Source organism: Nicotiana tabacum, chromosome 19, assembly GCF_000715075.1.
Source record: "Nicotiana tabacum cultivar K326 chromosome 19, ASM71507v2, whole genome shotgun sequence".
Classification (NCBI taxonomy): Eukaryota; Viridiplantae; Streptophyta; class Magnoliopsida; order Solanales; family Solanaceae; genus Nicotiana; species Nicotiana tabacum.
Window position 1 is genome coordinate 28,489,033 of NC_134098.1, and position 144,179 is coordinate 28,633,211.

The 144,179-nt window shown below is 40.0% G+C and overlaps 3 protein-coding genes across 9 annotated transcripts; 2 read left to right on the plus strand and 1 right to left on the minus strand.

Moving 5' to 3' along the window:
- Nucleotides 1-25,890: 25,890 nt before the first annotated feature.
- LOC107802169 (ABC transporter C family member 12) lies at nt 25,891-97,792 on the plus strand. Its single transcript, XM_075239797.1, is given in 30 exon segments — nt 25,891-26,274; nt 26,723-27,275; nt 30,976-31,154; nt 38,856-38,895; nt 39,670-39,823; nt 40,120-40,234; nt 40,324-40,404; nt 40,540-40,564; nt 42,016-42,072; nt 42,765-42,830; nt 46,931-47,005; nt 47,796-47,903; nt 57,767-57,871; nt 57,873-57,902; nt 59,758-59,864; nt 59,948-60,041; nt 60,542-60,709; nt 69,515-69,655; nt 72,074-72,274; nt 72,430-72,528; nt 72,643-72,795; nt 76,300-76,679; nt 82,596-82,776; nt 83,155-83,478; nt 83,916-84,669; nt 85,486-85,607; nt 88,177-88,422; nt 88,523-88,949; nt 89,769-89,880; nt 97,625-97,792. Coding segments are annotated over 28 exon segments (4,860 nt in total). The 5' UTR covers nt 25,891-26,274; nt 26,723-26,945; the 3' UTR covers nt 89,867-89,880; nt 97,625-97,792.
- A 2,722-nt stretch (nt 97,793-100,514) lies between these two features.
- Nucleotides 100,515-109,561, minus strand: LOC107802179 (uncharacterized). Of its 5 annotated transcripts, none has more exons than XM_016625632.2 (10): nt 109,328-109,561; nt 107,886-108,418; nt 106,631-106,805; nt 106,295-106,523; nt 105,825-105,964; nt 105,102-105,604; nt 104,529-105,020; nt 102,853-103,515; nt 101,611-102,129; nt 100,515-101,078 (listed from the first exon to the last, which is right to left on the minus strand). In XM_016625632.2, the coding sequence occupies exons 2-10, from the start codon at nt 108,153-108,155 to the stop codon at nt 100,854-100,856; spliced, it is 3,216 nt and encodes a 1,071-aa protein (XP_016481118.1). In that variant the 5' UTR covers nt 108,156-108,418; nt 109,328-109,561; the 3' UTR covers nt 100,515-100,853. The 5 variants fall into 5 exon arrangements, with proteins under 5 accessions (XP_016481118.1, XP_016481127.1, XP_016481144.1 ...); XM_016625641.2 differs by having other exon boundaries at nt 107,886-108,319; nt 109,328-109,540; XM_016625658.2 differs by lacking the exon at nt 107,886-108,418 and adding an exon at nt 106,947-107,415 and having other exon boundaries at nt 109,328-109,533.
- A 450-nt stretch (nt 109,562-110,011) lies between these two features.
- LOC107802131 (protein FAR1-RELATED SEQUENCE 5-like) lies at nt 110,012-113,451 on the plus strand. 3 transcript variants are annotated; one of them, XR_012702656.1, is made up of 4 exons: nt 110,012-110,240; nt 110,732-112,942; nt 113,014-113,090; nt 113,170-113,450. XR_012702656.1 is itself a non-coding variant. In XM_075237677.1 (2 exons), the coding sequence occupies exons 1-2, from the start codon at nt 111,545-111,547 to the stop codon at nt 113,017-113,019; spliced, it is 1,404 nt and encodes a 467-aa protein (XP_075093778.1). In that variant the 5' UTR covers nt 110,012-111,544; the 3' UTR covers nt 113,020-113,451. The 3 variants fall into 3 exon arrangements, 1 of the variants encoding a protein (XP_075093778.1); XR_012702655.1 differs by having other exon boundaries at nt 110,012-112,942; XM_075237677.1 differs by having other exon boundaries at nt 110,012-112,942; nt 113,014-113,451.
- Nucleotides 113,452-144,179: the final 30,728 nt, after the last annotated feature.

A 144,179-nucleotide genomic window follows, 5' to 3' on the forward strand; every position in this document is an offset into this window, starting at 1 on the left:
GCCTTAATTGTTGAACTTGAAAGCATGCCTACCTTCTTATGTTGTAAATTACTGTAACTGGAATTAGTTGTGAAGCTCGTCACTACATTCAGTTCTTTATTTAGTATTGTTACTTACTGAGTTGGTTGTACTCATACCACACCCTGCACTTCGTGTGCAGATCCAGGTGTTCCCGAACACAGTGGGTGTTGATTTTTTTCGCGCAGTTAATTTTTTGGAGATTCAGAAGTAGCTGCCGGTGTTTCGCAGACCTTGTTTCTCATTCTTTATCTTTTTGTTTATTGTATTTAATCTCAGACTATTATAGACCGTGTTTTTTTTTCAGACTTGTGATGTATAGATGCTCATGCACTCTGTAACACCCCGATAGTTGGGAATTCCGCGTTGAGTTTTGGGTTTCTATCCTTGTTTATGATAATCTTTGTTATTCAGAATGATTTAATTCAACTTTTGGTAAAAGGGTTGGGATTATTCTGTAATGTCGGCTTGCCTAGCACCACGATAGGCGCCATCCCGACATGTTAGGATTTTGGGTCGTGATAAGTTGGTATCACAACCTAGGTTACATAGGTCTCATGAGTCATGAGTAGGTTTAGTAGAGTCATTTGGATTGATACGGAGACGTCTATACTTATCTTCGAGAGACTATCGAACCCTTAGGAAAATTTCACTTTTTTGTATTTTGTCGTGAGAATTTGTTGATTGCGGAAACTAAATTTCTGTTATTCTATCCTCTCACAGATGGTGAGGACACGTACTACCAGATTGGATGGTCAGCCACCAGTTCCACCAGTTAGGGCCGCGAGAGGCCGGGGCCGTGGTAGAGGCCGGAGCCGAAGTAGAGGTCGAGGTATAGCTCGTACAGCAGTTGGAGCAGCACCTATAGCACCACCAGTTGCTCTATCTCAAGAGAAGATTCCAGATATAGTTGAGCCGGTGGGACCAACTCAGGCACCAGCTCTGCCCATTCTAATTCCAGGCCTTCAGGAGGCTTTGGCCCAGATATTGACAGTTTGCACTGGCCTTGCTCAGGTGGTTTCGGCTCAGGCCGCACTAGCCACTTCTCAGGTCGGGGGAGGTACTCAGACCCCTGTTGCCCGTACTCTAGAGCAGATAGAGCAGGGACTTCAGATACTGGGGGCACTACCAACACAGCGGGTTGCAGCTGCTCAGGCCCAGGTGGTCCCCGTTATGACCGATAATGAGCAGAGGAGACTTGAGAGATTCGGGAGGCTTCGGCCTCCATCATTTAGCGGTGCTGAGTCAGAGGATGCTCACGGTTTCCTAGATAAGTGCCAGCGGAGGCTTCGGACAGCGGGTATTCTGGAGACCAGTGGGGTCTCGTTTACTACTTTTCTATTTTCTGTGGCAGCCATCACTTGGTGGGAGGCTTATGAGAGGCGCAGGTCGGTCGGTGCAGTACCACTTACATTGCAGGAGTCCTCCGTTCTCTTCTAGGAGAAGTTCGTGCTGCAGTCTCGTAGGGAGGAGCGGCGCAGACAGTTTGAGCAGCTTCGGCAGGATGGCATGTCTGTGACCCAATATGAGATGAGGTTTTCTGAGTTAGCTCGTCACGCCCAATCATCATTTGGATATTTGTACAAAACGTTATGGTCAATGCACTGAAGCCTGGTAGTGTAGTCACTGCTGAACTGCGACCGCACAATTTGAATTGCAGCCGCAGAACCCGAAATGTGCGGACCGCACAAAAATTTTGCGATCAGCAAAATGGAGGATCAAATTTTTGTACTATATGAACGAGGGTTAGAGTATTATTTCATATTTGGACTTAGGGAGCTCGGTTTGCGGCGATTGTTTGTGGGATTTTCAAAAAATTCATCGGGGTAAGTGATTCTAACTCGGATTTGATTAATATACATGAATATATCATTGCTTTCATCATTTATTTAATATTTTGAGATGGAAATTTGGAGAAAATTGTAGAAATTTCACAAAACAAATTTTTGGGATTTGAATGTCGATACGGAGTCGGATTTGAGTGAAACTAGTATGGTTGGACTCGTAATTGAATGAGTTGTCAGATTTTATGAGTTATATTGGATTCCGAGACGTGGGCACCACTGGTAAATTTTGAGTGAAATTTTGGATTTTGTTGGAAAATTAGTATTTTTATATGGAATTAATTCCTATAGTTTGTATTGACTGAATCGAATTAATTGTGACTAGATTCGAGGTGTTTGGAGGCCGATTCGCGAGGCAAAGGCATAGTAGAATAAAGAATTACACGGCTTGAGGTAAGTAACAGTTCTAAATTTGGTTTTGAGGGTATGAAACCCAGGATTATGTGTGATGTGATTGGTTTTGAGGTGACGCACATGCTAGGTGATGGGCGTGTGGGTGTGTATCGTAGTAATTATGACTTGGTAAATTCCATGGAACTGTGTAGTTGAATAATATGTTATTATCCGTACATTTTCCACGTATTAGAGAAATCGAACTAAAACTCATATTAGAAATCATGTTTAAACCATGTGTTGACACTGTAGGGACCCACAGAGGTCGTATACATGCTGAATTATCTGTTAAATCGTTGTTTTGTACTTAGTCACAGTTTTACTTGCATATTACATCTCAGTCTCTATTGTTCATTATTGATGCATTATATCATTTCTGTTGGGGCTGATTTTCATGATTTCTGAGAGCCCGAGAGACTGGAGAGATTTATGACTGAGTGAGGCCAAAGGCCTGATTGTGAGATATTTATACTATAGCACGCGAGTTGTCCATGCAGCACGTGAGTTGTCCGAGCGGATCCAGATATTATACTAGCACGTGAGTTGTCTGTGCGGATCTAGATATTATACTAGCACGTGAGTTGTCCGTGCGGATTATAGAGCTTGGGATGAAGGAGCCCCTCCAGAGTCTGTACACACCCCCAGTGAGCGCAGGTACCTACTGAGTGCGAGTGTCGAGTGCTGAGTGAATGGGAGGACTGAGTGATTGTTGCTCTGAGAGGATGCATTTATTTCATTGTTGTTGCTCTTCAGCTATCATATATCACTATTTTTGGAAAATTCTTAAAGATATTATCTTCTGTTTCAGTTGAACTTGATATGAAATTATTGTTTGGGCCTTAATTGTTGAACTTGAAAGCATGCCTACTTTCTTATATTGTAAATTAATGTAACTGGACTTAGTTGTGAAGCTCGTCACTACTTTCTGTTCTTTATTTAGTATTGTTACTTACTGAGTTGGTTGTACTCATACCACACCCTACACTTCGTGTGCAGATCCTGGTGTTCCCGGACACAGTGGGTGTTGATTTTCTTCGCGCAGTTGATTTTTCGGAGATTCCTAAGTAGCTGCCGGTGTTTTGCAGACCTAGTCTCTCCTTCTCTATCTTCTTGTTTATTGTATTTCATCTCAAACTATTATAGACTGTGCTTTGTTTCCAGAATTGTGATGTATAAAAGCTCATGCACTCTGTGACACCCCGATAGTTGGGAATTCCGCGTTGAGTTTTGGGTTTCTATCCCTGTTTATGAGAATCTTTGTTATTTAGAATGCTTTAATTTAACTTTTGTTAAAAGGTTTGGGATTATTCCATAATGTCGGCTTGCCTAATACCACGATAGGCGCCATCACGACATGTTAGGATTTTGGGTCATGACAGAAGATACTGCAGAGTAATAAAAATTACACTAGTTCATTCACGTAATTGAGAATTTTCTTCCAGAAGAATCCATAGAACTTTATGAAATTGGAGTAATAAATTATATGAATAGGTTGGAGTTGATAGTTTAGTAATAACTCATCGCGTGGGTAAATATAATTCGGCGAATTAAGAGCTAAATATGAAACCTCGAGGGTTGGGCATTCTAAATTAGCTATGAATTAGCCTAAACAAGAAAATTAACATGAGATCGATATTATGCAATTATAGATTGATTAGAGGAAGTTGTACGAATTGCTCGAGGTGAAGCATTTGGTATTTCGGCACGAGTACTGTGAGTAGTAACCCTTCCGCAATTTGTATTTTCTTAACCTTCATGGTTTATATATGATTTTGAAAATAAATGTATTACTGTTGCTTTGAAATTTGTATGTGGGACAAGCCCTTTACTAGATATGATACCGAAATGGTTATTTGAGATGATTATTATTCTTTTAAATATTCTCGTTGTTACTAGATATTTTTACCATTACTGAAATAAAATTATATGATTTGATAAGAAATGATATGCCCTTATTTTTTTGAAAATGCTTTCATACGAGTATTGACCATTTACAAGAAAGAGTATTAATTGGAGGAGATTTTGAAGGATCCCGTAGCTAACGGCGGGTTCGTTAGACCTGGTGCACCTTGTATTTACCAATTATCGAGTACAGTTATAGCCCTCGCTAGTGGTAAGGTAGAACTAGCATACAGTTACAGTTTTCTCTCGATTAGGGACCTACAATGTAACACCCCGGAAAATTTCAAAGTACTAAAGTGTAAGGCCTGGTAAAATTTGCAAAGAAAATAATGTTTCATGGTGCCGGACTATGCTTACGTGTTTGAGGATTATAGAAATTCTTCGCAGCTCGGACCTTTTGGGTTGAACAATGCACATGAAAGTAAAGGAAAATTTTTGCCGGAAAAGTGCGTTTATGCGGTCCATTATGCGACCGCATAATCACTCTGCGGGCTGCATAATGGCCGCAGAAGTGAGCAGGAGAGGGCTATTCTAGAAGCGGCTATGCGGTCGACTATGCGACTGCATAACTGTTATGCGGTGCATTATGCGACCGCATAACAGTTATGCGGACTGCATAGTGACCACATACACAGGCAGTTCTTTTGGTTATTTTGTAACCAATTATGCGACCGATACGCGGTCCGCATAACCATTATGCGGTCGCATATGCGACCACAGAACCTGTTCTGGAGCTTCATTTTTGGGTTTTTAAAACCCGACCCTACTTCGTTAATACACGTTTTGGTCTATTTTTTAGAGAGAATCTGACATTTTAGAGTGAGAGAGGGTGCCCTAGAGTGAGAAGGTGTTCTCCAATAATTGTTCTTCAATTCTTGCCCAAGTTTTGGAAGATTGAGAAGGGAAACTCACTAGGTCTTCATCCTAGAGATTGAAGTTGCTAAGAATTCCGGAACGCTTTAGAGTTTAAGGAAGCTCAATTGAGATATGTTGGCTAAACTCTTCTTTGAGAATTGGAATTCCCATTATCCTTGTAAGTTCCGAGATGTTGATTATAAATCGAGTATTCCGATAAGTTCTGTGATGAAGATATATGTTCAATCCGTGTTTCAAATGCTCTTATCATATTGCATTATAAATTGAGGATGTGTCCCAAACTATGGATTATGTATCCACATGTTATAATTTCTAGTCGTGATTTATGTGAAAGTTATTATGCCAAGTTGTGTAGAGATTATGATTGTGATACACCTCCACCCACATACATTGGGGTGAGGCGGAATGACCGCTTAGTGTGGGGATTATGTTATGTAGAGATTGTGATTGTGATACACCTACACCTGCTTATATATTGGGGTGAGGCGGCATGACCGCTTTGTGTATGAATTATGGTATTGTGGGACTGCACCTCCACCCGCTTAATTGGGGTGAGGCGGTACGACCGCTTTGTGTATAGTTTTGGTATTGTTGTGGCACAACCACCCGCATACATTGGGGTGAGGTGGCATAGCCGCTTTGTGTAGGTTCTTGGTACTGTAGTTATACATCCACCCGCATACATTGAGGTGAGGCGGCAGGGCCGCTTGATTTGAGTTGTGGTATTGTACGTACACCTCCACCTGCATACATTGAGGTGAGGCGGCGGGGCCGCTTTGTGTGAAGATGGTTATAGAGGATCTCATCTTAAATCCTATAAATGTTGTTGATAGCTTTTAATAAGCTTGCTATGGTTGAGACGGTTATCTATATTATACTATTGCCGCACTGGTTCATCATATTCATCTTGTATTTCTGAATTCTTAAATTGGTGTTTAGTTTTCATACTAGTACTATTCGACGGTACTAACGTCCCTTTTGCCGGGGGCGCTGCATCTTTAAATGGATGCAGGTGGTTCCACAGCAGGAGATATTGATCAGTGATAGCAGTACACCTACTTCCCAGCTGACTTGATTATCCCCACTTCATGCCAGGGTCATGTATCTTTTGTTCTTTGTGTATTCTGTTTGAGATATAGTCGGGGCCTTATTGCCGGCATTATCATTGTACTCATCTTTATCTATAGAGGCTCCGTAGACATAGTGTGAGTTATGTATTTGTGTTGGGGAAAGATAAACTATGTTATGTTGTGGTTGTATTACTTGTCCATTTGAGACTTTAAAAATGATGAAACTATTGGTAATTGCAGACATGACCACTTTATGGTTTAATTAAGGAAAACATATATTCTCTTTATTCATGAATGAGTTTGGGTAGAAGGAATCTAATAGGCTTGCTCGGTCGAGTTCACTCGGTTGAGCGCCGGTCGCGCTCCTCGGTTTTGGGGCGTGACATACAAGTTATATTTGACTCTTTTTATGAAAGGGTCAACACAGTTATACAGATTACATGAACCTTTCTTGGAAACCTCCCAAATATAAAGATTTGCTATGATACAGTATTTACCGAGTTTATTATCGATTTGTTAAATTGATTTCTGTTATAGGAAGCACATGAATAGACTGATTATATTTACCGTTTTTGAGGGGGCATTTTATTTTTATGATAGTTTAGATTATTATTATACAAGCATGTTTTCTAACTTGTCCCCAAATAAAACGGTTGTGGTTAAGTATTATTACTCGTTGAGCTAGCGACTCACTCCCCACTATTTTTTTACAGAGACGGCAGTTGACGCAGGCGAGGATTTCGTTAATTAGAGCGCATAAGTTGATAGTTCTTGGTGAGCCTCGCACTTGTTCGCGTGGGCGAAGATTTTATTTATTGTTATGGTCTTTTCTTTAAACTCTTCGAGTCGCTCCATAGTCATTCTTTTAGTGATGAGTAGTTTTTCATTATTATAGACTTATTGTCACGGCCCGGAATTCCCAACGTCGGGACCGTGATGGCGCCTAACATTCCACTTGCTAGGCAAGCCGACATTAGAGAATTATTAAGCCAGTCCTTATTCAATTCAGTAAATAACAACAAATAAGCTAAAATGGAATACAGCGAGTGCGGAATAATATAAAAACTTCAATAATTACTACCACCCAGATCTGGAGTCACAACTCACGAGCTACTATGATTTACTACAAACAGAGTCTGAAAAGGAAAAATACACTATTTTGAAGTAAGGAAACAGTAAATGATAAAACTAGGAAGAGACTCCAGAGTCTGCGGACGCCAGCAGATCTACCTTGGGTCTCCTGACAGCAAATCCAAGCTACTAAGCCTCACGATCAGCTAGGACCGGTACCAAAATCTGCACAAGAAGTGCAGAGTGCAGTATCAGTACAACCGACCCCATATACTGGTAAGTGTCGAGCCTAACCTCGATGAAGTAGTGACGAGGCTATGACAAGACACTAACATAATAAACCTATGCAGATAACAGTATATGTTCAAGAAAATTACAATAACAGCTAAACATGTACTATTGGGAGGGGAAACATGCTAGGGAAAATACGAGATAAAGAACTGCATCAGAATGGTAACTTGAACAGTCAATGTACTATGAATCAATAAGAACCATTAAACACAGTAAAGGAAAAATGCACGGCATCACCCTTCGTGCTTTTACTCTCAACCTCACCATAAAATCAATAGAAACGGCACGACATCATCCTTCGTGCATTAACTCTCATAACATGGCACAACATCACCCTTCGTGCATTAACACTCATAATATGGCACGGCATCACTCTTCGTGCATTAACACTCTCCCTTACCATAATACAATGAACAAATAACAACGGGGAGATAGAATAACAAGTACAAGCCTTACTTCAACATTTGGTTCCGCAATATCAACCTCAACTTTGGAATCAATACTCAATTATCACCAAAAGGTCCATAAACATGATAAGAACGATAATTTAACAATACTAGTCTAAACATGGATAACATGAACAAAGGAAGCTATAATTGCAAGAAACCAAGCCCTGCCCGCATGCTTTAACCCGAATACAACGCATAAGTACTCGTCACTTCACATATACGTTGTTCCCCAACATTTAAACATGTAGCAAATAGACAAACAAGTCATATTCCCTCAAGTCAAGGTTAGACACAACACTTACCTCGCTCCAAAGGCCACTCAATGCTCAATTACCGCTTTTCTTCTAGAATCCACCTCCAAACCACTCGTATCTATCCACAAACGACTCAATAATATCAAATATTACTAACGAAATCAATTACAATTCATAAATTTAGATTCCCCAAACTTTCCCCCAAAAAGTCAAAAATCGACCCCGGGCCCGCTTGGTCAAAACCCGAGGTTCGGACCAAAATCCATTCACCCCCGAGCCCGATTATATAATTTATTTCAAAATCCGACCTCAATTCGAGGTCTAAATTTCAATTATGCAAAAATCCCTAATTCTACCCAAACTCCCAATTTCCACCATGAAAACCCTAGATTTTAGGTTGAAAACTCATGAAATGTAATGGGTAATTGAAAGAAGGTAGGTTAGAATCGCTTACCAACAAATTGGGGAAGAAAATCTTTTAGGAAAATCCCCTCTAGGTCTTCTAGTTTTGAAATTTTTGAAAGAATGGCAAAATCTCGTTTTAGGTTCTATTTTGAATAACTGGGCGACAGTGTTCATCGTGTTCGCGAAGAGCTGCTCCTTAATGACTTACGCTGTCGCGAGAGGCTATATGCGTTCGCAAAAGTTTAGCCCCTCTGACCTTCACATTCGCGGGACAAGACCCGCGTTCGCGTAATGTAACATCAAGTTCCCCCAGTCCTGTCCAGTCCAGTCCAGCCCATCTACTGTTATGCGTTCGCATAGGTTTGACGCGTTCGCGAAGGGTATTCCCCCCACTGCTCCGCATTTGCGTCCTTTACCTCGAGTTCGCGTAGGGTATTTTTCCCCTAGTCCTAATTTCCCTTTCGCAATCGCAGTTGGACATACGCGATCGTATAGAAGCCTACACCAGACACAAGCTGAAGCAAAACACCAGATTTTCTAAGTTCATATCTTCCCGTAGCCTATCCGAAACTCACCCGAGCCCTCGGAGCTCCAAACCAAACATGCACACTAGTCCTAGAACATCATACGAACTTGCTCGCATGATCAAATCGCCAAAATAACACCTAGAACTACGAATCGGACACCAAATCAAATGGAATTTTCAAGAAAACTTTAAAACTTCTATTTTCACAACCGAATGTCTAAACCACGTCAAATCAACTATGTTTCTCACCAAATTCGATAAACAAGCCATAAATATTATAGTGGACCTGTACCGGGTTCCGAAACTGAAATACGGACCTGGTATCAACAAAACCAAACATCAGTCAATTCTTAAAATCATTAAACTTTCAAACTTTTAATTTTTCATCAAAATTCCATATCTCGAGCTAGGGACCTTGGAATTCAATTCCGGGCATACGCCCAGGTCCCAAATTATGATACGGACCTGCCTGGACCGTCAAAATACGGATCCGTGTCCGTTTACTCAAAGTGTTGACCAAAGTCAACTCAAATAGTTTTCAAAGCAAAATTTTATATTTTTCACAGTTGTTTAACATAAAAGCTTTCTGAAACACGCCCGGACCGCGCACGCGACTCGAGAAAGGTAAGACTGAGATTTTTAAGGCTTTGGATCACAGAATTAGGTTTTAAAACATAAGATGACCTATCGGATCATCACATTCTCCACCTCTAAAATAACCGTTCGTCCTCGAACGGACATAAAAAAGTACCTGGGCTGGTGAAAAGATGTGGATATCTACTCTGCATATCTGACTCGGACTCCCAAGTAGTTACCTCAGCGGACTGACCTCTCTACTGCACTCAAACTGAAGGATAACTCTTAGACCTCAGTTATCGAACCTGCTGGGCTAGAATAGCCACTGGCTCCTCCTCGTAAGTCAAATCCTTGTCCAACTGGACAGAGCTGAAATCTAACACATGGGACGGATCGTCGTGATACTTCCAGAGCATGGACACATGGAATACCGGATGAACAGCTGCTAAACTAGGTGGAAATGGGAGCTTGTAAGCCACCTCGCCCACTCTCTCCAGAATCTCAAAGGGCCCGATATACCTAGGGCTCAACTTGCCCTTTTTTCCGAATCTTATTACACCCTTCATGGATGATACCCGAAGCAACACTCTCTCTCCGACCATGAATGCAACATCACGAACTCTACGGTCGGCATAACTCTTATGCCTGGAATGAGCTGTGCAAAGTCGATCCTGAATAATTTTGACCTTATCCAAAGCATCTTGTACTAGATCTGTACCCAACAACCAAGCCTCCCCCGCTCGAACCACCCAACTGGCGACTGGCACCGCCTACCGTATAATGCCTCATAGGGAGCTATCTGAATGCTCGACTGGTAGCTATTGTTGTAGGCGAACTCTGCAAGGGGCAAGAACTGATCCCACGATCCTTTGAAGTCTATAACACATGCGCGGAGCATATCCTCCAAGATCTGAATAGTGCGCTCGGATTTCCCGTTCGTCTGAGGATGAAACGTTGTGCTCAACTCAACCCGCGTGCCTAACTCATGTTGTACTGCTCTCCAAAAGTGCGAGGTGAACTGCGTACCTCGATCAGAAATTATGGACACGGGCACACCGTGGAGACGGACAATCTCGCGGATGTAAATCTCTGCCAATCGCTCTAAAGAATAAGTAACTGCCACAGGAATGAAATGCGCTGACTTAATTAGCCTATCCACAATGACCCAAACTGTGTCGAACTTCATCTGAGTCTGTGGGAGTCCAACAACGAAATCCATAGTGATATGCTTCCACTTCCACTCATGAATCTCTATCTTCTGAAGCAAACCAACATGTCTCTGATGCTCATACTTTACTTGTAGACAATTTGGACACCGAGCTATATAAGCAACTATGTCCTTCTTCATCCTCCTCCACCAATAATGTTGCCGCAAGTCCTGATACATCTTGGTGGCGCCCGGATGAATAGAATTCTGGGAACTGTGAGCCTCCTTAAGAATCAACTCACGAAGTCCATCCACATTAGGCACACAAGCATGACCCTGCATCCTTAAAACTCTGTCATCTCCGAAAGTAACCTGCTTGGCACCACCATGCCGCACTATGTCCCTAAGGACTAACAAATGAGGGTCATCATACTACCGATCTCTGATACGCTCAAACAAAGAAGACCGAGCGATTGTACAAGCTAGAACACAGCTGGGCTCTGAAATATCCAACCGCACAAACTGGTTGGCTAAAGTCTGAACATCTGATGCAAGCGGCCTCTCACCGACTGGAATGAATGCAAGACTGCCCATACTCGCTGCCTTTCTACTCAAGGCTTCGGCCACCACATTGGCCTTCCCGGGATGATACAAGATGGTGATATCATAGTCTTTCAATAACTCCAACCACCTCCTCTGCCTCAAATTGAGATCTTTTTGCTTGAACAAATACTGAAGGCTCCGATGATCCGTGAAAACCTCACACGACACACCATAAAGATACTGCCTCCAAATCTTCAACGCATGAATAATGATTGCCAACTTTAAGTCATGGACATGGTAATTCTTCTCATTAACCTTCAACTGCCGCGATGCATACGCAATCACCCTGCCCTCCTGCATCAATACTGCACCGATCCCAATACCGGACGCATCAACATATACCGTATAAGATCTTGAACCTGTAGGCAACACCAACACCGGCATTGTAGTCAAAGCAGTCTTGAGCTTCTGAAAGCTTGCCTCGCACTCGTCTGACCATCTGAACGGGGCACCCTTCTGGGTCAACCTGGTCAATGGGGCTGCTATAGATGAAAACCCCTCCACAAATCGACGATAATAGCCCGTCAAACCCAAAAAACTCCAGATCTCTGTAGCTGAAGTGGGTCTAGGCCAGTTATAAAATGCCTCAATCTTCTTAGGATCTACTTGAATGTCCTCTGCTTATACAACGTGCCCCAAGAAAGCGACTGAATCCAACCAAAACCCACACTTTGAAAATTTAGCATACAATTGGCTGGCTCCCAGAGTCTGAAGTACAATCCTGAGATGCTGCTCATGCTCCTCTCGAATACGGGAGTAGATCAAGATATCATCAATAAACATGATCACAAAGGAGTCCAAATAAGTCTTGAACACCCGGTTCATCAAATCCATGAATGCTGCTGGGGCATTTGTCAATCCAAAGGACATCACCAGAAACTCATAATGCCCGTAACAAGTTTGAAAAGTTGTCTTAGGGACATCAGATGCCCTAATCCTCAATTGATGGTAGCCAGATCTCAAATCAATCTACGAAAACACCTTGGCACCCTGAAGCTGATCAAATAAATCATCAATCCTCGGCAATGGATACTTATTCTAGATGGTGACTTTGTTCAACTGCCGATAATTAATGCACATCCTCATCGATCCATCCTTCTTCTTCACAAACAACACAGGTACATCCCAGGGCGAGACACTAGGTCTAATGAAGCCCTTATCAAGCAAATCTTGCAACTGTTCCTTCAATTCTTTCAACTCTAGCGGGGCCATACGGTATGGCGGAATAGAGATAGGCTGAGTGCCCGGAGCCAAATCAATACAGAAAACAATATACCTGTCGGGTGGCATCCCCGGAAGGTTTGCAAGAATCACCTCTGGAAACTCACGAACAACGGGTACTAAATCCATGGAAGGAACCTCCGCACTAGAATTGCGGACATAAGCCAAATAAGCTAGATACCCCTTCTCGACCATACGTCGAGCCTCCATATAAGAGATAACCTTGCTGGTAGAATGGCCAAAAGTCCCTCTCCACTCTAATCAAGGCAACCCCGGCAAGGCTAAGGTCACTGTCTTGGCGTGACAATCCAATATAGCGTGATAACGTGATAGCTAATCCATACCCAAAATGACATCGAAATAAACCATATCGAGAAGTAGAAGATCTACACTAGTCTCAAGACTCCCAATGGTGACTACACATGAATGATAAATGTGGTCTACAATAATAGCATCCCCCACATGTGTGGACACATACATAGGAGCACTCAAAGAATCACGAGGCACAACCAAATATGAAACAAAATAGGATGACATATAGAAATAAGTAGAACCCGGATCAAATAGAACTGAAGCATCTCTACTGCAAACTGAAACAGTACCCGTGATAACAGCGTCAGATGATTCAGACTCAGGACGGGCCTGGCTGGGCCCCATCACCCTGAACTACGTCCCTGGGACGGCCTCTAACTGGCTGGCCTCCACCTCTAACAGCATGACCTCCACCTCTAACAGTCTGGCCTCTACCTCTGGCTACCTCACCCTTGCCTCTGGCTGGCTGAGTAGGTGGTGTAGCAACTGGTGCCGGAACCATGGCACGAGAACCCTGATGTTGTGAGATGCCCGATGCCTGAGGGCAAAATCTAGCAATGTGCCTCGGATCACCACAAGTATAACAGGACCTCGGTTGTTGTGACTGCTGACCCTGAAACTGACAAAGTCAACCTGAGTAACCACCCTAAAAACGCTGGAGTGGAGGTGCGCTAATAGGAGTTGGTGATGCACTGTAGGCTAGCTGGTCGGAATAAGGCATATGAGGGCCACGACCACCTAAGGCACCGTGGGATGCCTGAGTGCTGAATGAAATGGCCTAGGAGGATGGCCTCTACCAAAAGTACCCCTGCCTCCAAATGAGGCACCGCTGAACCCCCCGGAATGACGTGGTCTCTTGTCAGACCCCTGACCTCCTTGAGCAAGAACCATCTCGACTCGCCTGGCGACATTGGCAGCCGCCTGAAAAGAAATCTCACTCCCAGTCTCCTTAGCCATCTACAATCTGATAGGCTAAGTAAGTCCGTCAATAAACCTCCTCACCCTCTCTCTCTCTCTCTCTCAGTAGAAAGTAGAAGAAGAGCATGATGGGCCAAATCCACAAAACGGATCTCATACTGAGTAACAGTCATACTGCCCTGCTAGAGACGCTCGAACTGACGACGGTGCTCCTCTCTTAGTGTGATAAGGAGAAACTTCTCTAGAAAGAGCTGAGAGAACTGGTCCCAAGTAAGAGCAGGCGACCCCGCTGGTCTGGTCAACAAATAATCTCCCCACCATTTGTTGGTGGAACCAGTCATCTGAAATGCAGCAAAATCGACCCCATTGGTCTCCACTATACCATGTTCCGTAGCACCTCATGATAGCTGTCAAGATACTCCTGGGGATCCTCTGAAGATGCACCACTGAAGTGAACTGGAAAGAGCTTGGTAAACCTATCCGATCTTCACAAAGCCTCAGAAGACATAACTGACCCATCACCGGTCTGTGCCGCAACAACTAGCTGAACTACTCCGACTGGATGAGCGGCTGGAGTCTGAAACTGGGGAGCCATCTGCTCCGGAGTGTGAGTAGCAGGAGTCTGGGCTCCTCCTCCAGCCTGAAAGATGGCTGGTACCACGGGAAATACGCTAGTCTGGGCCACACTCTCCATAAGGCCCACCAAACGGACCAAAGCGTCCTGAAGCACTAGGGTGGCAATGAACCTCTCTAGAACTTGAGCTGGTCCGACAGGCACAACCTGGGCTGGAACCTCCTCATTAAACTCTACCTGAGGCTCTACCACTAGTGCCGCTGCTCGGGCTCTGGGCTGAGCCCTACCCCTGCCTCTGCCTCTGGAATAGCCTCGGCCTAGACCTCTGCCCCTCGTAGGAGCTGCCACTGGAGGCTCTAGCTGCTTCTCTGCTGAAGATGCGGTGCGTGTTCTCGCCATCTGCGAGAGAATAAGAGTAGAAGAGTCCAATTAGCATTGTGAGAACAAAATCACACGATAGAGAAGAATAGAAGTGAAATTTGTTCCTAAACTTCATAGCCTCTGGGAGATAAGTACAGATGTCTCTGTACCGATCCCCTAGACTCTACTAAGCTCGCTCATGAATTGTGAGACCTAGGCAACCTAGTGCTCTGATACCAACATGTCACGACCCAGAATTCCCACGTCGGGACCGTGATGACGCCTAACATTCCACTTGCTAGGCAAGCTAACATTAGAGAATTATTAAGCCAATCCTTATTCAATTCAGTAAATAACAACAAATAAGCTAAAATGGAATGCAGCGAGAGCGGAATAATATAAAAACTTCATTCATTACTATCACCCGGATCTGGAGTCACAACTCACGAGCTACTATGATTTACTACAAACAGAGTCTGAAAAGGAAAAATACATTGTTTTGAAGTAAGGAAACAGTAAATGATAAAAGTAGGAAGAGACTCCAGAGTCTGCGGATGCCAGCAGATCTACCTTGGGTCTCCTGACAGCAAATCCAAGCTGCTAAGTCTCACGATCAGCTAGGACCGGTACCAAAATCTGCACAAGAAGTGCAGAGAGCAGTATCAGTACAACCGAATCCATATACTGGTAAGTGTCGAGCCTAACCTCGACGAAGTAGTGACGAGGCTATGACAAGACACTCACATAATAAACCTGTGCAGATAACAATATATGTTCAAGAAAACAACAATAACAGCTAAACATATACTATTGGAAGGGAAACATGCTGAGGGAAATACGAGATAGAGAATGGTAGTAGAATGGTAACTTAAACAGTCAATGTATTATGAATCAATAAGTAACATTAAACATATTAAAAGGAAAAATGCACAGTATCACCCTTCATGCTTTTACTCTCAACCTCACCATAAAATCAATAGAAACGGCACGGCATCACCCTTCGTGCATTAACTCTCATAACATGGCACGGCATCACCCTTCATACATTAAAACTCATAATATGGCACGGCATCACCCTTCGTGCATTAACACTCATAATATGGCACGGCATCACCCTTCGTGCATTAACACTCTCCCTTACCATAATGCAATGAACAAATAACAACAGGGAGATAGAATAATAAGTACAAGCCTTACTTCAATATTTGGTTCCGCAATATCAACCTCAACTTCGGAATCAATACTCAATTATCACCAGAAGGTCCATAAACATGATAAGAACGATCAATTTAACAATACTAGTCTAAACATGGATAACATGAACAAAGGAAGCTATAATTGCAAGAAACCAAGCCCCGCCCACATGCTTTAATCCGACTACAACGCATAAGTACTTGTCACCTCACATATACGTTGTTCCCCAACATTTAAACATGTAGAAAATAGACAAACAAGACTTATTTCCTCAAGTCAAGGTTAGACACAATACTTACCTCGCTCCAAAGGCCACTCAATGCTCAATTACCGCTTTTCCTCTAGAATCCACCTCCAAACCACTCCTATCTATCCACAAACGACTTAATAATATCAAATATTGTTAAAGAAATCAATTACAATGCATAAATTTAGATTCTCCAAACTTTCCCCCCAAAAGTCAAAAATCGACCCCGGGCCCGTTTGGTCAAAACCTGAGGTTCGGACCAAAATCCATTAACCCCCGAGCCTGATTATATAATTTATTTTGAAATTCAACCTCAATTCGAGGTCTAAATTCTAATTATGCAAAAATTCCTAATTCTACCCAAACCCCCAATTTCCACCATGAAAACCCTAGATTTTAAGTTGAAAACTCATGAAATGTGATGGGTAATTAAAAGAAGGTAGGTTAGAATCGCTTACCAACAAATTGGGGAAGAAAATCTTTTAGAAAAATCGCCTCTAGGTCTTCTAGTTTTGAAATTTTTGAAAGAATAGCAAAATCTCCTTTTAGGTTCTGTTTTGAATAACTAGGCGACAGTGTTCATCGCGTTCGTTCGCGAAGAGCTGCGCCTTAATGACTTATGCGGTCATGAGAGGATACACGCGTCCACGAAGGTTTAGCCCCCCTGACCTTCGTGTTCGCGGGACAAGACCCGCATTCGCATAGTGTAACCTCAAGTTCCCCCAGTCCATCCCATCTACTGCTACGCATTCGTATAGGTTTGACACGTTCGCGAAGGGTATTCCCCCCCCCCCACTGCTCCGCGTTCGCATCCTTTACCTCGCGTTCGCGTAAGGTAGTTTTTCCCCAGTCCCAATTTTCCTTTCGCGATCGCAGTTGGACATACACGATCGCATAGAAGCCTACACCAGCTGAAGCAAAACACCAGATTTTCTAAGTTCAAATCATATCATAGCCTATCCGAAACTCACCTGAGCCTTCGGAGCTCCAAACCAAATATGCACACCAGTCCTAGAACATCATACGAACTTGATCGCGTGATCAAATCGCCAAAATAACACTTAGAACTACGAATCGGACACCAAAGCAAATGGAATTTTTAAGAAAACTTTAAAACTTCTATTTGCACAACCGAACGTCTGAATCACGTCAAATCAACTTTGTTTCTCACCAAATTAGACAGACAAGCCATAAATATTATAATGGACTTGTACCGGGCTTCGGAACCAAAATACGGACCTGGTATCAACAAAACCAAACATCAGTCAATTCTTAAAATCATTAAACTTTCAAACTTTTAATTTTTCATCAAAATTCCATATCTCGGGCTAAGGATCTCGAAATTCAATTTCGGATATACGCCCAGGTCCCAAATTACGATACGGACCTATCGGGACTGTCAAAATACAGATCCAGGTCTGTTTACTCAAAACATTGACCAAAGTCAACTCAAATAGTTTTCAAAGCAAAATTTCATATTTTTCATAGTTTTTTAACATAAAAGCTTTTCGGAAACACGCCCGGACCTCGCACGCTACTCGAGGAGGGAAAAATGAGATTTTTAAGGCTTCGGATCACAGAATTAGGTTTTAAAATATAAGATAACCTATCGGGTCATCACACTTATGATAAGTATTGCACTTTCTTATCTGATTTGGAGATAAATTAGTATTTCTGATTGTTAGTGGGTTGATTATTAATGGTGGAAACTTGTTTGGTTAATTGATGAGTTATTGATTGGTTGGTTTGATATTAGGATGGTTGGTTGTTGATTTTGAGACAAGAATTTTTTTAGATAGTTCAAACAACAGGGGAAACTCTGTTCGTTTTTCTGTAAAATACCAATAAGGCTTTCTTGGGAGCACTTGCTCCTAAGTGCCGGCTATGATCCTAAATTGGGTCATGACAATCAAGTACCATGTATACAATCCGTTACGGCGTGCAACCCGATCCCACCATATCATCATTTATCAATATCAAGTATTCGTATACAATCCGTTGCAGCGTGCAACCCGATCCCACCATATCATCATTTATCAACATCAAGTATCCTCCCTTATTCCACCATATCAATTCATCATCTTTCAATTTCCGTTGCGGCGTGCAACCCGATCCCCAAATAATTTTAATTAACATACAATCCAATAACTCAATTTACAAGAATTTCTACATCAAAGAGTAAAAGTGCAAGGGAATAAAGGACCATGTAACAATCAAGAATCCTTAAAACTCGAAGTTTCTGCTTTGCAAGTTTATCGGTGTCTAACACACTCAACGACTCACGCAATTAAAACTACATCTAAGAATGCAACAAATATTACAAAAATAATAGGACAAGTAAATCATGTGACAATTAAGGTGTACAAGTAAAAATTTAAGGCTAGTAGCAAATAAACACGAAGTCATGAAAGGGACGAACAATTTAATACAAGAATAATTAAATTACAAATAATAATTATGGCATATAAGTAAAATAAAGCATGTAACAATTAAGGCATAAAATAAGATAATTCATGAAATAACAAGAAAACATGGAAACAAATATCTTGACGGTGTGTATACACTCGTCACCTCGCATATACGTCGTTTTCTCACATAATCCACATGACAAATAGTTCAAAAATTCTTAATTCCCTCAAGTCAAGGTTAGATCCAATACTTACCTCACTCCGCAATCAAAGTAAAGCTCAACCGGGGCCTTTCCTCTAAAATTTGCCTCAATCCAATCAAACTAACCAAATATAGTTCAAACAATTCAAAATAAGCTTTAGAAACTACTCACGAGTGAAAAAGATTCAATATTTAATGATTTTGAAAAAAGCCAACAAAAGTAAACCCAGGGCCTACTTGGTCAAAACTCGGGATTCGGACCAAAACCCAATTACCCATTCACCCCCGAGCCCGATTATGTGATTTGTTTTTGAAATCCGACCTCAATTTGAGGTATAAATCTCAAATTCTCAAAATCCTCAATTTCTACCTAAATCCCTAATTTCTACTATGAAAAAGCATATATTAAAGGTTAGAAATCAATGGGTAAGAGAGTTATCTTTTTACCACTTTGAGGATCAATAGTACAAAAATATGCATCCTATATATTAAGTTGGAAAATTTACAATTTGATAAAATATAGCTTTTGAAGTATTAGTATATGTCTTAATTTTATAAAATACCCATGACTTATTAATAGTAGTTTGTCCAATTTTTGTACAACACTTGGTTACAATAGTAGTATAATATAAATTAGAGGTGTGGACTACGAGTCATGTGTTTAGGAATTGGGAACAAATGTTGTAGCATGATAGATAGTAATTATCACTATTCATGCCTTACTTCCACATGTTTTGGTCATATTCATGTATGTAAATAAAGAGCACGGTGTATAAAAAAATGAAGCCCCGAAATGATTTTAGACTTAAAAGTGGGACGATTGATGGTTGAAAATAATATTCTTGGGTGTGCAGAGCTTACGGACTAATGTTATACCAGATGATGGTGATAATTTGTGTAGGAGGTGTGTTAAAAATTATTAATATTCAAATAATGTAAGGACAAGGAATTAATTATCAATACTTGTACGGGAGGGAGTGTGTCTAATTACAAATAGAGATTAGTCTTATGTTCATGTGGGACCTACTTAAAGGAATAGATGATGATTCATAATGTGTTAGTTCCTAACGTGGACATGGTAACATAAGCACTAAGTGACTAATATGTATTAGAGGGTGACATCTATACAACAAGTCATGATTTTCAAAGTGGTGGCAAATGAGGTGGACCCCACTATCCACTAACTACAACTATTACCTTCACTTTTTGGTGGATACACTTATGTCTTGAAATATATATGTATAGATATCACAAGCAACGATTTAGCAAGTAGGGAGAAAATACATATTTTGCTTCTTCTCAACATAGATTAAAACGGGTCTTCTTGAGAAATTTGAGCTACAACGTGCGGAGGTAGATATATCTCCTTGCACTGAAGCAAAACGTGATGAACAACATAGATGTTATACCGACATCGGTTTCCTCCGGATGATAAAAAATTGGAGATTTCTTCGTAATGAAGTAAGGTGGAAGAAGACTAGTGTTGGCATATAAGATTGAGGAGATTGTTCACATATACAAGTAAGAAGTTGACATTAAAGGTATGTTAAGGCAAACCCCTTTCTTCTTTTGGCATGATCCAAGCAACGAAATGTAAACGTAATAGTATTCCATAATGGTTCTAGTCACGCCCCAAAACCAAGGAGCGCGACCGGTGCTCAACCGAGTGAACCCGACCGAGTAACCCTACTAGATTCCTTCTACCCAAACTCATTCATGAATGAAGAGAATATATGTTTTCCTTAATTAAACAATAAAGTGGTCATGTCTCCAATTATCAATTTCTTACCATAAGTTTTACGATTTTTAAAGTCTCAAATGGACAAGTAATACAACCACAACATAGCATAGTTTGTCTTTTCCAGCACTAATACACAACTCACACTATGTCTACGGAGCCTCTATAGATAAAGAAAAGCACAATGATAATGCCGGCAATAATGCCCCGGCTATACCTCAAACAGAATACACAAGTACAAAAGATTCATGACCCCGGAATGAAGTGGGGCTCACCAAGTCAGCTGGGAAGAAGGTGCACCGCTATCACTGATCAATATCTCCTGCTGTGGAACCACCTGCATCCATTAAAAGATGCAGTGCCCCGGCAAAAGGGACGTTAGTACCGTCGAATAGTACTAGTATGTATAACTAAACACCCTTTTAATAGAATTACAATTAATACAAACAAGATTATCATAATATCAATAAAAGCCTTAATCAACATCAAACCTCAATTTAGGATCAAGACAGTGTTCAAATTAATTTCCATATCTCACATTGGGAGATTTCTAGTATCGATATACCATTGTCCGCAATACTAGTGTTCATAATACCAATGCCACCGTACTTTTAGCACGGAGTCCGATCACGACCCGATCGGCTAGGCTATCTCATTAGAGAATCAACCACAATTACTATCAATACCAATACCACCATTATTTAGTACGGAGTCTGATCACGACCCGATCGGCTAGACTATTTCATTAGAGAATCAACCACAATTTCTGTCAATATCAATACCACCGTAAATTTAGTACGGAGTCCGATCACGACCCGATCGGCTAGGCCATTTCATTAGAGACATCAACCACAATTACTATCATTACCAATTTCCAGCATAATCACCACCATGTGTGCGGCATGGTGTCCGATCACGACCCGATCGGCTAGGTCATCTCATTTGAGACATTAACCTTTTTATATCAATCATCGCATTTCATAATACTTTCATATCTTTTCATTTCATTGGCACTAGTGGCCATAATTATAAGATCATTCTTGGCACGTTGGCCATATTCAGTATTTCATGCTCACCTTATCAATTTCAAACATCATTATCATCATCAACAACAAGTACAATTCAAATCAAGGTGTGTAGTACACATGTGAAAAATTTAGAGTTTAAGGCACATAGAGATATTTCACAAAATTTGATATAATAGCCTTCATTTAAACTTGACTTAAAGTCGAAATATTATTAATGCACAACCCATATTTTAACACATTCTGAATTGGTAACATAACATGAATAAAGCATTTGGGATGCTTGTTGAACATATATCTTTCAACCCAATCTTACTCGGAATTGCCAATTTCATAATGAATCACTCGGGACTTACATAATTTACATGAATATCGTGGGATTCAATTCTAAGAGAAGCGTTTAGCCAACAAACCTCAATTGAGCTTCCTTAAACTCTAAAACGTTTCGGAATTCTTAGCAACTTCAATCTATTTTAGAAATATAATAAATTGAATCAAAATTAGAAAGATGATCATGGTTCTAGCTCATTTTAGCATTTTATCAAACACTAGGTGTGCACAAGGTTTCAAGGTCTTTTTATGGAGGATTCAATCCCACAACCCAATCTTTACCATGCTTAGTTCAACAATCCTCCTACACCCCTTGATATCACATACATGTAAAATAATCAACTCTCATGCCCAAAAATTATCTTGCTAATTACCCATTTTCAGATGATTTCGAAATTAGGGTTTAGGGTGTAGAATCTTACCTCTAGGATGAAGACCTAGTGAGCTTCCCTTCTTAATCTTCCAAAACTTGAGCAAGAATTGAAGAAAAATTATTGAAGAACACCTTCTCACTCTATGGCACTCTCTCTCACTCTAAAATATCAGATTATGTCTCAAAAATAGCCCAAAGAGTGTATTTAACGAAATAGGGTCGGGTTTTAAAAATCCAAAAATGGAGCTCCGGAACAAGGTATGTGACCGCATAACCGATATGCGGACCGCATATCGATCACATAATTGGTTACAAAATAGCCAAAAGAACTGCCTGTGTATGTGGTCACTATGCAGCCTGCATAGCTATTATGCGGTCGCATAATGCACCACATAACAGTTATGAGGTTGCATAGTCGACCGCATATTTTGCTTCCAACTAACCCAATTAACTGCCTCACTCTGCGGCCATTATGCGGTCCACAGAGTGGTTCTGCGGTCGCATAATGGACCGCAGAAATGCACTTTTCCGCCAAAAATTTTCCTTTACTTTCCGGTGCATTGTTCAACCCAAAAAGTTCGAGTAGCGGCTCGCAAGCTTGCCGGGAAGAATTTCTACAATCCCCAAAACACGTAAGCCTAGTCCGGCACCATGAAACATTATTTTCTTTGCAAACTTTATCGGGCTTTACACTTAAGTACTTCAAAATTTTTCGGGGTGTTACAGTTCTACTATTAGTAGTTAAGGATATGCGTTATTCATTCCTATGAAATGTAATACAAAGCATGTCTAAGTATGTTTCTAAGTATCTATTGAGGCATACGATAAAGATATTAATGTTCATAATGTAGTGTTACATGTATCTTCATTTTACCACTAAGCTACGGCCGGTTGGAAAGTCATGCATCTTCATTTACCACCTTGCTACGGCCGGTTGGGCAGTCATGCATCTTCATTTACCACCTTGCTACGGCCGATTGGGCAGTCATGCATCTTCATTTACTACCGTGCTACGGCCGGTTGGGCAGTCATGCATTTACCACCATGCTACGGCCGATCAGGCAGTCATGAATTTACCACTCTGCTACGGCCGGTCGGGCAGTTACCACCAGTTGGGCAGTTATACATTTACCACCGAGCTACGGCCGGTCGGCAATTACCACTGATCAGTTGGGCAGTCATGTTACGATATGGATAATAGTCTCAAAGAGAAGCATTATATATATAAGTATAATTAGTATGTATATATGGTGGCACCTCAGAGATTCAGGTTGATTCTTATATGTCTTTAATTAATGTTGACTTATTGTTATATTTCAGTTCCGCCTTACATACTCGGTACATTATTCGTACTGACATCCTTTTGTTGTGGACGCTACATTCATGCCTGCAGGTATAGGTAATCAGTTTGACGAGCCCTCATAGTAGACGAGGTTAGCATTCAGCGAAGGATCGGTAAGACTCTACTTCATTCGGAGTGCAACCGAGTCTATAAGTTATCGTGTCAGAGTTTTGCTACAGACTTATAGTTAGGCAGGGACCCTGTCCCATTTGATGTCGAATAATCTTAGAGGCTTTATAGACAGAGGTTCATTTTGTACAGTATGTCAGAGGCCTTGACAGCCCGTATGTATGTTTTAAGAACGATGGTTTATTGATACAATGTTTGCCCACTTATAGTTATACATTACGAGTTGTGGCCATGTTGGCACATGATAGTTGCACAAGAAAAAAGTGAGTTACAGAGTGGTTCGCTCGGGCCAGTATGGCACCGGGTGCCAGCCACGCCTTCGCAGATTTGGGGCGTGATAGGGCGTCAGACCTTCTTCACATTCGCGAAGGTCCTGACGCGATCGCGAAGAGCAGCGGCCAAAATGGTCTTTGTGTTCGCGAGCCTGGGCTCGCGTTTGCGTAGAACAAACCCTAGCCTCCCCCAGAATCCCTTACCCATCGAGTTCGCGAGTGAAGGGCCGCGTTCGCGAAGGGTAATCCCTCTGATGCTTCACGTTCGTGACCTCTTCTTCACGTTCGCGACCTCTTCTCCACGTTCGTGTAGAAGAAAACCTCCCCAGTACCAAGTTACCCTTCGCGATCACGAAGAACAATGCACCAGACATTAGCAACAGTGAAAACCAGTAACCTTCTAAGTCCAAAATCAATCCGTAGCCTATCCAAAACTCACCTGAGCCGTTCGGGCTCCAAATGAACACATGCACACAAGTGTAATAACATCATTCGAACTCGCTCGCACGATCGAAATACCAAAATAACACCTAGAACTACGAATCGGATATCAAAATACATGAAATTTTCAAAGAAACTTAAGAACTTTCAAGTTTACAACCGAGCGTCCGAATCATGTCAAATCAGCTCCGTTTTGAACCAAATTTTGCAGACAAGTCAATAATAGTAAAATGAACCTATACCAAGTCCCAGAACCGAAATCCGAATCCGGTAGCTATAAAGTCAACCTACGGTCAAACTTCGGAATTCTTTAAACCTTCAAATTACTAGTTTTCATCAAATCACGTTAAATCAAGTTAGGGACTTCCGAATTCAATTCCGGGCATACGCCCAAGTCTCAAATCATAATACGGACCCATTGGGGCGGTCAAAATACTGATCTGGCTCCGTTTACACAAAATATTGACCGTAGTCAACTCAAATTATTTTAAGACAAAAATTCACACTTTCTTCAATTTTCATATAAAGACTTTCTGGAACAAGACACAGACTATGCACGCAAATCGAAAAATGCTAAACAGAGCTAATCGAATTTTGGAACTCAAAAATAAAGGCTAAAACTCAAAATAACCTATCACGTTATCATAGTTACAATAAAAGTGATTTTTTTACATTTACCACCAACGAGTTACAACTGATTACTTGACACAATCTTCAATAGCTTTCTTTTTCTCTCTATCTTTTGATACACTAGTAAGCTTTGGAATACCGTGTTTAGTAAGAAGTAGAAAGACTGAAAACTTGGATGAAAGCTGTGTAATCTTCCACGTCCTTTCTCCTCTTCTTTAATAGTGCTCGATGAAGTCCCTGATTCCTTTTTCTGAGATTTTGGAAAATCATTGATAGTGCGACTTTTCTTTTGAGGCAGTATTCTCTAAGAGAAGGACCCAAGGGTAGCCTCATGAATCCAACGTGTTAAGTACAACCAAATTCATTCTTGATGTGCTGAGTAGATCCTTTATCTTCCCAATCATTTGCTCTTGAGTCTTTCGCTGATTTCTCGTACTTGATTGATTCCCTTGCCTTCCTTGTATCCTTGAAAGTCTTTTGCCCGTTTGACGATTTCCTTTCCTTTCTTGTATTTCTTTGGTGGACATATTTGAATGTCATAGCCGTTAGCTCTTTGATTGCTTCTCCCCCTCGGGTGCACTTTTCTTCCATAGCTTTGATTAGTTAATCTGCACACATAGTAGATTCACATTAATCCAGTTTTTTTGATTTTAGTCAATCATTAAAATTTTAAACCTAACATACAGCATATACAAATTGAAATACATAAAAAGTGTGATAAGATTTTGTAGCAGGATACACTAGAATACAGGAAACCATAAACTAGAAAATACCAACTTCTCTTGTACTTTGTTTCTTTCAATTTCCCGGTTCAACGTCAGCCACTATCAGATGCTTCCAAAATTGTAGACACTCATATTTTTGCTCCTGACCTTATTAGTTCTAAAAAATGTATAAAGTAGCATGTTCTTCTCCGTAAGCCATGACGCTAGCAGTTCCAACATTGTTCTTTTGACCCTTTTCAGATTCTCCTTTCGTCTCTACTTTTCTCTTTTTATCCATTTCTTAATTTCCACTATTTTTTTTTGGGTAAATATTTCCACTATTTTTGTCATCATATATTGCCACTCAATAGTTCCCGCTGCAGATTGTCATTTTTCTATGCAGCTGAGTTCAGTCCTTCAGTTGAAAAGGTACTCTTGCAAAACTCCGTCATCTCATTGTTCAGGATTTTGACACTACTTTTATGTATGCCATTGCTTAATTATCTCAATTTGAAGTTAACTACTCAAATTTATTGTATAATTTGTACAATTTTGGGGCTAAGGGATCTATCTAAGCTGGTAAATGGTTAGTGTCAATACGCATGTTTCAATGTCATGGTATTTTACTCCACTCTCGCCTTTTCCCGCTTAGCCTACGGATTTTCACTTTAAATATTCAGTTTAAATAAGTCGAATTTTGTTAGATCAATAAATATATTCTTCCTCTCATTACTAAATCACTTGAATATGGAGCCTATGTTTTCCTGTAGGAAATCGTAGTCTTTCTGTCATAAGCATTGGTGTGAGTTTCGACACCTTGTTCACCATTTCTCCTCATCTAACTAATGTCTGCGTATGTCTTTTTCCTTAATTGCAGTAATTTGTTAAATACAGCTATGGCGATGGATGGTTGATTGAAAGAGATGAAGGTCTGAATACGCATAGGCTTTAGTGCACACCAGACTATTTCATTGGCATACAGAAGACCGCTATTTGTAGCTAACTCTTACTTGCTTGGGATTGAGGCGTAATTGTTGTTTTTGTTGTATATTATAGAGGACCGTTATTGTGGTGAATGTTTAGTTAAGTAGTAACAGAAAATGAGTTTTCATGCATTTGTTTGGTATTGCAAGCCGGTGGCGAATGGGATATGGGCCAAAGAAACTAATAGCGGTTTTGGTGCATATACACCTTGTGCTATTGAAACAGCTGATTGCATATCTTATTTGGTTCTCTTTGTGTTGTGTGCGTATCGGTTATGGCTGGTCAGGATGGACCACAAAATTCGGAGATTCCAGTTGAGGTCGAAATACTACAATTACATATTGATCCTCCTGGGAAGTTGTTGTGCTGCTGAAACCTTGCTCAGATTTTTTATGGGCATCTCAATCTTCAATCTGGATGCAGAAACTGGCCTTGCTCCTTATGAGGTTATATCTACTTCTTAGTGTGGTTTATGGGTTTTCATATTTTTCTCATGCCCTTCTGACATCGCGATTTTCCTTTTGTTCATGCAAAACTCATGCTTGTTTTCCTTCTCTTACCGACTTGTTTATGCATATCTGCAATTGCGTGTACCTATCAGAATTAGAAAAACCTGCAGTTGGCATGTATAACTATGCACAAATTTCCTTTCAAAGAAATTAAATCATCTTCCTCTTTCAATTTCTTAGGTATTTGGTAGGTGACTTATTGCGTGCTATGTAATTTAACTGCCTTAAGTTGGTAAAAAATTTACTTTAAGGTACTAGTCCTAGTGAATTCTTTATAGATAAGAATCACCCCAAAAGACTAATAATGGGAATCAAAACTACATGAACAATCAATCAATTCACTTTGTGCCAATCCCAAACTAGTTGGGTTACAGGATATGAGTCCTCTGTTTATGCTGCTCTAATTGGGCCCTTTCCATTCCAAAGTGGTAAGTCATTTGTTTTTTAAAGCAGGCTAACAGTGCTAGAAAACTAGAGGTTCTCTAATTCCCATATGGTTTGTTCGGTAGTTCACTTTGTTTACCAGACAACTCTGAGAGGTAGCTGAATTTTCCATATTCATTACACACTGGAGAGTGTCAATAAAGTCACCATGATTTACTCAGTTCTGAATTGCTTTTTTAACCGCATACACAGGCATATGTATTGTCAGTCTTAGGAAGTTCATCTCGCAATTTCACTATCCTGTTTTTTTTTATATCCTCTAGGGTAGCCATGTTGGGTTTATGGACGATAGGTAGATAGGTGACATTCCTCTCTTTGTTGCGTATATGTTATTTACATGATTTGTCCAATCTCTTCATTTTGTATCTCAGAAGGCATATCATTTTCTTGAAATGTTCCATCTTTTGCATAACCTTAATGTTTAGAGAGGCATCTGATCTTGCTATCCTCTTAGATTTGCTTGACAACTTTAAGTTGTCTACATCTCCTAATACTATAGCTTGCTCAATGGAAGGCTTAAGTCTTTACTTTGCAAATCTTCTCTTGCTTTGTTCAATCTAGAATCCAGCTGCATCTTTTTGTCTTTTTTTTGGTTGCAAAATTTGGAAAGAAAAGTTCCTTCTGAAATGTAGGTTTTTACGGTCTCTAGTTCCTGTGCCTGAGTAATTCATCTACTAAATGGACAAGAATGAGAGGTAAAAGCCCAAATGAGACATGTGGGGTAGCGTAGCCATATAAGGCCTTTAAGGGGCTGCAGTTACGGGCAGTGTGGTAGTTGGTACTTTACAACTATTCACCACAGGTAGCCAAATCATCTACTTCTTCAGATGATGCTCCATAGTCATTGTCCTGAGGTAAGTTCGTAAACCTGTTCAGCCTCATCTTAAAAAAAAAATGTTTCAGGATTTTAGAACTTGCTAGCTACTGAATCTTCAGAATTTAGATAGATACATGAAAGAACAAAATTGATCTACTTAATCGGTTATTATTTAAGTTTATGACAGAACTAAGATATATTCACCTATAATGAGTTAGCCGTTAACAATGACATTTTTAAAGTAATAGTCTGGAGGACTGATATTTATCTCACACTGGGTTTATATATTACGATTGTAGTCTTGAAATAATAGCTTTCCCTAATTTTCTGCCTGCTGGAAGGCTACTAGGTGTTCTTGCACCCGTGTTGAAGGCGTTGAAATAAATCAAGTGGATTATATCAATCCTAAAATAACAAATATTATAGCAATACAAAATTTGAATTATTTTTTTTAAGGTAAGGTAACAGTATATTCATCAGCACTAAGATGGTACTGGCAGTCAAATAATTACATATTACAGGGAACCCTGTGTCTTACAAGGAATCAAATAATCTAAAAGTGATTCTGCATCTAAAACATAGTTCTCTTTACACGAGAATTAGAAAGACAAAAAACAATTCAACTTAATTCTTTGTATGGTAATGGAACTAGTTCTATTCTCAAAACATCTATTATTCCTTTCTTTCCACACAGTCCACCTTATGCATACTGGAGCCATTCTCCACCATTTCTTCTGTGTGTTCTTTGTTTTAATGTTGTTCCAACATCATAGTAGGTCCTTTGTGATTCTTGGCATCATCCATTGGGTCTCAGCTAAGGCAAGAAACAACTGCCATCGTATACATCAGTTATCCTGCAATGTAGGAAGAGATGGTTATTACTCTCTTCCTTTTCTTGGCACAAAAAACATACTGGAGCTAATAAAAAAAACACATACTGGAGCTCAGCTGAATCCCCCTTTTTTGTAATACTTCATGAGTCAAGCAAGCTTTTCTGACAACAAGCCAAGTGAAACATGTCACCTTGAAGGAGGCTCTTGTTTTCCTGATAAGTTTCCATGGCCAATCTGAAAAGCAAGACGTATGCAGAGCCTCCAAAGTCTTCAGCATTTTAGCCACCCTTCCAATCTCCCAGTCATTTAACGGTCTTCTGAGGGAGAGGTTTCCATCCTTGAGAAGCCCATGCCTCCTCTATTGTATCCTCAGCTGTAGTTGAGGCAAAATTACAGCAGAATCTTTTTTTGATTCTTTTCTTTGCCATTCTCTTTCTATGCAATATCTTGAACGAGGTCATGTTTTCAAGCTTCTTTGCTCACATCTCTATTTTCTGAATATTCAACATACAGTCAACACAATGTGTTCCTTAAGTAACCTCAACACTGCGTTTTCCTTAAGTAACCAAAATGAAACAGATTAATCTCTAAGTTCTCAGTTTTAAGGAAAAACTTCATGTCACTTAAATTGCCTTCTTTGTTTGAAAGTCTATGGAGTTTAAGATGTTAATTAAACTTGTGTATTCTGTAGTGGAAAAACTATTAGAGTAAAGGTTGAAAATTTGCTTGATAGACCAAATGTCACGTCAAAGTTAAAAATTTGAATAATTATATGAATTTGAATCCTTGAAATTCTAAACATATAGAGCAATATTGTTTAATAGAATGATATCAAATGTTTTTAAACGTTCCAAAAGAGAAAGTGTCATATTTCTTATCAGTAATTAAAATTTTATTGATGACAGCACTAAGCTGCTGCCAAGTATATATAGCAAAGTACAGATGTAGTTCTTTTTATAAATTCAAGGAACAGATGGACTCTATCATTATGTATCAAATGGAAGTGTCATTAAATAGGATCTGACGGAGCATATCTTATAGATATGCAAAGGAACTGTAGTTTTATCAGATATGGAGTACAAGCACCAAGGAGGAGCTATAAACAGTAAGAGAAGCAAAAACAGCATATGGATAATGCACTGTATATAATGGACAAAAATGTAGACACTGATTTTGTCATTTGATTATACATGTAACAATATAAGAAATTCAAAACAAAGTTATATATTATACACATTCTTTTGATGATTTTGATACAAATGATATTTGGAACATCCTTTGCTGGTTATTCAAGTATTGGTGCTCATGCCTCTTTGAAATATCAAACAGCCGGATAGTTAATAGTCTGCAATATGATTAGTAGGTCTGACTGTGGAGAAGAAAAAAAGTTGCATGAGAGCTTGCATGCTCATAGATCTGATCAGCTCTTTACCTTTAGTTATACAGACCTGTGCAATTTTGATAACATTACTTGTACACCAGTCTAGTGAAAGTTCTTTCTTCATATATCTAGCCAACTGATATATGTACTCTTTTCTTCCAGATGGTTTATTTGAGCATTCAGGCACTTGCTTGGATTTCCATTGTTATTATGAATGTAGTGGAAACTAAAGTCTACATTAGAGAGTTCAGATGGTATGTCAGATTTGGAGTAATCTATGTTTTGGTAGGTGAACTTGTGATCCTCAACTTCATTCTTTCAATGCGGAGTTTCTACTCAAGGTGAGTGTGATGTTATTATTTTTGTCAAATTAGCTCTTTGAGGTAACTTCCCTTCTCAGGGCTTATTAATTTGTTCAAGTGCTCTGGTCAATTTCATGAGTGTTGGACGACAGCTGCAAGGGCTTTCCTATTCAGGAAAAAGAAATTAAATATGAATTTGTCAGAGAAAAAGAAGTGCAGTTGGATATTAATATACTCCCCATTAATTATGAGAATTTGATTAATGGAAGTGGCTGTAAGAAATAAAATACGAAGGAATCCGTACAATTCAAAAGCGAAATGAGTTTGAGCAACAACAACAACAACAACAACAACCCAGTATAATCCCATTAGTGGGGTCTGGGGAGGGTAGTTTGTACGCAGACCTTACCCCTATCCTGAGGTAGAGAGGCTGTTTCCGATAGACCCTCGACTCCCTCCCTCCAAGAACTCCCCACCTTGCTCTTGGGGTGACTCGAACTCACAACCTCTTGGTTGGAAGTGGAGGGTGCTCACCACTAGAGCAACCCACTCTTGTCCACTAGAGCAACCCACTCGAAATGAGTTTGAGCAATCAACAAAATTCTCCACCTATCTTCTCCAAAGAGAAAACAAGGATTGCACACGGAATTTTAAAAAGAAAAAAAGCTACTCTGACATGAATGTATGAAAAATAGCTCCTGTATATGCAAGAGAACTTTGCATCTAGTCAGATAGTTCTCGTCAAGAAAAAAACAGAAAGAGCTGAAACATGTGTCATCCTTAGCATTATATGCTCGGTAAGAAACATTGGGAACTCAGATGGTAAGAAAACACTAAAATAAACCTGGTGTATTAGATTTGGAGCCTTAGCAAGTGGAGATCAAAGGTGGGTTTTATTATTCTTTTTGTTGTTTAAGGATGCTGGAAAATAAAAGATCCAGCTACCATATCGCCAAATCAGTAAATAATAACTTGGTGATTTTCAGATTTGCTTTGCTGAATTTCAGAAGCTGATTTTTGTCATGTGAGAAGGGACAGGAGAAAATATGTTATTGATATTGGATGATAAATACAATACAAGAGGTCCCTATTTATAGCTATACACTACAAGGAGATATTACTCCTCTTCCAATGTGGGACAAGACTACACTATACATATCTTTAAACTAACACTCCCCTCAAGCCGGTGCATACACATCATATGTACCGAGCTTGTTACACATGTAACTAATACGAGAACCAGTAAGAGACTTAGTGAAAATATCTGCTAGTTGATCATTCGACTTTACAAACTTTGTAACAATATCTCCTGAAAGTATTTTTTCTCTGACAAAGTGATAGTCGATCTCAATGAGTTTAATCCTCTCATGGAACACCGGATTTGATGCAATATGAAGAGCAACTTGGTTATCACACACTAGTTCCATCTTGCTGATTTCTCCGAACTTTAACTCCTTGAGCAACTGCTTGACCCAAACTAACTCACACGTCGCCATAGCCATGGCCCAATATTCGGCTTCGGCGCTAGATGGAGCAACTGCATTCTGTTTCTTGCTCTTCCACGAGACCAAATTACCTCCTACTAGAACACAATATCCAGACGTAGAACGTCTATCAAAAGGTGATCCTGCCCAATCAGCATTTGTGTACCCAACAATCTGCGCGTGGCCTCGATCCTCAAATAGTAATCCTTTGCCTGGAGCTGACTTTATATACCGAAGAATGCGAACAACTGCATCCCAGTGACTATCATAGGGAGAATCCATAAACTGACTTACAACACTCACCGGAAAAGAAATATCAGGTCTAGTCACTGTGAGGTAATTCAATTTGCCAACCAACCTTCTATATCTCGTAGGGTCTCTAAGAGGCTCCCCCTGTCCAGGCAGAAGCTTAGCATTCGCATCCATAGGAGAGTCAATAGGTCTACAACCCATCATTCCAGTCTCCTCAAGAATGTCTAAGGCATACTTTCGCTGTGAAATAACAATACCTGAGCTAGACTGAGCGACCTCAATACCTAGAAAATACTTCAATCTGTCCAGATCCTTAGTCTGGAAGTGCTGAAAGAGATGTTGCTTCAGATTAGTAATACCATCCTGATCATTACCAGTAATAACAATATCATCAACATAAACCACTAGATAAATATACAAATTAGGAGTAGAATGCCGATAAAACACAGAGTGATCAGCCTCACTACGAGTCATGCCGAACTCCTGAATAATTATGCTGAACTTACCAAACCAAGCTCGAGGGGACTGTTTCAAACCTGCGCAATCTGCACACACAACCATTAAACTCCCCCTGAGCAACAAAACCAGGTGGTTGCTCCATATAAACTTCTTCCTCAAGATCACCGTGGAGAAAAGCATTCTTAATGGCTAACTGATAAAGAGGCCAATGACGTATAACAACCATGGACAAAAAGAGACGAATAGATGCTACTTTAGCCACGGGAGAGAAAGTATCACTATAATCAAGCCCAAAAATCTGAGTATATCCTTTTGCAACAAGACGAGCCTTAAGCCGATCAACCTGGCCATCCGGGCCGACTTTGACTACATAAACCCAACGACAACCAACAATAGACTTACCTGCAGGAAGAGGAACAAGCTCCCAAGTGCCACTCGCATGTAAAGCAGACATCTCGTCAATCATAGCATGTCGCCATCCTGGATGAGATAATGCCTCACCTGTAGACTTAGGGATAGAAACAGTGGACAAAGAAGATATAAAGGCATAATGAGGTGGCGACAGACGATGATAACTTAAACCGACATAGTGAGGATTATGATTAAGTGTTTGCGGAGTGCAATTGGTTGATTAAGAGGAGACAAGTCCGCAGTAGGTGCAGAATCTGATGCGGGGCGTGAATCACCTGGGCCTGATGCTGGATGTGGACGACGATGATAAGTCAAGAGTGGTGGAGCTGCAGAAGGTTGAACTGGATTATGCGGAGGAACTGGAGCTATAGGTGGTGGAGCTACAACCGGAGCTGTAGGTGGTGGAACTGGAGCTATAGGTGGTGGAGCTACAACTGGAGCTGTAGGTGGTGGAGTTGGAGTGACTGAATCTCCAAAAGATGAAACTGGTAGTACCTCAGAAATATCTAAGTGATGACCTGAACCTGTGAAGTATGATTGGGTTTCAAAGAAGGTAACATCAGCGGACATAAGGTACCGCTAGAGGTCAGGAGAGTAGCATCGATACCCCTTTTGTGTTCTCGAGAAACTCAGAAATGCGCACTTAAGAGCACGAGGAGCTAACTTATCTGTTCCTGGAATAAGGTTATGGACAAAACAAGTGCTTCCAAAGATACGAAGTGGAAGAGAGAACAAAGGTAAGTGGGGAAACATGACAGAGAATGGAACTTGGTTCTGGATAGCAGAAGATGGCATACGATTAATAAGATAGCAAGATGTAAGAACTGCATCCCCCCAAAAACGCAACGGAGCATGGGATTGTATGAGTAGGGTACGAGCAGTTTCAATAAGATGTCTATTCTTTCTTTCAGCTACCCCATTTTGTAAAGATGTGTACGGACAAGATGTTTAATGAATAATCCCATGAGATTTCATAAACCGCTGAAATGGGGAAGACAAATACTCTCGGGCATTATCACTACGAAATGTGCGAATAGAAACCCCAAATTGATTTTGAATTTCAGCGTGGAAGGTCGGGAAAATAGAAAACAGCTCAGATCGATTTTTTATCAAAAATATCCAAGTGCACCTGGAATAATCATCAATGAAACTGACAAAGTAGCGGAATCCCAAGGTGGAACTGACCCGACTAGGACCCCAAACATCTGTATGGACTAAAGTAAAAGGTAACTCTGCTCGATTATCAAGACGCCGAGGGAAATAGGAGCGAGTATGCTTACCGAGCTGACATGACTCACACTTTAGAGCTAACAAGTGAGATAAACCAGATACCATTTTCTGAAGTTTTGACAAACTGGGATGTCCCAACCGTTTATGTAATAAATCTGGTGAATCAGTAACAGGACAAGTTGTAGAAGAAAGACAAGATGTGAGTCCATGTGATTTAGCAAGGATAAGGTAATAAAGTCTGTTTGATTCACGCCCGGTACCAATGATCCGCCCCGTACTGCGTTCCTGTATAAAAACATGGTCATCAAGAAATAAAACAGCGCATTTAAGTGATTTGGCTAAGCGACTAACATCTATGAGATTAAAAGGACTATTGGGAACATAAATGACTGAATCTAAAGGTAAGGACGGAAGTGGACTTGCTTGACCTATTGCAGTTGCCATGGTTTGAGACCCATTGGCCATTGTGACTTTTGGAAGAGATTGAGAATACGAAATAGTAGTGAAAAGAGATTTGTTGCCAGAAATATGATCTGATGCACCTGAATCAATGACCCAAGACTCAGAGGATGAAGATTTGGAGAAAGAAGTCGCGCTATTACCTGTTTGAACAACAGAAGCTATCTCAGAAGATGTCTGCTTACATGCTTTATACTGAAGGAACTCAATATAATCTGCTAAAGAAACCATCCGACTATTCAAAGCATCGGTTCCCATGTCGCTACAATTTGTAGTAGTAGGGTTAACTTGAAATAGTGAAAATAAGCAACTCCTGTGAGAAAACTGAAGAAATAGCTTGAAAAACACTGTTTACAGCAGGAAAACAGAACACTGTTCTGCGTCGGAAACATTGTTCACGCCGGAAACACTGTAGCTCGCCGGAAAATTCCAAACCTGTCAGAATTTGTCGTAACCAGGATGGATAGACTCGGAATTCTTTTGCGAGCAAGCTGTCCTGAAGAAATGTTTTCAAAAAATGGCCGGAAAGGTCACTGTTCATGCCCGAAAAATATAAAAGTGGTCGGAATTTGATTTGAATTAGATGGGAAAGGCTCGGAATTTTGAGGAGAGCACACTGTCCTGAAGAAGTTTCGCGAAATAATGGCCGGAACCCTCGTCGGAAAAGTTGTTGCCGGCGCGTGGAGGAGCGTGGCGGCTTTTCTGCTGGATAAAATTTCAGGGGTTGGTCGTCGGAGGGTGATCTACCTCGTGGTGGTGTTGGTTTTAGCACAACACCGACAGAAAGTAACTTTCACTTAGACAAGCCTTAGGTCACCGGAAAAATTGCACAATGACTAAGTTCTTTCTCCCCGGTTAACGCTGGAATGGCGCACAACGATCTTTTCTCACTAATGCTCTGATACCATGTGAGAAGGCACGGGAGAAAATATGTTATTGATATTGGATGATAAATACAATACAAGAAGTCCCTATTTATAGCTATACACTACAAGGAGATATTACTCCTCTTCCAATGTGGGACACGACTACACTATACATATCTGTAAACTAACATGTCATATATGATTAATAGAAGGCCTTTGTCTTAAAATATATCAAGCCTTTTAACTTTCCATAGTGGGGGCTAGTAGAGGAGAGTATGCAACGTTCAAGGAGAGTAGTGGTTTAATAGTCAAGTAGGATAAAACTTGCAACTAGCACGGTGAATTGGTAGTAGTAGATGCAAGAACAAATGAAAAAAATTGTAAATATTTAGCAAGATAAATGGGAACCAGATAGGAATTATATTTTGGGGTCCTGTAGCCAACTCAATAGGAAAACAAGGTAGAGGAAACGATGTGAATTTGAGTAGATATAAATCATGTGTCCCGGAATCACAAACTTAGTATAGACTACTGTATTAGGAAACTTTACGACTATGAGTCCAATGCTACTACCAAAAGTTCCCAAATACTACAATTACACATCTTATATATTTCCTCCATCCCAATTTATGTGATGGTGTTTGACTGGCCCGATTTTTTTTTTTTGTATAACCGTTGACTTGTGTGCACCTCGACTAGTTCCACGAGATACTTACTACCTCCCACCAGTAACAGATACTAGGTAACTATGTCCTCCAAGGCTTGGACAGATGGGAAGAAATTACCTAGTATTTTCTTTTCCTCCGCTGGTATTTGAACCTGAGAGCTCATGGTTCTCAACCCACTTCGTTGACCACTAGGCCACACCCTTGGGTGCAACTGGCACGGAGTTTAAGAACGAAAGAAAGACTTTTGAAACTTGTGGCACAAACATTTTTGTGACTATAAATCATCTCATTAAAGGAAAAATAGGTAAGTTTAAAGTTAAATTGTTTCTAAATATAGAAATGTATCATTCGTTTTTTGGGACAAACTAAAAAGGAAAGTTTGTCACATAAAATTGGTCAAAGGCAGTAATTCTTTTTGAATGAAGCTAGGGATTATTTCATCCCAACATGTGAGAAAAATAAACTAACGCAAGCTGGCTATGACGAATCAATAAGACTTGAGCAGGATGGTTTTCATAGTTAGTGTAAAGCCAAAAGATAACTCTAGAGAATAACGATAGAATGAGAGACCAATTTCGTGAAAAACCTCTCCAAAGCTAAGAGTAAAACCCACAAAACTTCGGTCCATCAAAAGCTCCACTTGACCATAGTAGATTCACAAAAGTCCTCCAAAATGGTCACAACACCGGTGCCGAATCGGGAGAAACAATAGCAACAGGAGTAACAAGAAAATAAGTGAAGAATGAGAAAGAATCACACAGAAACAAGCAACTGTTTGTGGCTCAAGTCTACAGCTAAAGATCTTTAAACACAATCTCCACCATTCAGATCCGAAATATAGGATGTTAGGATATCCCACAAAATTTTAGCTCGTTCTACCGTTGAACGAATAAGAAAACACAATTTCAAGCTGGCAGGTCACATAAAAATTCTGCAGCAAAGAGAATTTTTTTTTCCTCTCTTTTCTTGAAAAACGGCTGCTCTAATCTCTCTCTTTGCCACTAAGGAGCCTTTTATAAAAGTTTAAGAAGAAACCAAATCCAAACAAAAAGGAATTTAGACCAAACCCAAACCCACACAAAATTTGAGAATGACAATTAGGCCACTTGGTTGGAAAAGTGGGCGTGGGCCCAACAAACTTCCCCTCCAGTCAAAGGAGATCAATAAGTCTTCAAGCATAAGAAGTGTTAGACAGGCTTCACGCCTGCCAGTTGTCTGCAAACTGATTCTTATTTGCAGTCACCACCTTTGCTAGCATATCAGAAGGATTATCATCAGTGAATCTTCGTAACCTCAAACAATTTTCTTCCACAGGCATTCTGACCCAATGATACTTTCTATTGATATATTTCATTTTAGAATGAAAAGTGGAGTGTTTGGTGAGGCAGTTAACACTCTGATTGTCCCAAAATAGAGCATACTACGATTGCTAAAAGCCAGATCAAGTAAACTTTTTCATTTACAACAATTTCTTGGATCCTTCAGTTATAGTAATGTATTCCGCTTCTGTGGTGGACAGAGTTATTCACTTTTGTAAGCTGGTACCTTCTTAAACGCATTTAAGTTTTTACCTCTTCAAAGAATATGTAGGCTTTAAGGTCTGGTGCTTATTTTTTCTAAACAAAGAAGTGAAGTTGCAAGCTTTTCTATGAGAACAGGAATAACTGAACATATTCTGTTCAAAAGAAGAGTGAAGAGGAGTGCATGTAACTTGAAAGAGATGGATTGCAAGAACTAGACTGTTGTTTTCTGTACAGTAGGATTTTGATTCTCGACTCACAACTTGTCTTCATTCGTTCAATACCTTAATAAGCAACCCTATCTGATTGCATTGCAAGATGCTTATCTGTATGTAAACTTATGCTATCTAAATCGGCACGGCGTACTCATAGCTTTTACTAAATTGTGCAGGTTTACACTGTACATCTATTACAGTTCAGTCATCTGTCAGGTACTTGTGATGTCCTTATCATCTATTAGCTTTTACTGGTTGCATTTTTGCACCTTTTCCAGCTTTCAAAATTAATCAGTCATATAATCTTTCAAGGGGATTTGCCCAGGATTAGAATTGATTTACCTTGTCGAAAAGATATATTGATTTTGAATGGAGTCTAGAAGTATTTCTTTTCTGTAATATGTAGTGTCCTGAATATCAGACTACGTAAAACTACATTCAAGTAGTTCGATCATGTTGAGGTGTGTAACCATCTCATCTAAAAGCTTAAGCTGTTAGAGAGAACACACTTCTATTTACTTAATTATGTCTTCAACACGCCCCCGCACGTGCAGGCTTGATTCTTTTTGATGAGCCAAGCACGTGGAAATTCTTTTTGATATTGGGCGGCGGTGAGACTCGAACCCAGGACCTCAGCCTGCTCTGATACCATGTTGAAGTGTGTAACCACCTCATCTAGAAGCTTAAGCTGTTAGAGAGAACATACTTTTATTTACTTAATTATGTCTTCAACAGATCAGTCATGAAATGTATTTACATATGCAAAGGAACAAAGAAAATCTTGACCATATTTAGCTGGAGGAAATTGTGATACAGGCTGCATTCTGGTACTTAAGTTTATCTCTTGTTCTGAAATGAATAGGCAACTAACAGATGTATGTTGTAGTTTCACTAGTTCTTAATAGTACAAGACCAAATATTATACCTTAATTACCTACATTTTGTTCCACTAGAGATTGGATTACTAAATCTGAAATGTCTGTGATGCAGATTTTATTTGGGGCTCTGCTTCTTGTTCATCTTCCTAATTTGGATCCTTTCTCTGGCTATGTTCCACTAAGGAGTGAGTCCATTGATTACAATAATGATGAAACAGTTGGAGCAGACCGTATTTGCCCTGAGAGATATGCAAGCATTCTGTCAAGTCAGTGGGTTCTGCCTTTTAGTTTTAACCCTGGCCAGTTAATCCTGAAGTGGTTTCATTTGGGTTATACTATAAGAAAGTTGGTAAAAACTATTGCACTGATTTGCACTTGCGGATTTTGCATTCATCTCTTGTTAATTCTTTCAAACTACAATGACTTTATGCCTTTTGTATTTAATGAACTTGAATCTAATTTTCTTATGAGTTTTCATAACCGAAAAATGGTAGGTCCTATGGGAATCGAACTATCTTCTATCAATGGCTAAATGATAATTGGAGTTCCTTAACTCTGGTAGGGATTTCTTTTGGATGGATAACTCCCCTCTTGCAACAAGGCTGTAACAGACCAATCACTGAAAAGGATGTCTGGAAGTTGGATACATGGGATCAGTCTGAGACATTGAGTGCAAGGTTTGTAATCGGTGTATCTTTTTCCCTCAATATTGGCATAATCAGCTGTTAGACAGTGTTGTTACACATTATCCATTTCAACTCTTCAGATTCCAAAAATGTTGGGCTGAAGAATCTCAGAGGAAAAAACCATGGCTTCTTCGTGCTTTGAATTGCAGTCTTGGAGGCAGGTATGATTTTTGCTACATTCTATTCACAACAGTCTTCTTTTGCCTAAGTATTGAGAAAGCAACCATATTTGTGCTTCTTCTTCCACCGCTATGCAGATGAGTCTTACTCTTATATCTTTCTGCAATTTTCTACAGGTTCTGGTATGGAGGCCTCTTCAAAGTAATGTGCTTAGTCCTTGGAGTTTGTCATAAAATCTAGTTATCTTTTCCTTAAAGTTTAGTTTTTCTACTAGATATTAAGAGTTGTTTTATAGCTTTCTGCAGTTTTCTACAGGTTCCAATAATGTTGGCAATATGTCTTTTGGGTTCTTCTAACTGCTCTTAGTGTAGTTAACTATTCACAAGTCTTTCTTCATATCATCACTTTGCATATGATATAAGGTGCTGACTTGTCTTCTGCGATGATAATTGTCACTTTGATTATGTTCCTTATAAATTTGTTTTTTAGTAAAGTTCAAACCATTTGACAAAGTGAATCTCTCTGCCATTAAGTTTTATCTCCGCCTGTCATGTTTTGCCTAAGTGCATCCACATGCCAGTATTTGGAAATTGACTTTTCTGGTTTAAAGAAGGCTTAAGAATGCTACAAGGAGGTAAGGATGCTGGACTTGTTTTATTCAGCAAAAATTGAAATGGGAAGAGGACAAGGACGTTGATGCTTGCAAGACGAAAAGATTAATGGAGGAAGAGGAAATTTGCACAGAGCAAGATATTTGTAGTTCAGTGAGGGGAATGGAGGGAAATGTATAACCTGCTAGCAGAGATCTGTGGAAATCGGTTCCACAAGCCACACATCCCTTTTCTTGTTGTGTGAATGTGCAGGAGGAGTTTCCTTTTCTTTTATCTTTGTTTCTTTTTGGCTTAGGTGTGTGGTTAGAACCTTTTTAGAGAATAAACCCTTTTCAGAGTTGAAAACGACAGGGTAGCTATAAAGAAGACTGACAAGATTAAGTGTTGTGTATTGAGGGAGACAATGGACAATATTAACGGTAAAGATAAAATGTGATAGCAGAACTAACCAAATGGTTGTAATGCTTGTTGGGCTGGAGAAGCAGTGGCAAGCAGGTATCTGCAGCTTGTGATGCATGAAGGGTGAATGGAGGAGAGAAAGATGGGACACAAGGCAGATCTTCCACCCATGCGATTTAGATCAAACAGAAGGAAAAATGTGTGGTCATGCATATTTTTGTTGTAGGTCAATTTGGGGGTGCTAGAACTTTGCTTTTGCTGATTTTATATAAGTTGAGTGTAGAAGAGATCGTTTTTGCTCATCCCTCCCTCTTGTATAGATTCTGGATTCTCAGCAGTGCAAATTGAGTAACCTTTTTGCTTACTAATAGGGAAGAAAATTTTATCTCTGAACTGATTTTCTTTCTTACTAGTTTTCAACTTCATCCTGATATTCAGGCTCCTATCCATCATTCCATCTAAAAGAATTCATGCTGGAATCTTCTCTGTGGTTACCTATAATTTTCTATCACCATGGCAATATATTTTTGGCTTACACTTTCCCGTCTGGAACTGAAACTTATTTGGGTCATCTTTTAACTTTCTGCCATTTCTGATTTTTAAGTTCTTTGTGAATATTCTTTTTTTTGTGCCAATTCTTAGGTTGGTAGTGATCTTTGCCAGTTTGTGGGACCACTACTGCTTAATCGTCTTTTAAAGGTAACTTTTGGTTGTTGGGCTTTTGTTTACTTTGATCTCCTCTAATTCAGTGTTTTATGCATTTAAACTTACCTGTAATTTTCTCGTAGTTAGTACACACTCAACACATATGAGAAAGGTCTTTTTATTTTGTAAACATTGATTTGCCAATGACTAATTAATAAGGAATACAAAGTCTACACTTGTGATACATTCTCATTGAGGGAATCAGAGAATCTAACTAGTCTAACAATGTCACATCCATCGGCTTATCAATCTTTACTTCCAAACCTTCTTCAACCACTGCTAATACAATATGTAAGTCAAATTAACTAGTTAATTGAAGCTCAATCAAATTATGTCAAATGGGACAATGGTGTAATTACAAGTTAAAGAACATAATTTGGTAGAGAGTGCACTTTGTTTAATGGCAGAAGTGTTTGTGATCCATCTTACCTTAATATAGAGATTAGTCTATTGTGCCTTCACTAGATATATCCATAAGCATATGCGATGTTAACAAGATTGAATATGTAGTAAATTGTGAAAGAGAGTCTTTAGGAGGACTAATCCCATTCTGTGTTTCCTCCTCTTTGAGCTGTTACCTTGTATGCCGTAGCTGTTTTGATTTTCATATTATGCATGGAAGTAATGCACTCTTCTGGGTTCACTAATATTATATCTCTTCATTATTAACTTGATATTGCTTACAGTCTCTGGAACGAGGCGAACCAACTTGGGTCGGCCACCTATATGCTTTTCTGATTTTTGTTGGGGTGGTAAGATTCAATCTTCATCATATTAAAAGCTTATAATTCGTTGCTTTCATTCAAATAGCACGTAGTTTTCTTCTTGCTCGCGGCTGGATAGTTCAGAAGCTTGATTCTCTGGGCATTCGATTAGCTTGTCTTATTTAAATAATTTTATTTTATCTATCCCATATACGTACATATACATATATACATATACATATATACATATATATATATATATATATATATATATGTGAGATAGTTATGTAATTAGTCCGAGTCCCACATTGAATAGGAATAGAATATGTATTATGTATAGTTATAAATAGGGCTCATTGTATTGTAATTAACACATCTATAATATTATTTTTTTCCGTGCTTTCTCACATGGTATCAGAGCATTGGTGAGAAAAGATCTCGGTGCGTCATTCCATCGTAACCGGGAAGAAAGAACTTAGTCATTGTGCAATTTTTCTGGTGACCTAAGGGTTGTCCACGTGAAAGTCATTTTCTGTTACAAAAAACAACACCACCACGAGGTAGATCACCCTCCGGTGATCAACCCTAGAAAATTTTTCCGGCAGAAAAGCTGCCAAGCACCAACAACAGAGAATTTTCCGGCGAGGGTTCCGACTCATGCGCTGTGCGTGAGCCACTTTCCGGTCATTTTTCGCAAAGCTTCTTCAGGACAGCTTGCTCACCCTTTAATTTAGAGCCTACCAATCCAATTTAAACCAAATTCCGATCAATACTATTTCCCATTCTCAATTTGTTCCAACGGTCACAACGGTCAATGGGTCTCAAACCATGGCAACTGGAATAGGTCAAGCAAGTCCGCTTCCTTCCTTGCCTTTGAATTCAGTTCTTTATGTCCACGATAGTCCTTTTAATCTCTTAGCCGTTAGCAGCTTAGCCAAATCACTTAATTGCCTCTGTTTTATTTCTTGATGACCTTGTTTTTATACAGGAACGTAGTACGGGGCAGATCATTGGTACCGGGCGTGAATCAAATGGACTTTATTACCTTATCCTTGCTAAATCACATGAACCTACATCAACGGCTTATTCTGTTACTGGTTCACCAGATTTATTACATTAACGATTGGGACATCCTAGTTTATCAAAACTTCAGAAAATGATACCTGGTTTATCTCATTTGTCCACTCTAAAGTGTGAGTCATGTCAGCTCGGGTAGAGTTACCTTTCACTTTAGTCCATTAAGATGTTTCGGGTCCTAGTCGGTTCAGTTCTACCTTGGGATTCTGCTACCTTGTCAGTTACATTGATGATTATTCCAGGTGCACTTGGATATTCTTGATGAAAAATCGATCTGAGTTGTTTTCCATTTTTCAGACCTTCCACGCTGAAATCCAAAATCAATTTGGGGTTTCTATCCGCACATTTTATAGTGATAATACCTCAGAGTATCTGTCTTCTCCATTTCAACAGTTTTTGAACTCTCATGGGATCATTCATCAAACATATTGTCCATACACATCTCAACAAAAGGGGTTAGCAGAAAGGAAGAATAGGCATCTCATTGAGACTACTCGTACCTTACTCATACAATCTCATATTCCGTTGCGTTTTTTGGGGGATGCAGTTCTCACATCTTGTTATCTTATTAATCGTATGGCATCCTCAGCTATCCAGAATCAAGTTCCATTCTCTGTGTTGTTTCCTCACTCACCCTTGCTCTCTCTTCCACCTCGTGTCTTTGGGAGCACATGTTTTATTAATAACCTTACTCCAGGAAAAGATAAGTTAGCTCCCCGTGCTCTTAAGTATGTATTCTAGGTTACTCGAGAATGCAAAAGGGATATCGATGATACTCACTTGACCTTCAATGGTGCCTAATGTCTGCTGATGTTACTTTCTTTGAAACTCAGCCATACTTCACAGGCCTAGGTGATCACTTAGATATTTATGAGGTGCTACTAGTTCCATCTTTTGGAGATTCAGTCACTATTTCCCTTCACCTTCCTCCACGGCTCCATCACCTACTGCTCCAACTTTAGCTCTAGCTCCACCACCCATAGCTCTTCCTACATCCTCAACCACAGAAGTCTTACCTATGCCAACCATTTAGGAATCTAGTGTTGCTCCTCCTAGGTCCCCAGCCACAAGAAGACCACTCTTGACTTATCGTCATTGTCCGCGCCAGCATCAGGCCTAGCTGATTCACTTCCTGCACCTGACCCAGCTTCTACTTCGGGTTTGCCTCCTCCTGGTTCACCAATTGCACTTCGGAAAGGTATACGGTCCAAACTTAATTCTAATCCCCATTATGTCGGTTTAAGTTATCATCGTCTGCCATCACCCCATTATGCGTTTGTATTATCTTTGTCCTCTGTTTCTATCCCTAAGTCTACAGGCGAAACACTATCTCATCCAGGATGACGACCTGCTATGATTGACGAGATGTCTGTTTTACATACGAGTGGTACTTGGGAGCTTGTTCCTCTTCCTTCAGGTAAATCTGCTATTGGTTGTCGCTGGGTGTGTGTAGTCAAAGTTGGTCTAGATGGCCAGGTTGATCGACTTAAGGCTCTTCTTGTTGCCAAAGGATATACTCAGATATTTGGTCTCGATTATAGTGATACTTTCTCTCCCGTGGCTAAAATAGCACTAGTCCGCCTTTTTCTATCCATGGCTGCTGTTCGCCATTGGCCTCTCTATCAGTTGGACATTAAGAATGCTTTTCTTCACGGTAACCTTGAGGATGAAGTTTATATAGAGCAACCACCTGGTTTTGCTGCTCAGGGGGAGTCTAGTGGCCTTGTATGTCGGTTGTGTCGGTCCCTCTATGGTCTAAAGCAGTCTCCTCGAGCCTGGTTTGGTAAGTTCAGCATAGTTATTCAGGAGTTTGGCATGACTCATAGTGAAACTGATTACTCTGTGTTTTATCGGTATTCTGCTTCAAATCTCTGTATTTATTTAGTGGTTTATGTTGACGATATTATTATTACCGGCAATGATCATGATGGTATTAATAAGTTGAAGCAGCATCTCTTTCAACACTTTCAGACTAAGGATCTGGGCAGATTAAAACACTTTCTGGGTATTGAGGTCGCTTAGTCTAGCTCAGGTTTTGTGATCTCACAACGGAAGTATGCCTTAGACATTCTTGAGGAGACATGAATGATAAGCTGTAGACCCGTTGACACTCCTATGGATCCGAATTCTAAACTTCTGCCAGGTCAGGGGGAGCCGCTTAGCGATCCTGCAAGATATAGGTAGTTGGTTGGTAAATTAAATTACCTCACAGTGACTAGACCTGATATTTCTTTTCCTGTGAGTGTTATGAGTCAGTTTATAGATTCTCCATGTGATAGTCATTGGGATGTAGTTGGTCGCATTCTTCGGTATATAAAATCAGATCTAGGCAAAGGATTATTGTTTGAGGATCGAGGCCATGAGCAAATCGTTAGATACTCAGATGCTGATTGGACAGGATCACCTTCTAATAGACGTTCTATGTCTGGATATTGTGTTTTAGTTGAAGGTAATTTGGTGTCTTGGAAGAGCAAGAAACAGAATGTGGTTGCTCGGTCTAGTGCAGAAGCAGAATATCGAGCAATGACTATGGCAACATGTAAGCTAGTTTGAATCAAACAGTTGCTCAAGGAGTTGAAATTTGGTGAGATCGACCAGATGGAACTTGTGTGTGATAATCAAGCTGTTTTTCATATTGCATCGAATCCGGTGTTCCATGAGAGAACTAAACACATTGAGATTGACTGTCACTTCGTCGGAGAAAAGATACTCCCAGGAGATATTGCTATAATTGATCAGCTTGCAGATATTTTCACCAAGTCCCTCACTAGTCCTCGTATTAGTTACATATGTAACAAGCTCGGTACATATGATTTGTATGCACTGCTTGAGGGGGAGCGTTAGATAATTATATAATTAGTCCGAGTCGCACATTGAATAGGAGTAGATTATGTATAGTAATAAATAGGGCTCACTGTATTATAATTAAGACATCAATAATATATTTTTTCCGATGCTTTCTCTCTCTCTCTCACACACACGCGCGTGCGCTCGCGCGCGCACACACACACACACATATATATATATTTATACATACACACTTTCTGACTTGTATTTTTTACTTGGTCCAGTCATTTGGAGTACTATGTGAAGCTCAGTACTTTCAGAATGTCATGCGTGTTGGTTTCAGGATGAGATCGACTCTGGTATGATCTTTCTCAAAACTACAGTGCATGTCCTATTGTTATTTTTGGATTTCTCCTCCAGTCGCTTCTGCTTTTAATGAATGCGATACAACTTAAGCGCACTGCCTCACATGATTAATTCCCTATAATGTTTGCTTTTACCTTGTTCTTTACTTTAGTTCAAAGGTAAATTGTGATAAAACCAATTTTTTTTTTCCTTCTTTTTTGTACAATAGTTTTGATGATCACATGCTCCCTCCATCCATTTTATGTGAATGAGCACGGAGTTTTGAAAGAAAGAAAGACTTTTGAAAGTTGTGGTCTAAACCAAGGCTAGATATTTGTTGGTACATCATCGCATTGAGTAAAATGAGAAGTTTAAAGTTAAACTTTTTCTAGATATAGAAAGTTTTTGCACGTTTCCACAACTTTGCGGTTATGGCTTTAAACACTATACAACACAAAATTTTGCTCTTTGGTGAACGTAGAGTAAAAAATATAGCAAAAGACGAAACTTTAGTATTCTTAGTTCGAAATCATACTTTTTGTGGAGACAAAAGATATGTCATTCACCTTTCACCTTTTCTGCAAACAAATTACCAGTTGATGTCCTTATTCGCCTGTTATTCTTTTTCATCTTATATGGTGAATGAACATCCACTATGACAATTAGAAGCCGTTTCTGACTTTGAAGAAACTACCCATAAAATATTCAGCTATCTATCTTAATTGTGTAGAGGATGGCATCATAATCTGTTTTGGAAGTCTTGCAAGTTGACTTAACGGAAGTCGTGTATTTTTTTGCATTTAGGTAGCTGCCATATTCCGCAAATCTGTAAGATTAACACTTGAGGGCCGTAAGCAGTTTCCATCTGGCAAAATTACAAATATGATCACAACTGATGCTAATGTGCTTCAGGTATGCTTGGAGCAACAATATCTTATGTCTTGATCCCTGCCTTTTAAAGTGTATAGTGGTGCAACATGATAGAAACATTTAGATAAGGCATGAAAGTAAGATTCGTTTACTAGTAATTACGTGTGAGACCATACAGTGAAAAATATGATTGGCAGCAGAGATAAGTTCACAATTACATATTCGACTAAATTTTCTATGTTGAAATTGAACGAGTGCTCCCTATATCCCATTTTATGTTAGGCTTTCTATTTGGGAACATCACAAATGTCCAACACTTCTAAAGTACAAGCATTCCGTGCAAGTTTCACAAGTTTCAAGAATTGAAATTCATTTAGCAAATAGCAATTCAGTATTATATATGATTTACGTTTTCTCTATCACATATATTTTTCAACAGCTAATTTACTATTGTTCCTTACACAGGTCAAAGTGTCCATTAGTCTCAGCAACCAGTCAATGATTTAATGTTTGGATGCTCACACCTCTCCAATGTTTAAACTTACTCTTACAATGATCGATGCTATAATATCTTCTATCAAGTTTCACTAGACTGTGTTGAGAGGAATCCATTAAATGATAGATTAGCTTTATATAACATCTGGAATGATGGATTATAATATGGAAGAGATGCCTCCTCCAAATGGTTTATTAGCAAATAATGAAACCCAAGTGTCTTAGACCACTTCCGGCCATTTTTTGAAAACATTCCTTCATAACAGTTGGGTCGCCTGGTAATTCCGATCCTACCCTTACTGTTTTCGTTTCATTCCAACCACTTTGAGTTTTTTCCGGCAGCTGCAGTAAGATTCCGACGACTACAGTATTCCCTTATTATGTTTCAGTGTTTCCTTACTCTGTTTCAGTGGATTACAGTTGATTCTCTCTTATTTGGTAATAATTTGTAACGATGTCTTTGGGATTTGATGTTTTTGGGTCTAGAAACATGAGTTCTGGAAGCTCTAGTGTTATGAATACCTCAGAACCTTTAATGGGAAGTTCAAACTACTTAGTTTGGGCTTCATCTGTCGAGTTGTGGTGTAAAGGTCAAGGTGTTCAAGATCATCTAATCAAACAGTCTAGCGAAGGAGATGAAAAGGCGATAGCACTTTGGGCAAAGATCGATGCTCAGTTATGTAGCATCTTGTGGCGATCTATTGATTTCAAGTTGATACCCTTGTTTCGTCTATTCCAGACATGTTATTTGGTTTGGGCAAAGGCTCGTACCTTATACACTAATGACATATCTCGCTTCTATGATGTGATATCGTGGATGACAAACTTAAAGAAGCAGGAATTAGATATGTCTACTTACTTGGGTCAAGTACAGGCAGTCACGGAGGAATTTGAGAAGTTGATGCCAGTTTCTGCTAGTGTTGAAAAACATCAAGAGCAGCAACAGAAGATGTTTCTAGTTCTTACCCTCGCTGGACTTCCTAATGATCTTGATTCAGTACGCGACCAGATTTTGGCTAGTCCGACTGTCCCCACAGTTGATGAATTATTCTCTCGATTACTCCGCCTTGCTACAGCACCAAGTCACCCAGTGATCTCATCACAGATACTTGATTCCTCTGTTCTCGCATCCCAGACAGTGGATGTTCGGGCGTCTCAAACTATGGAGAATAGACGAGGAGGAGGTCGTTTTGGAAGATCTAGACCCAAGTGTTCTTATTGTCACAAACTTGGACACACTCGTGAAATGTGCTATTCCTTACCTGGTCATCCACCCAAAAATGCTTACATTGCTCAGACCGAGACTACAGGTAACCGGGGATTTTCTTTATCTAAAGAAGAATATAATGAGCTCTTCAGTATCGAGCAAGTAAGCAGACATCTCCACAAGTAGCCTCGGTTGCTCAGACTGATACTTCTGTTGCTGGTAATTCTTTTGCTTGTGTTTCCCAGTCTAGTACTCTTAGACCATACTCTTAGACCATGGGTCATGGACTCAGGCGCTTCTGATCACATCTCTGGTAATATATCACTTTTGTCAAATATTGTATATTCACGGTCTCTTCCCACTGTTACTTTAGCCAATGGATGTCAAACTAAGGCAAAAGTAGTTGGACAAGCTAATCCCTTGTCTTCTATCACCCTAGATTCCGATCTTTATGTCCCTGACTGTCCTTTTAGTCTTGCATCTGTTAGTCGTTTGACTCGTGCCCTCCATTGTGATATATATTTTATTGACGATTCTTTTATTATGCAGGACCGCAGTACGTGACAGACAATTGGTACAGGACGTGAATCAGAAGGCCTTTACTACCTTAACTCACTCAGTCCTTCCACAACATGTCTAGTTACAGATCCTTCAGACCTAATCCACAGACGTTTAGGACATCCGAGTTTATCCAAACTTCAGAAGATGGTGCCTAGTTTGTCTACATTAGATTGTGAGTCGTGTCAGCTTGGGAAACATACCCGAGTCTCCTTTCCGCGTAGTGTTGAGAGTCATGCAGAGTCTGTTTTCTCCTTAGTTCATTCTGATATATGGGGTCCTAGTAGAGTCAGTTCAACCTTGGGATTTCGTTATTTTGTTAGTTTTATTGATGATTATTCAAGATGTACTTGACTTTTCTTAATGAAAGATCGTTCTGAGTTATTTTCTATATTCCAGAGTTTCTGTGCTGAAATCAAAAACCAATTCGGTGTTTCTATTCGCATTTTTCGCAGTGATAATGCCTTAGAATATTTATCTTCTCAGTTTTAACAGTTTATGACTTCTCAAGGAATTATTCATCAGACATCTTGTCCTTATACCGCTCAGCAAAATGGGGTTGCAGAGAGAAAGAATAGGCACCTTATTGAGACTGCTCGCACACTTCTAATTGAATCTCATGTTCCGTTGCGTTTTTGGGGCGATGCAGTTCTCACAACTTGTTATTTGAATAATCGGATGCCTTCATCTCCCATCAAGGATAAGATTCAACATTCAGTATTGTTTCCCCAGTCACCCTTATACTCTCTTCCACCTCGTGTTTTTGGGAGCACGTGTTTTGTTCATAACTTATCCCCTGGGAAAGATAAGTTAGCTCCTCGTGCTCTCAAGTGTGTCTTCCTTGGTTATTCTCGTGTTCAGAAGGGATATCGATGTTATTCCCCTGATCTTCGTAGGTACCTTATGTCAGCTGACGTCACATTTTTTGAGTCTAAACCTTTCTTTACCTCTGCTGACCACCATGATATATCTGAGGTCTTACCTATACCGACCTTTGAGGAGTTTACTATAGCTCCTCCTCCACCTTCTACCATAGAAGTTTCACCCATACCAACCGTTGAGCAGTCTAGTGTTGTTCCTCCTAGATCCTTAGCCACAGGAACACCACTCTTGACTTATCATCGTCGTCCGCGCCCTACATCAGGCCCAATTGGTTCTCGTCCTGCACCCGACCCTGCTCCTACTTCGGACTTGTCTCTTCCTAGTACACCGATTGCACTTCGGAAAGGTATACTGACCACACTTAATCCTAATCCCCATTACGTCGGTTTAAGTTATCATCGTCTGTCATCTCCCCATTATGCTTTTATATCTTTTTTGTCCTCGGTTTCCATCCCTAAGTCTACAGGTTAAGCGTTGTCTCATCCAGGATGGCGACAGGCTATGAGTGACGAGATGTCTGCTTTACATACAAGTGGTACTTGGGAGCTTGTTCCTCTTCGTTCAGGTAAATCTACTATTGGTTGTCGTTGGGTTTATGCAGTCAAGGTTGGTCCTGATGGCTAGGTTGATCGACTTAAGGCCCGTCTTGTTGCCAAAGGATATACTTAGATATTTGGGCTCGATTACAGTGATACCTTCTCTCCCGTGGCTAAAGTCGCATCAGTCCGCCTTTTTCTATCCATGGTTGTTGTTCGTCATTGGCCTCTCTATCAGTTGGACATTAAGAATGCCTTTCTTCACGGTGATCTTGAGGATGAGGTTTATATTGAGCAACCACCTGAGTTTTTTGCTCATGGGGAGTCTCGTGGCCTTGTATGTCGCTTGCGTCGGTCACTTTATGGTCTAAAGCAGTCTCCTCGAGCCTGGTTTGGTAAGTTCAGCACGATTATCCGGGAGTTTGGCATGATTCGTAGTGAAGCTGATCACTCTGTGTTTTATCGGCACTCTGCTTCAAGTCTCTGTATTTATCTAGTAGTCTATGTTGATGATATTGTTATTACTGGCAATGATCAGGATGGTATTACCAATCTGAAGCAGCATCTCTTCCAACACTTCCAAACTAAGGATCTAGGCAGATTGAAGTAATTTCTAGGTATTGAGGTTGCTCAGTCTAGCTCAAGTATTGTTATTTCTCAAAGAAAATATGCTTTAGACATTCTTGAGGAGACAGGGATGATAGGTTGCAGACCTGTTGACACTCCGATGGATCCGAATTCTAAACTTCTGCCAGGACAGGGGGAGCCGCTTAGCGATCCTGCAAGCTATAAGCGGCTGGTTGGTAAATTAAATTATCTCACAGTGACTAGACACGACATTTCTTATCCTGTGAGTGTTGTAAGTCAGTTTATGAATTCTCCCTGTGATAGTCATTAGGATGCAGTTGTCCGCATTATTCGGTATATAAAATCGGCTCCAGGCAAAGGGTTACTCTTTGAGGATCGAGGTCATGAGCAGATCATTGGATACTCAGATGCTGATTGGGCAGGATCACCTTCTGATAGACGTTCTACGTCTGGATATTGTGTTTTAGTAGGAGAAAATTTGGTGTCCTGGAAGAGCAAGAAACAGAATGTAGTTGCTCGGTCTAGTGCAGAAGCAGAATATCGAGCAATGGCTATGGCAACATGTGAGCTAGTCTGGACCAAACAATTGCTCAAGGAGTTGAAATTTGGTGAAATCAGTCGGATGGAACTTGTGTGCGATAATTAAGCTGCCCTTCATATTGCATCAAATCCGGTGTTCCATGAGAGAACTAAACACATTGAGATTGATTGTCACTTCGTCAGAGAAAAGATACTTTCAGGAGAGATTGCTACAAAGTTTGTGAGGTCAAATGATTAACTTGCAGATATCTTCACCAAGTCTTTCAGTGGTCCTCGTATTAGTTATATATGTAACAAGCTCGGTACATATGCACCGGCTTGAGTATCCAACGATCTGCTTATGACCTCGATCCTCAAACAGTAACCCTTTGCCTGGAGCCGATTTTATATACCGAATAATGCGGACAACTGCATCCGAATGACTATCACAGGGAGAATTCATAAACTGACTTACAACACTCACAGGATAAGAAATGTCGTGTCTAGTCACTTTGAGATAATTTAATTTACCAACCAGCCGCTTATAGCTTGCAGGATCGCTAAGTGGCTCCCCCTGTCCTGGCAGAAGTTTAGAATTCGGATCCATCGGAGTGTCAACAGGTCTGCAACCTATCATCCCCGTCTCCTCAAGAATGTCTAAAGCATATTTTCTTTGAGAAATAACAATACCTGAGCTAGACTGGGCAACCTCAATACCCAGAAAGTACTTCAATCTGCCTAGATCCTTAGTTTGGAAGTGCTGGAAGAGATGCTGTTTCAGGTTGGTAATACCATCCTGATCATTGCCAGTAATAACAATATCATCAACATAGACTACCAGATAAATACAGAGACTTGAAGCAGAGTGCCGATAAAACACAGAGTGATCAGCTTCACTACGAATCATGCCAAACTCCTGGATAACCGTGCTGAACTTACCAAACCAGGCTCGAGGAGACTGCTTTAGACCATAAAGTGACCGACGCAAGCGACATACAAGGCCACGAGACTCCCCCTGAGCAACAAAACCAGGTGGTTGCTCCATATAAACCTCATCCTCAAGATCACCGTGAAGAAAGGCATTTTTAATGTCCAGCTGATAGAGGGGCCAATGACGAACAACAACCATGGATAGAAAAAGGCGGACTGATGCGACTTTAGCCACGGGAGAGAAGGTATCACTGTAATCGAGCCCAAATATCTGAGTATATCCTTTGGCAACAAGACGGGCCTTAAGTCGATCAATCTGTCCATCGGGACCAACCTTGACTGCATAAATCCAACGACAACCAACAGTAGATTTACCTGAGGGAAGAGGAACAAGCTCCCAAGTACCACTTGTATGTAAAGCAGACATCTCGTCACTCATAGCCTGGCGCCATCCTGGATGAGACAACGCTTCACCTGTAGACTTAGGGATGAAAACTGAGGACAAAGAAGATATAAAAGCATAATGGGGAGATGACAGACGATGATAGCTCAAACCGACATAATGAGGATTAGGGTTAAGTTTGGTCCTTATACCTTTCCGAAGTGCAATCGGTGTACTAGGAGCAGGGTCAGGTGCAGGACGAGAACCAGTTGGGCCTGATGGAGGACGCAAACGACGATGATAAGTCAAGAGTGGTGTTCCTGTGGCCGGGGAACTAGGGGGAACAACACTAGACTCCTCAACGGTTGGTATGGATGAAAACTCTGTGGTCGAAAGTGGAGGAGGAGCTATAGTAAACTCCTCAAAGGTCGGTATAGGTAAGACCTCAGATATATCATGGTGGTCAGCAGAGGTAAAGAAAGGTTTAGACTCAAAAAATGTGACGTCAGCTGACATAAGGTACCTACGAAGATCTGGAGAATAACAACGATATCCCTTCTGAACACGAGAATAACCAAGGAAGACACACTTGAGAGCACGGGGAGCTAACTTATCTTTCCCAGGGGCTAAGTTATGAACAAAACACGTACTCCCAAAAACACGAGGTGGAAGAGAGTATAAGGGTGACTGGGGAAACAATACTGAATGCGGAATCTGATTCTTGATGGGAGATGAAGGCATCCGATTAATCAAATAACAAGCTGTGAGAACTGCATCGCCCCAAAAACGCAACGGAACACGAGATTCAATTAGAAGTGTGCGAGCAGTCTCAATAAGGTGCCTATTCTTTCTCTCAGCAACCCCATTTTGCTGAGGGGTATAAGGACAAGATGTCTGATGAATAATTCCCTGAGAAGTCATAAATTGCTGAAATTGAGAAGATAAATATTCTAAGGCATTATCACTGCGAAAAATGCGAATAGAAACACCAAATTGGTTTTTGATTTCAGCACAGAAACTCTGGAATATAGAAAATAACTCAGAACGATCTTTCATTAAGAAAAACCAAGTACATCTTGAATAATCATCAATGAAACTGACAAAGTAACGAAATCCCAAGGATTAACTGACTCTACTAGGACCCCATATATCAGAATGAACTAAGGAGAAGACAGACTCTGCATGACTCTCAACACTACGCGAAAAGGAGGCTCGGGTATGTTTTCCAAGTTGACACGACTCACAATCTAATGTAGACAAACTAGATAAACTAGGCACCATCTTCTGAAGTTTGGATAAACTCGGATGTCCTAAACGTCTGTGGATTAGATCTGGAGGATCTGTAACTAGACATGTTGTGGAAGGACTGAGTGAGTTAAGGTAGTAAAGGCCTTCTGATTCACGTCCTGTACCAATTGTCTGTCCCGTACTGCGGTCCTGCATAATAAAAGAATCGTCAATAAAGTATATACCACAATGGAGGGCACGAGTCAAACGACTAACAGATACAAGACTAAAAGGACAGCCAGGGACATAAAGAACGGAATCTAGGGTGATAGAAGACAAGGGATTAGCTTGTCCAACTCCTTTTGCCTTAGTTTGACATCCATTGGCTAAAGTAACAGTGGGAAGAGACTGTGAATATACAATATTTGACAAAAGTGATATATTACCAGAGATGTAATCAGAAGCGCCGGAGTCCATGACCCATGGGCCAAGAGTGCTAGACTGGGAAACACAAGCAAAAGAATTACCAGAAGTATCAGTCTGAGCAACTGAGGCTACTTGTGGAGATGTCTGCTTACTTGCTCGATACTGAAGGAGCTCATTATATTCTTCTTTAGATAAAGAAAATCCTTGGTTACCTGGAGTCTCGGTCTGAGCAATGTAAGCATTTTTGGGTGGACGACCATGTAAGGAATAACACATTTCACGAGTGTGTCCAAGTTTGTGACAATAAGAACACTTGGGTCTAGATCTTCCAAAACGACCTCCTCCTCGTCTATGCTCCATAGTTTGAGATGCCCGAACATCCATTGTCTGGGATGCAAGAACAGAGGAATCAAGTATCTGTGATGAGCTCACTGGTGGACTTGGTGCTGCAGCAAGGCGGAGTAATCGAGAGAATAATTCATCAACTGTCGGGACAGACGGACTAGCCAAAATCTGGTCGCGTACTGAATCAAGATCATTAGGAAGTCCAGCGAGGGTAAGAACGAGAAACATCTTCTGTCGCTGCTCTTGTTGTTTTTTCACACTAGCCGAAACTGGCATCAACTTCTCAAATTCCTCCATGACTGCCTGTACTTGACCCAAGTAAGTAGACATATCCAATTCCTGCTTCTTTAAGTTTGTCATCCGTGATATCACATCATAGAAGCGAGATATGTCATTAGTGTATAAGGTGCGTGCCTTTGCCCAAACCAAATAACATGTCTGTAATGGACGAAACAAGGGCATCAACTTGGAATCAATAGATCGCCACAAGATGCTACATAACTGAGCATCGATTTTTGCCCAAAGTGCTATTGCCTTTTCATCTCCATCGCTAGATTGTTTGATTAGATGATCTTGAACACCTTGACCTCTACACCATAACTCGACAGATGAAGCCCAAGCTAAGTAGTTTGAACCTCCCATTAAAGGTTCCGAGGTAATAATAGCACTAGAGTTTCCAGAACTCATGTTTCTAGACCCAAAAGCATCAAATCCCAAAGACATTGTTGCAAATTATTACCAAATAGGAGAAAGAATCAACTGTAATCCACTGAAACAGTGTACGGAAACACAGAAACAGAATACTGAAATACTGTAGCTGCCGGAATCTACTGTAGCTGCCGGAATAGTACTGTAGCTACCGGAAAAAACTCAAAGTTGTCGGAATGAAATGAAAACAGTAGGGGTAGGATCGGAATTACCAGGCGACCCAACTGTTCTGAAGGAAGATTTTCAAAAAATGGCCGGAAGTGGTCGTACGCGCCGGCGCATGAGCTCACGCGCGTGAGCTTCTGGTGGCGCGTGAGGCTGCTTCTGCCGGAGTTGTTCACTGGGGTTTGGTCGCCGGACAGTGACGACTCTTGTGGTAGTGTTGGATTTTGCACAACACTGACAGAAATGAAGCAGATAGAAAACAACCTTAAAAAAATACTGATTTCTCTTTCCCGGAATCGCTGGAATTTATGCACAGCGATAAGTCTCTCACAATTGCTCTGATACCATGTGAGAAGGCACGGGAGAAAATATGTTATTGATATATTGAATGAATGAATAATACTACACAAGAGGTCCTTATTTATAGCTATACTATACAAGGACATACTACTCCTCTACCAATGTGGGACAATACTACACTATATACATGCTGTAAATTAACACTCCCCCTCAAGCCGGTGCATACAAATCATATGTACCGAGCTTGTTACATATATAACTAATACGAGGACCAGTGAGAGACTTGGTGAAAATATCTGCAAGTTGATCATTTGACCTCACAAACTTTGTAGCAATCTCTCCTGATGGATTATAATATGGAAGAGATGCCTCCTCCAAATGATTTATTAGCAAATAATGAAACCCAAGTGTCTTAGATGCAGTACACTAAATTTGCAACTTTTGAGTAAAAGCATTCTTCAAATGGTTTATCAGCAGTAACACTTGTAGCTTTTCACTATCTAATGTAGGATCTTAGACAAGATTGTATGACTACTTATTTCAAATTCAGTATATATGACTAGCAAAATCGGTGGCTTTTTGATAGTGGTTATCACTTTGTGTTGACAACGGCTAATATGATTCTTAATTTGTTCAGCAAGTATGTCAACAGCTTCATGTTTTATGGTCAGCTCCATTTCGTATGGTCATCGCCATGGTTTTACTTTACCAGCAACTAGGTCTGGCTTCACTTCTTGGTGCTCTTAATGCTAGTATTGATGATCCCAATGCAGGTAAATAAAGATCTATTCGTCCTCCAAGTCTGAATTATTTTTGGCAATAAGTGGCTTCATTATCTAATCTTTACTTAAAATGGCTTTTCGCAGTGGTGCTTATTAATACTATTTTCCTGCTATAGTCTTGCCACTACCTTCTTGCATTATTTAATATTGAAACCAAAAGTCGTCTTTTGTTTGCACATTGGCAAAATTTGATGAAAGATCGTGCTAGAAGAAAGTAGTACTGATAAGAAGAGGACAGCTTCATCTCTCTAAACCAAGATTCCACTGAATGGATCATATTTTTCTGATCTTGTTGGAAATACGTCAAAGGGATATCATTAGATGGACAATTCTCTTAATTTCTATGCTTATTTTGTTGTAGCCTATTTGTTCTTTTTGGATAGTGAATGTTTCAAATTACAAGCATAGTCACCAATGGCTTGCCACCTTGTATACAACTAGATAAAGGAGACTCTAAACGGTGATAAAATGAGTGTTATAAAAAGTAATATTGAGTTATGTAAAGTCCTACATTGGGTATACAAGGGCGCCTAAGGGGGTTCATACATGTCTTCAGTTACTCCACTCATTACCTTAAGGTTCTGAGTTTGATGCTTAAATTCTTTAACATGGTATCAACAAAGCTATAGTTGAGGTTCACGAGGTCTTATCATTTGGCTTTTGGTACTCTGTATCTAGCAGGAATATTCAATTTCACCAGGTTCATATCGGAGAGGATTGGTTTTTCAATAGGGAAAGAGACAGGGGCGAGGGAGTTGGTTGTAATTGAGACACGTTTTTCGGATGGACTACATTGATTTTTTCGAGATACTTAACCACTTTTTCAGCCATGAGAGGGAAATCATCTAGTACCGCTGGCTCCCCAATCTTTGGCATGTTTATTCTCACACTTGTAAATTTGCATTAGCTTAAATTTCTTCTCCTACTCCAAACGTTTCAGTCTTCGAGATGGCAGACTTTTGTGAATTGCTCACCTTTATGATTTATGCTGCTACACTCCAAGCAGCAGTATCACGACCCAATTTTGGGCCATAACCATTGACTGGCGCTAAGTGAAGCTTGGCTCACCTAGAAAGTCTACGCATTTCCATGATGAGAATCCGGCTGAGTGTCCTCTGTATCGGGAGCACTCCAAAAATTCCTTTATCAACCAACCAAACATCCCAACTCTTATAATATTGCAAGCATCTTCATTCACAAACTAAAGATACCAAAACTTTCATGACCCAAAATCCAACCTGCATGACTAGCACTCAAGCATCCCCATGTCGAGCAAACCACAAAATAAACAACACTATTCGCAACCCAAAATGACACCAAGTCTAATGAAATGTCATACACATAAATATAGAATCTGTTAAATCATATTACAACATGGAAGCCAAATTATGAGCTTCTAAGAGTAGAATAAATACAACAATTATGGCGTATGATGTGGCATATGCTCAAAGTTGACTGGGTAATACTTTGTTGTTAAAGACATGCTATCTTGGAGAAAGTAGAGGCTGGGAAGTGGAGCATAGAAGTAGAGCTTTACTTTTTTCTAATTACATTTTTGGAACACCCTATAAGTGTAAATTATAGGGTGTTTTTCATTGCAAATCATGTTTTTTGTATGAGATACTATTCTTCTTTATACATCTTTTATGCACGAATTTCCTTTTCAATCAATAAATTTGATTACTTCATGAAAAAAGTTCACACAGCACTACTAAATTATAGATCAGAAACTTGATTTTTATTACTCAATCTTAGTCATTTCAAATTGTTATCAAGCATTACAGCGCTATGCAATTTCCTTGTTCAACTAATCTCTAAAACATATGTGTTTATCCTTTTGGCGCAGACGATTATTGTAAGCAATATGCGAAAACTATCTAAAGAAGGATTGCAACATACTGACAAAAGGGTTGGTCTAACTAATGAATTACTTGCTGCAATGGATGTAGTAAAGTATGATTCTTTCCACTTTATCTGTATTCCTTCTTTTTTCAGAAAATTTGAGAATGGATTTGATTTTGTGCTGATCGATATAGATGTTATGCATGGGAGAAGAGCTTCCAATCTAAAGTCCAGGGAATGAGGAATGATGAACTATCTTGGTTCAGGAAAGCACAACTATTGGCAGCGGTATGCTATCGCTTGTGCATAGAATAAACTAATCTTGGTCTCAACAAAGTCTTTTTCTATTACAGTGACACCTCAGTATTTGGTCCCTTACATACCTCATGTTTTCGTTGGAATAATATGATCCAGTCATTGCCAAGCTTTTCCAGAAAGCCTGATCAAGCTTTAAAAGAATTCTAACTTTGAAGATTTTTATATAAAGTTTTCTTGTCTAGGTCAGTTTAATTAGACACTTCTGGAGCTATATCCACAGGCCACAGAATCAGCACAAACCAAAACTGGAATCAACTAGTGGGTTAGCATGTGAAAAATAGGACGTGGTAGAGGAACAGTGAACCAGAATTATCTCTTAGTGGGATTAGGTTTTTCATAATGATGGCGTGACATGTTTTCTGCGTAATGATAGGAAACCATGACTCAAATGACATTGCATATTTTGCTTGAGATGCAAGAATCAGATCACTTTTTGCTCATTGTTTTTTTTTTCTTCCCTTTATCAACAGTTCAACAATTTCATGCTGAACAGCATCCCAGTTCTCGTAACAGTGATTTCATTTGGAGCTTTCACTTTGCTTGGTGGAAATTTGACAGCTGCCAGAGCTTTTACATCACTTTCCCTCTTTGCAATTCTGAGGTTCCCGTTGAACATGCTTCCGAACATAATAACTCAGGTTCTTATTCTTAGCTTACTGTTTTTGACCTTTCTTATAACAACAACAACAACAACCCAGCATAATACCATTAGTGGGGTTTGGGGAGGGTAGTGTGTACGCAGACCTTACCCCTACCCTGGGGTAGAGAGGCTGTTTCCGATAGACCCTCGACTCCCTCCCTCCAAGAACTCCCCACCTTGCTCTTGGGGTGACTCGAACTCACAACCTCTTGGTTGGAAGTGGAGGGTGCTTACCACTAGAGTAACCCACTCTTGTCAAAATAGCTACATTGGGTTCTTTCCCTTAATACAGTATTCTTCATACGTCTGTTTAATTCTGGATGCACTATATTCTCCCATCTCTCTCGTGAATCAGCCTAAACATCACTTCAAGTTATTCCCTCTGTGCTTTGTCTATTTGCTAACATTACCCACCGTGAAGAAGATTACGAACAACAATACTCATCTTTATTGAGAAATACACCACATAGGTAAATAGACATCAGTAGCGCAGCCTTCTACATGGAACTCCTATATCATCTAAACTGCTTCTTTGATATCAATGTCATATAAACAATGAGGAAAATATTCTTGAAGAATGTGTGCAAGTGTCTGTTGACTGACTTGCTATGTACTTCTGCAGACGTGGAAGACAATATTATAATTGAATAGACACAATTTCAAGCCTCACAAAGTATTATCATTTTCTACCTATTGCATTCCTTGTGTGTAAATTGACATTTCAAGTTGCTGACATTTGAAGAACAAATGCATGCTAACAAGTTGCATATTTTAGTTCTATTTGAAGATTAGGTGCTTTATATTGTCCGTCTTCTTTCATTTTAACTCCACTCTGTACATTCCTTCCCCGATTCAAGCATTCTCCAAAAGTTCTTCTTTAACTTTGGGAAAAGTTTTCCTGTCGCTGTGAAAACTCCATCTGAAAGGTTTCGATAAAAACTGCTAATGATCATATGCGAATGTGGCTGACCATCTAGGGATTATAGTGGGCTGTCTCGTCATAATACACACTTATGGGATAACATATGACAATTTGGTAAAGTATCCTACCAAGACTCTCGAGAGCCCTCTTTCCCCCTTTCTTTATATAACAAACAATTGAATGAATCGGTGTCGCGGGGCCTAGACAACTATCATGTGTGTATTGTGGCCGACACCTTAAAATAGGTGACTCTTGTATTAATCAAAGTCATCAAGTAACCAAAATATCTCTTCTCTAACTTATTTTATCACACAATAACAACAACCATTTTAGATTAAAAAGGCCTAGAATTGAAGCAAGACTGTCACGACCCAAAACTAACCCTTGTCGTGATGGCGCCTATCGTGGAACTAGGCAAGCCGACTCATTTCCAAAACAAATTGATATTTTCATTTTAAATATAATTTCAAGGTTATTTAACATAAAACCTCCATTTAAAGAGTTCAAATCAAAGAAAAACAGAAGTGCGAAAAAGAAAAGCCCGACATCGGGGTGTCACTAGTCATGAGCATCTACTACAATCTGTCTAACAATATCAAGGCTAACTCAGCCCGGAAAATATCTAAATACAACTAGAGGAAGATAAGAGAGAGAAGAGCAGGGGCTGCGATCGCCAAACAACTACCTTGCTATCTTCAAGAAAATCTGCAACCAGAACACTCAATAACCGCTACCGTGTCCAGCTACACCTGAATCTGCACACAAGGTGCAGGGAGTAACGTGAGTACGCCAACTCAGCAAGTAACAACAATAAATAAAGACTGAGCAGTAGTGACGAGTAATAAAGCATATAACGTTCATATCAGGAAATCTCAGTAAAATACCACATGCTTTTAAAATCAGGATTTGAATCAAACATCTCGTTTAAACCCAGTTCCAGTAAAAATCATTTAAAGATATTTTTCCAACAGTTTTTCAAACGAAGGCTCAATGCAAAGGTGAGCAAAAATGATGAAATCATAAACAGCCCCTCGGGCAAAAACATCACTCATAAACAGTCCCTCGGGCAAACCTCATAGTCACTCGTGCCACTCGGGCATACCTCACAATCACTCTTGCCACTCGGGCATACCTCACAATCACTCTTGCCTCCCAGTCACTCAGCACTCGGCACTCGCACTCAGTAGGTACCTGCGCTCACTGGGGGTGTGTACAGACTCCGGAGGGGCTCCTTCAGCCCAAGCGCTATAATCTGCACAGACAACTCACGTGCTATAATAATAAAGTATGCTGCAGGCGGGCAGCCCCGATCCACACTCATCCTCACAATCAGGCCCTCGGCCGATATCAAACATAAATATGCTGCAGGCGGGCTGCCCCGATCCACACTCATCCTCACAAATCAGGCCCTCGGCCTCACTCAGTCATAAATATGCTGCAGGCGGGCAGCCCCGATCCACACTCATCCTCACAAATCAGGCCCTCGGCCTCACTCAGTCATAAACCTCTCAAGTCACTCGGGCATTTCAGTAATGCCCAAAACATTTATATGCATCAAAATAGAGTTATAAAACTGAGTTATGCGGTAAATAAGTATAAACATGACTGAGTATAGATTTTCAATCAAAAATAGTGAGAGGATGGTAACAAACAGCCCCTAAGGGTCCAAATAGCTTTGGCGCAAGGCCCAAACATAGCATTCAGCCCAATTTACAGAAATTCTTTCTAAAACATATAAGTATCATATGGTTCCAACAAAGTATGCAACTTTACAGTTGCTACAGGGCGGACCAAGTCACAAATCCCCAACAGTGCACGCTCACACGCCCGTCACCTAGCATGTGCGTCACTAAAAATAGTAGAATGATACAAAATCTGGGGTTTCATACCCTCAGGACCAGATTTACAATCTATACTTACCTCAAACCGGTCAGATTTCTACCCCGCAATGCTCTTGCCTCTGAACTCGGCCTCTAAATGCTCCAAATCTATTCACAATCAGTACAATACCATCAATATACGCCAATGGAATGAATTCCACAAGAAAAGCTACAAAATTAGACCAAAACCCGAAATTGGCTCAAGCCCGGCCCCCGGGCCCACGTCTCGAAATCCGACAAAATTCACAAAACTGGAAAGCTCATTTACTCACGAATCTAACCATACCAAATTCATCAAAATCCGACATCGTTTGGTCCTTCAAATCCTTAAATTACTTCTCCAAAAATCCCAAGCCCTAACCCCTCATTTTCACTAATTACAATGACTAAACAACGGAAAATCACCATATATACAAGTATTAGGGCTCAAGTAACTTACCTCAACGAAATCCCCTTGATTCCCTCTTCAAATCTTTCCCAAAAGCTCCAAAAACCGAATAGAAATGGTGAAGAATGCACCAAAATCGCGAAGGGTTCTATTTATGGTTTCTGCCCAGGTTTTTCGCACCTGCGGCCATTTACTCGCACCCGCGCGACCGCACCTGCGGTCCAAGAAGCCGCACCTGCGCAACTCACTTAATCACCCAGCTTCCGCACCTGCGGACTCGCATCTGCAGTCCCAGGTGCGCATCTGCGAAACCAATCCAAACTCCTCATCTCCGCATCTGCGCTCAAGGCTTCGCACCTGCGGGCTCGCAGATGCGGCCAATTCTTCGCACTTGCGTTCCCAGCCTTGGCCCAGCGTCGCCCGCACCTGCGCACTCCCCATGCGCACCAGCGGCCTCGCACCTGCGACCCTTTCTTCCGCAGGTGCGGAAATACCAGAAGCAGCAGCTCCAACTGCAATTTCCAACTTCAACAAATCCGTTAATCACCTGGAATCACCCCGAGGCCCTCGGGACCTCAACCAAAAATACCAACAAGTCATATATTAACATACCAACTTAGTCGAACCTTCGAATCACTCAAAACAACATCAAATCACCAAATTACCCTCGGATTCAAGCCTAAGAACTTCTAAATTTCCAAATTCGGCAACCGATGCCGAAACCAACCAAACCACGTCCGAATGACCTCAAATTTTGCACACACATCACAAATGACACTGCGAACCTACTCCAATCTCCGGGATTCCATTCTGACCCCGATATCAAATTTTCCACTGCCGACCGAAATCGCCAAATTTTCAATTTTGCCAATTCAAACCTAATTCTACCACGGACCTCCAAATCACATTCCGGATGCACTCCTAAGTCCAAAATTACCTAACGGAGCTAACGGAACCATCAGAATTCAAATCCGAGATCGTTTACACATAGGTCGACATCCGGTTGACTTTTCCAACTTAAGGTTCTAAATAAGAGACTAAGTGTCTCATTCCACTCCGAAACTACTCCGGGCCCGAACCAACTAACCCGGTATATCATAATATAGCTTAAGAGCATAAAGGAAACAGAAATGGTGGAAACGGGGCTATAACTCCTAAAACGGCCGGCCGGGTCGTTACATCCTCCCCCACTTAAACATACGTTCGTCCTCGAACGTGTCAAGAGTTGTTCAAAAAGCCAAGAAATGGCTGTGTAACTTTCCCATGCACATACCCAGGGGTGATCCCACGTCACCCTATCCCATATAGGTCTGATAGCACAGCATAACTGAAATTCCTCAATTCAACCTAGCTCACAAGCCTTCGAATCAAATTTCCGACATCCGAAATTTCTTATAAGATCAGAAGTTCGCATCTACATACCGTATAAGTCTAAACAAGCTGTACCAAAAGCCATACCCATAACTCAAATTCTCAAATTCAAATACCGCATAGCTCGAATGCTCGAAGCAATGATTTCAAATCACAGTATCGATTCAAATCAACCTAGTGCTGGTAATAAGCATCATATCAGACAAAACCTCGTTCTAAAACCTTCATACACTGCCGATGATGAAAGAAACATACCGAATTCATAACCATTCATTAGGCCAACAGGTTATGGAGCTCCCGTTCCTTCTACAAGAACTATAGCCAATTTCAAAGCCGACTTCCGATATTATCCTCCCAATTATACCACAATCAAATCTGATAGCATTCATTCTAGGCCCAATGACCTCGTCTCATTCAACACGACCACTCAAATGACATGACACATCAATACAATCTAAAGCCACAATCTGTGCAATCCGTGCACCAGATAGCAACATTCCAAATGTACCCAATCGTAACAATGACCCAAACAGGAGAACCGTTCCGCAAGCTCGACGAGTACCACCCCGACGCAATGCTAAGAACCCATCACACACCGCAGAACCATAACACACGAATCTTACACGAGGGATCATATTTCCACATAACTCTGCTGCAATACGCGACCCTATCCAAATACTGGTCCATATGAAAATACCTCAAGCCACCCTGCTAAAATCAATAACCATGCGCAATTCGACATCAAGTACCCAAAGTACATTACCATAACCACGGAGAAGCAAACGACACCATGCCACATAAAACCCGAAAGAACATAACTAATACGTTATCAACCAAGCAATATCCAATACTATTCTCGCTCAAATTCCGCTATAAGGCCACAATAGAACCGCACCATATGTGCATATAACCACGAATCACAACTCCTCGTAGCATAGAAAAGTAACTCATAGATCATTTCAGAACACGAATAAACTTCACATCAACCGAAGGGCACATCCTTCAACAATAGCAGTATGGAGCCAATCAATCCGGCTTGGTGTAGAATACACATCCTAATTGGGCGTACCAATGGGCCCCTAAATCAACTATGGTCAGCCACCAATAGATAAACAACCTCCGAAAGTCCACAATGACGGAATCATAATACCTTCTATCATCTGGCTAGCTCCGGCCACAACTTCACAGTCCACAACCATGAAACAATCTACTCCTGAGAACTCCCAATCTCCAATTCCATAGAACACATGAATCACCATATTTGATTCCACCTCCACCGCCCGAATGCCTAACACCTCTCTCATACACAATCATCCCACGAGAAATACTTAAAATTCTTCAGTGCCACCTTGCAAAAATTTGAATATCAACAGTCGATCAACCAGGAGAGTGCCGCAATACCAGCAAAGTACCCATAAATCAAAACACACTGCCCCTTCTGAAATGTATACTCTCATCAAGCTATACCAGATAGTAATATCATTTACCTAGTCATCGGAAACCGTTCATGCTGCCTAAGAATTTATGTCCTTCCCTTCAAAACTGAACTGTGACCTTGTACATGTAAATCCTATTCCCGCACAACATACCACATCTATTATGCCATCGTGTGACAAGCATAAGAATTCCATTATCAACTCTGAGTCACTAAATTACATACCTTATTAGTTAGAAACCTCTTTCTTGCTTCTTTCAAGGAGAAAATCATAACACACAACACGTTCCGTACATCGGTAGAAAATATCTGGTTCAAACCATGGTAGAACCCATCATGAACACTTTGAAATCCATTTGCACATAACCAAGCTATCTGAACTGAATTCCTCTAACTCCACCAAGCCACACAGGTTGCCAAATTTGAGAGCATTGCCACGAAACACCTGTAGATACTAGCCACATCATAAGTACCCAAAGAACCGATCATACCCATTACTATGCTAACCCAACCTACTACCAAGCTGTCCTATTTCTCCAAGTTCTTTCTAAATTGCCTTCAAATTGCTACTTTTTCCTTGTTAGAACACTACTATCCTTAACTAAAACTTACCCCACGAACTCTAGCATAGAATCACGCCGCCCTAAGGCTTATAAGCCGCCGAATTCCCTTTTTATGTATTCCAAAGGTTCCACAACCAAAAATGCCTACTCCGAAGTGACTTTATGTGAACCTAAAACTGTTTCCTTCACCTTCTTGATACTGAAATGCATAATTCACAATGATATAAGATGCCACGAGTCTCAACACCGTTCAATGCAACTCACAGTTTTCTAGACATATTTATAAATCTTGAATCCATTGTAACCATTCTCGAATTAACCGACCAAACGGACCAAAACGACCTGTGCCCCATTAGCACACCAACACCCAAGGGAATAAAGAGTAACCCACACTTCTACGCAACCGAGCAAATTCCCGCTCCATGTACACTACATTCTCTGTGAATAACCACTCAATTATTTTATGGTCCTCCTATAACCATAGAGTGTAATACAACTTGTGTCCAGATATTCCTTTACCCGAGTCATCCTCGACCTCGACCTCGACCTCTGCAAGTCATAACTGATTCATCGGTATACCCCGAACCGAAACTAATACGACCCATAACCGTGCAATCAACTCTTTGATAGCAGACTCCCCCACTTAGCCTTAAGCTGCAATTATATAAAATTAGAACCCGTAAGGATTTCTCCTTCTCAATTACCAAGGTCTCGCACCGTTAACCTGCCAGACTTCTCGAAGTCTTTTATTAAGCCTTTCATGAATATTCTGAATCTCCAGCCAAAATCACACACGCGGCCTCCTACCGGGTAGCAAGTAATATTCCTCGCAAAGCTTCATCAACATCACGCCTCCGCTAGCTGCACACAGGAGATAACCCACATGTGGAATTCCTTACCGACATCTTCCAATGACACTGCACTGAGTGCAACGACCACTAAATCCGTAAATTCTCCTGAGTTCATGCTCGCCCACCATTTGTATAAGTCTGCACTTTCCCTATTGACATCAACTGTACGTCAACACTACCTTCCGAACTCAAGTCATATTGCACCTGACACGATAATCAGATCTTCACGCCTCTATTCATTTCAAACACACTCTTTTCTGCCATATTCAATTTTCCTTTGTACACTAATCATCTCTCCAAATAGAGTCTGCAGGCCGATTCACATACGCAGACCTTACCCCTACCTTATGAAGATAGATAGGCTGTATCTGTTAAACCTTCGACTCAAAGAACAGTGAAACTAAAGCACAAACAATGTAACACCCGAAACTTTAGACAGAGTCCCACATCGGCAAAAACACAAGAGGGATGCTGGGTATATAAGTTAACAAGCCTTATACCCTAGTGACGCGTTTTAAACCCGTGAGGGCCTAGGCCCAGAGCGGACAATATCACTAGCGGGCTTGGCTGTTACAAACAATTGTGACAACAAGGTAGCAGGGTAATGAAAGCGAATAACACAGCATGTACGAATACGAAACAGGAATAAGAAAACACAACAATAGAACTAGTAATACAGGTAAGCCTAGGAGAGACTCACGACTATCTGTCAACCTTCCACCCTAATACTCATCCTCCACATCTTCCTATCGAGGGTCATGTCCTCGGTAAGCTGAAGCAGTGAAATGTCCTTCCTAATCACCTCATCCCAGTACTTCTTAGGCCTACCCCTACCCTTCCTCAGACCCGCCATGGTTAACCTCTCACACCTCCTAACCGGGGCAGCTATATCTCGCCTCTTCAGTTGTCCGAACCATCTCAACCTTGATTCTCGCAAGTTGTCCTCTACAGGGGCTACTCCCACCATGTCCCTAATAACTTCGTTCCTAAGCTTGTCTTTTCTGGTATGTCCACACATCCATCTCAACATTTTCATTTCAGCTACTTTCATCTTCTGGACATGGGACTTCTTGACGGGCTAACACTCAGCCCCATACAACATAGTCGGCCTAACGACCACTCCGTAGAACTTGCCTTTAAGTCTAGGTGGCACATTTTTATCACACAAAACCCCAGATGCAAGCCTCCATTTCATCCACCCCGCTCCAATTCGGTGAGTAACATCCTCGTCAATCTCCCTGTTGCCTTGTATTACAGACCCAAGGTATTTGAAACTATCTCTCTTGGGGATGACTTGTGTATCAATTTTCACTTCTGCTTCGTGCGTCCCATCACTGAACTTACACTCCAAGTATTCACACACTTGATATTATTTCTTCTGTTTTACATACAGGTTGTAAATTCAAACGTATCATTGCAACGAATGGAGGAATTGTTCTTTGCTGAAGAGAGAATTCTCTTACCTAATCCACCACTTGAACCTTGTCTTCCTGCCATCTCAATCAGGGACGGATACTTTTCATGGGATTTTAAGGTCGACCTCTTCTTTATCTCTCTGTAATGCTGCACTAAGCTTTCGGACAAGTAGTCTTTTACTTATTACTTAACTGTGATTGCACTAGTTATAAGCAGCTAATTATCATCATTTGATTTTTCCTAACCAGAGTGTCTCTTGTAGCTCAAGACTATGCTGATCTAGAATATTGTGTTAATGCACAGAAGGACCTGGAAACTGCTTGCTAGCATATCTCTAATGCTTTCTTTGAAATGCATTTCAATTGTATGCTTGTCGATGATTATTATAAAACTTTTAAAAATCATTAAATTATCAAGATCCTTGCCGTGCAGAATCTCTCTAGTGTAGCAAACGCGCGAGAATCCTATTAGTATAATTTGAAAAGCTTGATATCTATAATTCAATTGTTTGATTTAGAATACCGGAGCACTAAAAGTATGTGAATTTGAAAGATGTCCCCGAACCTTGATGGCTGGGAGAAGAGAAGGCATTCTTGATTTTTCTATGATCCATTTTCTCATTAGTTATTGCCTTTTACAATTTATGCAGTAAGATTTAAAAAAAAAAAAACACAGCACAAGTTCTTTTACGTAAACATTCTCAAATGTGTGTGAATAATGTGAAGAAATGTGTGAAACAAGATTAAGCAAGTTCATGGACAAGGGAACGGACATCGGTTGTTTTGATTATTTCTCATTTGATTGGATTCTAGGACAATCTTAGTCTTCCAAATTAGATTTAGTCATTTGTTTCGACAGAGAAGTATGTTTGCAGTTTGTTCCCTCGCTGGTAGTCTTGTTTGGAAGAGGGGTTTATAATTTCACCTAAACTTTCTGTTCTCGCACTGGTAATCTTGTTTGCTGGGGTTTTATAATTTCACCTAAATCCCTTTATGAACCAAATGAGCTCTGTGCATTTTTCTTAGGCAGAAACTCATGAACAAATCAATGGCATCTTGTGGGAAGAGCTTTGCCTATGCAAAAGGTTCCAGTCCTTTATTTCATCTTCCACCTCATTGCAATTTTCTAGACTTGCACTGAATAAGACTGAGGATGTAATTAGTCAATTAAGTATTCCTTGCATGAATTTTCTAGTTTTGGATTTCCAGCTAACATTCAGTGGATGAAATAAGAATTTTGTGCTGCTTGTTAGCTGTAAAATTGAAAAGTGACCAAATCCAACTAGGCATAGTTTTACAGCTGCTTGACAAATAAAAAAAATAAAAAAATAAAAAATATATATATATATATATATATATATATATATATATATATATATGTATGTATGTATATTTTAGAAAATGTAAGATACTTCATTACTGAAAGATAAAGAGTTTAGTCATTACAAACAAGGGAATGGATTGCATAATGGATCACATAGAGCTTGATCCTTATTGAAAGCATGTAAAACAAGAGGGGGAGGTGTGTCCCAGAACACTGCGTCTTCTGCTACTGAAGTGAGAGGAATCGAACTTCTTCCGTATCCAGCCAGCTTGTCAGCCACAGTATTGCCCTACCTGAATATGTGACATATCTCGTCCAGTCCCACAACATCAAGAAGAAAGTTGCTATCATTAACAAGTTGTGAGTAGCTAGTGGTTTCTGTAAGAAATGCATAATACCTGGGAATCTGTTTCCACTATTATAGGGAACGGATTTTTTGTGAAAGCAAGTTCCAATCCTACCAATAAAGCTAAAAGTGAGCAAATACAGAATTCAGCTATCAGTATCTCGAGTGCTCTTTCACATATTGTCACTCAGCCTTTCCTTCCGCATTTACAAGCGAATCTTTTTGTTTAGCCAATTTTATAGGGCATCTAAGTGATAAGAAGGTCAAATATATCCATAAAATGAGGAAAGATTGAAGTAACTCTGTGCTCTCTTGTGAGGTACAGAGAACTATATGAAGCTGGATTTAGATGCTGATACCTTACAATATGATAAATATTATTGCCTTGTGAAAGCTTGAATATGATTACTTACTAGGAAAACATTGTGTTGAAGACATAATTAAGTAATTAAAAGTATGCTCCCTCTGACAACCTAAGCTTTTAGATGAGATGGTCACACCATTCGACATGGTATTAGAGCCAGGCCCGTTCCAGTTCTTGTTTAATCCGATGTTGGGCCCCCATATTATGTTGTCTACGCTCCAATTAGCAGGCGTGCGGGGGTGTTAGTTGTCCCACATCCTTTGTGGGTTGGGCAATTGGACTCTTTATATGGTTTTGGTCAATCCTCAGCTCATGAGCTAGCTTTTGGGATTGAGTTAGGCCTAAGGTCTATTTCTTTTATCACATTGATCTGAATTCCTCAAATAGAGCCTTTTCATTCACACTGAGATTTTCAGTTCCCTTGATAACTGTCATGAAGTTGGAGTTCTTTATTTTTCTTTTTACCATTTTTATACATTCAATTTTAACATCCTACTTTACAGCCTGAGCGTCCCACTTTGTCAAATATTAATTTGGATATACCAGTTGGTGAGCTAGTTGCAATTGTGGGTGGGACTGGAGAAGGAAAGACATCTCTGATTTCAGCAATTCTTGGGGAGCTTCCTCCCTTAGGCAATGCAAGTGTCACTACCAGAGGAACTATTGCATATGTTCCTCAAGTTTCTTGGATCTTCAATGCCACTGTGAGCTTCAATTCATCCAAATTCCTTGTTATGCCTGTAAAACACTGTTTACCTGAACATGCTATTCAAACAATCTTTATATATTTTTTGGATATAAATCGTGTTTGTGTATGTATATGAAAGAATGCAGTTACTTTTACCTTACTGGTTTTCAGGTACGTGGAAATATATTATTTGGTTCCAACTTTGAACCAACAAGATATTCGAAGGCAATAGATGTCAGTGCATTGGACCATGATCTGGAGTTACTTCCAGTTAAGTACATTGATGGTAGTATGTTTGTGTCAATATATCTTTTTGTTGTGTGTAATTCTCTATTAGTAGTAAGTCTAGATGAAATGACATGTGCGCATATCTAAAACATTCAGGGTCGAGACCTTACAGAAATCGGCGAAAGAGGGGTGAATATTAGCGGAGGACAAAGACAAAGAGTGTCAATGGCTAGGGCTGTCTACAAAAATTCCGATGTCTATATTTTTGATGATCCCCTAAGTGCTCTTGATGCACATGTGGGCCAGCAGGTAATTATCTTGTATTAATGACTGTGCAACACCATTTTGGAAACGGAAAGGAGATCTCAACACACGGTTTCCGTATAAATGTAGTTATTGTCATTATCCTCTTCTGTTAGCTGAATGATTTTTTTCTCATTTGAGCATATTAACCATGCCATTCTCTGGGCTTTGTCCAATTACTAAGCACTTAATTGGTCCATATTGATCAACAGATATAGGATGAGGATTTGGAAGCAAAAGAGGAAAATAAGAAAATGGGTGGAAATGATGACATAGTGCATAGCCATCTGAGTTTGCGAAGTTCATAAAAGGTTTTGAATGTTAGACGTAACAAAAAAACCATTTTTGTTGGCATGATACACACTTGTAGTGAACGCTTTGGAAAGAAAATAAATTGCTTAGACAGGGCATGCAACTCAAGGATGTTACTGAAGTATTACTAGCACTGCCCTAGCATAGTGTTATTGACATTACCAAGATACGATACTTACTAGGTACTATTCTGTGTATGCATCATCAACGCTGGTATAACTGCATCATCCTATCTACTAGCTAGTACATCTTTGTGACTCACCAGACTACACCCTCTACTCAACTCAAAACGAATGTCACTGCATTATCTGAGAAAACCTTCCTGTCAATTTCCAATTTTTCTTTTCCACCACCCAAGGATTTTTTTTTTTTTTTTTTTTTAAATTGAGACAAGGAAAGTGTATTATAAATTTAGCACCAAGAAGGTGCTGTAAAAAGTATTTACAAACTACCAGAAGTGCATCCCTTCTATTCTTAAAGGGATTCTATAAGTTCTATCACTGCTTCAACATCATTAACATAACTCTGTTTAAACCAAAAACAAAGCAAAAGTAAAAAGTTCATTTTGATCATCTCGATGGGTTCTCCTTTGTCTTCAAAGCATCTAGCGTTTCTCTCCCTTCATTCTGTCCACCATATACAACAACAACAAGCCCAGTAATTTCCCACAAGTGGGGTCTAGAGAGGGTAAGATGTACGCAGCCTTACCCCTACCGTGGAAGGGCAAAGAGGTTGTTTCCGATAGACCCTCGACCGGAGAACGGATGAAAATTTTTTTTCTAAAAAAATCGTGGTGTCAACAAGTAGGAATAACAACAAGATAAAAAAGACCGAAGTCGAGAAAGCAGTTAAACTCTAGGTAGTAAAAGCCAATGAATAGAAGGATATCATACTAACACTAATGCTAGCGAACTGAGTAAAACAAAGAGAAACGCTCGACTACCTACTAGCCTTCTACCCTACACTTCGACCTCCACACCCTCCTATCTAGGGCCATGTCCCGTCTAATAACCTCTTCCCAAGACTTCTTAGGCCTACCTCTACCCCTCCTAATACCCACTGAGGCTAACCTCTCGCACCTTCTAACTGGGGCTTCTATACATCTCCTCTTAACATGGCTGAACCATCTCAACCTCGCTTCCCGCATCTTATCCTGCACAGGAACTACTCTCACCTTATCCTGAATAACTTCATTCCTAATCTTATCCAACCTGGTATGCCCACACATCCACCTTAACATCCTCATCTCAGCTACTTTTATCTTTTGAACATGAGGATTCTTAATAGGCCAGCACTCTGCTCCATACAGCATAGTCGGTCTAACTACAATCTCGTAGAACTTGCCTTTAAGTCTCAGCGGCACATTCTTATCACACAAGACACCAGAAACGAGCCTCTACTTCATCCATCCTGCTCTGATACGGTGCGTGACATCCTCATCAATCTCCCCGTTACCTTGTATTATAGATCCAAGGTACTTGAAACTACCTCTCTTGGGGATGACTTGTGTATCAAGCCTCACCTCCATATCAGCTTCCTGGGTAACGTTGTTGAACTTACACTCCAAGTATTTCATCTTGGTCCTGCTCAACTTGAAACCCTTAGACTCAAGGGTCTACCTCCAGACCTCCAGTCTCTCGTTAACACCAACCCGCGTCTCGTCAATAAGAACAATGTCAACAGCAAATAACATACACCATGACACCTCTCCTTGAATGTGTCGCGTCAATGCGTCAATCGCCATGGAAAATAGAAATGGGCTAAGAGCTGATCCCTGGTGCAACCCCATCACAACCGGAAAGTGTTCGGAGTCTCCTCCCCGCTGTCCTAACCTGAGTCTTGGCTCCATCATACATGTCCTTAATCACCCTAATATAGGTTACTGGGACCCATTTACCCTCCAAACATCTCCAAAGCACCTCTCTCGGGACTTTATCATAAGCTTTTTCTAGGTCAATGAACACCATATGCAAATCCTTTGCCTGTTTGAGCGCCAGTTCTAGCGTAAATTTCCTTAGATTATAGTCTGGAATAGTCTGCCACCATTTCTTTTGCTTGGAGTTCCTTCCTCCAGTCCAGCACTTCAATAACTCACATGGCTGTCTTAGCATAATCCATTTAAGTCCTACCATATTGAGAAAAACTGCCAAACTTGATCAGTAATGCGAAGTGTAGAAATAGGTGATTAAACTCTCTAGCTTGTCTCTATAAAGATAGCATTTAGAGCACAGCTGAAAACCTCTTCTTTGAATATTTATTATTTTCTGTGTTAAACAAACATTTCGAGCAACCAACCAAGTGAAAGAAGCCACCTGGTAAAGAGCATTTGTTTTCCATATTTGTTTGCATGCCAAAAAATATCTTGCATTCTACCATAACCCAACTGTGAATAACAAGAGTTTACTGTAAAGATTCCTTTGCTTTGGGCATTCCGTATGAGCTTGTCCGGATTCTGTACCAATCCATGAAAAGATTCCCATGTACCCAAAAATTTCAGCTAGTCTTTCCAATTCCAATCATTCAAATGTCTTCTGAAATTGAAATTCCAACCATCTTGTTTTCTGTTAGTAGCCAAAGTGGAATCAGGTAGTAATGCAAGTCTAAATAAATCTGGAAACTGATCTTTCAATGGTCCATGTCCAATCCAATTTTCCCAAAAGGTGATCCTTCTTCCATCTTCCACCTTAAACCCAATGTTACTTGAACATTTTTGCCATAGAGTTCTGATGCTTTCCACAAACCAGACCCATAGGGAATGGTCACAACTTTAGTAGTCCAACACCCTTGCAACCCAAATTTTTCACTGATAACTAACTGCTTTCCAAAGTGCCTATTCTTCTGAGGGAAACCTCAATAGGCATTTCATCAGTAAACTGTGATTGTGCTGCCTTAAGTTTCTAATCCCAAGGCCCGCTTCCTTCTTGATTATTTTTAATGTGCTCCTCTTGACCAAGTGAAATGTTCTTCTTTCAGTATTTCCCTGCCAAAGAAAAATCCACGGGTGGTGTTCTTCTTCCACACCCATGGATTTTTCCAAATTGACTATCCTTTTTTCCCCTATATACAGGACTAATTTGCAGTAACTTGATTGCTTAGTAGAATTCACTGGTTGCAATTATTCCATCCTTCTCTTTGCAGTTTGAAAGCATACGCTAGACGCAATTTGTATCTAACTTGCTGTACAATGGGGTCTTTCAGGTTTTTAAGAAATGTATAAAGGAAGAATTGCAAGGAAAGACTAGGGTGCTTGTGACAAATCAGCTGCATTTTCTACCTCAGGTGGATAGGATCATTTTGGTCTCTGAAGGAATGGTGAAAGAGGATGGGAGTTTCGAGGATCTCTCCAAAAATGGCGCACTTTTTCGAAAGCTAATGGAAAATGCTGGGAAAATGGAAAGTTATGGTGTTGAAACTGACGACCCAAACTTTGACTATGAGAGTTCACAATCTTCTTTAAACATAGGGCATGAGCTCCAAAAGAATGAAACCTCCGTAACCAAAAGGAGAGCTGGTAAATCTGTTCTTATCAGGCAGGAAGAGCGGGAAACTGGTATTATCAACTGGAATGTCTTGATGAGGTAATATTCAAAGTATATGCTTCGAGAAATTTACCCTTGTTATTTTTAATCAAGTCATTCATGCATGAATATACTGGTCATTCCACAAGTTAAGAGTCCTATTAACTTTTGCAGAACTTAACAAGAAAAATTTACTACACTTATAAAATACTTGTTCACATATCTATAGAAGAATTCTAGGCACAAAATTTTCTCACGCATCCCCTACGTTGTTCTCTTGCTTCTCCTATGATATGTAGATACTGGTGGGGAGAAAATTTTATTTTCTTGTGGTGCAATCGCTTCTAACATCTAGGAAAAGAATATTGCATTTCATTTCTAGTGGTTTATTTTCTTGTTGGTTTTGTCAGTGCTCCGCATAAGCAAACACCACCTTAAGGCTAGGCAATTCATGTCTAACAGAACTGTGAGAAAGCACGGGAGAAAATATATTATTGATATTAGATACTCAATACAATACAAGAGGTCCTTATTTATAGCTATACTCTACAAGGACATATTACTCCTATTTCAATGTGGGACAAGACAACATTATGTACATATCTATAAACTACCACTCCCCTCAAGCCGGTGCATACAAATCATATGTACCGAGCTTGTTACATATATAACCAATACGAGAACCAGTGAGAGACTTGGTGAAAATATCTGCAAGCTGATCATTCGACCTCACAAACTTTGTAGCAATCTCTCCTGAAAGTATCTTTTCTCTGACGAAGTGACAATCAATCTCAATGTGTTTAGTTCTCTCATGGAACACCGGATTTGATGCTATATGAAAGGCAACTTGATTATCACACACAAGTTCCATCAGACTGATTTCACCAAATTTCAACCCCTTGAGTAGTTGTTTGGTCCAGACTAGCTCACATGTTGCCATAGCCATTGCTCGATATTCTGCTTCTGCACTAGACCGAGCAACTACATTCTGTTTCTTGCTCTTCCAAGACACCAAATTTCTCCTACTAAAACACAATATCCAGACGTAGAACGTCTATCAGAAGGTGATCCTGCCCAATCAGCATCTGAGTATCCAACGATCTGCTCATGACCTCGATCCTCAAACAGTAACCCTTTGCCTGGAGCCGATTTTATATACCGAATAATGCGGACAACTGCATCCCAATGACTATCACAGGGAGAATTCATAAACTGACTTACAACACTCACAGGATAAGAAATGTCATGTCTAGTCACTATGAGATAATTTAATTTACCAACCAGCCACATATAGCTTGCAGGATCGCTAAGCGGCTCCCCCTGTCCTGGCAGAAGTTTAGAATTCGGATCCATCGGAGTGTCAACAAGTCTGCAACCTATCATCCCTGTCTCCTCAAGAATGTCTAAAGCATATTTTCTTTGAGAAATAACAATACTTGAGCTAGACTGAGCAACCTCAATACCTAGAAAGTACTTCAATCTACCTAGATCCTTAGTTTGGAAGTGCTGGAAGAGATGCTGCTTCAGATTGGTAATACCATCCTGATCATTGCCAGTAATAACAATATCATCAACATAGACTATTAGATAAATACAGAGACTTGAAGCAGATTGCCGATAAAACACAGAGTGATCAGCTTTACTACGAGTCATGGCAAACATCTGGATAACCGTGATGAACTTACCAAACCAGGCTCGAGGAGACTACTTTAGACCATAAAGTGACCGACGCAAGCGACATACAAGGTCACGAGACTCCCCATGAGCAACAAAACCAAGTGGTTGCTCAATATAAATCTCATCCTCAAGATCACCGTGAAGAAAGGCATTCTTAATGTCCAGCTAATAGAGAGGCCAATGACGAACAACAACCATGGATAGAAAAAGGCGGACTGATGCGACTTTAGCCACGGGAGAGAAGGTATCACTGTAATCGAGCCCAAATATCTGAATATATCCTTTAACAACAAGACGGGGCCTTAAGTCGATCAACCTGGCCATGGGGACCAACTTTGACTGCATAAACCCAACGACAACCAATAGTAGATTTACCTGAAGGAAGAGGAACAAGCTCCCAAGTACCACTTGTATGTAAAGCAGACATCTCGTCACTCATAGCCTGTCGCCATCCTGGATGAGACAACGCTTCACCTGTAGACTTAGGGATGGAAACCGAGGACAAAGAAGATATAAAAGCATAATGGGGAGATGACAGACGATGATAGCTCAAACCGACATAATGAGGATTAGGGTTAAGTGTGGTCCGTATACCTTTCCGAAGTGCAATCAGTGTACTAGGAAGAGACAAGTCCGAAGTAGGAGCAGGGTCAGGTGCAGGACGAGAACCAGTTGGGCCTGATGTAGGGCGTGGACGACGATGATAAGTCAAGAGTGGTGTTCCTGTGGCTGGGGATCTAGGAGGAACAACACTAGACTCCTCAACGGTTGGTATGGGTGAAACTTCTGTGGTCGAAGGTGGAGGAGGAGCTATAGTAAACTCCTCAAAGGTCGGTATAGGTAAGACCTCAGATATATCATGGTGGTCAGCAGAGGTAAAGAAAGGTTTAGACTCAAAAAATGTGACGTCAGCTGACATAAGGTACCTACGAAGATCTGGAGAATAACAACGATATCCCTTCTGAACACGAGAATAACCAAGGAAGACACACTTGAGAGCACGAGGAGCTAACTTATCTTTCCCAGGGGCTAAGTTATGAACAAAACACGTGCTCCCAAAAACACGAGGTGGAAGAGAGTATAAGGGTGACTGGGGAAACAATACTGAATGCGAAATCTGATCCTTGATGGGAGATGAAGGCATCCGATTAATCAAATAACAAGCTGTGAGAACTGCATCGCCCCTAAAGCGCAACGAAACACGAGATTCAATTAGAAGTGTGCGAGAAGTCTCAATAAGGTGCCTATTCTTTCTCTCTGCAACCCCATTTTGCTGAGGGGTATAAGGACAAGATGTCTGATGAATAATTCCTTGAGAAGTTATAAACTGCTGAAACTGAGAAGATAAATATTCTAAGGCATTATCACTGCGAAAAATGCGAATAGAAACACCAAATTGGTTTTTGATTTCAGCACAGAAACTCTGGAATATAGAAAATAACTCAGAACAATCTTTCATTAAGAAAAACCAAGTACATCTTGAATAATCATCAATAAACTAACAAAATAACGAAATCCCAAGGTTGAGCTGACTCTACTAGGACCCCATATATCATAACGAATTAAGGAGAAAACAAACTCTGCATGACTCTCAACACTACGCGGAAAGGAGGCTCGGGTATATTTCCCAAGCTGACACGACTCACAATCTAATGTAGACAAACTAGATAAACTAGGCACCATCTTCTGAAGTTTGGATAAACTCGGATGTCCTAAACGTCTGTGGATTAGGTCTGGAGGATCTGTAACTAGACATGTTGTGGAAGGACTGAGTGAGTTAAGGTAGTAAAGGCCTTCTGATTCACGTCATGTACCAATTGTCTGTCCCGTACTGCGGTCCTGCATAATAAAAGAATCGTCAATAAAATATATACCACAATGGAGGGCACGAGTCAAACGACTAACAGATGCAAGCCTAAAAGGACAGCCAGGGACATAAAGAACGGAATCTAGGGTGATAGAAGACAAGGGATTAGCTTATCTAACTCCTTTTGCCTTAGTTTGACATCCATTGGCTAAAGTAACAGTGGGAAGAGACTGTAAATATACAATATTCGACAAAAGTGATATATTACCAGATATGTGATCAGAAGCGCCTGAGTCCATGACCCATGGTCCAAGAGTACTAGACTGGGAAACACAAGCAAAAGAATTACCAGCAACAGAAGTATCAGTCTAAGCAACCGAAGCTACTTGTGGAGATGTTTGCTTACTTGCTCAATACTGAAGGAGCTTATTATATTCTTCTTAGATAAAGAAAATCCCTAGTTACCTGTAGTCTCGGTCTGAGCAATGTAAACATTTTTGGGTGGACGACCAGGTAAGGAATAGCACATTTCACGAGTGTGTCCAAGTTTGTGACAATAAGAACACTTGGGTCTAGATCTTCCAAAACGACCTCATCCTCGTCTATTCTCCATAGTTTGAGATGCCCGAACATCCACTGTCTGGGATGCAAGAACAGAGGAATCAAGTATCTGTGATGAGATCACTGGGTGACTTGGTGCACACATGGCGGAGTAATCGAGAGAATAATTCATCAACTGTGGGGACAGTCGGACTAGCCAAAATCTGGTCGCGTACTGAATCAAGATCATTAGGAAGTCCAGCGAGGGTAAGAACTAGAAACATCTTCTGTTGCTGCTCTTGTTGTTTTTCAACACTAGCAGAAACTGACATCAACTTCTCAAATTCTTCCATGACTGCCTGTACTTGACCCAAGTAAGTAGACATATCTAATTCCTGCTTCTTTAAGTTTGTCATCCACGATATCATATCATAGAAGCGAGATATGTCATTAGTGTATAAGGTACGAGCCTTTGCCCAAACCAAATAACATGTCTGGAATGGACGAAACAAGGGCATCAACTTGGAATCAATAGATCGCCACAAGATGCTACATAACTGAGCATCGATCTTTGCCCAAAGTGCTATCGCCTTTTCATCTCCTTCGCTAGACTGTTTGATTAGATGATCTTGAACACCTTGACCTTTACACCACAACTCGACAGATGAAGCCCAAGCTAAGTAGTTTGAACTTCCCATTAAAGGTTCCGAGGTAATCATAACACTAGAGCTTCCAGAACTCATGTTTCTAGACCCAAAAACATCAAATCCCAAAGACATCGTTGCAAATTATTACCAAATAAGAGAAAGAATCAACTGTAATCCACTTAAACAGAGTAAGGAAACACTTAAGCAAAATAAGGGAATATTGTAGTCGTCGGAATCTTACTGCAGCTGCCGGAAAAAACTCAAAGTGGTTGGAATGAAACGAAAACAATAAGGGTATGATCGGAATTACTAGGCGACCCAACTGTTTTGAAGGATTTTTTTCAAAAAATGGTCGGAAGTGGTCGTACGCGCCAGCGCGTGAGCTTCTGGTGGCGCGTGGGTACGCGTGAGGAGGCTGCTGCCGGAGATTTTTACTGGGGTTTGGTCGCCGAAAAATGACGACTCTTGTGGTAGTGTTGGATTTTGCGCAACACTGACGGAGACAAAGAAGACGCAAACAGCCTTGAAAAAAAAAGTTGCCGGAAAAAGACTTCCGGTGTCTGATTTCTCTTCCCGGAGTCGCTGGAATTTATGCACAGCGATAAATCTCTTACGATTGCTCTGATACCATGTGAGAAAGCACGGGAGAAAATATATTATTGATATTAGATACTCAATACAATACAAGAGGTCCTTATTTATAGCTATACTCTACAAGGACATATTACTCCTATTCCAATGTGGGACAAGACTACATTATGTACATATCTGTAAACTAACAAGAACAATCAAATTGCATCCTTATTGGAACCTCATGCTCTGCCAAGGACAATAGTTCCACATTGATTAAATAAAAGTTCATAAAATGATTTATACAAATACTGTGCTACTCCAGACATTGCCTTAAAATTTTGAGTTGGATGCATAGATATTTTCTTGCGGCATTAGAGCCAAACATTGGCAAACCAGTTCGTTTTCCTTTTCTCTTTTACAAATATCAACATTCCTTTTCTTTTTTTTCAAATAGCAACCATATGTAACCTAAAATTCGAACAATACCATTCTACTTAGAACAAAGAGTCGAACATGACTATGTTTATAATGGATTTAAGGAAGTTTTCACCAAGTCACCCGTGTAAAGTTTATATTGCACTTGTTTAGATGATATAAGAGTAACGGATAAACTCTTCGATGATTCATTCATCATCATAGGCTCAAGAAAAGATTCTTATTTAACTATGTTTGTTTAATAGAAGCCCTTAGCTTATGGTTTCAAATGTGCGTTTCTTCAATTTTCCTTTTCAGGTATAAAGATGCTTTGGGAGGCTTGTGGGTTGTCCTGATACTGTTTGCTTGCTACACATTGACTGAAATCCTTCGAGCTCTGAGTAGCACCTGGCTAAGTGTCTGGACAAAAGCAAGCTCCTCAAAGAGCAATGGATCTGGATTCTATATTTTGGTCTATGCTTTTCTGTCATTCAGTCAGGTGTGAGTGCACTTCCACCTTTATTAATTGCAATCATTGGTGATCATCCTTAATTATTCAAGTTGCTGTGCTGCATCTACTTTCTTTTCCCTCTATTCCTTAACATCTAAAGATGGCCACCTAGCCCTATCTAAAGGAGAAATTTTCCTGCTACAGAATTTTTTTCAATAAGCATGAAGCCCAACAATATATTTGTGTATCAGGGAGCTCCTCCATTAGCTACTGTACATTTGCTGTATCTGTTAAAATAGAAGACTAAAGATGAAAATAACAGAAATTTTTTGTAAATATTTCATTATGTTTCTTCAGAGGAGTGTTTAACTCCAAGTCCATGAATGTAAAATTAAACGAGGCTCATTCTGGATTCACTTTGTGTAGGTGATAGTAACACTGGCCAATTCCTTCTGGTTGATTATCTCAAGCCTAAATGCAGCTAAAAGGCTTCATGATTCCATGCTACATTCTATACTTCGAGCACCAATGGTATTCTTCCACACTAATCCATCTGGACGCATAATCAACAGATTTGCAAAGGATCTTGGTGATATTGATCGCAATGTTGCAAATATTGCTAATACATGTCTCAGCCAACTGTGGCAGCTTCTCTCAACCTTTGTTCTCATTGGAGTCGTCAGCACAATATCTCTGTGGGCCATAATGCCACTTCTAGTCCTATTTTATACAGCCTATTTGTATTATCAGGTTTGCTAAACTCCATATGTTTAGTTGCCCTTTATTTTTCTCTCTCCCTCTGCATATAGTTTTCTCTGCTTGTCTTGACCTCCATTTTGGTTTTACTTTCTGGAACTTTCAGAAACCCAACGAGGGCTGAAAGTTCCACCATTTAGAGAAGCAACACTTCCTATGAGTTCCTTAAGTTTTTAAATATCTGGCATCCTGTTTGAGTAATGTTTTGTTGAGTTTCCCACATTTAGGCTCCTTATATGGTCTTGGGCAATCCTCACCTCATGAGCAAACTCTTAGGTTTGAGTTAGGCCCAAGTTCCATTTCTTATCGTGGTATTAGAGCCAGATTCATCGCAATCATATGCACCATCCATGATAATCTATCAACTGTTGGTTTTACAATATTATATAATGAGGATCAGATGATACAATGCTATTATATATGTTTCACAGAATACATCCCGTGAAGTGAAACGTCTAGATTCCATTACCAGGTCCCCTGTGTATGCACAGTTTGGAGAAGCTATAAATGGTTTATCAACCATCCGTGCATATAAAGCACATGACCAGTTAGCTGCCACTAATGGGAAGTCTATGGACAACAATGTCAGATTCACTCTTGCCAACACAAGTACAAACCGCTGGCTGACCATAAGGCTTGAAACACTAGGAGGCATAATGATCTGGTTGACTGCAACATTTGCCGTTATACAGAATGGGAGAGCAGACGACAAGGTTGCGGTTGCTGGTGCTATGGGTCTGCTCCTAAGTTATTCTTTAAATATTACTACTTTACTCAGCAATACTCTGAGACAAGCAAGTAGAGCTGAAAATAGTTTTAATGCTGTTGAGCGTGTTGGCACATATATAGATTTGCCATCAGAGGCTCAAAATGTCATTAGCAGCCGGCCTCCTCCAGGCTGGCCATCATCAGGGTTCATCAAATTTGAAGATGTTGTCCTACGTTACAGACCTGGACTTCCTCCAGTCTTGCATGGTTTGTCATTTACAATTTCCTCAGGTCAGAAAGTTGGCATTGTTGGAAGAACTGGTGCTGGAAAATCGAGCATGCTTAATGCCTTATTTCGAATTGTGGAACTTGAAAGAGGGAGAATATTGATCGATGGTTGTGATGTTGCTACTATCGGACTGACAGATCTTCGAAGTGCTCTTAGTATCATACCCCAATCACCAGTTCTTTTCTCTGGTACATAACTCTCTTCAGTTGTTTCTGGTACTACTTCACTCTTCCGGACCGCACGATTGGCACGAGTTGAAAAGAATCTAATAAGCCCTTTTAATTGATGCATGCATACATCAATTTTGAATTTGTCTAGTCAATCGATTTGGAATTATTTTATGAGCAATCATATGCGTTTATGCTAGCTGTGCTGATGAATGTGTACCCGATGTTCTTTTTCATACAAATTCACATGCTGTGGTAATTAATACATATATGGATAGGTTTATGCAGATACCTATACCTTGTTAAGTGAAACTTTTGTGTGTTGCAATCTTCTCCCTGAAAACCAAGCTTTGAGGCACAAATTCACATATGAAATGAAGTCTTCCCCCACCTAACCATATAATTTTATCTGGGTTTATCCTGCATTTGGTAGCACAAAGTATTATTCAGATAGTGATCCTTTATCTGGTTTTGGGGAATTAATCTATCCTGGGGGGTAGGGGTGATATTGTTATCCGGGACTAGGTAAGCCTTTGAATTTTCTAGTTTCCAAGTTTAGGTTTCCTTTCATTTCTTTTCTTTCTTCTCTTCTTTCCGTTCCTTCTACATTCATTCCCATTTCTTTAGCTACCATGAAAAAGTAAACATACATGGGTCCTGATCTTGCTTACCCTTGCTATAATCTGCAACTATAATACCAAATTTTGTTCACAGACCAAGTGTGTATAATACTCAAATACCTGCTGAAGTTATTGTTGCAGGATTACAAATTAGCCCTATAAAATGTATTTACTGGTATGCATGTTGTTCTCATTATCAGTTTTTCATTTTCGTTAGGTACTGTACGGTTTAACCTTGATCCTTTTAGCGAACACAATGATGCTGACCTATGGGAGGCATTAGAGCGGGCACACTTGAAGGATGTCATAAGGAGGAATGCTTTTGGTCTGGATGCTGAGGTGAGCTCTTCTCCTTTCAATCTGCTTCAAGTTAAAGTCGTTAGTGTTTTAAGTATCGGTAGGTCTAGGAATTGCTGCTTTCGAGAATTATGAGGGAGGTTAGCCTATGGGAGAACTTTGAATTGCGGAGCAACGGTCATTCTGTTCTCAAAAAGGTTGTTCGGACAGAAATGCAATTTAGGATGATAAAGAAGTCTTGGACCATTTGCCAGAAAGTTATGGTAATTTGTGATTTATGTCTGACAAGATGATCATTCGTTCATGTTCAAGACCAGTTTGACGACCTAAGAATTTTTTTCCTTTTTCCCTTTTTTTGGCACCACCTAAGAATTTTGTTTATCTTAAAATACCATAATTCAACATTAGGTAGTGACTTAGAGTAACACACATTGGATTGAAAAGAATGAAAAACACACATTCAGAGACGTGCACGAACATATGTAAGGTATACTTGTAGAACTATCGTGTATGTATTTGTTTCTATATGTTATTTATCAATGTATATTGTTCTAATATTTGTCTTATTCAGAATGCTTAATGTTGGAGAAACGGTTTGGCCTGAGATGATTTTAAATGGTGAAACATGGTTACTGAGAATTCATTTAGTCGTCTCAACTTGTTTGAAACTGAGGCATAGCTGTTGTTGTTGTTCAGAATGCTTAATGTGACTCTTTGCAAATCAAATGACAGAAAAGCAAAATATTGAACTTCTTCATGACCGATGAAAACATATTTGTATCATGACGGTGCAAATGAATTGGTTAATTCTTCCCCGGTAGTTTAATATGCTGGTACCTGATGATTGCTCTGCATTTGGTTTCTCACAAGGATAATTTTATCCAAACAAACTCATATCATATGCTCAGCTGGTGGAATAACACATAGTTTTGTTCGTCAGAAATTTAGTAGAAAAATGATCGTGTTTATGGAAGTGCATTAATCCAATTATATACGACACCATCTGGTTAGACGGGAATAAAGAAATTTATTTGACTTACGTGTTACATATGTAGTTGTAGAAGAAAATGTTATGGTAACTAGGCAAGTTTGGGTCAAGTTTGTTTGGTAGAAAAACATCACGCTGTAGATTATATTTCAGTTTAATGCATTTGAATTATTGAATGTGGATAGAATTTCTACGACTATGTCAAAACTTTTAAGATGCTTCAGAGTGAAAAAAGGTATAACATATTAAGATGGAAGGAGTGACTAAAAAAAGGGAAAAAGGTCAAAAATACCCCTCTACTATACAAAAAGGATCATCTATGTCCTCCGTTATACTTTCGGTCCATTATTACCCCCAACGTTATAAAATTGGTGCAAAAATACCCCTCATCCGTTAAGTCCCTCCTCCATGGCCAACACCATCTGACGTGGCCTAACATTTCAGTGATGTAAACGCCATGTGGCATGCCACATCACTGACCCAATCTTATTTTAACCCCCTTACCCACTTCTTCCACCACTACCTCCCCTTCACCTAACCACCACCGTCCACATCACCTCTGCCTGAGGTCCGTTGCCAATGGATGTCTAATTCTTCCTCCTCTTTCCATGATAATTTTTGTTCTTCTTTTTAGTTCTTATAAACTAATAGTTCTTGATTTTTATTTGTAATTCTACTCTATGGTTTGTGAAAATTTGGTAGTTTGTTGCTAAAGTCTTCAGAACAAAAATCTGATTTTGCTCATTTTGACAGTGGGTTTGCACAAATGTTGGTCCAAGTTTTAACCTTTTTTGATTGTAGAACTAGAAAAGCTATGATCCAGCAGTCAAGCAAAGGAAATACTACTGTGGTTCAATTAATTGGAATGTTCTCTTCTTGTATTTGTAAAATTGAAGTGAAGAAACTTGGTGTACTCAAGATTTGATACATTAGTAACCTTGTTCTTCCTTAATTTTGCTCTGTTTCAGAACCTGCGTAAATGGTTAAGTTTGAAGATGGCCTCAGAGAAATCAATAAACAAAAGTTATATCTTTCACCAATTGACAAAGAAGAAACTAGAAACAATGATTATAACATCGGGGCTTCCTTTTTTCTGAATACTTGGAGCAAAAGCATTCTATCCAAAACCAATCATGTCTTGAGGCATTATCTTTGTTTTCGAGAACAATGAGATTTTATTTCCTGTACACTCATGCATTATATCTTTAGTTTCGTAATCTTACACAGTTTGATACATTCTTATACTTCTCTATCTCCAATAAAAATTATTGTGGGGGGAAAAAAATTGATTAGTGTTGTGAGTGGTTGGGTGAAGGGGAGGTAGTGGTGGAAGAAATGGGTGAGGGGGTTAAAATAGGATTGAGTCAGTGATGTGGCATGCCACATTGTGTTTATATCACTGAAATGTCGGGCCACATTGGATGGTGTTGGCCATGAAGGAGAGACTTAACGGATGAGGGGTATTTTTGCACCAATTTTATAACGTTGGGGGTAACAATGGGTCGAAAGTATAACAGAGGACATATATGATCCTTTTTGCATAGTAGAGGGATATTTTTTACCCTTTTCCCCTGAAAAAATGTTGCTATGGTCTAACATAATGTTGTTTTGGGCTATATCAAGGTTTCAGAAGGTGGCGAAAATTTCAGTGTTGGACAGAGACAACTTTTAAGTCTTTCTCGAGCAATACTGCGAAGGTCAAAGATCCTTGTTCTTGATGAAGCCACAGCAGCTGTTGATGTTAGAACTGATGCTCTTATTCAGAAAACCATACGAGAAGAATTCAAAGCATGCACAATGCTCATTATTGCTCACCGTCTAAATACCATAATTGATACTAATCGTATCCTAGTGCTTGATGCTGGACAGGTATGTGCTTACAATTTTTGTTCTTTCACTGTTCTTGTTTTTTCCTTATTTCCCTTTCTTTTTTTCCTCCTGTCAAAAGTTTGCTACTTGCTTATATTAGGTTGTTGAGTATGATACTCCACAGAACCTCCTGTTTAGTGAAAGAAGTGTTTTCTCTAGGATCGTTCAGAGCACAGGGGCCGCAAATGCCCAGTATTTACGTAACTTAGTACTTAATGAGGAGAAAGAGCACAAGTTCATGAAAGAAGAAGTCATGCGTATAAATTGGAAGAGAAGATGGAAGGTATCTTCCCAGTGGAATGCTGCTGCGCAGTATGCTCTTGCTACAAATATTTCAGCTTCACTGAACGATTTTCAAGTGACGGAATGTCAAGATCAAAACAACATTCTGCGTGCAGCAAAGGACGCGGTTGTAACTCTGAAGGATGTTTTGGAGGGCAACCATGATGAAGTTATTGAAGAGAAACTAAGTTGCTCTAAGGTGCCTAGAGAAAGATGGTGGTCATCTTTCCTTAGTGTTATTGAAGGTACGAGTTTTCTTTTGCTTCTACACTTCTTATTTTCCCCTTTTTCACCATATTGCTCCTAACTTAGTAGGTTCCTCACATTTTGCAAAAACATAATGAGCCCCTAGCCAGTAATTGTAAGAAACCATGTGTGACTTGAGATGAGGTTTTCTATTTCTGAGATACAACCTTCTATTACAAAAGAATTTTGACACTTGGAAAACGAAAAGCAAATGCAAGATCGTGGTTACCGCTAATCTTGCTGGGCATGCATACCATACCCTCAATTGGAGTGATACAGAAATGCAAGATCATGATTGCACACCGTCAATTGGAGTGATACAGAAATGCAAGATCATGATTGCACACCGTCAATTGGAGTGATAGAGAAATGCAAGATCATGATTCCACACCCTCAATTGAAGTTACTGCTCGTCTTTGTTGTGCACCCTCATATGCTTTTCCAAAAAAATCAATGTGCAACTAGGCTAATTCTGTCCACGTTAGCAATGTAGTTTCAAGATTGACTGATGATATGCCTATTCCCCTATGGTATTACCTGAGTGCAACTGGTTATGTAATACTCCACAAATCTTTTATTTCAAATTTCATGTTTCCAATCTTCTTTAGTAACCACTCATTTAGTATTCCATTAATCACAAGTCTTCGTCCCTCCATTTGGAGACAGGTCGAAAGTACATAACATAAGAACATTAGACATCATACTTGATTACTGCTCCAACTGCATTTGGTGTTTATTCTCATTAACTGGTGGCTCCGAAAAGACCAAAACTAAATCAAAGTTTAGCATGATGAAATTTGCCTTCTGTTTTGGTTCAGGTCTCGCCGTGATGAACAGGTTAAGACATGACAGAGTTCCTCATTTTGGAGATTGTTTGGAAGAGGGATCAGAACATCAGAATCTTGATGAAATCTAGCTAGATATCTTCAGGTTTTTCCCAGTTTTCTATATCTTTCTATATCTATATCTATATCTATCTATATCTATATTAAAAGTTCTTAGCAAAATGTCGTTTGCCTTTTTTACCCTTTAAAAATAAATTTCATATTGGACAAAAATGTCATTCACTTAATTTCCTAATATTTAAGACTTTCAAATCAACTAAAATTTTGGTTATTAAATCTTCCTTATTTGAACTCCGTAGAAAATCCTAATATTTATGACACTAAATTATTAACTTTAATTTACCTTATACAAAATTGTAATTATTACCTTTGCAAAACTAAATTATTTGTTGATTCTACATTTAATAAGAGGGTAATATTTAGTTCATGGACATACAAATTCTCCATGGACACCATCCCCAGAATCTACATTGAATTGTAGGCAATATTGAACTTTAAGACGTCACACCCAAATTCATACTATTCAAATCTCTATTGGTCTCAAAAATATAGAACCTTCATAGGAACATAAACATCAAACGCAGTTCATGTGAGAATTAGCACAGGAAATATTATTATTGATTAATTAATTATAATACAATGAGCCATATTTATAACTATAAACAATACATATCCTACTCTTATTCCATGTGGGACTAGGACTAATTACATATTAATTACATAACTATCTAACACTCCCCCTCAAGCTGGTGCACATAAATCATATGTACCGAGCTTGTTACATATGTAGTTAATACGAGGACCAGTGAGGGACTTGGTGAAAATATCTGCAAGTTGATCATTCGACTTCATAAACTTTGTAGCAATATCTCCTGAGAGTATCTTTTCTCTAACAAAGTGACAGTCAATCTCAATGTGTTTAGGTCTCTCATGGAATACCTGATTTGATGCAATATGAACGCCAGCTTAATTATCACAAATTTCAACTCCTTGGGCAACTGTTTGATCCAAACTAGCTCACATGTTGTCATAGCCATTGCTTGATATTCTGCTTCTGCACTAGATCGAGCAACTACATTATGTTTCTTGCTCTTCCAAGATATCAAATTACCTCATACTAAAACGCAATATCTAGATGTAGAACGTCTATTAGAAGGTCATCATGCCCAATCAGGATCTGAGTATCCAACGATTTGCTAATGTCATCGATCCTCAAACAATAATCCTTTGTCTGGAGCTTATTTTATATACTGAAGATTGCGGACAACTGCATCTTAATGACTATCACAAGGAGAATCCATAAACTGACTCACAACACTAACGTGAAAGGAAATGTCAGATCTAGTCATTGTGAGGTAATTTAATTTACCAACCAGCCTCCTATATTTTGCAGGATCGCTAAGAGACTCACTCTGTCCTGACAAAAGTTTAGAATTCGGATCCATAGGAGTGTCAACGGGTCTACAGCCTGTCATTCATGTCTCCTCAAGAATGTCTGAGGCATACTTCCTTTGTGAGATCACAATACCTGAGCTAGATTGAGCAATATCAATACCTAGAAAATACTTTAATCTACCCAGATCCTTGGTCTAAAAGTGTTTAAAGAGATGTTGCTTCAACATAGTAATACCATCCTGATCATTGTTGGTAATAACAATATCCTCAACATAATGCTGATAAAACACGGAGTTATTTGTTTCACTATGATTCATGCCAAACTCCTAAATAATTGTGTTGAACTTATGCCATGTTCAAGGAGACTGCTTTAAACCATAGAGTGACCGGCGCAACCAACATACAAGGCCACTGCACTCCCATTGAGCAACAAAATCAGGTAGTTGCTTCATATAAATTTCATCCTCAAGGTCACCGTGAAGAAAAGCATTCTTAATGTCCAACTAATAGAGAGGCTAATGGTGAACAACCATGGATAGAAAAATGTGGACTAATGTTATATTAGCCACGGGAGAGAAAGTATCATTGTAATCGAGCCCAAATATTTGACTATACCCTTTGGCAAGAAAACGAGCCTTAAGTCAATCAACTTGGCCATCTGGACTAACTTTAACTACATACACCCAGCGACAACCAATAATAGATTTACCTTAAAGAAGAGGAACAAGCTCCCAAGTAACCAATGTATGTAAGGCAGACATCTCGTATATCATAGCTTGTCGTCATCCTGGATGAGACAGTTCTTCACTTGTAGACTTAGGGATGGAAACATAGGACAAAAATGATACATACGCGTAATGGGGTGATGACAGACAATGATAACTTAAACCGGCATAATGGGGATTAGGATTAAGTGTGGACCGTATACCTTTCCAAAGTGCAATCGGTGGACTAGGAGGAAACAAGTCCGCAGTAGGAGCAGGGGTCAGGTGCAGGACGTGAATCAGTTGGGACCGATGGTGGGCGCTAACAACGATGATAAGTCAAGAGTGGTGTTCTTGTGGCCGGGAATCTAGGAGGAGCAACACTAGATTCTTCAATGATTGGTATGGGTAAGACTTCTATGGCTGAGACTGTAGGCGTAGCTATAGTAATCTCCTCAAAAGTCGGTATAGGTAAGACCTTTGGCCAGAAGCGGTAAAGTAGGTCTAGACTCAAAAAATGTAATATCAGCTGACATGAGGTACCTACGAAGATCAGGTGAGTAGCAAAGATATTCCTTTTGAACACGAGAATAACTAAGGAAGACACTTGAGATTACGATGAGCTAACTTATCTTTCCCAGGGGCTAAGTTATGAACAAAACATATGCGCCCAAAAATACGAGGGAGAAGAGAGTATAAGGGTGACTGGGGAAATAATACTGAATGTGAAATCTAATCCTGGATGGGAGATGAAGGCATTCGATTAATCAAATAAAAAGCTGTGAGAATTGCATCACCCAAAAAACGTAACGGAACATGAGACTCAATGAGAAGTGTACGAGCAGTCTCAATGAGATGCATATTCATTCTCTCTGCAACCCCATTCTGATGAGGGGTATGATGACATGATGACTGATGAATAATTCTTTGAGAAGTCATAAACTGCTGAGACTGAGAGGATAAATATTCTTAGGCATTATCACTGCGAAAAATGCGAATAGAAACTCTAAATTAATTTTTATTTCAGCTCAAAAACTATGGAATATAGAAATTAACTCAGAATGATCTTTCATTAAGAAAAGCCAAGTACATCTTGAATAATCATCAATGAAACTAACAAAATAACGAAATCCCAAGGTTGAACTGACTCTACTAGGGCCTTATATATCAGAATGAACTAAAGAGAAATTAGACTCTGCATAACTCTCAATGCTATGTAGAAACGTGGTTCGGGTATGTTTTTCAACCTGACACGACTCACAATCTAATGTAGACAAACTAGACAAACTAGGCACCATTTTCTAAAGCTTGGATAAACTCGGATATCCTAAACGTCTGTGAACTAGGTCCGGAGGATCTATAACTGGACATGTTATAGATTGATTGAGTGAATTAAGATAGTAAAGGCCTTGTGATTCATGCGTTGTGCCAATCATCTATCCCGTACTGCGGTTCTACATAATAAAAGAATCATTAATAAAATATATACCACAATGGAGGGCACTAATCAAATGACTAACAGATGTCAGGCTAAAAGGACAACCAGGGACATAAAGAACGAAATCTAGAGTGACAGAAGATAGGGGATTAACTTGTCCAACTCCTTTTGCATTAGTCTGGAACCTATTGGCTAAAGTAACCGCGAGAAGAGACTGTGAATACATAATATTCGACAAAAGTGATTTATTACCAGAGATATGATCAGAAGCGCTTGAATCTATGACCCACGATCCAAGAGTACTAGATTGGAAACACAAGCAAAAGAATTACCAACAACAGAAGTATCTCAGCAACCGAGGCTATTTGTGGAGATTTCTACTTACTTGCTCAATACTGAAGGAACTCATTATATTCCCCTTCAAATAAAGAAAATCCTTGGTTACATGTAGTCTCGGTCTGAGTAACTTAAGTATTTTTGGGTGGGCGACCATGTAAAGAATAACACACTTCACGAGTGTGTCCAAGTTTATTACAATAAGAACACTTGGGTCGAGATCTTCCAAAACGACCTCCTCCTCGTCTATTCTCAATAGTTTGAGATGCCCGATTTTCCACTATTTGGGATGTGAGAACAGAATAATCAATTGTCTGTGATGACACTATGTGCTGCAGCAAGACGAAGTAATGTTGAAGACATAATTAAGTAAATAAAAGTGTGTTCTCTCTAACAGCTTAAGCTCTTAGATGAGATGGTCACACATTTCAACATGGTATTAGAGCAGGCAGAGGTCCTGAGTTCGAGTCTCACCATCACCTAATATCAAAAATAATTTTTCCCGTGCTTGGCTCATAAAAAAAATCAAGCGCGCACGTGAGGGGGCGTGTTGAAAACATAATTAAGTAAATAAAAATGTGTTCTCTCTAACAGCTTAAGCTCTTTTAGATGAGATAGTCACACATTTCAACAGAGAGAATAATTCATCAACTGTAGGGACAGCCGGACTAGCCAAAATTTGTTCACGTGAATCAAGGTCATTAGGATGTCCAGCAAGTGTAAGAACTAGAAACAACTTCTATCATTGCTCTTGTTGCTTTTCAATACTAGCAGAAACTGATATCAACTTCTCAAATTCCTCCATGATTGCTTGTACTTGTCCCAAGTCAATTCTTGGTTCTTCAAATTTGTCATTTGCGATATCACATCATAGAAACGAGATATGTTATTACTGTAAAAAGTGCGAGCATTTTCTTCAAACTAAATGACATGTCTGGAACGAAACAAGGGCATCAGCTTGGGATCAATAGAGCACCACAAGATACTATATAATTGAGCATTGATCTTTTCCCAAAGTGATTTGGCCTTTTCATCTCCCTCGTTAGTCTTTTTGGTTTAGTGATCTTAAACACCTTGTCCCTTGCACCGCAATCCAAAAGAAGAAACCTAAGCTAAATAGTTTGAACTTCCCATTAAGGGCTATGAAGTAATCATGAAGCTTGAATTTTCAGAACCCGTATTTTTAGAACCAAATACATTAAATCTGAGAGACATGGTTGTACCAAAGACAAGTACGAACATCAATAATCTCACCAGAAAAGTGAAGAGAAAATGCCGGAATCTGGAAATCATCAAAATCTGGAAATACAATCGGCAAAAAAATAGAAAAGTGGTCGGAATTTAGTTTAAATTGGATGGGTAGGCTCGGAATTGAAGGGGGAACAAGCTATCCTGAAGAAATATTGTGGGAAAAAACGACCATAAAAAGGGTCAGGCGTCGGCGGGTGGATCTGACGCGTCGCCAGCGTCAAATATTCAGGCTGGCGCGTTGAGGCGCGTGGCTAGGTTTTGCCGGCAAGGTTTTCTGGGAATTGGTCGCCTCTGCCCCGGGAGCGTTGTAGTGGTGTTGGATTTTGCACAACACCAAGGAAAAAGGAGAGAACGCAAAATATACAAAATATTATCATACTCATATTTCATGTGGGACTAGGACTAATTGCATATTAATCACATAACTGTGTAATAGTTTGCATATACCTACATTGAGGATGCTTGTCACGACCCAAATCGCACCATAGGGGTCGTGATGGCACCTAGTCTCTATAACTAGTAGGCCGATCATTTACAACAGTTAAATCAATAAAGACATGGTATAATGAAACAGAGTTTATCATAACTGCGGAAATAAAGGTAATACAAGCCAAACCGGCGATAACCACAAACATATCCCCAGAACTAGGTAGTACCGAGTCACGAGCTCTAACTGAATACATAGAAATATCTCAAAATGCAATACCGTTCGCATAGTGAATTGACAGTATAAATATAAGAAAGGACTCTAAGGGGCTGTGACAATCAAAGCAACTCTACCTTGAATCATCGCGATCAAAGAAGCTCTCACTGCTTGGGTCTGCTACCTCCAACACTTGGATCTGCACAAAAATGTGCAGAAGTGTAGTATGAGTACACTACGGTTGGTACCCAGTAAGTATCAAGACTAACCTCGGTGAAGTAGTGACGAGGCTCAAGTCATGTGATACTCACTAGTCAAAATAATCAGTGCAATAGATCAAAGACTAGCAACAAAAGCATAGCAGAAAATCGATAACAATAACTTCATCAAAATAAGTGATAACAGTTCAATACAAGTAAAGGCTTGGTTTTAACAAGTCATCACAGAGAAACTCACACAAATAGCACCTTGTGCCCACATTTTTATCACAACAACAATAGCCACTCGTATCACTCCGCCTCGATAAAGTCACAATAGTCACTCATATCACTCCGCCCTGACAATAACACAATAGCTACCCGTATCGCTCCGCTCTGACAATAACACAATAACCAACATGTCACTCCGCCCTGACAATATCATAATAGCCATACGTATCACTCTGCCCCGACAAAGTCACAATAGCCACCCATGTCACTCCGCCCTAATAATATCATAATAGCCACATGTGTCACTCCGCTTTGACAATATTACAATAGCCACCCGTATTGCTCCATACAATCAACAACATTGAAATGTCACCCTTATACTCCGCACAACAACAATCAATCCACACAACATGTCAACATGTTGCAATGTAAGAAAATTGAAGAGTAGAAGTCCACCATTGAAGGCCATTCAAAGCTTTGCTTTCGAAAATAGAATTTTTTGAGTTTGTTAGTTGTTTGGATTGGGTGTTGTTCCAACTGATTGAAAATATCAAAATGAGTTCAAAATTTAAATTTGAAGTGATTTGGAGTAGATTTGAGCAAGATTTGAGTTAAATTTCAGAAAAGACGCAAGGAAGAAGACGAAGTCAGTTTTTTGTATAAGTATGTATAATCTTGTATAATAGTGTATATGAGTGTATAAACACATCTTATACACTATTATACACTTTTATACACCTTTATATAGGCGTTCGTAGACGAACTTCTTCCACGATTTTCAGTTGCAATTCTTGTTCAAAATCAGACCAAATCTCCATTAAATGACTTCAAATTTTATATACAACCTCCTTATACTATTTCTAACAAGTCTAAATAATACCCACTCCAAATTTCTCACAAAATCAAATTCGAAATTTAAACCCACATATTTAAATTTGTTAAAAATCTAATTTTTACCACCCAAATGGATTTGGTTTGTTGAACTAATATTTGAGTTACAGTTACTGTTCGAAAATTAACTTAAAAGCTTGAGCAATCTTTTTTAAAAATTAAATAGTAATTTCGAGAACCTATTGGAGTTGGATGTTGAATCTTAGCCTATTATTTTTGGGCTAATTGGTTGTAAATTGAAATGTGGGCTATAAAATTGAAAAGTAGGGTTCTTATGTGAAATTTTCCCATTTTGAAATTAGTAAGTTTTTGTTATTAAATCTTTTCTTATTGAACTATGTATGAATTCATAATATTTAGAAATCTAAAACTGAGTAGGATTTATTTGTATAAATTATTTCGTTATTTAAATTGTACAAAATTATTATAATTTGATCAATCCGTAAAGTAAGATTAAAAAAGAATCTTCTGATTAGTCCGGTTAGGATTCGAATAGCTTTTCCAGCACATTACCTTTCAGTATTGAGATCAACTAAAATATTTGCATAATTTTATTAATGTGCGACGATATCATGTTCATTTAACTTGGTAATCAAGAGAAAGACTCACTTATCTCCCAGAAGAAGAAAAACATTGGAAATACCAATAGTTTACATTTTTTCATTGCGTTTCTAATACTTTTATATTATGACAATATCTATATTTGTAAGGTTTAGTGAAATTTCAATTTTTGATTTGTCCAGGTTTGTCCTGCTATAGGTTAGCTGGCAATATTGGGTTTGAGCTACATAATGATAGCAAATAACAAATTTGTTGTTCGAGACTACAATATCTTATTCTTTTAGCATATTTGTATGAATTTCTTAAGATAAATTTTATTTTCTAATTTTTTTTTTTTTTTGGGAACCAAATCAGACTTTAAAAAGTCCCAATCAATATGGAAGCTGGGTATAAGACACACAAAAAGATAAAGCATTATATCCGTGAGAGTTAAGAACAAAGGCGTAATATTAAAAATGACCCCCTAAGTTTAGCACAAATTATTAATTGCAATTCTAATATTTGTAGTCTTAGTTATCCCTTTGCATAGGGTATTTGATAGCTATTACCCCGGGACGATCGCATCCCAGAGAAGTGGCATATGCTCGCCAGCATCGTGAATTTTTTTTTTGTCGACGTGGCATTTTAAAAAATAAAAGATCTGTATTATAAATTCATTAATTTTTAGGTCATCTTTTTCTAGTCAAATTTGTCAATAAGTTATAGAGCTCCATTATTTACGCTATATTTTTTTATTTGGCTAAAAATAATGAAGTATTAGTTTAAAAGTTGACCTCAAAAATAAGACATATGGTTGAAATAATAATTATTGCATCTAAAAAGATATAAACTAAATACATAGTTTGAATTTAATTATTTTGGTTAAAAAAAATTATTTGACTAAAAATAATAGAGCTCTAAGCAAGTACATTTATAGATTTGCCCAGCAAAAAACTACATTATTGAAATAAATAGTCATTGTATCGAAAGAGCAATAAAAAAACTACATAATGGCGACTCCATTATTTTGGCTAACCTTTTTTATAAGGCAAAATAAATAATGAAGCTTTAGCAAAGTTTGTTTTATTGATTTAACCCGAAAATAAAAATATATAATTAAAATAAATAGTCATTTCCATCTAAGGGAAAATAACAAGAAATTAATAGTTGGTACTCCATGATTTTAGCTAAAACTTTTTTATTTGGTAAAATAATGGAGTTTCAGCTAATCTTTTAATACAAAATTTGGCCCGAAAGAAAAATACACAATTGGATCAAATAGGTAGTATATCTAAAAGAAATTAAAAATATAAACTTGGGTAAGTATGTATTGTATACTAAAGATGAATCAAGAAGAAAATATATAATTTTAACAAATAAAATGTGACAACTAACGATTGAAAAATATCTCATTCCGAAGTTAATTTTTTTTATTTTTCTTCACTCCTACGCGCCTAAAAGAATGTATCAATGTTCTTTGTCACATCAACATCGAAGAGGTAACAACTATCAAAATGGCCAAGTTCAGAGGAGTAACTTGTAAGGCTATGAATTTAAGGATTTTTAAACATAAAATAGTTTTGTTCATAGATTAACATACTCCTCTTAGAATTTACTAATTATCAGTAATTTCATTGTATTCTTATACGCTTACTTTCATTTTTATGAATTATTCGGATGCATAGTTATGTAATTGGATAGAGAAAGAAAGTTCACTCCAACGCGTAGAAATGGCTGAATAATACTTTTGAGATAGTGATTTATTCTTTCTAATTTGTTAGAAATAATTCATATGGTACTTCTTGTTGTTTAAAAATAATAGAACAATTGTATTTTGTTTGTGAGAACAAAACAAGATTGTCTTTTATGAGTGAAATGAAATGATTAAGGATTTATCTAGTTTGAGATTGAGGCAATTTTGATTGTTCAATTGATTGATTTGATTGTCATTTCCTAGAATTTAATGTATCATGTCAGTATTGTCTCACCATTCTTAGTTTGTTTTACCTTTCTAATAAGAGTTGTTTTCGGGTCTCTTTTATATATCAGCACCTTGCCTACATGGGCGGATCTAGAGCAAACATTACGGGTTCCCGTGAACCCAGTAACATTTGCATAGACCTAGTATTTGTACTAAAAAAAATCATTAAAAGTATAAGAATATTTAGTTTGGAACCCAGTTCGTTGGTCCAGTTATCATGTAGATTAACTTGAGATTGTTATAGGAACCCATAAACTTAAAATTCTAGATCCGCGTCTGTGCTTAGACTTGTAGTATATATACGGCATTCAATTCCCAGATCAAATTGGGATCAAATTGTGGTTTTCTTCGACATTTCAAGAATGAAATTGAGAAGTCTGAAAGATACCTACATAAAATAGTTAGTATACCAATGTGCTACTGCTTATGCCATCAATTCGGAAAGCAGCTTGCATCAGCTATTATCATCAGATCTTTACATCTAGTAGGAATTATTGTATCCACGTCAAGCCAAAATATAAAGATTCGATATCTTCTCAAACTTTCAGAGCTAGTAGAAAAGCAATTTTTCTTAATTAATAAGGATTTTTCAGCGTGGCAGAGGGTGTGTTCAATAAGGTTTTTATTGAATATGTAATTAGGAAAATAGATTATCCAGTCCACTACGGACCAAAGAAATTTGGCATAGACGTTCCACTCTAAGCCGTGTGTGACTCCGGCCAGGCCTGTTACTTTTAAGTGAATTACTTGTGTTACTCCCTCATAAACTTGAAGCAGGCAAAAAGTCATAGTATCGCATATTACAATCGACCACTTCAAACGTAATTCTGAAATTGAACTGAGCATTTGAAGCACGTGAATTCTGGAATCAACAGTGCAAGTTTTAGGCGTCTACCATTTGAAATGTACACTGTCCAACATGTCTCCATAAAATAACTCAACTGTGAAGTAAAGGCAGCTTGTTTTAACCCAACAAGAAAAAGGCAATAAAATCAGCTAGACCAGTAAACCTGGTACATCTCATCCAAGAGGTGCGACATTCATCCTGTCAAGTTCTTCCCCTACCCCTAGACCCCATACCCAAAATAATTGGGACAAAAAAAAAATGATAATTGACCAATAACTTTTTCTACTTATCCAAGATAAAGACATGGACAAATACATATATTTACACTGCCCTTTATTGGCTCCTTATTCAAAATGGGGTGAACAGAACACCAGCCAACCAAAATCAGCTAGAGTTCCAATTAACCCAAAAGAAGAGAAATAACAAGAAACCTAATCTTCCAAACACTAACAACTTAGGGCATAATGTACACCTATTTACGGGCAAAGCTTAGCCGAGCGGAACAAAGAGAGCAGAGTAGGAATTATAGATAGAATGCCAAACTGTCTTGGCATTCTTAGAAACTTGTTCTGATTAGGCATTACATGAAGAATGCCAAACAGTATTAGGACTGGTTTTTAACTACCCTAACATTGCTATAAAACCGTTTTAGGTCCTTGATAGCCCTCTCCTCTATCTGTATTGAACGGATAGATGAAGGTGTTTCAACTTCTGGTTTGAACCAGCGACTCGGACAACTAGATTCTGATGGTGAGCCTTGACCCGTCATCACTGAGAAGCCAGTAGTTCTCGTCTTTGGGCTATGAGAGAGGGCCAACGGTTGCTTTACCTACAGCAAAATATTCAGCAGATAAAAGTCAATATAGTCTTGTGTCAGGAACAAAAGACATGCCGGATTGGAGGATTCTGAAATCAAATGCAGTATACTGTATACATTGACCAGCAAGCTTAAACTTATAATTAGCAAGAAAGTGTGACTGCATGTGCATATTCCTATGAAATCTTTTAATAGTTAACTTAAACATGGGTTCTAAACCTCAAATCAAGTGAAATTCTGAACAAACATCGAGAGATTATAGGCTAAAAGGTGGAGCGATAGAAGGTATTGTAGAGACAAAAGTGGACACAAAACTTAGGACAAGGATTTTAGCATTCCTATTAGGAACACGAACAATTTCCAGCTGAGAGTAGTTACTCTAAACTGTTGGGCCTTTGTTAACTGTATAGATAAACAGACAGCACAATGGACCAAGCACGCAAACAAACAAAATGAATGTTCAGAAGGGCAAATTTTCTTTTTGTGAACCCATGACAGTCTAGATTTGGCACAAGGAGGCAAGGCAGGGTAGAGAATAACCAACCTGCTGCAGTTGGATGTCCCTGAGAGATGGACGTAAAAGAGGAGGCGTACCGGAGGCAGCCCAAGGAGGGGTGTTCTTTTCCACATCAGAGACAGGTGCTGTACGTGACATGGGTATCGGATTCGACTGTAAAAATGAACTCAACCGTAATTTACCACCACTACTATCACCAGAGGGATCTTCTACCAGGTCCCTGGGCTTCAAGGGCTTTGTATCTATTACTTTGCTTTGCTCATCCTGTATTTCTCGAAGGGATGCAGAGGTTTTCGTAACCTTAGCACCACCCCAAGCAGGGCCTTCACTTTTTTGCACAACTGGTGGTGGAACTACAGCTTTGGGAACATCATCAAGAGCACCACTTAGAAACATGGAAAGTCCACCTTTCCTATTTTTCTTCTTTGATGCTACAGCTGACGAACCTTTACTATTCAGGCTGTTTCCAAGGTCTCTCTTGATGACAATGGGAGAATCTTTTGCATCTTGATTGGCTGCAGCTCCTTCCAAACCTTTGTGGTCATCCTACAATTGGAAGAGAAACTATTAAGAAACAAAACCATTTCCCCAGTCAACATCATAAAGAAAATCAGTATGCGGTAGTTCGATGATCCAAGCAGCTTCCATGTATAAACAGCAGTGGGGTTTTGCTGAAATGACTTGTTAGAGGAAACCACAAAGACTTGTAAAAATACATCCTTAAACTAGTGGTAATACATGTGAAGTATTTAGAAAGTAGCCATATAGCAGCAACAACAACTACTACACCTCAGTTCGAAACCAGTAGGGGTTGGCTATGTGAATCGTCACTGACAATGTTCCCCATTTAAATTCATCTCAGGCCAACATTTTACAAAACAAAATAGAAATGAAAGGTACTAGAAGTTCTCTATATTTACTACTGGCATAGAAACCTCTAATAGGGCTAAGAAGACTCCTAAAAGTAGCCATATAGCAGCTCTGACATTTTCATCAACACACTACTCAATATAAAATTAAGAGGTACAGAAACAAACCAGGCACTCCTGTAACCAATAATCTGACACTAATCAACCTGATCACCTTAAGCTATCAAAAGATATTTCTCACTTCTCACTCTCCTCGTAGATCATTACTCTCTATCACCTTAAAACGAAAAACCTTAACGAATGGATGATATGTTTAAATCAGTACAAATAGGCATGGAATCTAGTTTACTGTCTTCAGATCACCAAGAATTGAACAAATAGAAATGGCTAAAAACCTCACCTCGTACTGGACTTCAGGAATTTGAACACCCAAGGCACCCATTCTGGGACTGGATTCTGCACTTTCACATTTACTGGACGCCACCTCCACTGGTACAGCCTTTTGTTTGCTCTTTCTCCTTTGCTTCTTAGGTACGTCCACTTTTTTACTCCCTTTTCCATCAGCAAGAACAGAGGATGATACTGTTGATTGGAGCGTTTCTACTGGGACACCAAGCTCAGCAAGTGACTTCTCCAATTCTGACCTTGTCTGAAGCTTAGCGATTTGCTGGTCATCAAGAGTCTGCCCCTTGAATTGCTTATCTTCAAGCATCTCAATCTGCTGCAACTTTTTCCTCAAAACTCGTACCTGTTTCAAAACCCCGTCTTTCACTTCATCAGACTGTAGAAAGTTATCTAATCTCTGGTCTCTCTCTTGTCTCCACATTGGCCTGTTTGTACAATGGTCACGCGTCCTAAGAGACTCAATATCATCATTATCTTCTTCACTATCTACTATGGCAGGGAAGGGGGCAGTAGGAGTTGGAAGCCGACGATAACTCCAGGGTTCAGATGACTTCATATCCCACACTTTCTCGAGCATAACCAATACGTCAAGTGAAGTATTTGCAACTGCATGGCCTGAGACTGTAAATATGTAATCAAGATTGCGGATTGCAATATCCTGCAAAAAAAATCCGCTTAGCTTCTACAAGAGCTATCCATAAAATAGTCTTGAATGATAAGTAATATAGAGGTGACAGCACCTGCAACCCGCTAATGGGTGTAAGGTATTAAAATAAAAATAAGAAAATAAAAAAAAGGTTAAACAGCTAACCAAAGATTGTACAGAATCTCCAGACTAACGATTATAGTGAAGACACAGTCAACAAAAGAAATTGAGCTCGATTACCACTCCATTTGTATCTAAATCATGTCTTACAGCAATTTACAATCCACCAATAAATCTGATGTCAAAAGAAAAAGAATCAAAGTGGCACGGGCCCTTAGCGAACAGCAATCTGCATTGGGAATAACAAAAATTGACAAGACAACCGGTTTTAACCTTTTCAGCCTGACATTTTACTGCAAAAGAAACCTTTCCGACCAATATGTTTCATTGGAAGGAAACTAGGATAGTAAGCCGATCTAATAAGATGTATTTTTTGCCTTTCCCTCCGCTTCCCTACCCACGATCTCATGTTCTTTCAGTCGAATTATATTGACAAATCTGTCTCCAAGTGGTGAATCAGTCACGACTCTCAAAACATGTAGGTTTTCAAGAAATTTTGTTCGCTAGCCATGTATTGTTATAGATGCGATATCTTGAAAGGACAGAGCTCTATACCCGTGTGTGCTCTACCACATACGACTCAGTAGCAGCCAAAGAGAAGCGAAAAGGGGGGAGAAAAAGAACTTTCAGAAGCAAGACCAGACTGATATCTCATGTTGTGCAGTCTAATAGAGATAAGCAAGGGTCAATCATATTTGAGAACAAGCACCTAAACCCGGAATCTTTTGGCAAATAGAGCTACAGAACACAGTCACAAAAAGAGAGTTTAGAACACGCTACAATTATAATTGTGAAGTACCCTATCATTAACTTCAAAACTTTATAAATTCCTGAACCTTATACTACAGCATAACCTCTCCTCATTAAAGATCACAAATGAAGCACATAGAGGAACAAGAAAATACCTCGCAGTATTTTCTTAGATCTTCTGCCCCTAGTGAATCCGAAATTTCCAGCAGTTGAATAGCATTCCGTGGCTCCACCAAATGCTCTGCAGCCACCGTCTCACAAAGGCTCTTTAAGGCTGGTGCAGTCTTATTTTTGACTGTGTCTTTTTCTGAGATAAACAGTACTTCCTCTGACTCAACCTCATCAAACATAAAACCCTCATCGAGTTCATCTGTATCACTTTTCATCTTCGGCTTGAGCATAGAACCATTCTTCAAAATATTGGGTGGGTAACCAGGATGATATAGAGAACTAATGATCAACAAATGGGTCTCCCCAACGGAAATTGAAGTTGCCTTTTTAACCCCATGTAACCGAGTTAAAGCAGGTGGTTTCTCCTTCCCTTTCTTCCCATCCCACATATACACATCACCTGTCACAGTAACCGCAGCTGTCCAATATTTCCCAGCAGAGATGCACACTATATTTGTACCACATAGTGAATATAACTACAAATAATTAAGATATATTAGATGTTATTCACACGAAGTGCTAGAAACTGTATACACAACATAGACAGCAGCTAAAACCTGTTGACAGCGCAGATCAGGATCAGATGACACCCAATAAAATAACGTGCCATCCTCTGTAAGAGCCATACTATGTGTAGTCCCGGCAGCTATTGCAACCACATGAAGACGTTCCTTACGGTGAAACTTCAACGGGATGTTGCTCATCTTTTTTAGATTCCGGCCAATCACAACTCTCTTTGGAGTAACAAGCCGGTGACCCCAAGTGAAAACCTCTCCATCAGATCCAAGAACAACCGTGTGATACTTAGCTGCAGAAACTCCAACAAAAACCTTTCCCTTCAAATACTCAACAATCCTTGGAGCATAGTTAGAAGCCGAGTTAGATGTTCCGTAGCCTAGCTGACCCTCCTTATTGCATCCCCAGGTGAAAACCTCACCCAAGTCAGAAACTACAGAAGTGTGCTTGTTTGCTGCAGCAACAGCAACTACTTTTGACCTCAGTGAACTCACTCTACGAGGTGTGGGTTGAGTATCTACTGAAGTATACCCAAGTTGACCCTCTGCGCATCATAACCAAATGAATCAACATGCAACCATGAAAGCCAAAAACACTTATTACAAATACCAATTCCTATGCAATAAATTACAACCAAAGAGGAAGCATGACAATTTTGATACACCTAATAAGTCAATGACATAAATATTGACAGCACATTATCTGCTTGGGATAACTCACAGAGTTGGTAAATATGGTTATGTGAATAGCAAAAAAGCATTTACCTCTGTTGGAACCCCAAGTGAAAACTTCTCCAGCCTCTGTTGCAATAACAGTGTGATGTTTAGCAGCAGCAACAGCTTTTACTCGACGTGCCCCTAAACCAGAGATCACTTGTCGTGGAGTTATTACCGCAGCTTGGCCGCTGGAAGAACATCGAATATCCATTATCAAACATAGTTGACGCTTGATACCATGAAAGAAACTAATTAACTATGAACATATGCTGCTAGCATGAGAAAATCTAAGTAGCAAGGTTAAAGAACAGAGTAAGAAATGAAACAAAAAATTATTACATTAAAAGTATAGGTAAAAGAGCATACTATTCAGTTAGAAAATATTATAATTCTTCTTAATAAAATTTTCATAATGCAAAAAAAATATAGGATATACACTACATCCCTCAATATAAGCAGAAAAAACATACTGCTGGATTGTTCTGGAAAGTCAAAAGCTTTCCTCAAATTAAGTTTACCTATGTATATCAAAGTCTGGGTGCCCAAGACGGCCACCTCGTCCAAAACCCCAAGTATAGAGTTCTCCACGGGCAGTGACGGCTGCACTATGAAATTTTGCTGCAGAAACCAACTTGATGACTGACCCATGAAGAGAATCAACTTTACCGGGTAACTTTTGAATGTGTGCATTTCCAGTCCCTAGTTGATAATTCACACCACTTCCCCAACTGAAAACCTCTGTAGCAGCTAAAAGAAAAAAAAAAACATGCAAACAACAAAGAAAGTCAACTGCAATCCACTATGAAATGAATTAAAGACAGAGTTCACAGAAATTGAAATGTCTTCACATCTACCTGAATTTTTCTTTTCAAAGCCCTGTAAAACGGGTCCTGACAACAAATCAATGGGAGCTCTAGATTTGGTGTCTTCCAAAGTGATAGAAGCACCAGACTGTAGAAGGATGCTAGCAATAGCAAGATGACCAAAATGCAGGGCGCGATGAAGGCTACTCCATCCTGATTCCCCATCCTGACACGGTAAATATAGATTTCATAAGCAAATGTACATCAAGCTTTTCTGAACAGACGGGATCGAATTGAAAAACTGACATCATTGAAGATCGATAACCATTTCTTTTTAGGTCAGAGGTCCATAATCATTGTACTGTACCGCTATGAAATTCTGCATGAGTGGATTCCTTCCACGTTTTATTTTCTGAACCTTATCTGGATTGTGAGACAAGAGTGGGTTGCTCTAGTGGTGAGCACCCTCCACTTCCAACCAAGAGGTTGTGAGTTCGAGTCACCCCAAAAGCAAGGTGGGGAGTTCTTGGAGGGAGGGAGCCGAGGGTCTATCGGAAACAGCCTCTCTACCCCAGGGTAGGGGTAAGGTCTGCGTACACACTACCCTCCCCAGACCCCACTAGTGGGATTATACTGGGTTGTTGTTGTTGTTATCTGGATTGTGACATATTTTTCTCTTCTAACTTGTCATGAGAACAAACTTGATACAACATTGAGGACCATGCCCTTCAGTTGTGTGCTCAAATAGGTCCTACAATCTTTCAAGTTATATTGATCTTCAGACATGCCATAAAAATGCAGCTTTTTTCATTTTTCACTCCCTAGTAGTAGCTTACCTGACACAAATCCCCAAGAAAGACGGTCAACGCACACACACATGGTTGGTAAGATGCACCAAATATCACTCCATAGTTACCAACTTAACATTACATAATGTTTCAGCAAAGACTTAGAATAGGCAAGAACACCATGGCTAGAATATTTATCAAAGTAGCATAGTCCAGAAAACAGAGTTCACCATCAGAACATTTGCAAATTAGTCATATGACAAGACACGCACTTAAAAACAAGAATTGAAATAACTATGCCATGAATATGCTGAATTTTTAGATCATTGTCCACCACAATATAAGAAAAATGCAAAAGATTCTTTTAAAAGGGGAGAAAAGAAGGGAAAAGCCAAAAAATGTAATAAATTACTCGCCCTATCATGTGACGGCTAAAACTATGAGAGCAACAAGTCAGCATGCATGTATAAATGACATTAAAAATTGAGATGATCTAAAGGATCAAAAGACCAACACACCCTAGCATCAGGGTCTGCACCAGCAGCAAGTAGCCTCTTAACTATTGGGACATGATTTCTCCAGGTTGCGATATGGAGAGGGGTAAGGCCAAAGGTATTCCTCGCATTGATATTTCCTCCACACCTCTTAAGGAATGCCAAAGACGAATCAACATCAGCTACAGACCCGTCTTGTACAGCAGCCCAGAGATCTTTGGAGCATCCATTGAATGAAAGTTTCCTAGCAGGGATGTGCTGCTTCTGACATGATAATGGAACTACTTCCTCCATTAGCTGAAATAAGTTAGTCTGTATGGTTTGGATGGTTAGCAGCTGTCACTACCACTCACGACAGCAATGACCTTTTGCCAAAATTATATGCTAGTGAATAATGTTCAAAGTCTTCCAAGTTAGTGTTTCTGAGTGTCCAGCAATGAAATCAAGACATCTTGAACCTGCAATGAGACAGGCTAATCTATGTATTCTTTAGAAATCCAGCTCCATCCACACCTCACACCATGAACAAACACCACTAAAAGAGTCTTTGGTATGGCCTGGCATAGAAAATGCCGAAATTTGATAACCAGATTGTTTGACAGAGATTCGCTCGTGATAACATACATGTTTACTCTTAATGTTTATCTATATAGTCCAAATGATGATCCACATATATACCCAAATTAACTAATGCTTTTTAATAAGATGAACACTATAATGTTCTGATTGGTAGTCAGGTAGCAGAGATTGGGGGTTCAATCATGTATCAATATGTAATACATTTAGTTAAAAAAAATGAACATAAAAAGAAGATAACAAATCTTGAAAAGATACTTCATGAAGCCCCCCACCCCAAATTAATCATCGAATATGAGTAACCACAACCACTGATAAATAGCATTTACAATGTTCTTCAGAAATGCATTCATAAACTACATTCCTAGAGCTGCAGCTTCAACAATGCGAAGGAAAGTGCAATCTTTTTGTTGAGAACTTGAATTAATAGTAATTGAGAACAGAAATTGTAGAACTAATCAAGACACCAACAGAACCATCAAGACTCAGTAATAAAATGATAGATTAAAGTACATGAAGATACAAAAACATCATGCACACAAAATTGAAGCAAAACCAAGTTAACCATAAATGAGCCCAATTGGGATCCACAGTTGGTGTACGATTACATCAAATCAAATCTCTAAGAACTGAACATGCAGATTGCTACATACAAGAATTTGTCTCAAAAAAGCAAACTTCAGCAGTAAGCAAAGCACAGAACCCACCCCCCAACTAAACACATCCAAAATGTCAGTACTCAGTACGCACCATCTGAAAATGCACACCAAGATTAAATCTTTTTTCCAAATTCGACAACTGGACAGCCCAATAATAACACAAAATTGATCATTAACAGGTTAAAAAACAACCAGATTGAAATTCAAGAAGATGTGCAATAGAAATGTCACCTTTGACTGGTTAGATGAAAATCCGCAAATTAGCAAAAGATCAAGTCTCTTTTCTCTCTCTCTCTCTCTTCTCTCTCTTGAATAAATATGAATGTATATTAAAGCTATGAGGAGGTGAATAACAGTGTGAAAGATTTTACATTTTAGAGAGAGAAGAGAGAGGAGAAGAACCGGAGAATATACCCTATAGAAACCCAAAAATATATGCAATACAAAAATAGAAAAGGAGAGTTTGAAGAGAACTCCGATGCTGTTGGAGGGTAATATGGTAAAGTTATTAACTGTAAAACATATGGACTACAATGCCCTTTGATTTTGTCTTATATTACGATATTTAAGTATGACGTTGTTTTCGTTGTTTGACGTGCTGCCCTTTCTCTTACATGAGGCCACGATTTCGCTCTAACGTCTCGTGTTCTACGCTCTGCTAACGTGGCTTTAGCATTGGGTGCCACGTTTGATATTTACATCATACTGTTTGGATTCAACTGCCCGGATTTCTTCATTTTTTAGTCTCTTCATTTCATCCAAATTTCTGCTCGGATTAGAGACACTTATTATGGCTAAAATTTAATAGATGAGATTTAATTAAATAAAATAAAATTCTAACTATAATTAAAAAATATTTAATTCTTTCATTTATCCATTCCTAAATAATATATTTTATCTCTCGTCAGAACTTTTCATAATTTCTCCCTCTACGCGCCAAAATACATCTGCTCTCAAGAAAATATCGAAAATCATAGTAGCAGAGAAAATCTTTCAGATTTTTACCATGAAAATCCAGTTCTTGAATGTCATTGTTAGGTTAAAAATCAATAGAGAAAAACACAACAAGTGGAAAAACAGAGAACAAGATAGCAAGTCGTGGAAATTCATTTTTCTGGAATAACTGCTCTGAAATTCTCGTCAGGTTCTTGTTTATACATTAATTCTATTCCTTAGAAGTTATATACTTTTTTGTACATTTCTTGTTGTGGCAATTGTAGAGTAAAAGATTGTATACTATGTAATTGTGGAAATTACTAAGTCGTGAACTTTTTGGTGTGGGAAGAATAGACTGAACCTTTTGGTGTAGAATTTCGAAACTTAACTATTCTGTTCTTTGGTGTACTAGACTTTGACTTGAAAGCAAATAAATTTAAAAGTTTATCATTTTAACTTATAAATAAAATTAGATTTGAATATCTTATGAATCAAGGTTAATTGATCGTCAAACTAGTATAGTTATGCACCATTTTCTTTCATTATTGCTTGTTGAATTGTATCAATCAAATAAAAAATTTGGAGGTTAGCAGGGACTATGCCTCATAATTACTTTATAAGTCAAGTGTTAAGTAAAAGCTACAACAAAGTAAGTGCTCACTTATGATATGTATCTTACTTTCTCTTGTTTAATGGTAGATTTATGGAGATCCCATCTCAAAAGAAACATATGGATGTTTCTAATTTATTTGAGCCAATAAAACTTGGGATGACATTTGATTCAGAAGAGTATGCATATGAATACTACAACAAATATGCTGCTACAATTGAGTTTAGTGTTACAAAAGAATATGCAAACAAAAGTAAAGTCCACAGATATGTGACTTCGAGAAAATTTACATGTTATAAAGAAGGTTATAGAGGAAGAGACAAGCGAGAAGCGATGGTCAAGAAACCTAGAAAGGAAACTAGGACGGGTTGTTTAGCTCACATGGTCGTAAGTCGTCAATCAAATGGGAAGTTTTCTGTCATTTCATTTGAAGAGAAGCACAATCATCCTCTCATTCCTCCATCTCTAGCGCATATGCTGCCATCGCAAAGGAATATTAAACTTTCTTTAGCATATGAAATTGACTTATTGGATGATTCAGGAATATGTCCTAAACCATCTTTTGACTATGCTTTTCGTCTAGCTGGGGGAAAAGCTTCTTTAGGTTATACAAAGAGGGATCACATAAACTATCTTCGTGACAAAAGAAAAGAAAGTCTAAAGCAGGGAGTGGCTCGTAGTTTGGCCGATTACTTTGAAAAAAGAGTAATAAAAGATCCATCTTTTCGGTTTTCTTTACAATTTGATGATGATGGTTTGATAACAAATATTTTCTGGGTTGATGCTAAAATGATAAGGGATTTTCAGATTTATGGAGATGTTGTATCATTTGATACAACATATAGAACAAATAAGGAGTATCGACCATTGTCTTTGTTTGTTGGATTAAATAATCAAGGGAAATGGTTGTATTTGGTGCTGCCCTTTTATACGAAGAAACAGCTGAAGCATTTGAATGGCTTTGTACTGTATTTTTTAGAGCTATGTCTGCAAATATGCCACAAACATTCATCACAGATCAAGATCCTGCAATATATTTAGCAGTCTCATTAGTGATGCCACAAACATATTATCGTCTATGTATATGGCACTTGGAACAAAATGCATTTAAACATCTTAACCATATCTTTAGAGCTCATAAATCATTTCCGAGTGATTTTAGCAAATTGCTTTATTATTACGAGTATGAAGATGATTTTCTAAATGCATGGGAGGAAATGCTTGAGAAGTACGACCTTAAGGATAATAGTTGGTTGAAAAACACTTTTGCTATAAGGGAAAAGTGGTCCATGACATATGGTAGAAATGTATTTTCAGCAAGTATGCGAAGTACACAATTGAGTGAAAGTTTTAATGGATCACTAAGGGGCTACTTGAAATCCGATTTAGATATTGTACAGTTCTTTAAGCATTTTCAAAGAGCTATTGATGATAAGTGTGCTAATGAAAGTAAGTCAAATTTTGATATTACCCAACGAATATCTGTCTTGAAGGTTAAGCTTCCTTTATTGATCCATGCGAGAGAAATATATAATGTAACCATATTTGATTTGTTCGAAAAGAAGTGGGAAAGGTCATTACTTGTCTCTATAAATGGCTTTCATGATGAAGGAGAATTTTGTAAATACAATGTTAGCACGCATGGAAGTCGCAGAGAACATGTAGTAGTAGTGAAGTGCTCAACAAAGGTAGTCTCTTGCAGTTGTAAATTGTTCGAATTTTCGGGTGTACTATGTGGACATGCTCTAAAGATTCTGGACACATTAAATATCAAAGATAAGATTCCTGACCATTATATATTAAAAAGGTGGACAAAAGATGTTACCAACTTGGTTGCAATGGAGATTAAAGTGTTTAGTGAGGGAGGTGATTCAAAAGTTGAAGTTAGTATAAGGTATAGACATTTAGGCCAAACTCTTGTCCAAATTGCAAGTGAAGCTTCAGAATCCAAAGAAGGATATGAGTTGCTTGCAAAGTATTCCAACGAGATAATTGCAAAGTTGAAGGAAGTAAAAATAAAAAATGAATCTCATGAAAGTCCACCAGTTCCAAGCAAAGTTCTCCATGATGAGACAATATTTGTTGATAGTGCAAATGTCACAAAGGTGATAGGGTTAAAGAAGAAGCAATCAACTCGTCGCTCCAATACTCGACCAAAGAGTTTTGTGGAAAAGACCAGGAAGACGAAGAATAAGATTCAATCGCCAGTATCTCCTCCATTGCAAACTGTCCAACATGTAAGTCACCTTGCAGACCTCCAAGCACCATGTCCGCCATTGTCTAATGCCACAACGAATACGGTATGTCATAATAACTATATTTTATTCCTTGTGTGGTATTGTGTAAGCTTATTTTTCTCTTTACGTGATAGGGATAAATTCTTACCCATGGTATTCTTCAGAGTTGTCTCAGCTAACATCTCATGGAAGTCTATCTCAACTCCTAAGAGTTAGTATAATTTTTTTTGACGATTTTATGTCCTTATTTTTTTAAATAATACTTCTCATATGAATTATTTTACTTGCAGGATATTTCATTTCATAATTTAAAGAAGCACTCTCAAGGTTGATCGCCAATATCATGAAAGAACGAAGGTTGCATAGCAGTATAACTTTGTCAACACAAAGATGATTTCAGAACTATTTATTCCAAAAACAATCAGTGACTTTTTCCAGCTTTGGAGTATAGTTTATAAATGCTTCCATATTGAAAAATATAATTCTCTGTTATGACAAACATCAAATTGCAGTAGAATTGAGATAATTCTTGGTTCTGTTTATTAATTATTATGACTTTTGTATTTATGTGTTGTGAATAAATAAGAGGATGGATGACTTTTGTGTTGGTGAATTTATCTTGCTGCATTCTTTCATTACTGAAGCAATTGAGCAGATGATCTACATTCCCTTTGAAATTATCTTGTACTTATAATTGATGGTCTGGTGTTCACCTAGAAAATCAAAGGAGACGCATAGCTTGCCAACTTTATTATTGTGGGAAAGAACTGCTCAAGTCTTCCCTTATATAAATCTCAAGAAAACAATTCATGATACTTTTGGTTTACCTCTTTGGGAACACTTATGCATATGCTTTTACACGGCTAAGTTGAAAAAAGTTGCTTTGAAATTGGTCCTGGAACTTACTTTTATTATTTGTACCGTTCTTAAATTATTATCAAATGTTGGAACTTACTTCTAATATTTTTTATTATTTAATGATTATGTAAGAAGATTTTGTAAAAGTGAAAAAAATTAACTCGCGAAAAGAAAATTACTATTTTTGTAGAAGTGAAAAAAGAATTAACTCACGAAAGAAAATTACTACGAGAAAGAGAAGAAATCTTAGATAATCTATAGCTATAATTGTGGGATTGAAAAAGATATTATTTGGGAATGGATAAAGGAAGAAATTAAATACTTTTAACCATGGTTAGGACTTTATTTTATTCAATTAAATCTCATCTATTAATTTTTAACCATGACAAGTGTCTCTAATCCAAATAAAACTTGGAGAAATGGAGAGACTAAGAAATAAAGGGGAGTTGAATCCATACTATTTTATTTGTTTTTAGAACTTTTTCCAAAAAAAAAGTTAAAGTGAACAGCTTACCCTTAAAAAGAATTACCCTTTAAAATAAACAAAAGACATTGAAGAGGTTCTAGGAGAATTGTCCATTTTTCCACTCTTTCCACCAGACTTTATCGTATTACCTTCTTCAATCTACAATTAATAAGTATATTTTTGTGTCTTACTGTAGCGATTCGGTCGATTGTTTTGAAAGTAATAGTCCCGATTCTCTATTTATTATTTCCCCCGTATCTATTTCTGCTATTATGACTTATCGGGAGGCTTCGTTTTATTTTTTGGAGTGTTGCGGGACACTTAGTCCCTAAAACAGGAGCTTAACCCTTAGAATTTGGACAATAGTCGGAACTGTGTGAAAACGACTCCGGAATGAAATTACGTCGGTTCTGTTAGCTCCGTTAGGGTTTAGGGGCGTGTCCGGATTGTGTTTTAGAGGTCCGTAACTTATTTAGGCATGAAATGGCGAAAGTCGAATTTTTGGAGATTTTGACCGATAGCGGACTTTTTGATATCGGGGTCGGATTCCGATTCCGGAAGTTGGAGTAGGTCCGTAATGTTGAAGACTTATGTGCAAAAATTGGGGTCAATCGGACGTGGTTTGGTTAGTTTCTGTATAGGTTGTCGAATTTGGAAGTTTCAAGTACTTTAAGTTTGAATCGGAGGATGATTTCTGATTTTAGCATTGTTTGATGTGGTTTGAGGGTTCGACTAAGTTCGTATGGTGTTTTAGGATTGGTTGGTATGTTTGGTTGAGGTCCCGGGGGCCTCGGGTGAGTTTCGGGTGGTTAACGGACTTGGAATGGAAGTTGAAAAATTTCTGAAGTTTGGTCTTTTACTGGTATGATCGCACATGCGAGGGTATTAGCCGCATGTGCGGTAGGTTGAGCGCAAATGCGGAAGGGGTGGAGATCAGCAAAGGTCGCAGGTGCGATGGTTTCTCCGCACCTGCGATAGCGCAGATGCGGACCAGTGGTCGCAGAAGTGGAGGCAGCCAAGGTTAGTTATTTTCGCAGGTGAGCCCACATTTTTCGTACCATCGGGCGCGCAGGTGCGAGCCCAGGCTCCGCAGGTGCGGAAATACCTGGGTAGTGTTTAAAACCGAAGGGCTTCGTGATTTTTGTCATTTTGAACTTTGCAAACTCGGTTTAGGGCGATTTTTGAGAGTATTTTCGAGGCATTTCTTGAGGTAAGTCCCTTGTGCTTATTTTTTATCAATAATCTTATTTCCCCATTTATTTTTCCACCTAGTTAGTGTGTATTTAAGATGGAATTTGTGAGTTTAAGGCTAGGGATTTGGAAAGTTTGAACTGTGGATTTGAAGGACCATTTGGTGTCGGGTTTTAGTAAATTTGGTATGGTTGGACTCGTGAGTGAATGGGCTTTCGAATTTTGTAATTTTTTTCCGATTCCGAGACGTGGGCCCGGGTCGACTTTTTAGGGAGAATTTCGGAATTTTTGTTAAAGTATTGATTTCATTAATTAGATGAGTCTATTATGGTTGTATTTATGATATGCAACTATTTTTAGCTAGATTTGGGCCATTCGGAGTCGGATATTCGTGGAAAAGGCATTGTTACCAATTGATTGAGCTTGGTTCGAGGTAAGTGGCTTGCATAACCTTGTGTGGGGGAAATTTCTTTAGGATTTGTACTATTTTTGATATATGAGTGCCGTGTACGTGAGGTGACGAGTACGTACACGGGCTAATTGTGTAAAACCCCGATTTTTCTACTAAGTAATAACCCGATTTCATTCTTATTTGAGTTTCATCAGCATGTGTAGTATCCTGCTAGATTAGAATAGCATGCCTACTTGCCCTAACTGTTTACTTGAACTACGTGCAGCATGTTTAGTAAATTTACTTATTTTTCCTTAACTGGTACTTAGATTGAACTGTAGAATTTCGTGCCGTAACTATTGAATTCTATTGTTTGGCTGCATATTTACTTTGAGATTACGGAACGGTATTCCGGGAGATCCTCCTGTACTGCATATTTACTTTGGGACTACGGAACGGTATTTCCGGGAGATCCCCCTGTACTACATATTTACTTTGGGACTACGGAACGGTATTCCGGGAGATCCCCATGTACTGCATATTTACTTTGGGACTACGGAACGGTATTCCGGGAGATCCCCCTGTACTGCATATTTAATTTGGGATACGGAACGGTATTCTGGGAGATCCCCCTATTTTGCATATTTACTTTGAGACTACGGAACGATATTCCGGTAGATCCCCCCCGTTATGCACATTTACGTTTGGGACTACGGAACGGTATCCTGGGAGATCCCCTGTTGTTATTTTCTGTGTACTGAGCTGTTGACTTGCTATGATTTCATTCCTGTTAAATTTCAGTACTTATTTTTACTGTAATATTTTATTCTGTCTTAGTTATTATATATATACCAGTAGGGCCCTGACCTGATCTCATCACTACTCGACCGAGGTTAGGCTTGGCACTTACTGGGTACCGTTGTGGTATACTCATGCTACTCTTTTGCACATATTTTGTGTGCAGATCCAAGTACTTCTTATTAGCCCCGCTACTAGCTGAGAGTGCTTACTGCTGTACGGAGACTTCAAGGTATATCTGCCGCATCCGCAGACCTCGGAGTCCCCCTCTATTCCCTCCTATGTCATTTACCTTCCTTACTTCTGTTATTAGACTCTGGTGTATAGAGATATTAGTTTCCTTCTGTAGCTTGTGATTTATGATGTTTCGGGTTTTGGGAATATTGTGTATTACTGGAGTGATGGCTATTGTACATGCTAAGCGGCATTGTTACCAGTCATTTAGTTACCCGTTGTAGATAGTTGTTAAGTTTTACTTCTATTTTTGTTATTTCTGCATTTCGTTAGGCTTACCTAGGCGTAGAGACTAGGTGCTGTCACGACATTTTACGGAGGGAGAATTAGGTCGTGACAAGTTGGTATTAGAGCTCTAGGTTCATTGGTGTCGTGAGTCACAAGCCGGTTTATTAGAGTCTCGCGGATCGGTACGGAGATATTTGTACTTATCTTCGGGAGGCTATGGAACTGTTAGGAAAATTTCATTACTTTGATTCCTTGTCGTGCGAAAATTGTTGACTTCGAAAATTCTAAACTTCTGTATTCTATTCTCTCACAGATGGTGAGGACACGTACAAGTGGATCTGATGACCAGGCACTCGTGCCCCTGCTAGAGCCGCGAGAGGCCGAGGATGTCCACGTGGTGCAGCCAGAGCACCCGCATGAGCTGCTACAGAGGAGCCCCCAGTAGCTCCAGCTGGAGGGCAGACACCTGAGGCACGTGTTCCTGCACCAGCCCTCCAGGAGACTCTAGCCCAGTTTCTGAGCATGTTCAGCACCTTAGCTCAGGTTGGATTGATTCCACTTGCCCCTGCCATATCTCAGGCCGGGGGAGGAGTACAGACTCCCGTCGCCGGTACTCCAGAGCAGCGGGTTCAGGTCGACCAAGTTCCAGAGATTGTACCAATATAGCCGGTAACTCCAGCTCAGCCCGAGGTTAGGGCAGTAGCTTCTGAGGTGGAGCAACTCATACTTGAGAGGTACAAAAAGTACCACCCACCTACCTTCAGTGGATTGGCTACAGATGATGCTCAGGGTTTTCTGGAGGAGTGTCATCGTATTCTTCGTACTATGGGTGTAGCGGAGACGAGCGGGGTTTCTTTTACTATATTCCAACTTAGAGGAGCAGCCTATCAGTGGTGGCGTGCTTATGAGTTGAGTAGTCCGGTTGAGGCAGCTTCACTTATATGGACTCGATTCTCGGACATGTTTTTGAGAGAGTATGTCCCTCAGAGCCTCAGAGACTCATGGCGCGCGGAGTTTGAGCAGCTGCGCCAGGGTTCTATGACTGTGTCAAAGCATGTAGTTCGCTTCAGTGATTTGGCCCGACATGCACCGGCCTTGGTTGCCACCGTTCGAGAGAGGGTTCGACGGTTTATTGAGGGACTCCACCCCAACATCCGGATTAGTATGGCCAGGGAGTTGGAGATGGATAATTCTTATCAGCAGGTGGTAAGTATTGCCAGGAGATTGGAGGGCATGCTTGCCCGGGATAGAGAGGAGATGGAGGCCAAGAGGTCTCGAGAGACTGGTTATTATTCTAGAACTTGCATTCTAGCAGCTCGCCATGGTAAAGGTTATGTGAGTTGCCCCGTTCATTCAGCTCTTCCAGCCGTCAGTGGGTTTCCAGCTCCTTCTAGGCCCTAGGAGCCTTATTATACACCGCCAGTATCTAGTGTGCCTCATGCACGGGGTGTTCCTAGCAGCCAGTCCAGCAAACCTAGCCCGAGCCAGTCACAGCAGCCACGCCCTCCCCGAACTTGTTTTGAGTGTGACGACACTCGTCATATGGTGAGGGATTGCCCCAGATTTAGGAGGGGTGCACCTCCACAGACTGCTCAGCTACAACGTGCTCCACCGGGTCCCCAGGCTATGATTACAGCACCAGATTCCACCCCACCTGCTCAGCTAGCTCGAGGTGGAGGTCGGGGAGGTAGAGGTCGCCCTAAAGGGGGAGGTCAGGCCAGATATTATGCCCTTCCTGCTCGTACAGAGGAAGTCGCTTCTGATTTTGTCATTACAGGAATTGTCCCGGTCTGTCATAGAGATGCGTCGGAATTATTTGACCCAGGCTCTACATATTCTTATGTGTCCTCTTATTTTGTCCCATATTTGGGCGTATCTCGGGATTCTTTGAATTTCCCTGTTTATGTGTCTACTCCTGTGGGAGATTCTCTTGTTGTGGACCACGTGTATCGGTCGTGTTTGATTACTCTTAGTGATTTTGAGACAAGAGCCGATTTTTTATTGCTCAGCATGGTGGACTTTGATATTATTTTGGGCATGGACTGGTTGTCGCCCCATTATGCTATTCTTGATTGTCACGCTAAGACTGTAATGCTGGCTATGCCAGGTTTACCGTGATTAGAGTGGAGAGGTACCTTAGAGTACACTCCCCGCAGAGTTATTTCAATTCTTAAAGCTCAACAAATGGTTGAGAAGGGGTGTGACGCGTATATAGCTTATGTGAGAAATGTCAGTACTGATACCCCTACAGTTGAGTCAGTTCCACTAGTGAGGGACTTTCCAGATATGTTCCCAGTTGATCTTCCCGACATGCCGCTCGACAGAGATATTGACTTTGGCATTGATCTGTTGCCGGGCACTCATCCCATCTCTATTCCTCCGTACCGTATGGCTCCCACTGAGTTGAAGAAGTTGAAGAGCAGTTATAGGAGTTGCTTGATAAGGGCTTCATTCGGCCCAGTGTGTCACCTTGGGGTGCTACTGTCTTATTTGTGAAAAAGAAGGATGGTTCTATGCGGATGTGAATTGATTACCGCCAGTTGAACAAAGTTACAGTGAAGAACAGGTATCCATTGCCTCGTATTGATGACTTATTTGATCAGTTATCGGGTGCCAGGGTGTTTTCCAAGATTGATTTACGTTCCGCCTATCATCAGTTGAAGATTCGGGAGCCACATATCCCGAAGACTGCCTTCAGGACTCCGTATTGTCACTACAAGTTCCTTGTGATGTCTTTTGGTCTGACCAATGCCCCAACAGCTTTTATGCACTTGATGCACAATGTGTTCCGGCCTTATCTTGACTCATTCATCATTGTGTTTATTGACGACATTCTGGTATACTCCCAGAGTCGGGAGGATCATGAGCAGCACCTGAGGACTGTGCTTCAGACCTTGAGAGAAAAGAAGTTATATGCAAAATTTTCAAAGTGTGAATTTTGGCTAGACTTAGTGGCATTCTTAGGTAATATAGTATCGAGTGATGGGATCCAGGTGGATCCGAAGAAGATTGAAGCACTGCAGAGTTGGCCCAAACCGTCCTCAGCTACAGAGATCCAGAGTTTTCTTGGTTTGGCGGGGTATTACCGTCGTTTTGTAGAGAGATTCTCATCTATTGCAGCACCTATGACCAGGCTGACCCAGAAGGGTGCTCCGTTTAGGTGGACAGAGGAGTGTGAGGAGAGCTTTCAGAAACTCAAGACAGCTTTGACTACAACCCCAGTATTGGTATTGCCTACAGGTTCGGGGTCTTATACTGTATATTGTGATGCATCGCGGATTGGTCTCGGCGCGATGTTGATGCAGGACGGTAGGGTGATTACGTACGCGTCCAGACAGCTGAAGGTGCATAAAAAGAACTATCTTGTCCACGACCTTGAGTTAGCAGCTATTGTTCATGCCTTGAAGATTTGGCGACATTATTTGTACGGTGTTCCTTGTGAGATTTACACCGATCACCAGAGTTTGCAGCATCTGTTCAAGCAAAAGACCTTAACTTGCGTCAGCGGAGATGGTTGGAGCTACTTAAGGACTATGATATCACTATTTTATACCATCCGGGGAAGGCCAATGTGGTGGCCGTTGCTTTGAGTCATCGGGCAGAGAGTTTGGGGAGTTTAGCATATCTACCAGCAGTAGAGAGGCCATTGGCGTTGGATGTTCAGGCCTTAGCCAGCCAATTTGTGAGATTGGATATTTCTGAGCCGAGTCGAGTATTGGCTTGTGTGGTCTCTCGGTCTTCTCTTTATGATCGTATCAGGGAGCGTCAGTATGATGACTCCCATCTGCTTGTCCTCAAGGACACGGTCTAGCACGGTGATGCTAAGGGGGTCACTATTGGGGATGATGGTGCATTGAGGATGCATGGTAGGCTATGTGTGCCTAATGTGGATGGTTTGCATGATTTGATTCTTTGGGAGGCTCACAGCTCGTGGTACTCCAGTCATCCGGGTGCCACAAAGATGTATCAGGACTTGAGGAAGCATTACTGGTGGAGGAGGATGAAGAAGGACATAGTAGAGTATGTGGTCCGATATCTAAATTGCCAGTAGGTGAAGTATGAGCATCAGCGGCCAGGTGGGTTGCTTCAGAAGTTGGAGATTCCGGAGTGGAAATGGGAGCGAATCACTATGGATTTCGTTATTGGGCTCCCACGGACTCAGCGGAGGTTTGATGTAGTTTGGGTGATTGTGGATAGGCTGACCAAGTCGGCTCATTTCATTCCTGTGATGACTACCTATTCTTCCGAACAGCTAGCTCGAATCTATATCCGTGAAATCGTGACGCTTCATATCGTACCAGTATCTATCATCTTTGACCGGGGTACGCAGTTTACATCACGGTTTTGGAGGGTTGTACAACATGAGTTGGGTACTCGGGTTGAGTTGAGCACAACATTTCACCCTCAGACGGACGGACAGTCCGAGCGCACTATTCAGATATTGGAGGATATGCTTCGCGCTTGTGTGATCGATTTTGGGGGTGCTTGGGACCAGTTCTTGCCACTTGCGGAGTTTGCTTACAACAATAGTTATCAGTCCAGCATTTAGATAAAACCGTATGAGGCTCTGTATGGTAGGCGGTGTCGGTCCCTAGTGGGTTGGTTCGAGCTGGGCGAGGCCAGATTATTGGGTACGGACTTGGTTCAGGATGCCTTGGAAAAGGTTAAGGTGATTCAGGATAGACTTCGCACAGCCCAGTCCAGACAGAAGAGTTATACAGACTGAAAGGTTCGCGATGTTGCATTCATGGTTGGAGAGCGGGTTTTGCTCCGGGTTTTGCCTATGAAGGACGTTATGAGATTCGGAAAGAAGGGCAAGCTGAGCCCAAGGTTCATTGGTCCTTTTGAGGTGTTGCGGCGTGTTGGGGAGGTTGCTTATAAGCTTGCCTTACCTCTCATCTGGTATTTTATGTTTCGATGCTCCGGTAGTATCATGGTGATCCGACTCAAGTAATGGATTTCAGCTCAGTCCAATTGGACAAGAATCTATCTTATGTTGAAGAGCCAGTGGCTATTTTAGACAGGCAGGTCAGAAAGCTAAGGTCAAAGAACATTGCTTCTGTGAAGGTTCAATGGAGGGGACAGCCGGTCGAGGAGGCGGCTTGGGAGACCAAGCAGGATATGCGCAACTGTTATCCTCATCTTTTCATCACTTCAGGTATGTCTCTATACTCATTCGAGGACGAACGATTGTTTTAAGAAGGGAAGGATGTAACGACCAGGCCATTCGTTTTAAAAGTAATAGCCCCGATCCCCTATTTACTGTTTTCCCCGTATCTATTTCTGTTATTGTGACTTGTCGGGAGGCTTCGTTTTGGTTTTTGGAGTGTTCCGGGATACTTAGTCCCTAAAACGGGAGCTTAAGACTTAGGATTTGGACAGTAGTCGGAACTGTGTGAAGACGACCCCGAAATAGAATTTCGTCTGTTCCGTTAGTTTCGTTAGGTGATTTTGGGTTTAGGGGCGTGTCCGGATTGTGTTTTGGAGGTCCGCATCTTATTTAGGCTTGAAATGGCGAAAGTTAAGTTTTTAAAGATTTTGACCGGTAGTGGAATTTTTGATATCGGGGTCGGATTCCGATTTCGGAAGTTGGAGTAGGTCCGTAATGTTGAATATGACTTGTGTGCAAAATTTGGGGTCAATCGGACGTGGTTTGGTTGGTTTCGGCATCGGTTGTCGAATTTGGAAGTTTCAAGTTCTTTAAGTTTGAATCGGAGGATGATTTGTGATTTTAGCGTTGTTTGATGTGATTTGAGGGCTCGACTAAGTTCGTATGGTGTTTTAGGATTGGTTGGTATATTTGGTTGAGGTCCCGCGGGCCTCGGGTGAGTTTCGGGTGGGTAATGGACTTGGAATGGAAGTTGAGAAATTTCTGAAGTTTGGTCTTTTGCTGGTATGATCGCACCTGCGAGGGTATTAGCCGCAGGTGCGAGGCCGCATGTGTGGTAGGTTGAGCGCAAGTGCGGAAGGGGTGGAGATCAGCAGAGTTCACAGGTGCGATGGTTTCTCTGCACTTGCGATAGCGCAGATGCGGACCAGTGGTCGCAGAAGTGGAGGTAGCCAAGGTTAGTTATTTTCGCAGGTGCGCCCACATTTTTAGCACCAGCGGGCGCGCAAGTGCGAGCCCAAGCTCCGCAGGTGCGGAAATTCCTTGGAAGTATTTAAAACCGAAGGGCTTCATGATTTTTGGCATTTTGAACTTTGCAAACTCGATTTAGGGCGATGTTTGAGAGCGTTTTCGAGGCATTTCTTGAGGTAAGTCCCTTGTGCTTATTTTTGATCAATAATCTTGTTTCTCCATTTATTTTTACACATAGTTAGTGTGTATTTAAGGTAGAATTTGGGAGTTTGAGGCTAGGGATTTGGAAAGTTTGAATTATTGATTTGAAGGAGCATTTGGTGTCGAATTTTAGTAAATTTGGTATGGTTGGACTCGTGAGTGAATGAGCTTTCGGATTTTGTAATTTTTGCCCGATTCCGAGACGTGGGCCCGGGTCGACTTTTTAGGGAGAATTTCGGAATTTTTGTTAAAGTATTGATTTCATTAATTAGATGATTCTATTATGGTTGTATTTATGATATGCAACTATTTTTGGCTAGATTTGGGCCATTCGGAGTCGGATATTCATGGAAAAGGCATTGTTACCAATTGATTGAGCTTGGTTCGAGGTAAGTGGCTTGCATAACCTTGTGTGGGGGAACTCCCCGTAGGATTTGTACTGTTTTTGATATATGAGCGCCGTGTACGTGAGGTGACGAGTACGTACACGGGCTAATTGTGTAAAAACCCGATTTTTCTACTAAGTAATAACCTGATTTCATTCTTATTTGAGTTTCATCAGCATGTGTAGTATCCTGCTAGATTAGAATAGCATGCCTACTTGCCCTAACTGTTTACTTGAACTACGTGTAGCATGTTTAGTGAATTTACCTATTTTTCCTTAACTGGTACTTAGGTTGAACTGTAGAATTTCGTGCTGTAACTATTGAATTCTATTATTTGGCTGCATATTTACTTTGGGACTACGGAACAGTATTCCGGGAGATCGCCCTGTACTGCATATTTACTTTGGGACTACAAAACGGTATTTTCGGGAGATCCCCTTGTACTGCATATCTACTTTGGGTCTACGGAACGGTATTCCGGGAGATCCCCTTGTACTGCATATTTACTTTGGGACTACAGAACGGTATTCCGGGAGACACCCCTGTACTGCATATTTACTTTGGGACTACGGAACGGTATTCTAGTAGATCCCCCTATTTTGCATATTTACTTTGGGACTACGGAACGGTATTCCGGTAGATCCCCCCCCGTTTTGCACATTTATGTTTGGGACTATGGGACGGTATCCTGGGAGATCCCCTGTTGTTATTTTCTGTGTACTGAGCTGTTGACTTGCTATGATTTCATTCTTGTTAAATTTCAGTACTTAGTCTTACTGTAATATTTCATTCTGTCTTAGTTATTATATATATATATATATACCAGTAGGGCCCTGACCTGATCTCATCACTACTCGACCGAGGTTAGGCTTGGCACTTACTGGGTACCGTTGTGGTATACTCATACTACTCTTCTGCTCATGTTTTGTGTGCAGATCCATGTACTTCTTATTAGCCCCGCTACTAGCTGAGAGTGCTTGCTGCTGTACGGAGACTTCAAGGTATATATGCCATGTCCGCAGACCTCGGAGTCCCCCTCTATTCCCTCCTATGTCATTTACCTTCCTTACTTCTGTTATTAGACTCTGGTGTATAGAGATACTAGTTTCCTTCTGTAGCTTGTGATTTATGATGTTCCGGGTTTTGGGAATATTGTGTATTACTGGAGTGATGGCTATTGTACATGCTAAGCGGCATTGTTACTAGTCATTTAGTTACCCATTGCAGATAGTTGTTAAGATTTACTTCCATTTTTGTTATTTCCACATTTTGTTAAGCTTACCTAGTCGTAGAGACTAGGTGCCATCACGACGTCTTACATAGGGAGAATTGGGTCCTGACAAGTTGGTATTAGAGCTCTAGGTTCATTGGTGTCGTGAGTCACAAGCCAGTTTGTTAGAGTCTCGTGGATCGGTACGGAGACGTCTGTACTTATCTTCGGGAGGCTATGGAACTGTTAGGAAAATTTTACTACTTTGATTCATTGTCATGCAAAAATTGTTGACTTCAAAAATTCTAAACTTCTGTATTCTATTCTCTCATAGATAGTGAGGAAACGTACAAGCAGATATGATGAACAGGCACTCGTGCCCCCTGCTAGAGCCGCGAGAGGCTAAGGTAGAGGCCAAGGACATCCACGTGGTGCAGCCAGAGCACCCGCACGAGCTGCTATAGAGGAGCCCCCAGTAGCTCCAGCTGGAGGGCAGACACCTGAGGCACCTGTTCCTGCAGCAGCCCTCCAGGACACTCTAGCCCACTTTCTGAGCATGTTCAGCACCTTAGCTCAGGCTGGATTGATTCCACTTGCCCCTGCCATATCTTAGGCCGGGGGAGGAGCATAGACTCCCGTCGCCGGTACTCCAGAGCAGCGGGTTCAGGTCGACCAGGTTCTAGAGATTGTACCAATGCAGCTGGTAACTCCAGCTCAGCCCGAGGTTAGGGCAGCAGCGTCTGAGGTGGAGCAGCTCAGACTTGAGAGGTACAAGAAGTACCACCCACCTACCTTCAGCGGATTGGCTACAAATGATGCTGAGGGTTTTCTGGAGGGGTGTCATCGTATTCTTCATACTATGGGCATAACGGAGACGAGCGGGGTTTCTTTTACTACATTCCAACTTAGAGGAGCAGCCTATCAGTGGTGGCGTGCTTATGAGTTGAGTAGTCCGGCTGAGGCAGCTTCACTTACATGGACTTGGTTCTCGTACATGTTTTTGAGAGAGTATGTCCCTCAGAGCCTCAGAGACTCATGGCGCGCGGAGTTTGAGCAACTGCGCCAGGGTTCTATGACTATGTCAGAGTATGCAGTTTGCTTCAGTGATTTGGCCCGACATGCACCAGCCTTGGTTGCCACAGTTCGAGAGAGGGTTCGACGGTTTATTGAGGGACTCCACCCCAGCATCCGAATTAGTATGGCCAGGGAGTTGGAAATGGATAATTCTTATCAGCAGGTGGTAAGTATTGCCAGGAGATTGGAGGGCATGCTTGCCCGGGATAGAGAGGAGAGGGAGGCCAAGAGGTCTCGAGAGACTGGTTATTATTCTGGAACTTGTGTTCCAGCAGCTCGCCATGGTAAGGGTTATGTGAGTCGCCCCGTTCATTAAACTCTTCCAGCCGCTAGTGGGTTTCCATCTCCTTCTAGGCCCTAGGAGCCTTATTATGCACCGCCAGTATCTAGTGTGCCTCCTGCACGGGGTGTTCCTAACGGCCAGTCTATCAGACCTGGCCCGAGCCAGTCACAATAGCCACGCCCTCCCAGAGCTTGTTCTGAGTGTGGCGACACTCGTCATATGGTGAGGGATTGCCCCGGATTTAGGAGGGGTGCACCTCCACAGACTTCTCAACCACAACGTGCTCCACCAGGTCCTTAGGCTATGATTACAGCACCAGCTGCCACCCCACCTGCTCAGCCAGCTCGAGGTGGAGGTCGGGGAGGTAGAGGTCACCCTAGAGGGGGAGGTCAGGCCAGATATTATGCCCTTCCTGCTCGTATAGAGGCAGTCGCTTCTGATTCTGTCATTACAGGCATTGTCCCGGTATGTCATAGAGATGCGTCGGTATTATTTGACCCAAGATCTACATATTCTTATGTGTCCTCTTATTTTGCCCCGTATTTGGGCGTATCTCGGGATTCTATGAATTTCCCTGTTTATGTGTCTACTCCTGTGGGAGATTCTCTTATTGTGGACCGCGTGTATCGATCGTGTTTGATTGCTCTTAGTGGTTTTGAGATAAGAGCCGATTTTTTATTGCTCAACATGGTGGACTTTGATATTATTTTGGGCATGGACTGGTTGTCGCCCCATTATGCTATTCTTGATTGTCACGCTAAAACTGTGACGCTGGCTATGCCAGGTTTACCGAAGTTAGAGTGGAAAGGTACCTTAGAGTATACTCCCTACATAGTTATTTCAATTCTTAAAGCTCAATGAATGGTTGAGAAGGGGTGTGACGGGTATCTAGCTTATGTGAGAAATGTCAGTACTGATACCCCTACAGTTGAGTTAGTTCCACTAGTGAGGGACTTTCCAGATGTATTCCCCACTGATCCTCCTGGCATGCCGCCCGACAGAGATATTGACTTTGGCATTGATCTGTTGCCGGGCACTCATCCCATCTCTATTCCTATGTACCGTATGGCTCCCACTGAGTTGAAGGAGTTGAAGGAACAGTTACAGGAGTTGCTTGATAAGGGCTTCATTCGGCCCAGTGTGTCACCTTGGGGTGCTACTGTCTTATTTGTGAAAAAGAAGGATAGTTCTATGCGGATGTGTATTAATTACCGCCAGTTGAACAACGTTACAATGAAGAACAGGTATACATTGCCTCGTATTGATGACTTATTTGATCAGTTATCGGGTGCCAGGGTATTTTCCAAGATTGATTTACGTTCCGTCTATCATCAGTTGAAGATTCGGGAGCCACATATCCCGAAGACTGCCTTCAGGACTCGGTATTGTCACTACGAGTTCTTTGTGATGTCTTTTGGGCTGACCAATGCCCCAACAAATTTTATACACTTGATGCACAGTGTGTTCTGGCCTTATCTTGACTCATTTATCATTGTGTTTATTGACGACATTCTGGTATACTCCCAGACTGGAGGATCATGAGCAGCACCTGAGGACTGTGCTTCAGACCTTGAGAGAAAAGAAGTTATATGCAAAATTTTCAAAGTGTGAATTTTGGCTAGACTTAGTGGCATTCTTAGGTAATATAGTATCGAGTGATGGGATCCAGGTGGATCCGAAGAAGATTGAAGCACTGCAGAGTTGGCCCAGACCGTCCTCAGCTACAAAGATCCAGAGTTTTCTTGGTTTGACGGGGTATTACCGTCGCTTTATAGAGGGATTCTCATCTATTGCAGCACCTATGACCAGGCTGACCAGAAGGGTGCTCCGTTCAGGTGGACAGAGGAGTGTGAGGAGAGCTTTCAGAAACACAAGACAACTTTGACTACAACCCCAGTATTGGTATTGCCTACAGGTTTGGGGTTTTATACTGTATATTGTGATGCATCGCGGATTGGTCTTGGCGCGGTGTTGATGCAGGATGGTAGGGTGATTACGTACGCGTCCAGACAACTGAAGGTGCATGAAAAGAACTATCCTGTCCATGACCTTGAGTTAGTAGCTATTGTTCATGCCTTGAAGATTTGGCAGCATTATTTGTACGGTGTTCCTTGTGAGATTTACACCGATCACCAGAGTTTGCAGCTTCTGTTCAAGCAAAAAGACCTTAACTTGCGTCAGCGGAGGTGGTTGGAGCTACTTAAGGACTATGATATCACTATTTTATACCATCCGGGGAAGGCCAGTGTGGTGGCCGTTGCTTTGAGTCGTCGGGCAGAGAGTTTGGGGAGTTTAGCATTTCTACCAGTAGCAGAGAGGCCATTGGCGTTGGATGTTCAGGCCTTAGCCAGCCAGTTTGTGAGATTGGATATTTCTGAGCCAAGTCGAGTATTGGCTTGTGTGGTCTCTCGGGCTTCTCTTTATGATCGTATCAGGGAGCGTCAGTATTATGACCCCCATCTACTTGTCCTTAAGGACACGGTCTAGCACGGTGATGCTAAGGGGGTCACTATTGGGGATGATGGTGCATTGAGGATGCATGGCAGGCTATGTGTGCCTAATATGGATGGTTTGCGTGATTTGATTCTTTAGGAGGCTCACAGCTCGCGGTACTCCATTCATCCGGGTGCCGCAAAGATGTATCAAGACTTGAGGAAGCATTACTAGTGGAGGAGGATGAAGAAGCACATAGTAGAGTATGTGGCCCGATATCTAAATTGCCAGCAGGTGAAGTATGAGCATCAGCGGCCAGGTGGGTTGCTTCAGAAGTTGGAGATTCCGGAGTGGAAATGGGAGCGAATCACTATGGATTTCATTGTTGGGCTCCCACGGACTCAGCGGAGGTTTGATATAGTTTGGGTGATTGTGGATAGGCTGACCAAGTCGGCTCATTTCATTCCTGTGATGACTACCTATTCTTCCGAGCAGCTAGCTCAAATCTATATCCGTGAGATCGTCACGCTTCATGTCGTACCGGTATCTATCTTCTCTGACTGGGGTACACAGTTTACATCACGGTTTTGGAGAATTGTACAGCATGAGTTGGGTACTCGGGTTGAGTTGAGCACAATATTTCACCCTCAGACAGACGAACAGTCCGAGCGTACTATTCAGATATTGGAGGATATGCCTCGCGCTTATGTGATAGATTTTGGGGGTGCTTGGGACCAGTTCTTGCCACTTGCAGAGTTTGCTTATAACAACAGTTATCAGTCCAACATTCAGATAACACCGTATGAGGCTCTGTATGGTAGGCGGTGTCGGTCCCTAGTGGGTTGGTTCGAGCTGGGCGAGGCCAGATTATTAGGTACGGACTTGGTTCAGGATGCCTTGGAAAAGGTTAAGGTGATTCAGGATAGACTTCGCACAGCCCAGTCTAGACAGAAGAGTTATACGGACTGAAAGGTTCGCAATGTTGCATTCATGGTTGGAGAGCGGGTTTTGCTCTGGGTTTTGCCTATGAAGGGCGTTATGAGATTCGGAAAGAAGGGCAAGCTGAACTTAAGGTTCATTGGTTCTTTTGAGGTGTTGCGGCGTGTTGGGGAGGTTGCTTATGAGCTTGCCTTACCTCCCAGCCTAGCAGGAGTTCATCTGGTATTTCATGTTTCGATGCTCCGGTAGTATCACGGTGATCGGGCTCAAGTATTGGATTTCAGCTCAGTCCAATTGGATAAGGATCTATCTTATGTTGAAGAGCCAGTGGCTATTTTAGACAGGCAAGTCAGAAAGCTAAGGTCAAAGAACATTGCTTCTGTGAAGGTTCAATGGAGGGGACAACCGGTCGAGGAGGCGGCTTGGGAGATCGAGCAGGATATGTGCAACCGTTATCCTCATCTTTTCACCACTTCAGGTATGTCTCTATACTCGTTCGAGGATGAATGATTGTTTTAAGAAGGGGAGTATATAATGACCAGGCCATTCATTTTGAAAGTAATAGCCCCGATCCCCTATTTACTGTTTCCCCCGTATCTATTTCTATTATTGTGACTTGTCGGGAGGCTTCGTTTTGGTTTTTGGAGTGTTCCGGGACACAGTCCCTAAAACGGGAGCTTTAGCCTTAGGATTTGGACAGTAGTCGGAACTGTGTAAAGACGACTCCTAAATGGAATTTCGTCAGTTCCGTTAGCTCCGTTAGGTGACTTTGGGTTTAGGGGCGTGTCCGGATTGTGTTTTGGAGGTCCGTAGCTTATTTAGGCTTGAAATGGCGAAAGTCAAATTTTTGGAGATTTTGACCGATTGTGGAATTTTTGATATCGGGGTCGGATTCCGATTTCGGAAGTTGGAGTAGGTCCGTAATGTTGAAAATGACTTGTGTGCAAAATTTGGGGTCAATCAGATGTGGTTTGGTTGGTTTCGGCATCGGTTGTCGAATTTGGAAGTTTCAAGTTCTTTAAGTTTGAATCGGAGGATGATTTCTGATTTTAGCATTGTTTGATGTGATTTGAGGGCTCGATTAAGTTCGTATGGTGTTTTAGGATTGGTTGGTATGTTTGGTTGAGGTCCCGCGGACCTCGGGTGAGTTTCGAGTGGTTAATGGACTTGGAATGGAAGTTGAGAAATTTCTGAAGTTTGGTCTTTTGCTGGTATGATCGCACCTGCGAGGGTAGTAGCCGCAAGTGCGAGGCCGCATGTGCGGTAAGTTGAGTGCAGGTGCGGAAGGGGTGGAGATCATCAGAGGTCACAGGTGCGATGGTTTCTCCGCACCTGCGATAGCGCAGATGCGGACCAGTGGTCGCAGAAGCGGAGGCAGCCAAGGTTAGTTGTTTTCGCAGGTGCGCCCACATTTTTCGCACCAGCGGGCGCGCAGGTGTGAGCCCAGGCTCCGCAGGTGCGGAAATGCCTGAGCAGTGTTTAAAACCGAAGGGCTTCGTGATTTTTGTCATTTTGAACTTTGCAAACTCGATTTAGGGCGATGTTTGAGAGCGTTTTCGAGGCATTTCTTGAGGTAAGTCCCTTGTGCTTATTTTTTATCAATAATCTTGTTTCCCCATTTATGTTTCCACCTAGTTTGTGTGTATTTAAGGTGGAATTTGGGAGTTTCAGGCTAGGGATTTGGAAGGTTTGAATTATGGATTTGAAGGACCATTTGGTGTCGGATTTTAGTAAATTTGGTATGGTTGGACTCGTGAATGAATGGGCTTTCGAATTTTGTAAGTTTTGCCCCATTCCGAGACGTGGGCCCGGGTAAACCTTTTAGGGAGAATTTCGGAATTTTTGTTAAAGTATTGATTTCATTAATTAGATGAGTCTATTATGGTTGTATTTATGATATGCAATTATTTTTGGCTAGATTTGGGCCATTCAGAGTCGGATATTCATGGAAAAGGCATTGTTACCGATTGATTGAGCTTGGTTCGAGGTAAGTGGCTTGCCTAACCTTGTGTGGCGAAAATTCCCTTAGGATTTGTACTGTTTCTGATATATGAGCGTCGTGTACATGAGGTGACGAGTACGTACACGGGCTAATTGTGTAAAACCCCGATTTTTCTACTAAGTAATAACCTGATTTCATTCTTATTTGAGGTTCATCAGCATGTGTAGTATCCTGCTAGATTAGAATAGCATGCCTACTTGCCCTAACTGTTTACTTGAACTACATGCAGCATGTTTGGTGAATTTACATGTTTTTCCTAAACTCGTACTTTGGTTGAACTGTAGAATTTCGTGCCGTAACTATTGAATTCTATTGTTTGGCTGCATATTTACTTTGGGATTACGGAACGGTATTCCAGGAGATCCCCCATGTACTGCATATTTACTTTAGGACTACGGAATGATATTTCCGGGAGATCCCCCTGTACTGCATATTTACTCTGGGACTACAGAACGGTATTCCGGGAGATCCCCCTGTACTGCATATTTACTTTGGGACTATAGAACGGTATTCCGGAAGATCCCCTATACTGCATATTTACTTTGGGACAACGTAACGGTATTCCGGGAGATTCCCCTGTTTTGCATATTTACTTTGGGACTACGGAATGGTATTCCGATAGATCCCCCCCCCCCCCTGTTTTGCAGATTTACGTTTGGGACTACGGGACGATATCCTTGGAGATCCCCTGTTGTTATTTTTTATGTACTGAGCTGTTGACTTGCTATGATTCCATTCTTATTAAATTTCAGTACTTATTTTTACTACAATATTTCATTCTGTCTTAGTTATTATATATACACCAGTAGGGCCCTGACTTGATCTCGTCACTACTCGACCGAGGTTAGGCTTGGCACTTATTGGGTACCATTGTGGTATACTCATGCTACTCTTCTGCACATGTTTTGTGTGCATATCCAGGTACTTCTTATTAGCCCCGCTACTAGCTGAGAGTGCTTGCTGCTGTACGGAGACTTCAAGGTATATATGCCGCGTCCGCAGAACTCGGAGTCCCCCTTTATTCCCTCCTATATCATTTACCTTCCTTACTTCTGTTATGAGACTCTGGTGTATAGAGATACTAGTTTTCTTCTGTAGCTTGTGATTTATGATGTTCCGGATTTTGGGAATATTGTGTATTACTGGAGTGATGGCTATTGTACATGCTAAGCGGCATTGTTACCAGTCATTTAGTTACCCGTTAGAGATAGTTGTTAAGTTTTACTTCCATTTTTGTTATTTCCGCATTTCGTTAGGCTTACCTAGTCGTAGAGACTAGGTGCTGTCACGACGTCTTACGGAGGGAGAATTAGGTCGTGACACTTACAATATCCTTCTATTGTTGCCTGAATCGTACATGCAAAGTTAATCGTCGATGACAATTCCTTTTGGGATTCTGAGAAGTAATTTCTCAATTTCGACGAAGTGCCCCAGAAATGTCCGTCCGAGGAAGATGCATTACTAAAAATCCCCTTTTTATCGATGCGGATTACTGAGCCTTCGGTAACAAGTTTTACCTACGGAGATCGTCAGTACATGATTTATAGGTGAATTACTCTTCCCTTACAGCTTGTTTGGATGGTTGTTACCCATTATTTTATAATGTATTGTATTGTGTTGTATTCTTTCGTTTTATAACTACAATAATTTTTATATCTATATATATTTTTTTATAAAAATAGTTTTAATTTAAATTGGTATTATGTGACATGGTTAATTCTTGTACAAAAGCTATATAAACTTTTGGAATAGTGCAACATATATATCCACTATTTTTCTTCTTTTGTACCCAATATGTCATCTTTAATTTTAAACATTCATTTATGTGTTCTGAGACCTCGAATATCACCTTTCGGTATTCCTCGACTTCCGTGCGTAGTCCGTAAATTTTTTCGGAAAGTTTTTATGTGAAAAATAGATTAAAATGTGAAATGGAGCTTCAAAACTCATTTGAGTTGACTTCGGTCAACATTTTGAGCAAATGGACCCGAATCAGTATTTTGACAATTTTGGTAGGTCCGTATCATGATTTGGGACTTGGGCATATGCCCAGAATTGAATTCGGAGGTCCCTAGCTCGAATTATTCTCATTTAACGGAAACTAGAACTCTAAAGGCTAAAGATTTCCAAAGTTTGACCGTGAATTTGACTTTATCGATATCGGACTTGGATTGAGATTCCGAGAGTTGAAATAGTTCTGTTATGTCATTTATGACTTGTGCGCCAAATTTGAAATCATTCCGGATTCATTTAATACGTTTCGGCACGAATTTTGTAAAGTGAAAAGTTTGAAACTCATAAGTGTGAATCGAGGTGTGAATTGTAATTTTGACGTTATTTGACGTGATTTAAGATCCCGAGTAAGTCTGTATTATGTTACGGTACTTGTTGGAATATTCAGATGAGGTCCCGAGTGGCTCGGGTGAGTTTCGGACGAGTTTCAGACCATTTTTGTTCAAGAACACATGTCTGGTTCTGGTGCGTCGCACCTGTGCAATTTTGGCCGCAGGTGCGTGATCGCTTCTGCGGAGGCAGTGTCGCTTCTATGACTTTGAGGCCAGGGGAGAAGCTTTGCTTCTGTGAAGCTTGGGACACAGGTGCGATGCCCGCTTCTGCGGTGCCATGATCGCAGATGCGATCTTTCTCGCTTATGCGGATTGCTTCGCGCTTCTGCGATGTGAAGGTCCGCAGATGCGGTCCTCTGCTTGGCTGCCCTGTTTCGCATATGCGAGCTTTGTCTCACAAATGCGAGTTCGCAGATGCGAAAATGCTGGACAGAATAAATAAAATCGGGTGTTAGCCATTTTGGCTCATTTTTGAGTTTTAAGTCTCGGATTTGGGCGATTTCAAAGGGATTTTTCACAAGTTCGAACTGGGTAAGTGTTCCTTATCATATATTGATTACATTTCATGATTCCATACTTATTTACATCATGAATCCGTGAATTTAATGGGAGAAAATCATTTTCTTGTAAAATCTTCCAAACATGTAAAATGAAGATCCGAAAGGCAATCCGATGTCGGAATTCGTTAATTTTTGTATGGTTGAAATCGTATCGGAATGGTCGTTTGGATTCCGTGATTTTTCGTCGGGTTCCAAAAAGTGGGTCACACGATGACTTTTGGTTTACTTTTCCGAAAATGACTTTAATTAAGTCTCTTTTGAATTGTGAATAATTTTTAAAGCTCAAATTGAATTGTTGGTAAATAAATTGCTAGGTTTGATTGGTTTGGAGGATAATTCGAAAGGAAAAGCCGTGGTCTAGTGATCACTTGAATTGCAAAACAAAGTAAGTGGCGTGGTTAACCTTGACTTGAGGGAATAGGACCCTTGAACTATATGTTATGTGACTTTTATGTATAGTGACGTATAGACGAGGTGACGAGTGTCTATACGTCGTTAAATTGCTTGCTTCCATGTTTTTACGTATTTCATTAATTATCTTATTTCATGAATTAATTGTTATATTAATTGAATCTCTTATTTTTATTGCCAACTATCATGCCTTAATTGCTACCTGCTTATGTGATTTTGTGATGACCCAAAAATGTCATCTTTAATTTAAACATTCATTTCTGCGTTTTATGAAGATATTGGGAGCTTACCTGCTATGAGTTACGTATTACCTGAATAGTTGATATTAATGGCGTTCATTTTCTAGAAATATATTGCTTATGAGGCCACTGTTAGTATTGTTTTCATGTTATGTTACGTTGATTGGATTATGTATGTATTGTTAGGTTAGTTTCTTGGATTCTCTAGCAGGTGGATAAGCCCAATTACAAAGGAAACTCTGGCGAAATTTTTGGAAATTTTGGGAGTTAGTAAAATTGAAAAATTGAAATATGAGAAAAAAGAGATAAGTTATGTTATATGTTTGGGGATAGACTCTACTTCTCATTCGAGTACTATTAACATGATGGACACCTATTGGATATGATAATAAGTGTACGAGGCATATTAAAAGTGATATGGGCCCTAAGAAAAGTCCTAAGTCTAAGCCAAGTTGGAAAATTTCATAATAGACTAAAGTTCTAAATGAGTATGCATAAGACCAAACTTTGGACGATCATATCTACATATATATAAGGATTTATGTGATGGACAACCTACCAAATGAACGATCTTCGCGTCTAGTTTCTAACTCTACAAACCGTTCATCATTTGGATATGTATACAGAAAGTTATGGCCATTTTACTGGACCTGTGTCAGGTGCGCGGCCGATGTGCGGCCGCTTTAAGCCTCAGGTGCGTGGCCAATGCGCGTCCACTTGCCCAGGTGCGCGGCCGCGCATGTAGGAGCTCATTTAATACCCCCAAGGCTGGGTTGGGAGCGGGGTTAAGTCATTTTTGAGCTAAAAACTGATATTTTAGAGAGAAGTGAGAGTGTTCTAGAGAGAGGAAAAAGCTCAAGTGTCTTGTTCATCAAATCTTGCTCAAACCTTGAAATCCAACAAGAAATCTCTCAAGTTCTTCATCTAAGAGGTAAGGTTTCATACCCTAGTTTTTCAATTTCGGATTTGGGGAGAAGATGGTTGATTAGGAGTATGATTCTTGGGTGTAAGAGTATTATTTATATATGCTTATACCAATAAGGTTTGTGAAAAGATTTTTGAGTTCAAATGGGTAAAGATTGGGTTGAAAATGGTATAAATCTTCAAGACTTTAATTTAAGATTTGAAGGTTCATTTGACATCGGAATTTAATAATTTTTATATGGTTGGACTCGTCTCGGAATGAGTGTTCGGATTTCGTAAGTTTTTTCGAGATTTGAGACGTGGGTCCCACTGTCGAATATTTAAATGAATTTTGGATTTTTATCCGAAAAATATGGAATTAATTCCTATGATTCTTATTGAGTATATCGAATTGTTTGTGAATAGATTTGAAGCTTTTGGAGACAAATTTAAAAGGAAAAGCTTTGGTCGAGTAATTGATTGGAATTTTCAAAGAGAGGTAAGTGTCGTGGTTAACCTTGACTTGAGGGAATAGAACCCTTAAATTATTTGTTATGTGAAATACATGTGAACGACATATAGGCGAGGTGACGAGTGTCTATACGTCGTCAAATTAATTGTTTACCTACTTGAAAAATCATAAATTATTTTAAATCATGAATTAATTGTTATAATAATTGTTTCTATCCTATTCTTTGTCAAATATTAATTCTTGAATTCCTGCATTAATTGTCACATGCTATTTGAATTATGTGTCTTAATTGTTATTTGACAATTAGCATATTAAATATTAAACTGCCTATTTTCTCTCTCATTTCCATAATAACTTGCTATTTGTCATTGTTTGTTTCATAATTAAATCATAATTATTTTATGCTTGTTGTCTTATAATTTTATATTAATTGTTGTATTTATTGGAAAAATTTCTTCTATAAGAATTGGTAAATGAATATATTGGAGGAGCGGATTGCACGCAATAGAATTAATTGGTAAATGTATATATTGGAGGAGCGGGTTGCACGCCGCAACAGAATTGATTGAAATAAATATATTGGAGGATTGGGTTGTACGCCGCAATAGAATTTAATTGGTAAATGTATATATTGGAGGAGCGGGTTGCACGCCGCAACATAATTGATTAAAATAAATATATTGGAGGATCGGATTGCACGCCGCAATAGACTTATTAAAAAGTCAATATTGGGGGATCAGATTGCACGCCGCAATAGACTTATTAAAAAGTCAATATTGGGGGATCAGATTGCACGCCGCAACAAACTTATTAAAAAGTCAATATTCGGGCATCGGATTGCACGCCGCAATAGACTTATTTAAAAGTCAATATTGGGGGATCGGATTGTATGCCGCAACATACTTATTTAAAAGTCTACATATACTTGATTAAAATAAATATATGAGAGTATTGAAAATAAATATATTGTGGGAGCGGGTTGCACGCTATAACAGAAATTGGTTGAAATAATAATGGGTTATGACTGTTGAGTTGACTTCAATTATTATAAATGAGTTATCTGATTTATTTTCATTATTTGTTGTTGTTACTAATATTGCGTACAGGTTAATGTAAGTGAACCGCCTTAGCCTCGTCATTACTTCGTCGAGGTTAGGCTCAACACTTACCAGTACATGGGATCGGTTGTACTGATACTATACTATGCACTACTTGTGCAAATTTCGGAGTTGGTCCCAACGGTGTACCATAGACTTGCTCGGATTTCAGCTATCAGAGGAGACTTGGGGTATAACTGCACGGCGTCCGCAGTTCTGAAGTCCCCGTCGACTTTACCTTAGCTGTGTGTTTGTTTCCAGACAACTTTATTTTATGCAGACCTTTATTTGTATTATTCTAGAAGCTCGTGCACTTGTGACACAAATTCTGGGATGGTATTTAGACACCATTGTTTTATGGATTATTCACTACATTTCAGACTTTACTTCCGTATTTATTTCTCTGTTATTAATAAAAAAAATTTATTTTAAAAATGGCTAATATTATTCTAACGTTGGCTTGCCTAGCAAGTGAAATGTTATGCGCCATCACGGTCCGAAGGTGGAAATTTCGAGTTGTGACAGATTTTGTGCCATAATTGTTATTTTATAATTAGCATTTTGTATGTTAAATTACATATCTTCTCCCTAATTTTACATTTAATTGTTACTTGCCCTTATTTGTTTTCTACATAATTCATAATTGTTGTATACATTGTTGCATAATAATTTCTTATTATATGTGGTATTTATTGAAGTAGTTTTACATTTAAGTGTTGTTAAATTATATTGTTGGAGCGGGTTGCACGCCGCAATGGATTTTATTTTAAGTTTATATAGTTGGAGTGGGTTACACGCCGCAACGGAATTTAATTGAAAGATTGTATTATTGGGTCGGGTTGCACGCCGCAATAGACTTATTAAAAAGTCAATATTGGGGGATTGGATTGCACGCCGCAATAGACTTATTAAAAAGTCAATATTGGGGGATCGGATTGCACGCCGCAACAGACTTATTAAAAAGTCAATATTGGGGGATCGGATTGCACGTCGCAATAGACTTATTTAAAAGTCAATATTGGGCCATCGGATTGCACGCCGCAATAGACTTATTTAAAAGTCAATATTGGGGGATCGGATTGCACGCCGCAACAGACTTATTTAAAAGTCTACATATACTTGATTAAAATAAATATATGAGAGTATTGAAAATGAATATATTGTGGAAGCGGGTTGCACGCTATAACGGAAATTGGTTAAAATAATAATGGGTTATGACTGTTGAGTTGGCTTCAATTATTATAAATAAGTTATCTGATTTATTTTCATTATTTGTTGTTGTTACTAATATTGTGTACAGGTTAATGTAAGTGAACCGCCTTAGCCTCGTCACTACTTCGTCGAGGTTAGGCTCAACACTTACCAGTACATGGGATCGGTTGTACTGATACTATACTATGCACTACTTGTGCAGATTTCGGAGTTGGTCCCAACGGTGTACCATAGACTTGCTCGGATTTCAGCTATCAGAGGAGACTTGAGGTATAACTGCACGGCGTCCGCAGTTCTGAAGTCCCCGTCGACTTTACCTTAGCTGTGTGTTTGTTTCCAGACAACTTTATTTTATGCACACCTTTATTTGTATTATTCTAGAAGCTCGTGCACTTGTGACACAAATTCTGGGATGGTATTTAGACACCATTGTTTTATGGATTATTCACTATATTTCAGACTTTACTTCCGTATTTATTTCTCTGTTATTAATAAAAAAAATTATTTTAAAAATGGCTAATATTATTCTAACGTTGGCTTGCCTAGTAAGTGATATGTTAGGCGCCATCACGGTCCGAAGGTGGGAATTTTGGGTCGTGGCAGTTGGTATCAGAGCACTAGGTTACATAGGTCTCACGAGTCATGAGCAAGCTTAGTAGAGTCTGAAAGATCGGTACGGAGATGTCTGTACTTATCCTCCAGAGGCTACAGAGTTTAGGAATAATTCTACTTCTTTCATTCCTTATCGTGCGAAATTGATTTATCCTGTAACATATATCTCATATTCTTTTATATCCACTCGTGTATGATATTGTGCACTCGGTATCAATTGTGCGTCGATGGTTCGTGATGTCGCAGATGGATTACGAGGGAGCCAGAGATGCTCAACAATGCCTCAACGTGTGGTTCCAACTGAAGATGCGGATGTATTGAGAGATTACACAGTGAATCATGTGAGGGGTGCAACGGACCTTGGCATCTGGTTGATTTATACGAGCTGTGAAGGTTAATATTGTGGATCATCGGACGTGGTGAACTATGACATTACGCCGAGTGGGGGAGTCCACTATCAATGGATGGATTGCGGGGTCATGTGTTATATCAGTTTTGGCCTGAAATGTATATATGTGGTACTGAAAGGTTCTCCAAAATTAACACATGTTTAAGGCCTGAGATTTTGTAGAGGATAAGGTTGGGACTTGCGGTATGTCCGCCTACTTAATAATCCTATACTTCAGTACCAAAGGAGTTAGAGAAACAACTTTAAATTTAAAGAAGGTCTACTCAACGTGGACGTCATGGTTGCAGATTTTGGGGTGCTTCAGAGGAAGTACAGTGGTTGGCGAGATTCTGGACTATGTGGTTCATGCCAAGATTTGTCTGTATGGAGCTCTACTTTTGTGATCGTTGCGTATAAATAAGGGTAAGGGTTACCTCTGAGAAGAATCGAAGAGTATGTTAAGAAATGGGTTAGCTCAACAGTGTTGAGTCAGCATAACAAAAGAAGAAATTGGCCTTGGGAGAGATAATTCTCCACAGGTGTCTGTGGCAAGCCCACTGTCGAATATTTAAATGAATTTTTGTCACGACCCAAAATCCAACTAGTCGTGATGGCACCTAATCCAACCCGCTAGGTAAGCCAACTTTCAATTATCCAATTCCAATAAAAATTATTAAAGTAATTTAAGTGAATAAACATCTTAATCTTATACATCTCCCAAGAACTGGTAGTACAAATCATGAGCTTCTAAGAATAGAGTATACAAAGTGAAAATGAAACAAATACATAGTCTGTTTGAATAGTACAAAAACAGAGCTTTTATAAAATCTAAGGCTACCCTGAACAAGAGGCAGCTACAACAGGAACGCAGGTACATCTTCAAGTCCCGCAACTATCGAGCACAGCAACAACAACAGCCAACATCTGCACACAATGTGCAAAAGTGTAGTATCAGTACAATCGACCCCATGTACTGAGTAAGTAACAAACCTAGCCGTAGGTTAAAAGTAGTGACGAGCTTCCACCAAGGTCGGGTCCAAAACCAATAGTCCACAAAAATTCATAACAACAATAAGCAAATAATACCAGAAGTAACTCAGAGATAAAATGCTTAGCCAAATCATGATTTCAAAATAATAGTTCTTCCTTTCAAATCCATCAGTGAAAACTCAAATCTTTTGCCGGAGTTGCCAAAAATGTGAATAGTTTGAAAACATTAAATTCCTCCCAAAATCTTGTCAAAAATAAATAAGATGTTTCATTTTCCTTCCGGATAACCCGTGTAAAAACAAATGCATCACTATGCCCATCTGTCAAAAATGTGTAAAAATCATGAATGATGTGATGCAGTACAGTATGAGGAAAAAAATACATCTTTATCCCTGTATGTCATGTGTGCATGCCAATGCGATGCAACTCAATGATAAAAAACATAAACAGCCCCTCGGGCAGAACATCACTCATATACAGCCCCTCGGGCAAACCTCACAGTCACCCGTGCCACTCGGGCATACCTTACAATCACTCTTGCCACTCGGGTATACCTCACAATCACTCATGCCTCCCAGTCACTCAGCACTCGGCACTCGCACGACGTAGGTACCCGCGCTCACTGGGGGTGTGTACAGACTCCTGAGGGGCTCCTTCAGCCCAAGCGCTATAATCTGCACGGACAACTCACGTACTGCACGGACAACTCACGTACTATAATAATAAAGTATGATGCAGGCAGGCAGCCCCGATCAACACTCATCCTCACAAATCAGGCCCTCGTCCACACTCAGTCATAAACCTCTCAAACCACTCGGGCATTTTAGTAAACCTGGGCATTCAGCCCAAAACATTTATATGCATCAAAATAGAGTCATAAAACTGAGTTATGATATTCAATGAAATGAATATGACTGAGTGTGAATTTTCAATTTAAAATAAATAATTCACAGCAATATGACCTCTGTGGGTCACAATAATACTGGCACATAGCTCAACATAATTTTTAATATGCTTTTCAGCTCAATTTCTTTAACACATAAAACCGCATGAAAAATGCCAAGATTATTTAACTATAAAATTCCACAGAAACAATTATGTCACAATTTCTATAGTGCATGCCCACACGCCCGTCACCTAGCATGTGCATTACCTCCCAACAATTCACAAAATACATATATTCAGGGTTCATACCCTCAACTCCAAGATTAGAAGAGTTACTTACCTCGAACAAGCCAAATCCAATGTCGAGCAAGCTAAGCAATGCTCTAGAAATTCCATTCTGCGCGTATCAATTTCTAAACAGCTCGAATCTAGTCACAATTAATTTGATTCAGCTCACAAAAATTATAGGAATTAATTCTATATCAAAATATTAATATTTTCCAAAAAATTAAAATTTAGCTCAAAAATCACCCGTGGGGCTCACGTCTCGGAATCCGATGAAACTCATAAAATCCGAACTCCCTATTCAACCACGAGTCCAACCATACCAAAATTACTCAAATCCGACCATAACTCGGCCTTCAAATCATCAATTAAAGTCTATGAATATTTCTACTATTTTCAACCCAAAACACTAATTTGTTGATAAAAATAATAATAGATTCGTGTAATTTAACCAAAACTGAGTTAGAATCACTTACCCCAATCCATATGGTGAAAATCGCTTCAACAATCGCTTTAATCTGAGCTCCATAGCTCCAAATGTGTTAAAATGGCTGAAACCTCAAAATATATCTTCTGTCTAGTCATTTACTCTTCGCAATCGCGAAGAACAAAAATTTCCAGCCCAAAATTTGTCTTCCGCGATCGCGAAAAATGCTTCATGATCGCGAAGAACAAATGCCCAGCTCTTCCAGCTCCCAATTCCTTATACATTCCGAGATATAAGCTTACAAAGGCAGCCCTATGCAATAGAGAATTTCCAAACTCTTCCCAGATAGCCTATAATGTATCCACCATAACTTTTGGTACACAACTCCAAATGACAAATGGTTTACATTTCTGAAAACTAGACATCAAGGGATACAACTTTTATTTTTGGATTATCTCCAAATTCCTTATAGATTGCAAGATATAAGCTTCCAAAGTCGGGTCAGTGCAACAGAATTTTCCTCTACGCGATCGTGAAAAGGCTTCCGCGATCGCGATTCACAGTGCCCAAACAGCAAAATTGCTCTTCGTGATCGCGACCATTTGTCCGCGATCGCGATGCATACCTTTGTGGCAAAAAACCAACAACTAAGAATGGCCTAGAAATGGTCAGAAACCACTCCGAAACTCACCCGAGCCCCTCGGGACCTCAACCAAATATACCAACAAGTCCTAAAACATCATACGAACTTAGTCGAACCCTCAAATCACCTAAAACAACGGTAAAACCATGAATTACACCCTAATTCAAGCCTAATGAACTTATGAAATTTCTAATTTCTACAAACGACTCCGGAACCTATTAAATCACGTCCGATTGACCTCAAATTTTGCACACAAGTCACATTTCACATTACGGACCTATTCCAATTTCCAGAATCGGATTCCGACCTCGATATCAAAAAGTCAACCCCCCGGCCAAACTTCCCAAAAATTCAACTTTCGGCAATTCAAGCCAAATTCCACTACGGACTTCCAAAAAGAATTTCGGACACGCTCCTAAGTCCAAAATCACCATACGGAGCTATTGGAATCATCAAAATTCGAATCCGAGGTCGTTTACACATAAGTCGACATCCGATCACTATTTTAACTTAAGCTTTAAACCTTGAAACTAAGTGTTCCAATTCATTCCAAAACCTCACCGGACCCAAACTAATTGCCCCGGCAAGTCACACAACAACTGTAAAGCCCAATTTGAGTAGTAAATGGGGAAACGGGGTTGTAGTACTCAAAACGACCGGCCGGGTCGTTACATTCTCCTCCACTTAAACATGCGTTCGTCCTCGAACGTGCCAAGAGTTGTTTCCAAGCCATCAAATCACTGTTCCATCTTACCCCACACGTACTCGGGGGTGAACCCATGTCACCTTATTCCACATAGGCTTGACTACACAATACAACTGAAAATCATTAATTTAACCTTAACCCATAAACCTTGGAGTTTAATTTCTAACCTTTAGAATTTCTTTTAAGATACAAATCTTACATTTACATACCGTATAAGTCCGAAAAAGTTGCCTCGAGCTATAACTATAACCATAACCACGGATATAATCACCTAACATATTACACAACTTGCATGCTCATAGAACCATTCCTGACCACAGTGACTACTCCAAAACCAACAAAATACTAGTAT

Coding starts and splice junctions, on each gene's coding strand:
- LOC107802179 (XM_016625632.2), bottom strand. CDS start 108,155: ATGGAGGAAGTAGTTCCATTATCATGTCAGAAGCAGCACATCCCTGCT. Junction 105,021..105,101: donor CTGATCTGCGCTGTCAACAG/GTTTTAGCTGCT, acceptor AATTATTTGTAG/TTATATTCACTATGTGGTAC. Junction 102,130..102,852: donor TTCCTGAAGTCCAGTACGAG/GTGAGGTTTTTA, acceptor TTCCAATTGTAG/GATGACCACAAAGGTTTGGA.
- LOC107802131 (XM_075237677.1), top strand. CDS start 111,545: ATGGTTGTATTTGGTGCTGCCCTTTTATACGAAGAAACAGCTGAAGCA.